Below are 112,777 nucleotides of genomic sequence, written 5' to 3'. Positions count from 1 at the left end.
AAGTAAGAAACTGTTGTCTCATTGCCACAAAATAAAAGTCCCATCACAGCTGAATGTAAATGTTGCTTTAAGTCTCAGAATCTATGCACAAAACCGTCCCATTTAAATTGTTATCAAAATCGGGCTATTTCGGGGTATTTGATTTCTTCCTCTTCCAGATTTCATTATATGAAGGATTTTTTGTATGAAGTAAAAAAAAAAGAAAAAAGATTTTAGCTCTAAATTTTGTTCTAAACATATAACAAGTTTTTCAACAACTGATTCTTCAACAGAACATTTATTTCTGTACATTCTCTAGATGTAAATTCTCTGGATTTCATATTGTAAATTTTAATTTCATAATTCAATATCCAGGGACGGATTATGATTGCAAAGGCAAATTATCTCCAAAGGCCACCCAATTTTTTTTCCACTTTATTCCTGGTGTCAGAATTATATGAAAAAGTGGGTACATTTCTCTTTGTGGTTCAGGAGACATGAAAATCACATGAAAATCACCATTAGCGCTGACATCACTTCAAGATGGAAGCCAAACAAATCCTATTGGACATTTAGTTGACCTCGGCAACATAAAACATTCTTACCTAGAGACCATTAGGGTCCCAAAAAAAACAGGTTACAAAAAAATGCCAAACGGATACATGGGAACCTATTTCTCCTGCTAGACAGTGCTGAGGAATGTGATCCTGATAGTGCAAAGTATTAAAAGTTCTACCACAGTTGGAACAAGGAAAAAGAAAAGCTTTGGATGATACAATTATGGAGAATTCTGCAACAGAAGCAGTGCAGCAGTTGTCTATGGGTATAAATTATTCTAATTTGGGTGTCATGTCAATAGATCAAGAAAAACCATGCACTCTTTTTAAGGTGTTAAAGAGTTTTGGAATTGTTTGATTTATTTCATGTTAAATTGTTATATTCTGATGTATCGGTGCTAATTAAGGTTGGTGAAGGAATAACTGTCCCAGTAACAGTCACAAGAGGTATTAGACAGGGTTGTTCTCTTTCTGGACAATTGTCTTGTAATTGAACCTTTGTGTAAGTTAAGGAGAGATCTGGGTGGTTTTTCAGTTGCAGGTGTAAAGGAAACCTTTGAAGTGTATACTGTATGTCTGCCTATGTCGATGATATAACTGGTTGGACAAAATGATGTTACAGCTTTGGAATCTCATATTGCTTAAAGGTGCTCGTCACTTCTTGTTGACGTTCAAAGTATTGCCAAACAAAACGGAGACTAGCTAGACCCTCCCTCCTCCTCATCCCCTCCCCCCTCCTCATCCCTTGTGTTGGTTAGGCGAAAATGAACGTCCATTTAGAAAAACAAAAAAAATGGATTTACCCACCTGTCCAGCAAAAACAGAGCTTCCTGAATGTCGGATTGGAAGCCCTTCTGCCGGCGGAGATCTTGCCATCTTTCGAAGGCTTTTCCAATGTAAATTCGGGACTTCACGTGTTCCTCATCTTTTTCGCTCTTCTTTGCAATTTGTTCATCGGAACGTCGTCTCTTTGGTCGTGTGTCGGCCATATAAACTTAAAGAGAATATAATTCTTACTTCCCTCTTCATGCTTCTCTCTCCTGTAGCATCTGGACCAATCAGACACACACAAATTATTCATTATATGTAATGAATAATCCAGCAAACTCACTCTGCCAACAAAGTTCTATGAAACTTCCCCCAAAAACTAACATCCCAAATGAAGCCAACACACTGGCAGAACTCGGTGTCCTGTTACAGGACACAGTAAGACTGATAAGTTTTATGACCAAAAGGAATGTGCAGGGAATTGTGACTCTCACTTAATTCTTGTTGAGAAGGAGAAATGAAAACTTTTAATGCTATATTCTATATATAACAATGTGATACATTTATTAACAATAACATGTATCTAATTTTCCATCTCATAATTTTCCTTTAATGTGGTTTGGCCTATGTCTTCATTCTCTCTTCTAAACTATTTTGGTCTGAAACATGACTTGCATATGGTTAGCCAAAATCATAAGTGTAGCATGTTTAGTCTCTATAAACTCCAATCTTCGTCCCCCATTTGTTAATTTACATTACATTTTGCTAACTTTGTGACGCATTAGTATTATAAGAATCTTGAAGATTCTTTTCGTAAACACCCAATGAAATTAAACATTCAAATGCCCTGCTAGAACACAACGGGTCGTAAAAACTCCCTCCAAAGGGACCGCTTCGTATTGGCTCACGCACCTCCAGAGGGTGTGACATCTTCACGCTTTAAAAATCACTGATCACAAGATTAGCTCTCTTGCTCTCTTAGCCTCTTGCTCTCTTACTCTCTTGGTCCTTCCTGAGAAGTCCTAAAGTGAAGATGATGCTGAACTAGAAGTCCCCAAAGGAACCCAAGCTTGCGCCAGGCTGCGGCCTTGTCTTTCCATTCACCAAAGATCTTCTGAAACTGTATGCATATATGTATGTGTATGTTAGAGTAGTTTAAATGTTTAGTCTAGCTAATAAAGTCTTGTTCATGTCACACGTAAAGTTGTCCGTGTCTCAAGCTCATATCTGGAGTCACTAGATCTTGACTACTTGCTCTTAGTAGTACTTAATAAGAAAGACATTTCCCATGCCCCGGAAATGTACATTTCTATTAATCAATTAATAACGAATATTGAGTGTTCACTGGATGAACCGAGTAATTGGTTGTAATGCTAATGTAGCTACATCAAGTTAACCCGATTAACTGATACAAATATTCATAATCAATTATTTTCATAGAGCTAATTTGCTACACTCCTCCACACCCCTCTTCATGTGTACCCGCACTAACCCCCAAACCCTTCTTTTCGGTTATTGGCTGGAACACTGTTTGTTATGTTTTGTGGTGCGGGTTGGCTCAGTTTTGTTTTGTTGCCGTTTGTGGAGCCTGGGGTGTCTACAGAAACCGCGTTTTTTTACAGTGTGTTCATGGGACAATGGATAGTGAGGAGATGTTTGCTTATAGTCGCATTATAGTCCTTCACGTCTATTGCGATCTCAAAATTCCGTCCAGTTGATAATACCTATGTAAATACCTACATAATATCGACTGGTGGCGGCAGATCCTTTTCCTATAACAGTCTTCCTAACATTGTCCGGGAAGCAGACACACTCTGTCAGTTTAAATCTAGATTAAAAACACATTTCTTCAACCTGGCATACACATAGAACACTATACATTCCTAATATTCAAATCAGTTAAATTATTATTAGGCTGCATAAATTAGGTCAGCCGGAACCGGGAACACTTCCTATAACACCTGATGTACTCGCTACATCATAAAATGAATGGCATGCTAATTTTAGTGTTTCTGTTTATTCCGAGGTTCATCTCCGAGGTAATCAGCCGGACCCGGGCCGTATCCAGATCAGATGGTGGACTTGCGCCTAGACACGACCACAACGCATCCCTGAAGTGTCAGCAGAGATTGTGTCTACTAGACTCTCCCCTGTGAAGGCCTCATTGACACGACAGCCATCGGGACCGATCCTCCACAAACCCGTCTCCATACGCGCGTGATGACTCCGATCTTCAACCAGATGAACTGCATAATATAATGTTCTGATCCAATCTGACTTCTGACCTATAATGCTGCCTGAATCATAATCATACACTGTTTGTTCGTTGTTCGTCTGTTCGTTCGTTGGCCAGAGGAGAACTGGCCCCCTGACTGAGCCTGGGTTCTCCCAAGGTTTTTTTCTCCATTCTGTCACCTGATGGAGTTTTGGTTCCTTGCCACTGTCGCCTATCTTCGCCTATCTTCGCCTTTGTTGCCATTGGCTTTCGGCTTGCTTAGTTGGGAACATTTAATTTTATATTTAACAATATTATTACAACATTATTTTCCTGTTATCTCTGTAAAGCTGCTTTGAAACGATCTGTATTGTAAAAAGCGCTATATAAATAAAGGTGACTTGATTTTACTTGACTTTAACAAGACTGAATTCTCTGGCCTGAGAACAGGTAAGTCCTTCGCACCATGTCGTCTGTATGCTTGCTTTTCTTTTGCTGCTTTGTCTTTCTCTCTCATACTTGATTTGTTTGGCCACTTTGGTCTCAGATTGTTCGGTAAGGTGGGTAGAGTGGTATGGATTTTTCTTCCCATAAGCAATTTCGCTGGGCTGACCCCTGTAGAGGAGGTGGGTGTGGCTCGAAAAACACATGAGTGCTATCAACGGGTCATCCTGTTTCAGAATGCGCTTCACTGTCTGAACTGCACGTTCTGCATGTCCGTTACCTTGTGGATTGTGCGGACTCGATGTAATGTGCTGAATATCGTACATACCACAAAAGCTTCTCCAGGCTTCACTGGAGAACTGCAGTCCATTGTCGCTAACAATTTGTTCTGGCATATATGCGATTCCTCAGCACAATCAGTCCATCACTCACTGACAAAGAGTCTTTCCATTTGTAATAACTCTGTACACAATTGGGAACGCTTTTAGCATATTGTGGCCATCCTTCCGTTACAAGTCTCTCTACAGTTTGTAGCTGCTCATCCTTTTGTGTCTCCGTTTTTATTTCTGTCAACTTGCGCTGTAACACCGGGAGACATCTGATGATTGCATTTACGTGAAAACTCACATCTGCTGTCATGAAGTCTTCCGTAGTGTTCAATGGGCTACGCGACAGTGCGTCTGCAACAACCAAGCTTTTGCCAGGCGCATACTCCGCTTTCGCATTAAACCGCATGAGTCTCATAAAAAGTCTCTGACATCTCACTAGCACAGTGTCCAAGTCTTTACTATTGATCAATGTAATGATTAATGGCTTGTGATCAGTGATCAATTTAAATGTGTCCATGCCCACTAAGTACTTTTCACACGCCAACGCCTGCAAGGCATTCCTTCTCAATCTGGGCGTATCTTGTTTCAGAATCCGTCAGTCTTCTAGAACACTACGTTACTGGTTTCCAGCTGTCGTCATGATTTTGCAGTAAAACGCCGCCGATACCCCAACAGCTAGCATCCACTGATACCACTGTTTCTTTTCCCAGATCATAGTGTGCCAGGACTGGAGTTTTTGTGAGCGAGCATTTTAAGCGAGCATTTATGCATTCAGAATTTTAAGTTGAATGCACTTTTCTATGGTTGATCCCATGTCCATGCACGTCCATTTTTAAACAGCTCATACAAAGGACCTCCCTTTGTTGCAAAGTCTGGGATGTATTTACCCATGTAGTATATGAGGCCTAATGCCCTCCTCAACTCATTTACATTGTTCGGCTCTTGCAAGTCACTTATTGCACGTTCCTTTTCAATGTCTGCTCTGACACCTTGTGCATCCACGACATGACCCAGGAAACTCAACTCTGCTTTCCTGAATACGCACTTATCTTTATTCAATTTGAGGCCCACACTTTTCATCCTTTTCAGCACTTTTTCCAGGTGTTTGTCATGCTCGGCCCTGTCCTTCCCGTACACGATCACATCATCCATGTACACAGCAACTCCTTCCATGTCCATTAGAAGCTCATTAATTTTTCTTTGGATGATTTCCGGGGCTATGCTGATTCCGAATGGGAGCCTCTTAAAACAATAGCGTCCCACCGGAGTAATGAATGTTGTCAGCAAGCTGCTCTCATTACATAACGGAATCTGCCAAAATCCATCTAATGATGTTAAGACACTTGCTCCAGCTAATTTAGCTAGAATCTCGTCTGTTGTGGGAAGCATGTACCTCTCTCTTTTTATGTTGTCATTCAGTTTATTTAATCCCACTTCTGACACCATGTCTTGTTTGCAATCACCAGGAGGCATTAATCATATCTGTTGGTTTATTGAAGAGCAGCGTGGAACAACACTGTATTTAGCTTGTTTACATTAGGAACCCGTTACTCACTTGTCTATGTAACTTAAGCATTCAGTACTCGTTGAGTCCTCCTAGTGGGCTGGATAGAACATAACAACACCCTGACACATATCATATGCATACATGGAGTAAAAATAGTCATTACAATTCATTCAAGTCTTATCATAACTGGTAAAACCTGAAAGCTAAAGAAAGAAAACATCAATTTTTTACTTTCTTTAGACAATATACAATATCACTCGATATTCAATACTATGGTAATGCTGTAAATGAGTCCTGCCTGTTGCAACATTACCTGCTCAGCCTTCCCTTATAAAGTAACCTTTTTATCATAGTAAAATCTACATATTGTTCCTAACAAAAGTATGGTTTAGCATAAAACATGTTGAAGTTTAGCGAACAGGCTGTCGATTACTTAAATGATTAGGAGTTTCCTCACAAAAGCGGTTTATTCAGTGTAGTGAAGCTTCTTCTCCACTGACATCCATTTATAGAAAACGGCCTCTGCTCTCCTTCCTTGCGTACCAGTGTTAGCATTAGCCATTACGCTTTTTTGGCTAAAGGTTGCAGGCTTGTCATCTAGTGGCTTTGGAAATGCTCGTGCTGCACAGCTCAACTGACTCCAAGGAATTAGTCTCGCGTAGCCAGACCTTCAGACTGACGGCTGAAGGTCTGGAACTCATAGCAGCTTTCTTTGGCCAAGGCCCGCCCATAAGGCCGTTTGACCGACATGTCAAACAACCAATTACAGTTCGTTTCGTTCAGCGTCACGTGGAAATGTCCCCACAACAACAGACCGGCGTGCAACAAGTCAGTCAGCATAGAAAATCAAAGGAGGAGAAGAAAACCGAACACAATACTGAATCGGCCAGCTGCGATGTCAGCGTCTGTTGTTTCATGTTTGCCCGCAAACGCGGCTGATATCCCTTTCACAGTTAGGTATTTCACTTGATCTTCCATAATAGATAGGAGGGGACACACAACTAGTAAAGTTGGATCTGCTGGGAATCCTTATAAATGCTGACAAAGGGTCGGCCAGGCTTGGAAAATAATACTCTTCCCAAATCCCGTCGGCAAACAGGCTAAAATATCTCTTTTTGTCTCCACTAAGTGCCTCAAACAAAACTCCTGGACATCTCTTAAAGAGTCTACGCCGTGAACCTCGCATACTTTTGAGAATCCTACGTTTAGCTGATCTTGATAAATGCTCATTGTCACTCATGTAAACACAACAGTTTTTCTTCCGCAATCACACGTCTGCGCTTTGTTTCCCGGCAGACCGAAAATAAACGCGACACTCGCACCCCCCGGAAATCCGATAAAATTCAACCAATCAGATGACGACTTCGACATTCCTGAAGTGTTTCCAGTTAAGTGTACCATATGCATCAGACGTTTAGCCAACGTTCCGTGGGCGTGACGTCTGAGGCTGAGACTACCAAGGAATGGACTCCAAGGTATGCATGAAGGCAGGGCAGTTAGTAACTTAAAAGTTAAAGCTGCAGTCCTTAACTTTTTTTTGTGTTCAAAATATACAAAAAAAATATATAGTGACCGAGTACATCATGAATTTGTCTTATCCTGAATCACTACACCTATAGCTAGAAAAATTAACTACAGATAGGTGCATTTTGCTAAATATATGCACTATTACACATTTTTACTCATATCATTAAAAATATTATAACGTTATTATTAAAAAAAAACGCATTATATTTGATTTGGTATAATTTTAATTATACCAACTCACTGTATGTTTACAACATTAGTAAGAGATTTTTTCCTTGAGGACAATGAACATATATTAACATATGGTAGTCCTACCTGATGTTTATCCAAATTATATGAAACATTGTAACATGTTGTTACTAAACCTAATGAAATTCTGTTTAGTCACCAAATGTTTTGACAATCACAATACACTTATTGTGACGCAAGTTTCTTTTTACAACCCCCAATAGGTACCCCCTCCCCCATCCCCCATCCCCCATCCCAGCTACAGTGGCCTCTATGGGCTATATGCACGCATAACTTCCGCGTTTGACGCAAGGATGCTCTTGCGTTTCCGGTTGGGGAGATTTAAAGCGGAGGAAAACCAAGGAAAACGTCTCCGGTTACTATCGTAACCTCGGTTCCCTGAGAGGCGGGAACGAGACATTACGTCATACTGACGTATATGGGAACTCCTCCCTTCTCCATTTTCACTGAAATCTTATAGGTTAACGCCAGCTGGAGACAGCTGGCCAATTGACGCAAAACATGCAAATGCTGACCGGTCCGCGGGCAGTATAAATAGCATGGGTGCGACAATTACGTCAGAATCAAGACTGAACGCTAGCACAGCTGATCAAACGGCGAGCACGGCGGTTGACGTAATGTCTCGTTCCCGCCTCTCAGGGAACCGAGGTTACGATAGTAACCGGAGACGTTCCCTTTCAAGGCGGTCACTTCGACATTACGTCATACTGACGTATATGGGAACTGTATAGAATCCCGCCGTGAGCGCAGTGAAGATAAGCCCTGAACGGGGTCAAACTACACTCCCACAGGAACAACAGTTCTAAGCCAGCAGCGCCGCTAGGAGCACTTAAAACTGATAGGCGAAACTAGACCAACGTCTGCTCCGGCTTACCAAGTTGTGCATCCACTGCAATGAGGCGAAGGCTGCACTGGACAGGGCAGCACAACACCATAAGCACTCGAGCACAAGAGCTAACACAGTGTCGACGGCATAGCGGTGACAGCTGCATAACCTTAAGCCACACACAGAGTTAACAGTACGTTGGAACTACTGCGTGATGTGGAAACAGCTATGTAACCTTATAGTCATAACACAGAGTTAGCAGCAATGGTAACTCTGCAATACAGACTACTGCACAGCTGGTGGTAACAGTTTCATGAGTACATTGATAAAACTCACCGAACCCACGACGCTAAGGTGGTGCATCAAACTTGGAACCCTGGCGAATGTGTTCTGAGAAGACAGCCAGCATACCTAAATTTAAAGCGTCGAATTCAGAGAGAAAGTCTCTGTATAAAACAGCACGTCCCTAGTACCATACCATCCACCAAGCACACAAACAGCTGGTAGACTGCTGCCTAGTGATCCACGTACATCCACAAATCCCTTACAGGGCCAACATCACTCTGAGCATCGGCATCATGCGAGGCTGAAACTCAGCAGATAAGGCGGGCAGGGATCAACCTGTGCTCTGAACGGTGTAAGCGACTTCGGAACGTAGCTTGGTATCGGACTGAGAGTGACGCTGCAGTCATCAGGTCCGAGACAATGCGACAACATTCACTAGAATGAGCGTAAGTCTCCAAGTGCTTCGCTGGGGCGAGAGCCGGTGGTAAGGGCATCTCAGGGAGAGCTCCGTCTCAGCACTTGTCAGTGTGAAGTGTCTTGCTCAACTAAGGACCCAGCAACGGACACACAAGAAGGTTCCACAGCTTGGGGCTGGGGTGCCACCTTGTAGAACATAGCCGATGTTCTATAGCCAATGTACAGAAGTGCAAATCAACACATAACTGAATGTACATAAACACAGTGCCAGTGGCCGTAGCGACGACAACTGTGAATATACGCAGTTAGAAAATAGCCCCATAATAGCATAGCACCTCAGTAAGCACACAAACACAGTCATAACTGTAGCTACAACTGTGAATATATGAGTTAGCACAGAATAACCAGTTGCCCTGATAGGAACGGGGCAATATAACAGCGTAGCACATGCACGTACAGCATTGGTCGCCGTAGCGCCAACTTAATACACGCAGTTAGCTCCGTATTAGGCTGAAGGATACGGGGCAACACCGCTGCATGAACACATCCATTTGTAAATAAATGCAGCGCATGTCGCCGTATCGACGGAGACTGTGAATATGCACAGTTTGACTGGGATAGCTGGTTGCACTGAAAATACAGGGCAACATGGCAGCATAACACAAGTGAGTAAGGAATAGCGCATCCTTGCATGTACATAACGCAGCGTAAGTCACTGTCGCAACAGAAACTGTGTAGAGACAGAAACTAAGATGCATAGTTAGATTAGGATGGCTAGCAGCACTGAAGGAAACAGGGCAGCATTACAGCATAACACATCCGTTTACGTACATACATCCAGAACTGTGAATATGCACGGTTAGATTAGGATAGCTAGTTTTGCACTGAAGGAAACAGGGCAACAAAATAGCAAAAACACGTCCTTGTACAAGCTGTGTAGTCGCCATAGCGACAGAACTGAATATGCAGTTAGGATAGCTGGATGTTGCACTGAAGGACAGAGGGCAACATAACAGCATTACCCATCAGTGTGCACATTTCAAACATCTGAGTGTATAATCCAGTGCAAGTCGACGAAGCGACCGAGACTGCATGAATATGCACAGTTCACATAATGGTCAGTTACGTTAGCCACATAACTGCATAACGCTTCAGTGTGGACACAGATGCAGCCCAAGTCGCCGTAGCGACAAACTGTGACTAGGCACAGTTAGATAGGATAGCTAGGTGCACTGAAGGATACAGGGCAACGCGATAGCATAGTCACATTACTGTGTACAAAAACACAGCGTCAGAGGCATCGCGACATCGACTGTGAATACATAGTAAGTCAGAATAGCCGGTTGCACTGATGATACAGGGCAATATTTAGCGCTGTAAACATAGCACATAGTGCGTAGCGTGTGCACAGCATCAGTTGCACCGCACAACAACTGTGTACGTAATCAGAATAGCCATTTGCACTGAAGGACACAGGGTAATATATAATGGCATAAATCATTACACATAACAGTGAGTTGTATGTACGTAACACAGTGTCAGTTGCATCGCGCCACACTGTGAATACGTAGTAATCAGAATAGTTATTTGCACTGAAGGATACAGGGCAATATACAACGGCAAAATTCATAACACATAGTGTGTAGTGTGTACATAAACACAGCGTCAGTTGCATCGCACAACAACTGTGAATACGTACTGCATAGTAATCAGAATAGCCATTTGCACTGAAAATTACAGGGCAATATATAATGGCATAAATCCCAACACATAACGCTGTGTAGTGTGAATGTAACACAGTGTCAGTTGCATCGCACAACAACTGTGAATACGTAGTAATCAGAATAGCCATTTGCACTGAAGGATACAGGGCAACAACGGCAAAATTCATAACGCAGTGTACAGTGTGTACGTAACACAGCGTCAGTTGCATCGCACGACTGTGAATACGTAGTAATCGGAATAGCCATTTGCACTGAAGGATAAGGAACAGGGCAATATATAATGGCATAAATCATACACATAACAGTGCGTAGTGTGTACGTAACACAGCGTCCGTTGCATCGCAACAACTGTGAATACGTAGTAATCAGAATAGCCAGTTGCACTGAAGGGTACAGGGCAATATCGTGGCATAAGCATAACACACACATATCAGTGTACATAAACACAGCGTCAGTGGCATCGCACAACTGTGAATCAGAATAGCCAGTTGCACTGAAGGATACAGGGCAATTTATAGCGGCATGAATCATGAACACATATCAGTGTGTAGAGTGCACGTAAACACAGCGTCATTTCATCGCACAACAACTGTGAATACGTGGTAATCAGAATAGCCATTTGCACTGAAGAAACAGGGCAGCATATAACGGCGCAAATGTGAAGTGTGAGTTTATGCAGTGTGAACATAAACACAGCGTCAGTGGCGTAGCGACAACAACTGTGAATACGTGGTTAAATCAGAATGGCCAGTTGCACTTTGGGATACAGGGCAACATATAAGGGCATAACAGTTAAATCATAGCACATATCAGTGTGCAGTGTGTACATAAACACAGCGTCAGTGGCGTAGCGACAACAACTGTGAATACGTGGTTAATAGAATGGCCAGTTGCACTGAGGGATACAGGGCAATATATAAGGATATAACAGTTAAACCATAGCACATATCAGTGTGCAGTGTGTACATAAACACAGCGTCAGTGGCATAGCGACAACAACTGTGAATACGTGGTAATCAGAGTAGCCATTCGCACTGAAAGAAACAGGGCAATATATAACGGCACAAATCATAGCACATATCAGTGTGCAGTGTGAACATAAACACAGCGTCAGTGGCGTAGCGACAACAACTGTGGATACGTGGTTAAATCAGAATGGCCAGTTGCACTGAAGGATACAGGGCAGCCTGACGACATAAGCTGTAAGCTGTGCACCTCCATCACCAGAGCGGGGCGTCCTGGCGCAGTGCTCTCCATGGCCTGTGTCGCCACATTCCCGGTCCCGCCCTCTGCCAACGGTGAAGATCCGGTTTGTTCGGGTTCGAACCGTTTTGGCGGCTGTAGCCGAATTAGGCGGGACGAGGTGCCGACGAAGAGAGACATCGAGGAAGGCTGGACCGTATAGAGATAAAAAGTTTCGGTTTAAAGTCTGGCCGCGGCGAGACTAAATTTTATCTGCTGTGAGAGCTAGGATCGAACACGGGTCTCCCGTGCGACGGCTTTGGGTTTCGCCACTGAGCCACAGGGGGAAACAACCACTTTCGCGCCTTTAGACACAGAGCCATGGCCTTGCCTCGTCTCTCTGGATGCATCTTCGCATGACTTACCATAGGACGTCGTGAAGACGGAATCTTTCTCGAGGTAGCCTGGCTGTTAGAGACCGGGCTAAGTAAAATAATAAAAGTATCCTTCCGACGAAGCCTATCGCGTCGAGTCCTTCTAGCGAGCCCGCGAAAAGGACCGGAGAGGTGACGGGCAGGTTAAAATGTATCTGCTCGAGAGCCGGGATCGAACACGGGTCTCTCGCGCGAAGGCTTCGGGTTCCGCCACTGGGGAGAACGACTGTCAACTGATCTTTGGGCGTGAGACGGCCCACCAGCGGCCGCTGGCGGCAGTGGGCCTCATCCCTGCTGATGCCCGGGTTTATGAGGGCGCGCACTGGTAGACCAGCACATGCCTGTCGTCCATGAGTGCGGCCTCAGTAGATCCTTGTTTGGGTAGAGCGAGTCAATACCGCACATATCTGGCATGTAGCAGCCATCGGATGCGGGGAGGAAACATGGTGCGTAACCTCTATTGCAACTTCCACAATGACTTCAGATAAGACTTCTAGCGTGAAGAAAGAGATTCAGACGTAATTGTCGCGCCCATGCTATTTATACTGCCCGCGGACCGGTCAGCATTTGCATGTTTTGCGTCAATTGGCCAGCTGTCTCCAGCTGGCGTTAACCTATAAGATTTCAGTGAAAATGGAGAAGGGAGGAGTTCCCATATACGTCAGTATGACGTAATGTCGAAGTGACCGCCTTGAAAGGGAACGGGATTATGGCAGAGTCTTCAAAATTTACTGTCCTCTCGTCTTTGAAACGAAACTTTAATACGTTTAGATGTAATTTTATATATAGTTATGTTTATTTAATATAATAAACAAAGAAGCATAAACAAAATGAGGGGTGTCTGTTTTGTCTGTTTTTGTGACTAAAGTTTCTTTAGTATACTAAATAGAGTATAAAAACCAATATAAATTCTCGGTATAGCATTGGACTCTACGATCGGCGGAAGTAATCCAGCATCCTTAGACCTTCACCGGAAATACCGCCGTGCATAGAGCCCATTGGTGATAAACGGTAGACAGGTGCTTATTATGAATTTCCCAGAACAAGGTATTAAACATCAGGGCCTCCACAGAAAAGCAATAAAAATATTTGAACTCATCTGCATGTCCTTGAAATGTTTTTTTTTTTTTAAATATTGATTTAATTTATAAATGCACAACTACAAATGCCTATAAATCGCATCGCTATGATGATTACTTTTTTTCTTTTATGTGTAAATAAATGTAGTATTAACAGTTTACATCTGTAATTTAAAGGTGCTCTATGTAACTTTTCTACTAAAATGAATCCTTTTTTTATTGCCTGTGTGTGAAGGGGTTGTAATCACACATTAAAATGATACACTTGTCGAGTTTTGCTATTACCTCTGAAGGCCAGTATTCCTATTTCTATGTGAAGTCTCCGGGTCGGATTTACCGCGAAATCCAACGGATGTGACGTGCATGCGCGCTCCCGAGCCTCTCTCCTTATATACAGTCTGTTGTAGACGGTCAGGGAGTTACGTCTGGTTAAAGGCGCACGTTTTTCGGCTTATATCTCAGTCAATCTTTGATCAATATTCCCAAGACTCTAATCGTTCGTAGTGCTGGACGGGGCCTTTCGAACGAGCCCACCCCCGAGGTCCAACTCGCCTGGCTCCCCCCCGATTTCGAACGGCTATAAGTTATAGCCATTCGAAATCGGCGGTCCCAGCGGATCCGGTAGGGGGCATCACCGAGGCCCGCCACTCTAGCGTTCCCCTGGGACCTCCTCCCCCGAATTTGAGCTCTCTGGGTCTTTGCGTTCCAGAGATACGAGCGATTTTCTTCTGAGATCGTGGTTTTCTGGTAATATCTCCGCGAAAACACCACCAAAAACTATGGAACTTATATGGTTCTTTTCAGCTCGACTAGATGGTCCCAACGAGCTCGGTGCTCGCCGAATCCGTCAAGTATTCGCCGAGATATTTGCGTAATAGACGGTATTGTCTATGAGTTCGAGCACGAGCGCTCTTGTAAAATTTGGTTGCAATCTGAAACATCACCACTAGAGGCCGCTAAAAGTTACGTAGAGCACCTTTAACAGTCTTACACGAATATATCAATTGCTGAAGATTATCAGGTATTCTCTCACACACACACATGCTACATTTTCTCATGAGACAGAAAATTGCATCCAAAAACTGCATGCACATTTTGTAAACATTTTCTTTTATTAGCAAAACAAGGTCTTGTCAAAGCAAGTAACATGATACAGCTTCTGTTAAAGCAAAAAAAAAAAAAAAAAAAAAGTAGTGAAAATAAATTAGACCTGGATTGAACATTTAACTGTAATGACATGACACTGATATGTGACCACCAAAAAAACTGCATCTCTGCATTCTGTACATCCCCCATCAACTCATACTGAGTAAGTATTGCAATGCTTACAGGGCACCTTTCACTTAAAAGCTCAGTTTAATTTGTTAATCTATGGCACATTTGAAATCTTTAGCCTGCATTTAGTGCTTTTCGCAGAAATGCCTTATTGCAAATGTCTCTGACTGTCTGCTGACTGCTGTGATTTGGGGCTTGCAGATAGGCAGGCCTCCCACTTTATCTGCAGTATTAATTTCACAGGCGTGAGAGAGTGGCTTGGGATAGATCAGGACACCTCTCAGGATTTGAGCTGTCTCCTTCATTCCTCCAACACGTTTTTACCACCAATATTTCCTTGAAAGGCTATTAAAGCAAAGCTTTACTTCTCTCAAATATGATTAAAATAAGCACAAGCTTTATCCCCCAGAGCAGAGGAAATCTGTAGGATTGCTCTGGAAGAGTTTTTTCCAAATGGACCGCTTGAATGTGTCACCGTAGTTCTTTACCACACCGGAAACGGTCAGAGGTCTAAATATCTCTTTACAAATGCATGCAACATGCAGAGAAAACATAGTGTAGAAATTGCTTGAAATAAGTAATCAAAGAGTTTTGGGGCATATCAGTACAGTGGATATATTGTTAAACAACTGGTTTTTGTGATGTCAAAAATTGTAGATAAATCATATCAGAAGTTGTGCACCTTTTAATGTAGAAAATGTCCACCAATGCAATGCCATTAAAAACCAAAGCAACACATTTGAGAGAGAAAAATAAATAAATAAATAACCTTTATAACTATATAATAACTGCATTAGTGTGCACGCCCCTGAACTAATACTTAGTAATACTCATACTAACTTAGTTTTAACTGCTGTGTAGACTTTTTATATCCACTGTATCTACATATTCATAATAGTGCATTTAATTTCTAGAAGAGCATTTAACTTATCTCTTTTTCTCATCTTTCCATCTCATTTCTGTAGGCTACCTGTCAAATATGTTGTTTTTTTCTCAAGTGCTGCATTTTCCAATCCTTCTAAATGTCTTCTGACATGATATATAAAAGAAATGGTATTTTGAGTCCTAGGGTAGCAACACTTTTGCTTGGAGGAGAAATGGATTATGATCAATTTGTGACTTTGGCGAGTAGTCTCACTAATCACACGTATTGTCATACGCACTTAATTTAACTCCCTGATACAAAGCATCTGAATATATTCAGAACACAGCCGTATATGATAATACAACTGACCCTTGACTTTTTACCTGCTGCAATGGTCAAATGTTTTTACTTAACATATTACACATTTGAAATGTATTTCACTACTTATTTGAAACCTAAATCAATTACATTGTTTCCTTAGTTTATTTTTTGTCCTTATAAAAAGAAAGGGCCTTATATTTAGAGGTGTATGCTAAGCTCTTTTCATCCTTGTCATTTGAGGCAATGAAAGAAAAAAGCAGGATATAGATTTGATAGCTTTTCAATGGGCATATTATCTACCTGTAAAAGGCAAATAAAAAAGCAATCAGCTTCACAGTATGACCAGTGCCTCCCTGTGTCAGAAATCCCTCAGTGCGGAAAATAAAATCTCATGCTGGACACAGCAAATCACTAGCTGTCCTCTCTCTCATTTATCTGAACAATTCACACAAGCAGTGGGCTCGAGACATACATTAGGAAGGCATCGTTTCCTTGATATGCGATTATTCATGGCTAACATTACCCATGGACAGCTAGGCATTAGCAGATGATCCTTTTTGAATATAACGGGAAAACAATCTTTAGACTTCAGTCATTCTCATGCACTTTGCATACTTACCAAATAACAATTCTTTTACATGTTATAAAAGGGTAAATTACAGAAATGTCTTGATATTTTTGTATCCCCCAATCAATCTTACATCAGTTTATGATGATAACAAAACTCTGATATGTTAATCTGGAAAGTTGTTGTTTTTTGGGAACTAATTAACTTCTTTATTTCTAAATTCCTATTTACCATACATGCATTTGTAACAGCTATGCGGATAAAAAGCACAAAAAATATTAATAATAATTATTGACTTTTTAAAAACAACCAGTCACTAGTTCAGCTAGCAATGCATGTGGAAATTCATTTGATCAGCTGTGAATTGTGAATGCATGCATGAGGATAAAGTATTATATATAAATTATTAAATGAATGTAAAATTTGTAAAAAAAAAAGTGACATTTTCTACATGAATTAGTTATGTAAATGAGATTTTTTTTTAAATTCAAGAATATCTAAAAACAGAATAACATTCTGTTTAGATGTGAATAGCAAATGCTTCAAAAATGTAAAGCAGATTTTAATCATCAAATAATCTAAATTATTTTATCATTGTTATGCAAGTTTTATGAGCTCAAATTAATTGACAGACTATGAAATGTTTATACTTTCAGAAATTCATTCAGTCAAGCAGTTGAAATGAACTGACCAAGGCAAGAAGGTGATTAAAAGAAAAAAAGGGCTATAAAGGAAATTGTCACTGCTTCTATAAAAATTCCCTTATGCATTCATATAGCCTTTAATCGAAACTGATTTTTTTTTTAAATTCATGGTCATGTTATGCCTATATGACAGCTTTTGTGGTAATTAATCCAGCACCAAGGACAGCACTGAATAGTGTCCTCGCAGTGTAAGATCAAGGCTGTGTGTGTGTGTGTGTGTGTGTGTGTGTGTGGCGGGGGCTTACCTAAACTTTTATAAAAAGCTTTAACGTAATTTTAATTTAATTGAGTCCCCTTTTTGCCGAAATCATTGCTTTTCTGGTGTCATTGTAACTGTATATGTCGCTCACGCGCTGATTGGGCGCGAGAGGTGATGATGTGTCAGAGCGCGCGCTCCTCGCTGCAAAGCTATCTTTGAAACTCTCTGCTCTTGACAGAGATTTGAAACAAATATCTCACAAACCAAGAGGTCGTTCACACACACTTCACTGTAAGTTGCAAAGAAATAATCCTGCCCTTCAAACAGCGCGTTCATTCCGCTGCATCTCCATGAAATAGACTTGCAGACCTCATCTCTCTTCACCAGAGGAACCCTCTCTTTCCACAGATGATTTAAATAGCCTATACTTTCAGGTGTTATAGCATTTTTTCTTCTTCCGTGACGCAAAGCAGCAAATGAACTTGAGGAACATGGTGAAGCAGCCCATGGAGCACATCAAGAGACCAATGAACGCGTTCATGGTCTGGTCGCGAGGTCAGAGAAGACAGATGGCACTGGAGAACCCGAAGATGCACAACTCTGAGATCAGCAAGAGACTCGGTGCCGAGTGGAAGTTGCTCTCTGAGTCTGAAAAAAGACCTTACATCGACGAGGCCAAAAGACTTCGCGCCCAACACATGAGAGAGCATCCAGATTACAAATACCGACCGAGACGCAAACCTAAAGGATTGTTGAGGAAGGACACGCTGTTGTCTTTAGCGCTTCACAGCGAGCGAGACTTTCAAAGCATCTCAACTTTGACCAAACCACGACCTCTCCATTCAGCTGCGTCCATGCAGCATCCTTTCATTGAGCAGATCGGATCCAACAGTGCTTTCCAACATGAAAACCCTGCTATAACCCCTGGCTCGATGGCTTTTTCTCCAGCTTTAGGCTATCAGAGTGGACACAGGTGCATCGGGAGTCTGGGATGCCCCGGTCAGTACGCGCGCACTCACCTGTCTCCTGCAAACCCCGGATACCTGCTGCCCTGTAACTGTTCGCCCTGGTCTTCTTCCAGTCTCACACCTCCACTTGCCTACATAGTGTTTCCAGGTATGAGCAAGACTGCGGTGAACTCTACAGCGCTGTGACTCAGGCATTAGGATGGGATTAATATCGCGGAAAGTTTTTTTAAGAGAGAATTAAGCCGACTGTTTTTTCCTGTTTCTCACTTTAAGTTCTTTAAGTGCATCTTAATAGGCTAAATTTTCATGAACATTTAGCCTATTGAATGGACAACACTTTGATTATGAATTGTATATTAATAATGATAGCCTACCTACCTAGTAAGTTAGTTAGATAGTATTAGTTAGTAGCCTAGTTTTGGAATTTCACATTTGTTTTCGCATTGATTAATGAAGCCCATCCCATTGTAATAATTATAAATGATAGAATTACTTAATGCTCAGAGCCAAAGATGAATTTTAACACAATCAAATGCCATGATCATTTGAAGTCATTTGTGTATCGAAATTTTACCTGAAAATTGTTATATGGATTAAAATGCAGTGAAAGACTCTTTCGAAGTTTTTCTACATGCTAAAATGCCAAAAACAACCAAAAATATGAATAAAATATACCAAGTGTTCCTTGCTGATTTTAAAACAGATAAAACACTTGTTTTAAAAGCATGCTCAGCTTACTGTAAACATAATGTTATACAACAGAACATTCATTTTGACTTTGAATTTAATTTGATCCAATTACGAAGTCATAGTAGCTATTTAACCTGTCAGTTAAAGCAATAAGCCCCATTTAGCCGTGGTTTACTGTGACTTTAGAACAGCTAAGGGGCATTGCCTTAGCTGGTCTAAAATCACTGTAAATCATGGCTTCACTGGGCTTATTGCTTTTATAAAAAGGTTATTCCACGTACCTGGCAAGCAGTGCTTGACATTAACTTTTTTGCTCACCAGCCACTGTTGCTAGTAGTTTTCCAAAGTTACTAGCAACTCAGCATTTTCACTGGCCACAATTTTGTCATCGATACCATGGGGGAAAACCACCATACAGAATTACAGATATTTTTATTATAATTTGCTGTCACTTTAAGACCTGATTGATGCATGTATTACATATAAGCGTTTTCTTTCTCAACTGTTTACATTCACTTAAAACACAACTGACTATGTGATCACGTAAAATTTAGGACTGGGAAGTGGCTTTATGTGCGCGCACTCTGGGTGTGAGCACAAAATCGGCAGCAATAAGTAAAATTATGCGCAATACGCGCAATCCCATGGCGAAATTCAAGCCCTGTAACACCAACAATATTCATCCGGAGGAAATGAAGTGAGGGAGGCGGGTTTGTGTCAACTCGCTTTCGGAGAGACGAGAGAGCGAGAAAGCACAGAAAATGAGTACTGGAAGAGTTTCAGATATTTCCGCATAGATATGTGTTTTGAAAAATCAATATTTTTGACAACACTACATTGCACTTAGTTTATTATTTCAGATGCCTTTTTAAAAGACTACAATTGAAAAATATATATATAATTCAACCCGCCAAAGTGGCTAGTATAGTGACTGCGTTACACGCCACAGCTGAAATCCACCCGAATTTGGTGGGATGGCGGGTGTATTTCACTGTTTGTCTTTGCTGGTTATTGATATCTTGTGGTCTTATGATTCATGAATTTCTTATTCAGGCAACAATCCTCTTGTCTAAAGCTGTGATTGAAATCATAAAGGGAAAAAAAACCCATTGTATCAATAAAAAAAACTTTTCAATTGTAAACAAATTGTCTGTTCTGTTTTTTTTTTTGTTGCATTCCCTGTTTTCAACAAGTGCAGATTTGCATTTGTGTGTTTGCCATAGTTTTTTCCCCCTCCCTCCTATATCCTGAAATCTTTTACATGTTATTTCTTCTCTCTGCCCTGTCCATTGTAATACATTAATATTGATGTTCTAGACAGTAACATGTCGGCCAATGCATATTTAGCCTAAATAAAGCTATGTATGGGTTATTTTGGGAACAACCCAAAATAACATTTTTTGTTAATTAACAGTTTTCTACAATTCAACTGTCTATCAAAATATTAATAATTTATAAATGTATGTAATTGTAATAGGTGGAATAATATAGAAGGACAAGAGGTGGGACAGGTGGAAATCATCTTCTTCATCATATGGTTCTTACAAGCCTTTCTTTAGTTTTGTTTTATAATGTTAATCTCATAAGATTCTTGTAATATTTTGACATTTTTCTCATGTTGTAGAGTGGCTTGCGAAAGTATTCAAACCCTATTAATTTTTTCACATTTTGTTATGTTGCTGCCTTATGTTTAACTACTTTAAATGACTTTTTTTTTCACATTAATCTACTTTGCAAATGTATTAAAAATAACCAAGCCATGAGGTCAAAAGAACTGCCTGTAGAGCTCAGAGACTGGATTGTGTCAACACACATATCTGGGGAAGACACCGTCAGTGACTTGGGCGACTCATCAGAGTCGAAGGAAAAAGCTCAAATATAGCAAAATATAGAGATCGCCTTAATAAAAACCTAGTCCAGAGCATTCAGATCCTCGGACTGGGTAGATGGGTTCCCCTTCCAACAGGACAATGACCCTAAGCACACAATGCAGGAGCGGCTCATGGACAACTCTGTGAATGTCCTTGACCCAGTCAGAGCCTGGGCTTGAACCCAATTGAACATCTCTGGAGAAACCTGAAAATGAATATGCTGTTTATGTCTGGATAATAATAATGCATAATATCACGCACAATCATGAAGGTGTTCACTGGTTTTTCATCATTTTATTGAATAATGTACAGTACACATTATCACGTGCATCTTACCACATGCAATTAAATGCTATAAAACATTTTTTAAATCTTTGCACATTCCATTTATAATGTCTCATGTTTTGTTTTCTGTCCTCGTAAATGTAATTAATTACTCATTGTTATCAGACTCTTTTCATCGTCTGCTGATTCTTCATGCATCAGCATTAAAGTATTCAGCAGAGCAACAGTCAGAGAGGTGAAGGAAAAGCAAAGCAGAATTAATCTTGAATTAAATGTTTACTCACTGAGTCAAAATGATCTAGCAATTAGGTGTGCAATTTAAGGCCTGTCTGAACTGTTCTTCGATATTACACATCAAGTGACCTCAGGTATATTTGTGTTAGTTAATGCTCAGACAGATTATGATGATTAAAATCCTCCTTTTATGTTTCTGTTAGAAGTAGGTGGAACTATGACCGCTCAAAGCTTATTACAAGCATCACTTTATGAGTGTGCAAGTGAGCCTTCACACTATAAAAAGCAGTCTCACCCTGTCCAGCTTCAGTTAAACTCAACGCTTGTCACTATCAACTTCCCCAGATCTTTAACCGAGAAACGAAGACAGAAGCATAATGAGTGCCGCCGCGCTGCAGACCACAGGTTTTGTTTCAGGCGTCATCGGTACGGCTGGAGTTTTTGCAGCCACGCTTATGGATGTCTGGTGCGCCAGAAACCAGCAGGAGCACAAGGTAACTTCCATCTACACTTATAAGGGCCTGTGGAAGGATTGTGAGGTGTCCAGCTCTGGATTCCCTGAGTGCCAACCTCTCTACAGCCATCTGAACTACTCAGGTGGGTTGAGATTTTATTAAAAAAAAATTTAGATTGAGAGTGAGATTTTCTACAAACCCAAAATGTACCTAACATTGAGTTAAATTTGTGCCAGAAGTGTTCATTTTTTCACCTATTTTTCGCCAAATGTTTCTTTTTGTGTGCACTAACTGCTAGCCTGACAATGAAGGTAGATAAGCAACGTGAAATTATTTTTATATGAATATACACTTTTTTGTCTGCTCTAGTCCATACTTAACAATAATATTAGGTGGAAATCAAACTCAAAGGCACTAATGACCCTCTAACATCCTGTTTTTTATTTTCAGGACTCCTTCAGGCTACAAGAGCTTTGATGGTAGTAGCAATTCTAGCGAGTGTGATCGCAGTTTTCATCGGATTCTTCTGCCTTAAGTGCCTCAAAATGAGAAGTATGGAGTTATCGACCAGGGCCAAACTGATACTAAGCACAGGGATCATCTTTATCATTGCCGGTAAACAAAAGCTTATTCATTACTCACTAACTAAACCCCACTGATCTATCAGTTATTCAATTCTATTAGGTTTACAGATTAAACTGTTATTATTACAATCATTCCCATTATAACACACAATGTCCATAATCTTTGTTCTTTTCAGGCCTTTGTGGTATTTCTGGAGCATCAGTGTATGCTGATCAAATTGTGCCTAGTTTCATGATGACCCCATACAATCAAAAGCAAGGAGAGAAGGGAGGGGTACAATGTGGGAATAACATGGGCATGGGAGGAATTGATTCATTTGCTTCCAGGTAAGAGGAAAAACCACTGATTTTCAGCTAAATGTTCAATGGTTGTCTGTTATGTGCTGATCACATCACTTCCTGTTTTCTCCATCTTTGTTTTGAATGGTTAGGTACACATTTGGTCCCGCCCTCTACATAGCCTGGGTAGGAGGAGCTTTGTTACTCCTGGGAGGAATTTTGAAGTGCGTCGCATTCAAAAGAATGCAAACGTAAGTCGCTGCATTTTAAAGCGCAACAGATCTTAAATATTAGATCTGTCTATCTATCTATCAATCTTTCTTTCGCTCTGTGACACATTAAGTTGAAATGTACATGGGTTGTAAACTAACTAGCATGTTCCATTTTAGGAACACTGATATGAGAGAAAGATATATTTACAACGCCCCAGCCCAGTGCAGGGCAGAAGATGAAGAGTCCCATGTCCAGAGAGTCCAAGGAGAACAAAGAAATTAATGTTTTATGAATTAATGTAAACGTTTTCCCAAATCATGTCAGGCCTATATGTACTGCCTTGCAATGATGAACTGAAGCACATTTTCTGTGTGCTGTTTTCGATAATTACAGTGAAAATGTGTTCTTTGTTTTTTAATGTCTCTATTGAAAAGTCTTGATTGTATATGGGTAAATTGGTCAAATAAGGTTGGAACGTCACAGGTGTTTAAGATTCAACAGCCAATCACTGTAAATCATTTGCTGTTTGGAATTATAATAAACTTTTGCCACAACAGTACTTGACATGTTGCAGCTAAATTGTTTGGCCTATCTCAGAGCAATTTCTTATATTTACAGAGACTGGAGAAGAAAAGAAAAAGAGGAGTGTCCTCCTGACGAACTATTCTCAAAGTACCTTACAGCTATTTAAAAAAGGGACATTTCATAGACTTTAATTGTTTTTATATAACTAATTAAAAACTCTACTCTAACCCAATTGCTAAAAGACAAATGTGCATCGGTAGAATAAAAAACAGAGACAGAGACAAACATTTCTCATTCATTCCTGACTTTACCATATTGACAGTTTGTTTTCATTTCATGTGATATTTATAGATCAATTTACCAATATTTTTTAGTAAAATTAAGAATTTTTTATACATTTAAGAATAAGATTAAAAATATTGAACATCAAAATATAGTTCAGCCTTTTTAAAATAGATAGAAAGCTCTTTGCCAACATATAATAACTTGCTACAATGCAAAAGAAAATAACTTTTTGCCATTCTATTTCACATTCGAATTGTTTGCTGCAAATTGTCCATAAAGTGAAGTTAAACCAAGAACATCTTTACACCAGAAAATAAACAAATGTCAGAGGAACTTGGAGTCTTTAGAACGTAGTGCTAAATGTGTCAGGAATCATTCACAACAACTCTAAAAAAGTCCATCAAACATACCGAGAAAAACACTGGTCTCATTGCTGATGTCCTCTGCGTGATCCCTGCAATTATTAAGCAATGTTAACATTGTAAACAGGTAATATGATAACTAAAGTTAATAATTTCTTGAAATACCTGCTAACAGATGTGTTTTCCTTTAGAGTCGCATCTGTCCTTGAGAAGAAATCAAATCTTCTTTGGACTGAAGGTGTTTTGGCTTGACTCTGGTTTGAGAGGGAGTTCATACAAATTTCTGAGCACACAGCCTATGAAATGAATTATAAAACTAGCTATTTGCAACTGAAACACAATCATTGTGTGCTTTCTAAGTAACCAAAATGCATGGTACCATATTCGTCTTGAAAAGTTTGAGGGAAATGTTAAAAGTATTTATGTATACTTACAGTCTGGGGTGTCACAGCCATTGGTAGGATCCTGAAAAAAGTAATCATATTTTCAGAGGCATTAGTCCAAAAGCAAAGGACACTTCAGAAGATATTATACAGTAACATAATACACCCTCTGGACCCTAAAATAACTGCTCTTGAATCCCTATTAAACAAGCTTTTAATCAGGGGAAGTGAGTGATTTTAAAAATGCCCCACAACATCTATTTCTGCTGAACTGAAACATGTGAATGAAGAGGGAGAAATGGTCTATTCTCAGTTACCTTTGTGGCAAGACTTCAAAGGTTTGGGCTGGACATTGTGAGTGTACAAAAACAACAAAAAAAAAAACATCAAGGAAGTTTAGCATTTCAAATTTGACAGATTTACAACCATTTTCAACGATTTTTACAAATATCTGACATACAAAAAACATAAAAGAAAAAAATAAGACTATAAAATGAGTCCAACAAACCAGAATTTGTAGGTTGATCATGGTCTGTCATCAGGTTACATATTTGGGATTCATAGCACACTTCACTAGCATCAACCAGGTTACCATCATCAAAATCATCCCAATCATTCCCTACCAGGTCAAAGGTCACATTCAGGGAACCAGACCAGAGGTTATCAGTGTCAGTACTGTGGTCTGGGTTTGCATGGACTGAATAAACACTGGCTTCATTAGGGCTAACTCTGTGCATCTGTCCACCATTGCGTGGCTTGAACTGACTGTGAAGCGAAACCCCTGAAAATATGACGGTACCATTATTATTATTATTATTATTAATATGAACAATATGAGGCAAACACCAGAAGCTCTAAAGTTTCATACTTTGATGTGAAGCAGAAGGTGGAGGATGTTCCAATGCTAGGTCTCCAGTTTCAGAAAAGAAGTCTCCAAGCTCGTCATTGTAACCTGTAAATAGTTTGACAATTGAAACATCAGAGTTCTGAGATTTCGAATTAAACACTAATTCTTAAGAAACTCTAAACTCTCACTGTAACTGCAATATTTTCTGTCAACAAACTTGAGTGTATGTGAATCAGAGTAAACATACCATCATGGTATGATGATAAATTCTCGTGTGGAGTGACAAAACTGGCCTCTAACTCCTTGATTTCATATGTACTTTGAGTGTAACCCTGACTTCCCTCATACCTACAAGAAGGAATGTCAACTTTAGGAAATAATACAATATCAACAATGACAACTTCATCGACAATAATAGACTATGTGCACGTTAGCATATGCTACTTCCGGCTGCGAAACCGATAGGGGGTGTCTAGTTTCCGGTAGCCTGATGGACGACGTAGAAGTAACGTTAAACATTGTTTACTTTTCACAATGCAGCAGCGCCTGGTTACCGTAATTCCTCAAATAAAAACCGGTATTCAAATAAACGCCGGGCCTCTGATAATGGCCGGGTGCGTGATCAACGCGGACAAATAAAGGCCGGGGGAAAATTAGTGTGGATAATCTCCTAAATGACTTTCATTGAAGAGATGTTACACCTGTCCACTTCATGCGTGTTCTGTGATCTGATCGTGAAAAGACCATGTATAAATGCCATCCGAAGCACATTCGAGACAATTTAAATCCGATCGCTCAAACCACTTCTTCAGGAGGAGATCTGAGACGAGATTCCAGACGAAACTGCACAAGTGTAAATCAAATGCATCTGATTGTTGAAACCACGTATCTAAATTTTACTCCTCCCAAAAACGCTAAAAAATAAGTGTGAGAGCGTGTTATAGGCTATGTAATGTTATAGCAAGATGTGACAACGCTACTGCAACACGCATCACGGCAGCCGAGCATCTATCCATAAAGCCAACGTGCAAACTATTGCAAATTAAAGTGAAAGTAAGTCGCAGACAATTCTCCTCATCATTAAAAGTAAAGAAACGAAATGATCTTACCAGGCTTGTTGCCGCTCTCGCTTATTGCGGTCTTTTGATTTAGAAATGAGCTGATCTATCAAATGCAGCTCATATCTGTTGCTTTCGGTGACGTCCACTCCATTAAATCCGCATATAGCGTGGGAATTGAAGATTTATATCCGTTTTGCGAAAACGCATTTGTGAGCAGATTTAAGTAGAATTGTTTTGATAAATCAGAGAGCTTTCCGATCTGAGAAAACACATGAAGTGGCCAGGTGTAAACATCCCCTAATATGCATTCAAGTTCATCGTAACGTACAGCCAATAGATGGTAGTAGACAATAGATGTAACACACATATAATTTAGTGCTGCTAGTGTAACGGTCTTTTCAACAACTTTAATGAAAACGAAATTGTCTTGAGGAGCATGGAACCCAGACGGAAATTTGATTTAGATTTTTTTTAAATAAAGCGCCTGCCTCTAATAAAAGCCTGTTACCTTCTGCAGTTTAGGTAAATAAAGGCCCCAGCTTTTATTTGAGGAATTATGGTATTACCACCGACTGCCCTTTGAAAAGTGAATCGGTTTTTTTTATGTTTTAGGTCCATTGCGAACGATTAAACTAACTTAACGCCGGTCCACTGATGTAAACAAGACGGCAACCGGAAACGAAGTACCCAATTTCCACCCTCAAGCCGGAAGTTAGCATTTTTCTCGTGCACAGAGCGAATAGGGCAACTTTTGTTGTCAGCAGAAAACCAAAATACTTCTTGGCAGCAGGCAGTGTGTCTTTGGGTTTGTATGAGAACTGCTGCATGCTTACAGCTGCTGTTCCATTATTCATCATCATCTAAAGGGAAACTCAAGAAAATTGGATTGAGACTTTGACACAACACAATACAGTATATCTTGCAGAAATAAATTCTATAGGCATTGAAGTGTACTATTATTAGACTATATTGAATCATATATTTTCTGACAGTTGTGTACATGTAACCCTTGATAGTCGGAATTCTGACCTTCAAACGTTTCACAGGAGTCTCACAGAGTCTCTCGTTTCTCATTTTCAGATTGTTAAGGTATGAGGAGAAACAGGACTGAGCCCTTTTCATGACTCCAACTTTGCCTAAAAGGGAAACAAGGTGATATAGCAACACAGATAGTATCTGTTTCCATCCACATTTTGCGCATCATGGGATATTGCATGAAAAAACGCTGGATGGAAACGGGAAGATGCGCATAAATAAAAATAAAATTTTTTTTTGCTCAACTGAGTCAGATAAATGTTTTATTCGATAAAAAAATGTACTGAATAAATTCCTCAATGTGCATCAAAAAAGACATATGACTTTGCGATGGGACGGCATTACTGGATGACCCAGCGGACTGATATAATTATAATATATTAGGCCTAATATATTATATACAATGGCTTCTCCTACTGCATCAACTTCCATTTTTCTTTTTCTATTTATTGCCAGTTTATCATTAAAGCTGCAGACCGTAGCTTTTTTTGGGTTAAAAATTATCCAAAATACATATTTGAGAAAATACATAACCAGCCAGTGTTCAAAACTATCTGCTTGCCGTAGCTCGAATCAAAGCGGTAAGTTTGTAATAATGTTTTTAATTCCAGTGGTACTGGAGAATTTCTGCGGGAGATTCGAGCAAGTCTTTGCGTCATTACGTCACATCTGTACACATAAAGAAGAGTCTCGGCTAGTAGGCTATATTGCGTGTGAGGATGTTGGAGGTGGAGATTTATAGCCTTTTCTCACAGCACTTGATATAATTAAACTTATCAATTTGATGGCGGATCCAGAAAGGTTCAAACGACAATCACCAGTGACAACTGGAGATTCACGCGCTGTAAAATTCAAGACTTTGTTTGGACTTCGGAGTGGCTACAGAAAAAAAGAGACTGCAACCGGCCCATGCGAAAACAAGGATACATATCGGAAGAAGGACATTACATGTAGTCACGCAATGCTGACGTTGTTAACATTAACAATTTGAGAACAAAGTATAATTTGCACGGTTTTGCGTGATATGATAAGTGATTGTTAGATTTAATCAGTGCGATTTACTGCAATGTCAGAACCAGAACAAAAGTGGATGTTACTTGTCAAATGACATTTTCCGGTAAAAATTCTTATTATGGTCATACTTCCAAAAAGAATAATCTGTGATTCTGAATGCCAGAATCCGCACCGGCGCGGTGACTGACAGCCGCACACTCTCCTCAAACATTGTGTTCATCCGCGCTGTGCCGTGTCGAAGTACGGTTGATAATTTTGATAATTATCGACATAATTATTATATAATTATTTATAATACGGTTGATAAAGTTGATAATTCCGCGAATAACTGCAATTGCAGATTTCGAACAGAGATGGCGACAAAGAGGAAAAACTGCGGACTGCAGCTTTAAGTGACGAATTTGTTCTCTTCTAATCACTAGATGAAAACAATGCTTTATTCACAACTGTTTTATGCGATATTCCAATTTTGTGCATAAAATTCGCAACTTTGGATGGAAACATAGCTAATGATATGGAGCTTATAATATGACAAAATGATTTGAATTTGAATTGTGTAAATTTGAATTATCGACAAGTGTAATCTAACAAAATTGAATATTGTGTGGAATTTGATTTCTTTAAACGAATATTGAACATTTGAAATTTAACGAATTGAAATGTTTTTATGGCTGAATTTTATAGACATCTATTTTCAAACAGCTGTTTTTTGTTCTGAATTCTTAGACTGCAAATATCCAGTTTTAAAAAATACAGATTCAAGTTTTCAAGATGAAGAAGAAATTCAGAACTTCAAATTCAGTTTTCTAAAATTCAGACTGGGGAAAATTCAGATCTTACAGAAAGTAGGTGTAGGGCTGAGCAGATATGGGCAGAACTCTTTACTGCCCTAGTACTTCAAAAAGCCTTTTAAAGGTATACATGTGAATTAAACGTGGCACAATGGCCTTCATCATCACAGTATGCTAATGCCCATCTAGTGCAAGGGATTTCATCAATATGCTGATTGAGGACTGTTGGGACACTCCAGGCACGGGATAGTTCTGTCGAGAGAGACAGAGTCATGTGCACCTCAATGGCACGTCTGTACCATTTGGTTCACAGGACATATGCTTTCAACTGCTGTTTATTTACTAGTTTGTTCTAATATATAATTGTCATGTTTGGTCTCATCTGACAGCTTATACACTGAAATGAATGGTGGTGAACTTAATAGACATATTAAGTACTGGTACTGGTTAAACATCGATTGAGGAGAATATGTTAATGTTCTTCTCCCCCTCTTGATCACAACACATTTGCCTCATCTTTTGGTTTCCTGTCGGTCGGTTTCGGTGTTGGTATTCCACTCATGTTTAACAATACTTTGCTCAGGGTATAAGAAGGAAAGGTAACTGTTGATCTTGGAGAACGGCTTTAACCCCGCCACTCCCGCGTAACCTCATACTCTGAGAAAGGCTTTTACGGCCTTGTTTGCACAACCGTACGTTTTTTGTTACAACTAAGTTTTCTATACAGTGTGTTGGTCCATTCTACTGTCTGTATATTTAAACATGTAACTTAATAAATAACTTTGCCTGCTTTAAAGGCTTTGAGAATCTTTCCTTTTATCACTGATGATGTTGAAAGCTAAAGTGATTATAACTTTTGTTATCTAAACGTTCAGGTTAAATCCTACGTTTTCCTATCAGTTCTAAGAAAGACCTTTACCTTTAAAGAATAAGAGGTTAAAGAATAACAACAACTTTAATGGAGTCAGATTAATGATATTGGAGTCAGATACATATTTGAATTATACACGTCATCCTTTAACTGCCTTTTGTTCCGATTATTGGTTCAAAATAGCAGTGTAAGCTTCCAGCCTTACATAAGTCACAGGGAAGAGTAAAGGATCTCAGAAAAGTCGAACAGAGCATTTTGGCTGCACTGTAGTAGTTTTCTGGCGCAAACGTGGTGGTGGTTCAAAAGAATCCGTGTATCGTTCGTTCAGTCATTTTTTGATTTAATATTAAGAGTAGAAAAATGAGAAAACAGCTTGAATATTAGATTTCTAATATTCTAATAATAGTCCTCCGCTGCTGCAGTTGCACAGATTCTTAACACGTTTATTGCAACTACGTAGTAAAAATGTGTATACATTTAATCTTTTTCTCATCAAACAACCAGACTAACCAATGGCTCGACACAACCCGTACCGGGGAAGAGCCTAGACAGGTCTTTCTTCTGTGTAGATATAAATTCACCAACGCTTTGCATCAGCTGGGTATGGCAGGGTAGGCTAAATGACTGCTGTCATAGCCTGCATGGTCGTAAGTAAAAAAAAAAAATTAAGATATAAATCAATATAATTAGTAGTAAATTAAATATTTGAAACACTAATACAAAAAGGAAAGAATAATGCATTGACTTGGGTATATATAACAGGCCTAACGTTCACGCATGAACTGTCATTCAGACTGACTATCATAGAAATTAAAATACATCATCTTCTGAGTTTTATGATGTAGGCCATGTGTTTTATTTTTATTAAAATGTATTTTAATGTATATCTCAAAAGGATGCGCTTTGTACATTCTCTGACATTACATTTATTTATTTAATTAATATTGAGTATCAATTGATGCCCTTTATTACAAACAACATTTAGCCTATTTTAAACGCCAAGCCTAAACTAAATTATTTTAATCGAAACTGAAACTGTACCGATGTTGAGTTCGAGCATCTCTCATTCGGTCCAAAGTTTCCATATTTGCAATGTAACATTTGGATGCTAACTATTAATATAAAGAAGGCTTCATACTTCAGTCGAGCCCCAATATACACGTATAGGCTAAATCAGCATCTTCACAGCAGGGGAAATGTTTGGAATAACAGCAAGTAGGTGATGACTGTGCAGCACAGCCTTTATATTGTACAACAGACCAACTCAATTAAGCAGAATAAATTTTTATATGTTTGGTTGACTGTGTTTTATTTTGATAATGAACAGGCTGCGATGTCAAGTTAGCAATGCCAGAAGTGAACTGATACTATGTTGCGTGAGCGCGCGATGCGGCTCCATTACTTGGATTTGTTCCACAGCACGGGAAATTAATACTTAATACTCTGTTATTTATAGTCATACAGATAATATGACATCATTCGAAACAGCAAAATGTATATTTTTATTTGTGTACATTCAAAATGACTACAAAATTTCATGCCGTTGAAAAATAAATAAAACATGATGCGCTGCTTTAGCGCGTCTCGGTCTCCTTGAAGATCTTTCTGGCGCACACCAAAAATGAACCAAAATACAGCGAATAGCCTTCTTTGCGCGCCTACTTTTGAAAGTCAACATTTAGATTATTTGACGTTAAATGCATTATATATGCCTAAGTCACTTTGGAATAAATCACAGCGTGTTTCATAATAAAAAACTGACTTTACAGTCTGGAAAATAGGCTACGGTACGTTATAGCAAATTATTTCACGGACCCCCCTGGTACTTAAGAACTGCTGGTCTACACAGAAGAAAGCCCTCTCTAGGCTCTTCCATTGTGTCGAGCCATTCGTTAGTCTAGTTGTTTGAAGAGAAAATGAAATGTAGTCTGGTTGCAATAAACGCGTTAAGTTTCGTAAGCTCCGTGCAACTGCAGCAGCGGAGGACTATTATTAGAATATTAGAAATCTAATATTCAAGCTGTGTTCTCATTTTTCTAAAAAACGACTGAACGAACGATACACGGATTCTCTTGAACCAACACCACGTTTGCGCCAGAAAACTACTGCAGTGCAGCCAAAATGCTCTGTTCGACTTTTCTGAGATCCTTTACTCTTCCCTGTGACCTACTTTCTGTAAGATCTGAATTTTCTGCGTTTTTGATTTTAGAAAACTGAATTTGAAGTTCTGAATTTCTTCTTCATCTTGAAAACTTGAATCTGTATTTTTTAAAACGGGATATTTGCAGTCTAAGAATTCAGAACAAAAAACAGCTGTTTGAAAATAGATGTCTATAAAATTCAGCCATAAAAACATTTAAATTCGTTAAATTTCAAATGTTCAATATTCGTTTAAAGAAATCAAATTCAGAACTATTTAAAACTCCACACAATATTCAATTTTGTTAGATTACACTTGTCAATAATTCAAATTTACATAATTCAAATTCAAATCATTTTGTCATATTATAAGCCCCATAAAATGACAGCACAATCCAGGATCATCTTGAATCTCTCATACTCACAGCACTCGTGTCCACAGAGCTCCTTGTTTTTGCAGAGATGATGGCACTGTCTCGTGTTTGGAGCAAATTGATCCGTGAAGAGAATGCCTACATTAAGTTAAATATAATCTTTGAAAGAGTCAAGCATTTATATAATTCATTTAGTTTCAGCAGATTTATCAGACCATTTATATCTACTATTAACATTCATCTCGGGGGAGATCTGAAATCTGATCACAAGTGGTCAAAGAAAATGTCTTTGAGATGCATGTTACAACCATGCAAAATCTTTGATGTGTCTCACCTGCCCGCTTGTAAGATGGACGCTAATACCAGGTATAAACAGGGCAACTGATTTTCTGAAGTCACAAAGTCTAGTTCAAATATATTGTAACTATCTGAGGTCTGATTAAATTGTTATTGTTGTCAAGAAGTCTGACCTCTGTCTGAAGAAGTGGGAGTTGTCGACGTAGGGCCTTGTCTCTTCCCTGTGTCGAGAATCATCTGCACTTTCCATGTAGGGCTCTTTCTGATGCAGGACTCATCTCTAAACCTCTTTGCTCCTGAGTAGTAAGCGCTGTACTCCTGCTGTACGTCCAGACCCACTACACAATAGGGATGCACGATATAGGATTTTGGCCGATATTCGATATGCCGATATTTTCAAACTAATTTTGCCCGATGCCGATACTGATATCGATATATTTGTATTTTTTTTTAAGTGCAAAAAAAGCTTATTAAAGCTTCTATTAACGTTCTCAGTCAAGAGCAGTGAGTGATTTCCTCTGTGTTTTGTTGTTTTATTAACATTAACGGGATAGTTCTCCCAAAAATTTAAATCATTTTAATTCATCATTTACTCTCTCAAGTTTCTTTCTTCTGTTGAAATTATAAAAGTTATTTGGAAGAATGTGGCTAACCAAACAGTTGCTGTACTCCAGTGACTTCCATAGTATATTTAAGCACAAGAAAGAAATGAATCCAGGTTTGAAACAACATTAGATAGACAGAATTTTTATTTCTGGGTGCAGTATCTCTTTAAAGACAAGCGGCAGAATATTATTACTGTCTCTTTAAGAACTGCACGCGAGTAACGCGACGCGTCTAATATACACGCATTTGACAAGCAGATTTTCTCTGTTTGCTTTCACTTTAGACATAACCAACTTTGTTTATGTAAACCTTGTGTGTATTTGACAGTATCAGCGCAATAAGACTCGAAAGATTAGTCCAGTATGCAGGCTCTGTGACAGGCTTTTAGTTCCTGTGAGCGTCGGGTGTAACGCGCTCAGAAAAGCGGATGTTAGAACAGCGCATCAGCACGTGAATGACATGTTTACCTAGCAAGACTTTGACGCACATGCAAACAATGAACTTTTGTGAATTGCAGTGTCCCGTGAGTGTAACTCTACCTCTGCGTTTACATGTGATGTGAATGTACGTCGCGTTGTACAGTATGTTGAGATGAAGGCGCCAGAATTGAACTGATAGAATGCACGATACTATGATTTTTCTTCAAAAGCAGATCGTGGAGACATTTTAATCGTCCACGATCAAAAACCGTGAGACGCACACCCCTAGTTGGAAGTTTAAGTTGCTGGCGCTCATGCTTCGTTCACGGTCGTCACGTGCGCATAGGAAACACGCCACCCTATCGGCAAGACTCATCGGCAGAAATATTCATATCGGCCGATGCCGATGATGGTCATTTTAAGCTTTTATCGGCCGATACCGATGTTGTCCCGATATCATCGTGCATCCCTACTACACAATCAACAAATTTTAATTGTTCTAAAATATTACCAGATAGAACAGATCAATCTACACGTAGATGTTTATGCAAAACAAATATTATATTGTTTAAGTGGTTGCCAGGCATTGGCTATGGGCACTGACCATATTCAGAGCTGATCAAATGAATGCTGAGCTCCTCTCCCTTAGGTGTTCTTGTCACCTCGATTCTCCTTGACCAGCTCCCAGACCTCAAGAGCATTGTGTCCCTGGAAAAACAAATTATGCATCTCTTACATATTTTAATTTCTTTTTTTAAGATAACTTGCCAGTGATTATTAAATCACAAAGATCTTACATGATTTTCTGCTGGAAAACTACATTATTGTCACAGTCCCCAATAATGAGAGTTACATGATGATGGTCTGGTGCTGTCCGTTTCGATGCCAACTCCATAAAATTCTGCATGTTCACTGTGACCACAATCTCAGCTGTGGACAGACTGTATCGAGGAATCTAGAAAAATATTTGACTATATTAAATGATATCTGAAAATGTAAAATTATGCAGTTTTTTTAATCATCATAAAGATATTAAAATTGGTGTGAATATGTAATGAAATTCTGAAATTCTACTTAAAAGGCTATTTAAAATAATTTCATATGGATAAATTAGAGGTTGTCAACTTTCCACAACTTTATTCCATGTCAACTACCCAAGTTTGAGACTCCAATGTAATTATATATATACAGTATATACTGTATATATATATATATATATATATATATATATATATACACACACGTTACCTGTTCCAAACTAACTTCATATTTTGGAAGTTTGCTGACAGCTTCCTTAATCTGGTTCCCAAACGGAGGGTGTCGGTTCACAATCTGGCAAAGAAAATGAAACAAAATGTAAAAATAATAATAATTATGTGTCAGTAATACTACTATAACAACAGAAAGGAACATCATAACATCATCATGAATACATGTATTTCTAAAACTTCTAAACAATTTATGTAGGATATTTTGGCTTACTAGCTCTAGTTCTCTGGGACTAGTCAGCTCAATTTTGCTGAATGTTGTAAGCCCTGCATTCACCATAGCAGTAGCGAGTTGTAATCCTAGAAAAGAAGACTCCAAATATATAAACACATTCATCTGTCACAAAAAAAAAAAACTCAGTTTTAATCAGTAGGTTCCATTTATTCACTTTTGTCTCAATTAACAAAGACACCACTTATCCTTTTTTAATGATGATATATAAACTTTTAGATGTGCTCCCTGACCTATCCTCTCAAGCTGTCTGGAGACGTAAGACGAGTTCTCCCACAGTTTAGCTCGAAAACATTTGGCAAGAATTAAAGAGTTGAGTTGAGCTGAAAAATTCGATTTGGAGTGATGACTGAGAAACTCAGTCAGATCTGGCAGAGATTGAAAACAGTATTTTGTTAATTTTATGCTAAGTAAAAAGCAGCACGAGAAAAATTTGCACATTTGCAATTACATGGCCATATCTTCATCAGACAGAATAAAAGCTTAAATAGAGACATTACACAAGATTATGTTAGTAACATACATCTGCTGACTCTACTTCCATTTCTGAATATTTTTCCAGTGTCCTGTATGAGTCCAAACTCCTGAATGGGGATGCAGCTGAGCTGAGCTTGAATCAGACTACAATGAGATTATAAACGCATACATAAATAAATAAACAAATATGCAGACCATGGAATAAATTGTACATTCAAACAGTAATAGCAAGCAAGACCTTACCAATTCACTTTCATGTCATTACTTTTGATCTTTCCATCCATAGGAAACCTAAAAAGAAAATATTACAGCTGACATGCTTTAGCCCATCTATATACAGTGCGTTAACTATGACAATTAGGTAGTTAAAGACAACTTTGACCTGATGGTGTTTCTGTTCTTATCCTTGTTCAACATGTTCAAGGTTTTCTTCTCATTTACTCTCAGTTGCACATCACTGAATTCTTTACCCTTCGATATCATTTCAATCTATAAATTGAGAAAAATATATATATTTCTTTCATTATATGTTGTTCTGAAGAAGTAAACAACAATGGATCAGGAAATGCCAGAAGAACAACAATGCTTTCTTACCAACTCAGGTAAAGTCTCTGTTCCAGTCACCCTACTGAACTGCATTACAGTGTCAAAGGCAACACAGTACCTGGCCATGAGTTTCCCAGTCTCTGTGTGTGAACATTTCATTTATATTCATTTATTTATATTTCATTTATATTAAATTGGTAGAGTCATTAAAATTCTCATAAAAATAGAAAAGGAGAACTATATAAACTTTTATATTTTTTTAATGGGAAAAAGAGTGTTATCAGTAACCTGTGGGCTTGATGTTGATGTCTTCATCCATGGTAATCAGGTTAAAAGAGGCCAAAGAGTTGAGGTTCTTCAAGCACAGTTCTGAAACACACCGTGTAAATCAAATTTACACCACAAGTTTCTCAGTCTAGTTGGTTTTTCAAATGAATGATTATCAACTGATTCACTGATTTAAATCAGCTAATCGTTTTTTCATACCTTGTAATTTAGTCTCAATTCCACATTTGTCAAGCTCAGGAGGGAAACCTGTGACAAAATATGAGATTAATAAAAACAGCTAGTTGTACTTTTGATGATTATAACTGTAGAGTGGACAAGGTTTAGGATTTACCGTAGTGCTTGGGGTTTTTCAAAGCACGGATGTACAGGAATGTGGAGCGGATCCAGTCTAGAGCCATGTTCACATCAGATATGGTGTGGAGAACTATCTCTGCATTCAAGTGCTCCACCAAGTTTGTATGCAAGCTGAAAAATAGTCATTCTGTTGTACTCATCACATACATAGATAACACATAAATCAACTAGCCTATATCATATGGTTAGGGAATATAAAAAATCCTCTAAGACTGAACAAAATGTGTTTTAGATGGTATATACCTGCTCTCTATGCTGTCTATGCCACTTAAGAAATTTGTGTATTTGTCCTTTGTCTGAGACCGGGTCATGATCACTGCAGTCGCTGTTGTATCAAACTAAACAAAAACAAAAGCCAGCATGTACTGTAGTCTAAATCTTAATACTGTAACAGCTCTATGTTTGCATTGCCAAGTGAAATGTAGCCAAATTGCTTGACTTCATATATTGCTGCTTATGGAGCAGACACTTATTTTATATTTAATATATGCATGTTTTGATAGGTACATGTCTTCCAATTGAGTAAAATACAGGTAATTTGTTTCTAGATTATTATTACAACCTGTACACATAAAGACTTCAGAACACCAGGAGAGACCTCCTGAAGTCTCTACTTAACAAGTGATGCTTTGAATTTGTTAGCAGTACCTGTGGTCTGCCAGCTCTCCCAATCATCTGTAACAGGTCAGCTTCACTGTACTCTTCACATGCACCACCAACATAGTGCAATGTGGATTTTATTACCACAAGATGGGCTGGCAAATTCACACCCATGGCTAGGGTGCTGGTTGTAACTGAATAAGAGAAAAAAAGGGTTTCCTATGAAGGCTTTTGTTTAATAATACATTATGTACTGAATAATGAACAATCAAAAGTAAATGAATGAAAATATATTTACAGAACTTACATAACACTGGCAAGTCACCCACTGTAAATGCTTTTTCAATCAATTTCCTGTCTGACACATCCATCCCAGCATGATGATATCCAATGCCACAAATAAATATATCTGGAAGAGAAATAGAAGAAAGAAATATAGTTTACCTTCATAAAAAAGTGACCAATGTATTCATGAATGTCGTACAGCAGAAGAAATCTCATTATCGTACACACCTCTGAGTTTTGCATCAAGTAGAGAGTTTGCATATTTCATCAGTCTGTGAAAAAGAAAAGTTAAACAAAGAGATCATGTACACATCTCAAGAGTAATCTTAAAAGTACAGTTAATATCTGGCAATTCAATCTGTGGAAGTTCAACAACAATATACTCAAATATTTATTTATATAAGAGGTGTCCAAACTACGTCCTGGAGGGCCACTGTCCTATAACTCTAACTTGCCTCAACACAACTGCCTGGAAGTTTCTAGTATGCCTAGTAGGACTTTTGATTAGCTGTTCAGGTGTGTTTAAATGGGATTGGAGTTAAACTCTGCAGGACAGTGGCCCTCTACGAGCAGGATTGGATTGATGTATATATAGATTTAATCACCAGACCAAAAATGTTTGCTATAAGTGGCAATGTTTCATTTATTTCAAAATGGAAATGTATATTTACAGCCTATGTAATGTGACTATAGTACCTTTGTTTGTGGTCAATACTCATAATGAACCTGGCATCCTTGGCAATCACAGCAGCTGACTGTTGAACTCCTTTTCTTGTGGAGCAAAACTGTTCATTTCAAACAAATGTATCATATCACATTTTTATTTTAAAATACACAACCCAACACATTTGCTTTTGCAAAGATTCACTTACCACAAGGGTTGGTTTTTTATCAGAGTAGGTCTGAATAATGTTGGCCATTTTGTAGTTGAGAGAAAGATCAAACTTAAATTCATTCTGATTACTTCCACAGGGGAACCCAAGCACCACTTTCCTCAGTTTCACTGGCCTGTGACTCTCATCCATCTCCAGACAAGTGGCAGGCCCTGACTCATCCGAAAGCCATTCAGATACCTTCAAAATTGTAGAGAACACCCCAGGAATCATCGAAATGAACCTGAACATCTTGAATTTTGAATGACTTTGGTGCTTCATGAAACTACGTACGTCGCGGATGTTTGGGATGGTAGCTGAGACAGCCACAAATCTCACGGATGCTTTTGATTCTGGATTTACAGCAAGGTGGTGCGAGTGCATGGTTTTCATTCTGCTGACCACAACCTCAAGAGTCGCTCCACGGGTTTTGTCTTTCACCACATGTATCTAGAGATGGTACGTAGACAAAAATGTAATTGATTAATTAACAAAACACTGCAATCAATTTTCAAATACAGATCACATGGGAGTAAATAAATCAGACCTCATCAATCAGGAAGAGACGAACAGATGGCAATAAACAGTTATCCTTCCACCTCCTTGTCATGCTGTCCCATTTTTCCTTTTAAGGGGAAAAAAATGTTCAGACCTGTTGTAAATATTTTTAATGTCTAGACTGTACCATATGTGGCAACTTACTGGAGTTGTAAAAATTAGATGAGCATCCTGGATTTCAAAAATGTCATCAATTTCTGTGTCTCCAGTTAACTCCTTGCAGTTTAGTCCAAGAGGTCCAAACTTCTGTTTCCAGTCTTCATATCGTTGACTGCAAAGAGCCTTAATTGGTGCCACTAAAGCATAAAGAATGTCAAACAGAATTTGTTATAAATTACAAATAAAATGTCTCCAATAAAAATGCTCAGTTTATAATCCTATTAAGCTTAAATAATAACAATTATAGTTTGTAACTCACTGTACACAGCTCTGACATTGTGCCAGGGCTCAGAAGCCTCAATCAGTAGTCGAACAATGGCCAGCTCAAAGAGCACCGTTTTCCCAGAGCCCGTGGGAGCACAGGCAACAAAATTTTTAGCGGTGAACAGAACCTGAAATAGAGCAATAATCTGCCACATACTGTGTTTATGAACTTTACATTATACAGATATAAATGCTAGAGACTTACATCATCCAATGCCTGGGACTGCACATAGTTAAAGTAAGGGAATTCTTTAAACACACTCCTGAATTTAGCAGCTACACGTATATCAAGGAAAAAAATGAACATGCAAATAAAAGCATCATTCACACTCCAAAGGTATAAAAGTACATTGAAGAAGACTTACATGAATCATTTAAAGTCCCCATGAAATCAGAGTTTTCCTTCCTATATTTCTTATTGAAACAGAAACTTTGGGTGGGACGTATCAAAGAACTTGTCCTGTTTAATTTGACAAAAATATGTGTAGTGCAACATGAATCATCAAAGTTTTTTTATCTGTATTCCCAGATGAGAATCTTTTTCATATGAATATTGTCTAAAAGTTCATTTTGTTAGCGTTTAGGAGTACATTAGCATTTAGTTAAGCTCAATGCTAATGAACATGGATTAAAAGCCACAAAAGTCTGATTCTGATTTCATTAGGTCCTTAATAGAATTAAAATGTATTTATTATCAGCTGTGCTGAATGGAGGAGGATACGAATTTCAGAGACTGAGCGAAGTGTTCCTTTTCCAGATGACCCTTTAAAAACAGCATCAATATTAAAAAAACGGACAAATATTCAGTCTAACACTAACTGTTATCTATGGAAATATTTATAGTTTTTACGTATGCCCTAAAAAACTGCATATTTTACTTTATTAAAACATACAAAGATTTACCTTCAGATAGAATAGCTGGTTAATGTAGTAAATTTGTGGCAACATGGACTGCTCCACATGAACTAACTCTATGTCATGGCATTCCAGTTAACTTATAGTTCTATAGTATTATATTACCTTCAAATTCTGCAGGTTCGAAACCAAGATGGAGATTATGGTTTATTTTTGCAGGTACATCACATGTTTGTTCTGTTTGGGCCAAGCCAATAAAGGGACTAGCAAAAGGATGTGAAGTCTGTGGGCCGCTGGTTGTCATAGCAGCCTGACCAAGGAAACCAGTGTCATTTGTTGTTGACATCATATGATTTGGGATACCATCTTCACCATTCCCTGAGATCCTTCTTGTGGGAACTCTGAACAACCTATGTTAATAAAAAGGAGAATAAACGCAGTTTGTTTACCTACTTATTGTTCTACTGCCAATATCCATTTTAAAAACAAAGAACTGCTTGTTACACCAGCAAATTTTGTTAACTCAATCAAGATGCAGCAAAGACTACCGAGTCTTGAAGGGAGGAGCACTGGCAGTAGGTAAAGGCCTCGATTCCACAAAACCCTTCATGCCGACAGCCTGATTTCTTTCTCTAGAGGGTTCATGGGTCCACAAAACAGATTCCTCCAGCTCATATGATTTCACAGTCTGACCTTGGACATTTTCATTAGGATTGTGAAATGGTTTTTGAGCTGGAGTCAGAAATTTCTTCGATCTCTGAGAGTAACCTTCATAAATAAGGAGACAAAAACGTAACAGCTTTTTTGTCATTTGAGTCACTGCAATCTCTAATAAGACATGGAAGTGATTAAATTTGCACTCTAAACTAGCAGTGAAATTTGTTGTACAATTTGACATTTTTTTTTAGCAATATAAACCTCTACCAACAAATGTAGATACAGACATTGTTTACTAATATATGTCATTAAAGTACAATAATAACCAGTTTCTTACCATGTATTTTTTGCATGTGTGTGTGTGTGTGCGCAGGTCTTAAAACTAGGTAAACACAACCTCAGATGAACAACAACACATGACATATTACGCCGTGTCATTATTTATTTAACACAAACTAGGCCAAAATGGAAAAGCCATGGGTGACAAACTAAGTACACATTGCTGCTTCCATGGGAATTAAGAGGGTAAGTAGCAGTCAGGCGCTGCTAATCAAATGCCTTTGATTAATTGATCATCAGCAAGTGTGATCACCTCTATAAAAGCAGAAGTTTTGGCTATTTGCAGGTCTGGAGCATTCAGGTGTGTGTTAACACAATGCCAAGGAGGAAAGACACCAGCAAATGACCCCAGCAAATCAAACCAGTGACCAAACGGTCAACTTCACATCGTTTCTCTTAGTATGTAATAATCAACAAATTATTTACATTGTGTTTGCACTGTCAGTTATGATGAAAGCATTCGTTAGTGTGCAGAAATTGAGTTGCAATGACGAGATCGCTGCATACATGTTGCTCATCACTGCAACCTTTCATGCCACGATCTTAATTTAATTATATCTAACTGCATTGCTATAATTATCACTTTTCAGGAGTAGTTAACATTGAGAGCAGTAATAGTAAAAACGTGCTAAAAGTTTTCGAGAGAGTTCCACATTTCATATGCAAAGCTGTCAGCCAATCACAGCAGTGGCCGTTTACACTGACGTCTCACAGCAGACAAGTGCACCTCAGGAAACATTATAAAACAATGCAGTTCATGACCCCTTTAAGTATTGCCTTTAGAATTCAAATATAAATCGAATTTTGCAAATATTTAAGAAAGAAATTCGAATTTAGCTTTTCATCCATTTTGACAGCCCTATAAACCTCAATGAACTGAAGCAACGTTGTAAAGAAGAGTGGGCCAAAATTCCTCCAGAATGATCCGAGAGACTGATACTGTCATACAGAAAATTATTCCTTCAGCTTATTGCTTCTAAAAGTGGCTCTACAAGCATGAATCACAGGGTCTACTTCGTTTGTCACCCATGGCTTTTCAATTTTGACTTTATTTTTATAAAATAAATATTGACACGGTGTAATATCATTTGTTGTTGTTCATCTGAGGTTGTATTAATCTTATTTTAAGGCCTGCTAACGACCAGATGATTTTTATTTATTATTATTTTTATTATGTTCTGATACGTAAAACCATACAATTCTAAAGCGTGTCCTTTGTTTTTCACATGACAATATACAGTATCTCACAAAAGTCAGTACACCCCTCACATTTCAGCAAACATTTTAGTATATCTTCTCAAGGGACAATACTATGGAAATGAAACTTGGATATATTTTAGAGTAGTCATTGTGCTGCTTGTATAGCAGTATAGATTTACTGTCCTCTGAAAATAACTCAACATACAGCCATTATTGTCAAAATAGCTGGCAACAAAAGTGAGTACACCCTAAGTGAACATGTCAAAACTGTGTCCAAAGTGTCAATATTTTGTGTGAGCACCATTGTTATCTAGCATTGGCTTAATCCTCCTGGGCATGGAATTCACCAGAGCTGCACAGGTTGTTGTTGGGATCCTCTTCCACTCCTCCATAATGACTTCATGGAGCTGCTGGACACATGGCGCTTCTCCACCTTCTGCTTGAGGACGCCCCACAGGTGCTCAATAGGGTTCAGGTCTGGAGACATACTTGGCCACTCCATCACCTTCAGCTTCCTCAGCAAAGCAGTTGTCATCTTGGCGGTTTGTTTGGGGTCGTTATCATGCCGTTCGGCCCAGTTTCTGAAGGGAGGGCATCATGTTCTGCTTCAGAATGTCACAGTACATGTTGAAATACATGTTTCCCTCAATGAAGAGCAGCTCCCCAGTACCAGCAGCACTCATGCAGCCCCAGACCATGATGCTACAACCACCATGCTTGACTGTATGCAAGACGCAATTTTCTGGGGACTCCTCACCAGGGCATTGCCACACATTCTGGACACCATCTGAGTCAAACAAGTTCATCTTAGTCTCATCAGACCACAGGACATGGTTCCAGTAATTCATGCTCTTGGACAGGTTGCTTTCAGCAAACTGTTTGCAGGCTTTCTTGTGAGCCAGCTTCAGAAGAGGCTTCCTTCTGGGATGACGGCCATGCAAACCGACTTTTTGCAGTGTATAGTTTGAGCACTAACAAGCTGACCATCCGCTTCTGCAACCTCTAAAGCAATGCTGGCACGATCATGCGTCTGTTTTTTGAAGCCAGCTTCTGCACCTGACGCGCAGCACGAGGACTCGACTTCTTTGATTGACCCTTGCGAGGTTCAAAGTGGAACCCGTCTTGGAAAACCTCTGTATGACCCTGGCCTGTACTGTAACTCAGTTTCAGGGTGTTACCAATCTTCTTATAGCCTTGGTCATCTTTGTGGAGAGCAACAATTCTAATTCTCAAATCCTTAGAGAGTTATTTGCCATGAGGTGCCATGTTGAACATCCAAAGGTCAGTGTGAGAGAATTGTACTCAAAGCACAAATTTTAACTGCTCTAATACAAAATACAACAATTTGTATGGTCCTGTCAAGCAGACAAAAACATGAACATGATGAATAGGACATGTGGCTCTGCGTGGTTAAACGACGTACAGCTATTATCACTTAGGGTGTACTCACTTTTGTTGCCAGCTATTTTGACAATAATGGCTGTATGTTGAGTTGTTTTCAGTAAATATACAAGCAGCACATTGACTACTCTAAAATATATCCAAGTTTCATTTCTATAGTATTGTCCCTTGAGTAGATATACTAAAATGTTTGCTAAAATGTGAGGAGTGTACTCACTTTTGTGAGATACTGTATATATGTGTGTGTGTGTGTGTGTATGCGTGCGTGCTGGGCAATGATTAATCGCATCCAAAATAAAAGTTTGTGTTTACATAATATATGTGTGTGTACTGTGTATAATTATTTTGTATATATAAATGCCCACATATGCATGTATATATTTAAGACATATTTGCATATACTGTATATATATTTATACATATAAATATTATATATATAAATAACAAATGTTTCTTAAATATATACATGCATGTGTGTGCATTTATATATACAAAATAATCATACACAGTACACACACATATATTATGTAAACACAAACGATTTATGTTGATTAAAAATGCACATGATATGCTTAAACTACCCAAACCTTATTTTAGCTTCAATCCAAACAAGACTCACTAAATGAGGAAAGGTGTGCTGCCTCTCCCTGGATGTCTTGTGTTGCAGGTATTTGTGATAATGAGGGTGGAGCATCAAAGATCCAGGAGCCTTGTCCCTGACATAATGGTTTCCTAAACAGAGCCATATAGACAAATGCTGTCATAAACGTAATAACCAGTTTTTCAACATGTATTAATTCATTCTCAGATATCTGGCGTGTCTCTGATCAGGTATCATGTGTAAAGGCCTACTCACACTTTATGAATTACTGGCCTGTCATAAAACAGGTTTTCCAGCGACGAAACGCCTTCTTCAGACTCTAACATCTTGTAGATGTCATTGAAATCCTAAAAGAACAACTTTAATATAGATAATGGCGACATAAAGCTGCTATAAAGCAATACAATACACTGATGTAAAGCGAGTTATTTACAGTGAACCCTCGAGTTTAGCTGTTAGCCGGCCGGCTAATGTTTCTCCGAGTGAAACCTGCGAAAATAATTAGCTAATCGCTTAATGTATGCGGTGGAATGTCTTGGTACAATTTGTGTGAACATATAGTAAAGTGACTATTAAAAGTCTAAAAACACAACATATGTGTATATTTTCATGGATTCTATCTAATAAAACAGCATTTTGTGAGGAATACTTTGTAAATGGCGTTCTCGTGAAGGCGGCAATCGAACCCGCGAGGCGCGAGCCAGTTTATGGGCGCGAGCTGTGAACTGTCTGCGTCTCGACCAAGGTCATGCAAATCATGATTACGACATTAAACATAGTCGTTTTATTACAGAGACCAGATAATATCAACAGGAATTCTCTCTGTAAGCCTCTACACGCTGTATTTTACGGAATTAAATAAAAGAAAGCTACAATATTTTAATTAAATTAATAAATGTACCGCCTTTTACGTTCTTTAGAATGATACTGATAACGTAAGCTGTCTGACTAGACCTATTTTGAGGAAACACCATTGAAGGAATTTCTTGTGTTTCCCCAGTTCAAACTTCACGTGCATATGCATCCATTATTTAACATAAATCATTTTACTGTGATATACCGTGCTATAAGCGTTATCTTATTCAAAATAACTGGTTGAGAGTGCCATTGTCATTCTTTCTGCTTATCTTCTTCTGTTCACTTTACCGTCAGTCAGTACTTCTACTTGCCACCTATTTGGAATAGTCCACTATTTGTTTGGGGGGGCATTATTTACATGACTCATCCAAATGATTAATTTTCTCACGAATAAACGTATTCAATATGTTTTTCTTGACTAAAATTGAACCACAAATAAGTAGCTGCCTTTAGGAAATTATAATATCAACACTTTTTAAAATACATGTTGTCAAGTTTTTGGAATCCCCCTCAATGAGGTGCGATGCCTTTGTCTGTGGACCATCGAGCAAATATGGCGGCTTCGCAATAGATGGAAAGCTTGAGCGAGCAAAAATGAAATGATTTCAGTTCAGTTTTATTGTCCACAATCGCACCTGCAGAAAGGTAGGCTAAAATTCATTTGCCAACAACATTGAAAGGTGAAACTATCAATGTGTCCCCAACATTCTGCTACGGGCAAGTGTTTTAAAGCTTGATGTTGAACATAATGGGCTTGATTGCTACCTTGCTAGCACACTCTCATAGCACACTCTCATGTAGTAACAGCAATGCCTTAACAGAAAGATGTCAGAAATATATTTCAAGTTATTAATGCACGTAATTCTCGATTTGCACTGCTAGTTTTAATTATTAAAAATGACTGTTTGTGAGTAAATTGGTTGCAGGGTTGAAGGCATTTGCTGTTTTGTGAACCACTAATTATGCAATATACAGAACTTGATCCAGAAAGATATTATGTGCTGTTTAAGAATTGCATCACAACAATTATATATCATGACAACTGTTAACACTTTTAACGTGTTATTTAAACTGTTCATGTGTTATTTATGCATTTAGGCACAGATGGTTTCCTAAAGATTCTTTTCTGAGAGCATGTGATTTTGCATAACGTTGTTACATGAAGAGAAGAGATTGGAGAGATTTCCCGTTATCTGTTGGTGATTATTTGTACATTGTTGTCAGGTGTTTTATATTTTATTTATACAGTGTGCCATAATGCTATGTGCAAAGTGAATTCCTACCTATAACTTGTGTGCAGACTGCACAGTGCAGTGGTGTCCCTGTTCCTGCTCTGTATCAGCCACAATTTATAATGCACACTCTAATGTTATTATAGTTGTATGTGTAATTTCCACTATCAATTTAAGCATGCAAGACCAACCAGTTAGGGGTGCTAACCACAAAAATGCATGTACAATAGGAATGGATTGGCTTACTAAATATAATACATGTTGAAATTTGCTTTGAATTTTAATTATATTGTTAACAAGCTGTCAAGAGTAGCAATAGCTACAGAAATAATGTTTTTTTATTAAAGGGATAGTTCACCCAAAAATGAAAATTTTGTCAGTAATTACTCACCCTCATGTTGTTCCAACCCCGTAAGACCTTCGTTCATCTTCGGAACACGAATTAAGATATTTTTGATGAAATCTGAGAGCTGGATCACTCCTCCATACTAGTCCATAGGCTTCTTCAGGGATTGAACTTGCCGGCCTCGAAAAGTTATTAAAGACATCGTTAAAATAGTCCGAGTGACTACAGTGGCTCAATCTTAAGTTTATCAAGCGACGAGAATACTTTTTGTGCGCAAAAACAAACAAAAATAACGACTTTATTTCAACTATTCATTTCCTTCTCTTTGGGCCTCTACTCAGTTAACGTAGTGTGATTCCGTAGAGCTACGTCACACGTAGGCTCACTATTGGCCGATGCTGGTCATGTACGTGAAGTCAAGTGTGTGATGTACAACAACAGAAGCTTACGCTATTACACTAGTTAACTGACTCGAGGCCCACAGAGAAGGAAATGAATAGTTGAAATAAAGTCGTTATTTTTGTTTGTTTTGCGCACAAAAAGTATTCTCGTCGCTTGATAAACTTAAGATTGAGCCACTGTAGTCACTTGGACTAATTTAACGATGTCTTTAATAACTTTTCGAGGCCGGCAAGTTCAATCCCTGAAGAAGCCTATGGACTAGTATGGAGGAGTGATCCAGCTCTCAGATTTCATCAAAAATATCTTAAATCGTGTTCCGAAGATGAACGAAGGTCTTACGGGGTTGGAACAACATGAGGGTGAGTAATTACTGACAGAATTTTCATTTTTGGGTGAACTAACCCTTTAATAATAGTAGTAGTATTTTTGTAGTAACCTGGTAGTGCACTTATATAATACCACAATATACATTTAAGTTAAATACAGTTGTGTGACTAAGTCCAGTTATGATGTTTATTTATCATATAGCCTATATTCAAGAGGCAATTATGACTATCACCCATGAGCAAAACTATTATAAGTACAAATGTGAATGGCAAAAACATATTTAGCCACATTCAGACTGTCAGTCCTAATCCGATTTTTGTGCATATCCGATTGGAATCTGATTGTATTTAGTAAGTTTGAGCAGCAAAAAAAATCACATGAAATGCGATTTTTACAAATCCGTTTTGAGCTGCATTCATATGTGATTTGAAGTCCGAGGCTATTCAAATCGCATTTCTGGAAATCTGTTTCAGTCTGACCGCTCACCGCTCTAATCGGATTTTGCTTAGTTTGTCACTTTCTCTCACCACGTAAAAGGTAAACGTTCTGTTGTCGTTTGAGTATGCCTACCAACGCAATGTCATTGCCATAGAAACCAAGGAAAGGAAAGGAAAACAAAAGAGCACCACACAGGACACACAAATCAGATCTGAACAGTTGCAATACACAGTGTGAACAGTCAATAATTTAGATAAGATTCCAATCGGATACTCAATTAATTGGATTTGGACTGACATTGTGAACATAGACTTTGTTACCCATGCACTGTTAAAGGGATACTCCACTTTTTTTGGAAATAGGCTCATTTTACAACTCCCCCAGAGTTAAACTGTTGAGTTTTACCGTTTTTGAATCCATTCAGCCGATCTCCGGCTCTGACGGTACCTCTTTTAGCATAGCTTAGCATACATCATTGAAGTGGACAAGACCATTAGCATTTCTCATTAAAAAATGACCAAAGTGTTTCGATATTTTTCCTATTTAAAACTTGACTCTTCTGTAGTTACATCATGCACTAAGACCGACGGAAAATGTAAAGTTGCGATTTTCTAGGCTGATATGGCTAGGAACTATACTCTCATTCCTGCGTATCAAGAAACTTCACTGCCGTACCATGAGTGCAGCAGGCATAATGATATGAGGCAGCGCCTGAAAATAGGCCACCTTCCGTCAACACAACGGAACTATTTTCAGGCGCTGCGTCATATCATTACGCCTGCTGCTCTCATGGTACGGCAGTGAAGTTTCTTGATTATTACGCAGGAATGAGAGTATAGTTCCTAGCCATATCAGCCTAGAAAATCGCAACTTTACATTTTCCGTCGGTCTTAGTGCACGATCTAACTACAGAAGAGTCAAGTTTTAAATAGGAAAAATATCGAAACACTTTGGTCATTTTTTAATGAGAAATGCTAATGGTCTTGTCCACTTCAATGATGTATGCTAAGCTATGCTAAAAGTGGTACCGCCAGAACCGGAGATCGGCTGAATGGATTCAAAAACGGTAAAACTCAACAGTTTAACTCTGGGGGAGTTGTAAATTGAGCCTATTTCCAAAAAAAGTGGAGTATCCCTTTAAGTCCATAAAGTGTAGGAAAGATTTACGTTGAATTCCGTTTGCATTTCCTGTATGTTTAATTATTGTTATAGAAATAAAATGTAGTTATCTGTTTATTTTTAAACCGTTTACGATATCAAATTCAATTTTATCCAAAGTTACTTTGAGAGTAATACAAGCAAGTGTGATTATTTAGTTTAATATTGTTCAGTGAAAATAACTTGGCTACATCTTATTTCTGCCATATACAATAGTGATATTGAAGCTGAAATGTTTGAAGCTGCCATCATTTAAACAAAAATCTAGCCTTACCAACATAGCTATTAGCTAGATAATTTAATGTTACCTTGGTGACTGACAACATCACATAAAACCAGAATTGATCTGCCTATGCAGATATAACCCTATTGTATAAATTGATACATATTGTGGGCTAATAAAATGCAGCAACAATTTTACGATCTCTGCAGTGACAAACAAGGGCTGATGTTGATGTCTGTAGATGTGTTTTAATAGTTTTAAAGGGTTATTCACCCAAAAATGAAAATTCAGAAAGGTAGTAAAGACATCACTAAAAGTAATCCATGTGACTCCAGTGGTTTAACCTCAATTTTATGAAGTTACTTGAGTACTCCACGTTCACGCAACAAGGTCTGCTCTCACGTCAACACAACACACATGGGTCTTGGTGCTCTCATGAGCGCATTGGAGATTAATATTTCTAAATAAAGTGGCAAATATTTTTTTTATTTTTTTTACAAAGCACTCTCGTCGCTTCCTAAAAGTCACTGATTACTTTTATGATGTCTTTACTACCTTTCTGGGGCTTGAAAATGGTAGTTGCATAGCTGTCAATGGAGGGAGAGAAAGCACTCAGATTTCATTAAAAAGATCTTCATTTGTGTTCCGAAGATGAACGAAAGTATTACCCCTTATTTACACTGCACACATCTGTGGCACATTACTGCTCCGACACGGCCACCACTGGTCGTGGCCACTCCTGTCAATGCTTGTGTTTATACCAGCCGCGCCGCAGAATTTTTCAGAAGTGTCCCAGAAGCGGCTTTCCGCGCTGCTTCGCTCAAGATAGGTACCTGGTCTGTTTTTGACGGGTGCTGCATCCAAGCCACACAGGCACTAATGTGAAATTTAGATACAAGATAAATGAGGATGCATTTTAAATGACTAAAAAAAACACAGCTAAAATGTATCATCCATGTCGTTCATAACTAGACTTTTAAGCGTATTAACATTGCCTGTAGGCTACAGCACAAAGTAGGACATAGCAATAAACACAACAATAAACACAATTAAACTGGACAAAACATAACCATTTAGCTAACTAACCCATGGTAGAACCCCAAAACTCAAGACAAAAAACACGAAAAATCAAGAAAAACAAATCTCGTGGTCTCGCGAATCCAGTTGCTGCACTTCTGAAATGCTCCTGGTGTGAGTTGGCAGTGCATGGAGCAGTGAACAAAACCTCGTCGGAGCCGTAATGTGCCGCAGACGTGTGCAGTTTAAAAAAGTTTGGAATGACATGAGGAATTAATGACAGAATTTTCATGTTTGGGTGAACTAACCCTTTAAGTAGAATTTTACAGAAAGATAAAAAAATATTGGTAAAATGCTGTTGCTGGAACACTTGAAATAGTAACCAAGAGAGGATATAAAGTAGTTACTCCTTTTTCAATCCTATAATACATTTTATGAACGGTATGCTATAGATCAAACTGCCTACATTTGCTGTAGGGTCATTTAATTTGTAATGTCTCTAACTTAACATGAATTCGTTTATATATTGATTTTCATGCTCATCTCATGTTTTGTATTTTTTTTCTTTGTCCCCAGAAACGGTCCTTAGGACTCTTAGGAATGTCTGGTTTGAAGGAGAGTGCCAAAGTAGAGGAGAATGACACCTCAATGTCACGAATCTCTCAGGACCTTTTGAACAGCGAGACATTCTCTGCAGAGGGGGCTACACCAGGTCCATCAGTGCATTGTCCTCAAGAGACCATGGCACTACTCGGTGACCAAGGAGACCTCCTGACCAGTGTCGGTTTTATGGACTCCATTTGCTCAGATGGACCAGCCAAGGCTGCTTACGTCAATGGATCCACCTCACCCCATATATCAGATGAAATCCTGTTGGATATTTCAAAAAATGTACCAGTATTCCTTCCCAAATCATTACAAGCTCAGAATTCTGTCACAACCAACGTCCACTTTGAAGGACCTGATCCACTCAGAAAAGAGGGGGAAATAACAATCAGGCAAACGTTGACTGCGGAGGATGTGGAGAATAGGGGTATATGGGGCTTTGATACAGAATCTCCAGAAAGTTCATTAGATAATTATGATGATGGAAATGACCTTAGCTGGAATCCCCAAAGGGAATTTATGAAGTTCCTGTGGGATGATGATAACGGTCTAGAAATGGAGGAAAAACTGTCCCCCGTTCCTTCACCCATCAACCATAAAAGAAGAGTTCCGTCACCACTCGGCAGTAAAAGAAGAAAACGTAAAGAAAAATTGGTCTTAAAAGTCGATCCTTCAGAGGACCTATACTCTGATTTGAATTTTGATCATCCAGGTGAAGGAAGCCGGACAGAGTGCAGTCCTGTTAAGAAGACACGTTCCCCAAGAAAATCATCCAAATTAAAGTCACCCATTGTGAAACATGCCAAGTATTTAAATGGAGCTGCTGAGGCAGTCAAACACCTGTTTCCCAAACCAGCAAAAAAACCTATTAGCAGGGAGGAATCAACTTTTTTTCAGCGTAACAGCGGTTTTAAAGAGAAATCACTAGAAAACAGACAAAGTACAGGTAATAAAGATACAACTAGTTCAAAGCCATTCATATGTAAGGAATGTGGGCAGTGTTACCATGATCATAGTTCGCTGTTAAATCACATAAGTGTTCACCAGGGGAAGCGACAGAAAATTATGGCAGAAATAAATGAGTTGCATCAAATTAAAGATGAAGGTAAAGATGCAAAGTTACAATGCCCCCAATGTACCTTTGGAACGAACTGTCCGAACACCTTTGTGCAACACGCGAAGACCCATGAGAAGGACAAGCGATACTATAGTTGTAACAAGTGTGATTTTGTTGAAATGAATGAAGTTGAACTGAGACGCCATTTGCTTCATAAGCATGGAATCAGTGGTGCTGATCTTACTGTTTGGAAATCAGATGGATTTCAGGAGCGCAAAGTCAATAAATCAACATGTCCAATTTCCTATTCCTGTTCTGTTGAAAGAAAACCTAAAGACATCATTGGAAATCATGTTAAGGCTTCATGTCAACCGCATTTTAATGAAGAACAGGCGTCCTCACATTCCCTTGACAGCAGTGATGAAGAACTATCGCTAACTGAACAGCCAACCTCTGTTTGCAAAGTTCTTACTTCATGTGCAAAACCAACAGCAAAGTCACCAAAATTGTCTGTGAAGCTCCGTGCACCAGACAAAAACGAGAGCTTGTCGTCTGATCAGAAGTGCGGTCTATTACGAAAGAAAAAGGTGTGGACGCACAAAAGTGTCCAAAGCCAATCAAGACTTGACAAATCAATTCACACCCTTTTATCCAGAAAGAAACCTAGTGACCAGTATGCCTCAGAATGCAACACTCATCCTGATGGAAGCAGTACAACAGAGTTTCTTGACAATTCCCTCAACTACTCTGGAACAGGAACTAGTTTGTCCCCCTCTAAGTGTCTGAAAAGATCAGCTCATTCTAAAGAAGGGAGCACTAAAATAACGTTTAAGTCTGATGGAAACGTTACTTCTTCAGATGTTGGAAACTCATATTATACACATTTAAGTTTGGAAAAGCAAACATTCAAGAAGTCACCTTCCAAAAGGAAAATGTCAACTCCATTCCACAATATGCGGGGCCAAGATATTCTTTTAGATTTTCCAAAATGTCGACAAAATTTCAAGAAACCTGAAACATCCAAGAGGAGTAAAGAATTTATCAACAACGTTGACTTTATGTGTGATTCTAATGATGATCTTAGACCTGAAGAATGTGAAATCAACAAGAAGGCTAATGCACGTTTTGTAAGAAAACAGACTTCACCTGCAAAGGCAAGTCTTGTTGCCTCAACTAGTCACTTTAAGAGAAATCACAGTTCCCTGAGGATGTTTTCTGTCAAAGATGAATACAAGGAAGAAGAGATCTCAGAGTCGATTGCTACTGTAAAGCGTGAAGCGAGCTCAGATGTTGAGACCGATCTGAAGGCTTGTCCATACTGTCCTGCTGTATTTGAGTCAGGAATTAGCCTCTCTAATCATATAAGAGGACATTTGCACAGAGTGGGCCTAAAAACACGCCATTCTGTATCTGCAGCTAAGGTGACTTCTCTTGACAAAGTACCTCCAGTTCGACGACGAAAATTGCCACAAATCAAAACAGGTGATGCTTCTCTTGTACTTGATAAATAAAATCAATTAAAGGGATACTTCAGGATTTAGCATTAAGCTTTGTATTAGTAGAAAACCTGTAGTATTTTCAAATTACCGTGCTTTCCACCCTCATATCCCCCTGAGACGAGAGATTTATGTATTTTTTGTCTGGAAAAAATCCTCCGATGACGCAAAAATCGTCATTTTGCGTCATCGGAGGATTTTTTGGCCAGAGGCTAAAGACTACAGCCAGTAGTAGGGGCTGTTTCGCATGTTCTCAACCCGCCCATAGAGGGTGGGATCTCACTCACAGAATGTACACATATTGTCAGACATCTTTTTTGGAAGCTAAGCTAGCAGGCTGTTGTTCTGTGGAGAAAGCTGAGTAACTTAGTAGGAGAAAGCTGAGTAGTAGGGGTTACCATTCATCCTCTTTTTCCTGGACATGTCCGGCCGTCGAGATCGTACAAAATGTCCGGGATTCAGCTTTTGCTTTCTGCAGTCGCCATTCATTGTTTACATGCACACCTTTTGTTTCAATCTATAACTGAATTCACTCCGATTGGTGTATCTGATTGTAGTGTTTACATGAACGCTAAACAAGTGATCGGCGTTTTTGATGTGCGTTTTAACATTGCTAAGAAAATTCCCACTCCTCCGTGAGAGATACAAGACCGGTGTGTCTCACAGGTGTCGGCCGCTCATCAGTAATCACGCCACCGGCCTCGCGCCGTTCTCCCGCGGCCCTCAGTCTCGTCCTGCTCGCCTCAGTAAACATAATGAATGGCGACTGTAGAACGCAAAAGCCAAATCCCGGACATTTTGGGCGATCTCGAAACACATTTTCGGGCAGACACATCACGGAGACTCACTAGTAGCCTAGACTTGTTGTTTAACACTGCGCTCCGTTACCGGTAGGCGTGGCCTCCTAGGGCAGCGAAGCAAGTGCATTCTGGGAGTTGTTGTCTTTCATCCACATAAGCCAAAAATACATTTTCTGGCTTTTCTCAGTCTAGAAAGCTCCAAATTCAAAAATAATTTCACATTTCTTCTACATAAATGACCCATTTTAAATACACATTCATCTTTCCAGAGGTGAAGTATCCCTTTAAGGTAGTAGTAGTTATGCAGCAAAATCTTTAATTATGAGACTTTCCTTTTTTCAGATTTAAGAATAACATTTTGATTGTAGGCTAGAAACTTTATTAGCTGATTTTACCAGTTAGAGAACATAACATGCTAATAATTATCGGCTTATCAGTATCTGCCAGAATTGTTCTTTTGGAGCATCTCTAGAATATTTTGTGTACTGCTAGGCATATAGCTGAACTTACTGACAAGCGATACTCATTTAAAGTTTAGTCGTTTAATGTAGACCATTACAAATTTTTTTGTTTGTTTTTTTGTGTGGAAAATGTCATTTAGCAGGTACAACCCAATGCATTTTTTATAGGTGTCGTCCAGATTTACTGATTGACCTGTATTTTTTCCAATATTAACAAAACTTGGTGTAGACGTCAGAACAGTGTATGCCAATTTTTCTGAAAGGACTATCATCATGATATTTGGTATATAAAAAGTATGTTTACAAGACGCAGTGGACCAAATTTTCTGATAATTGGCCAGAAAGTGGTACTACAATAAGGGGATTCTCTGCAATACTTTTTCGTACTCCTCCTAGGTTGTCATGCCAAATTGCATAAAATTGGTTGTGTATTTGGTCAATTATAATTGTATTAAAAATGTAGACAAATGTATGTTTATTCTGGGTGCAATGTCCAAATTTCATAGTGCTTATGTATGTATAGCTTTATCATCAAGAAAATAAAAATGTGTGCACCATCCACAACACATTTAGAATAATAATACCACCCTTTAGTATGGTGTGAAGCGCTCAAATCAGACATACTCCTCATTAGGATGTTATAACAATTCAAATGAATGAATATAATCATTTCTAATTGAAAAGCCACTAGTATATAAGCTGTAAAATGGAAAGATTGGAGATTCTCTACGAATGGAAATGTAGAAGAGTTGGCGAATACAGTTTTTCTTTGAGGTGTTCCTGTGATAGCACCTTTTATTGTGCGGTTGCTGATGTTTCACTTTTGTTTTTCGGTGCCTTCATGCTGGCCACGTGTACTTGGTTTGTTTGCAGTCAAGAATTGTCGTGGTTTAAAATTCCCACACAACCGGTGTGGTGCAAGTTAACTGACATGCAGGATGGTTAATCTAGATGTTTTAGTTTGGACAAATTTAATTGGCTTTAATGTAATAAATATTTGTTGTAAATTAGGCTGATTACATGTGGTTTCCCTTTTGCTTTCTGATCCCAGCAGAGGACACATCCCAGACTGATCATTCTGCAGAGCTGCCAACCGACTGCCAACAGACAGAGCTCATCTGTCCTCTCTGTAGGGAGTGGTTTGACAACAGGACTGGGCTGTCCAATCATGTACGAGGCCACCTGAAGCGACTGGGCAAACCTACGTCCACCGCATCCAAATCTCCAGTCATCATATTGAAAGAATTGATGCGCGACAAGAAACAGTTTCAGATGAAGCTACAGGTTCTTGAGAAGAAGTGCCGCGCCACCAAGTCTTTCCATCCTATTAGTTTGAATAACGGACTAACCTTCGCCTCTACTGTCAAACGGCATAAAGATAAGGAGGAAAAGAAAAGGATAGAGATTAATAAAGGCTCACCACCAAGTGATCTGATTGGAATTTTGAAGAAAAGAAGAGCCCATGAAGAGACCAAAGCAAAGCACTCATCCCACATGGCGAGAAAGGCTCTCCTTTTATCTTCAGGCAAAGACTGTGGCCTTGAGATACAACCTTTCAAAGCAGTGCCAAATTCACTAGAAGGTAACTAGGTTTCATTTGTTCCACTGATCAACTGTAATAAAGCTGAACCACTCCTTGAAGGGACAGTTCTTGCAAAAAAATGGAAATTCTGTGACACTTTGCTCAGTCTTATGTTTGACCAAACCCATATGCGAACAAGCATACTGGTTTGGAACAACATGAGGGGGAATAAGTAATGTCAAAATGATAATTTTGAGCGGAACTGTGTAAACATGAAGAGATTATACCCTCATTGTTTAATCAATAATGAATGTTTCAAATGTAGCTATAATTATTTCAAATGTAAATGTATAACTTTTATTTTCACTATAGCCATAAAATGTAGTCTGCTTTATATACTTATTATACACTAGTGTAGTATTTTATATAAATGACAAATGTTAGGCTTCTCCAAAATATAGACTGATCGCTACTGCTAAATGATCCTTTGATGAGAGGCCTGAATTTGAGTGGTTTAAACGTGAAGAGTACATTGACAGTATATTACAGTATCTATAATGACTATAAGTGTTTCATTTTTATGTGTTGTGTTTTTGTTACAGAGAAAAGTGAACTCAATAGAAAAGTTTGCGTGCACTGTAATGCCACCTTCCACAGTGGTGTTAGTCTCTCCAATCATTTGAGGGCATATGCACATAGAAAGAAAAAAGCTCTTCTGGATGGAACTAGTACGCACCTTTCTTTCCTCCTATGTAAATGCACCTGTGTACTTGCTTTTGGCTTCTTGTTCTACTTTCCTAGGGCTTAGATCTTGCAGAATGCATGTCACATGCTCACTCCCTTTACTAAACTTTGCTTTGACTCTTCCAATTTCTCATAAAACAGTAACATGGAAGTAACTTAAAGGGTTAGTTCACCCAAAAATTCAAATTCTGTCATTAATTTCTCACCCTCATGTCGTTCCAAACCCGTAAGACCTCCGTTCATCTTCAGAACACAAAAGAAGATATTTTTGATTAAATCTGAGAGCTTTCTGTCCCTCCATTGACAGCAACGTCATTGCAACTTTCAAGGCCCAGAAAGGTAGTAAAAACATTGTTAAAATAGTCCATGTAACTACAGGGGTTCAACCTTAATATTATGAAGCAACGAGAATACGTTTTGTGCGCAAAAACCCCCCAAAATAATGACGTTGCTGTCAATGGAGGGACGGAAAGCTCTCAAATTTCATCAAAAATATATTCATTTGTGTTCCGAAGATGAACGTTTTTACGGGGTTAGAACAACATGAGGGTGAGTAATTAATGACAGAATTTAAATCTTCGGGTAAACTAACCTTTTAAGTAATGTACACATTTTGAATAGAATTTCTTTTATAATCACAAGGATAATTCAGGTGCTTTTAGTAGCAGAGATTTATACGGACACCTGATGGTTAATCAGATTGTAGTTGCTGCACGATGCCATTGTAAAAGTATTGTTATCATTTGCTTTTTTTTTTATTCACAATCAAATGCCCAATAATAGAGGGTTACTGAGATAAAGTGAGTGGTATTCGGCTGGTCATGTGAGCCAGCCACCACAAGGGTAAGACTTTATTTGTAATATATGAAATAGGTGCTTTAACATATTTTGCTAAACATTAAAAACCTGAGAAAAATCCTTTAATGTTGTTATAGGTTAAAAGCGTATGGTGTGCTTTTTAAATATGTTTATGTAATTTCTAATAAATGCATTGTTCATTATTGCAGCTTATGACTGTAAACAGAGAAAGCAAAGATCAAGGTCTGGGTCAAAGAAGAAAATGTACCCGCTGCTGCACAGTCCAGAGGAAATCTACAGACTTACTTGCAGGTAACCTCTGTTACAAATATATAAATGCATATTTAATATAATATTACATGAATATATATTTAACATGAATATTATGAAATATATATTGTAATGCATGTTGTATATTGTAAAATTCTTTTTGTGTAGTTTTGTTTCTTGTTTTTCCATTCTTTTCACATTTGTCAATGCATCATTGTAACCTAATGTGTAATTGTTTCCACATGCAGGTTTTGTGACCTAGTCTTCCAGGGCCCTTTGTCAGTGCAGGAGGACTGGATAAAGCATTTACAGAGGCACATTATGAATACCGCTGTACCGCACACAGGGGCTGGGATGGTGGAAGTCACCTCCTTCCCCAAGGACTCTTGCTCCAACACCATACCACAGGCACAATCTTCAGTGATGCAAACATCCTCATGAGCCCAGGAACACACTCACACATTGTCCTTGGAATATCATTTGTGTAAATTGTTTGGTTTAAATTTTATATGGCCATCAGTAAGGACTTCTGGTTTTAATCTGAATGAGGATCCATTCTTATCACAGACCGCCTTTTAGATATTGTTACATTTTGCTGGTGTTGTACATGGTCAAAGAACGTACGAATGGTGGGTGAATATGTTGAGATTTCAGTGGAACCCACCCCCAAAAGACAACCTTTACCTCAGATGCATCTCACTTTGAGTTTAATCTGTCATCATCACAGATCTATGCTCTACAAAAACTGAAATGATTCTGTATGTGGATTTTATAACAAGCCATTTTAATTTGAGAACAAACACAATTTTGTCTTTTTGTTGTCCCATCCATGAGCCTTGGAAAGTGCACGTATGATGCATATGTGTAAAAATGTAAGTCTATATATTTACTTGATTCAGAAGTTTAACTCATGCCAACACATCAGTCATTGTGTAAAACATCATGTTCTATTGATATTTAGCGGTTCAGACAGTATGCATGTCATAACTCCCTGTTTACACCGTTTCCGCTTCGGTAACATTTTGGTTTTCACTTATTACCCTGTTTTAATTTTATCTTAAATCTGTAAGTTTGCCACGTGTGCAAAAAAAAAAAAACATTACCTGTTACTTGTGTAGGCCATTTTTTACAGTTCAGATATTTTTGTGTATAAACCTTTTTAGGTAATTTATGTGAGGAAAAAAAAAATCACTATAAACATTTTTGCTGTTCAGAATAAAATGTTTTGTCGTCTTAAGCTTGTTGGTATGTTAAGCTATGAATGTAACTTACTTTGTAATTGTTGATATTTACAGATTACACCACATAATTAGCATATTGCCAACAATGCTAGAAGATTCTAGTCTAATAACCTAGATAATCTTCACTGAAGACATTACTAGTGAGACTGGAATACATGCAGAAAGCAAAATCATCCAGTCATGTGAAAAACTTGTGGTTTTAACCAGATCCTGAGAAGTTTAGTTAATGGTTCTATCAATTCTCTAAGTAGTTTTTTCCCCATATACTCCTTTTTTCTTCAAATGAAACATGAGCAGAAGGGTCCTAATTATCACATTGAAGTAACTGAAGGGCTCTGTGTCTTGGGCAAATTTTTCCCCAGCTGTAACTACAAACGGTTATAAAGGTGTAGAAATGTCTAGGGGAAACAACAGCAAAACCAACTAGAAAGGGGTGGGCAAATGTTCTATAAACCAACATGTTTGAAATAAGGCAGACAAGTTGAAACATGTAGGCAAAAGTGTAGGATTTAAATACTTGAATTTACTCGAGTAGAGTTTGCCTGTCGAGCCAAAATCAATTAGACTACAAAAAGCAGAAGTCAGATTCTCGTATCAAATTCATTTAATTTGTGATATTTGCAGGTATTGTTCTTTGTAAATATCAGTTTTTAGAGCTCAAACTACAGGTTGAAACCTTTGTACCATTGTACTTTTAAAATACTGTAACACATATCCAAACCTAGTTTATACGCAACATTTAATAATAATAACAATCAGAAAAAAAGAAGACATTAATAATTACATTGCAAAGGGCAGTATTACCAGATGTTCTTTGCCAAGCATGTGGCATATTCTAAGATACAATCATTACGACAATGCATAAGTAAACCTCGAGCAGCTTTACAAGGTCACTGTGGTTCTAATCATGAGGTGCAGCATGGACATCCCCCCCCCATCTGGCATTTCTTAGTCCTTGATAGGCCTCTTATCATCAAAATACAGCAAAAAGAAAAAAATGTATATGTTTCACTGTTAACAAAGGAAATTCAAAATACATTCTCAGACTCGAAAGCGTGTTGCAATTTTGCAGTTATTGCTAAAGAGAACATGTGAACTTTCATAATGTCTTTCATCATGTCAGATCATGTCTTTTAGAGTTTATAAATTGTTGATAAGCACTGCTCCTAAACTAAATAGTAAGAAATACATGATAAATATACAAACATTTTGTTAAAAAATAAGTTTGTTTCCATAATTAAACTGGTGCTGATAGACACTTTTGAAAATTTAGGATAACTACTGACCTTTATACATACCGGTAGTTCACCCAGAAATGGTTATTCTGCCATCATTTACTCAACCTTGTGTTGTTCAAACTGTGTGACTTTCTTTCTTTTGCGGAACATAGAAGAATATATTTCTAAAAATGTCTCAGTGTTTTTTCAGTCCATACAATGAAAGTCTGTGGGGTAGAATGTTGTTTTGGGCCCCACCGATGGACAAAACAACAGTTGAAAAACATTCTTTGAAATTTCATCTTTTGTGTTCCACATTAATAAGAAAGTCATACAGGGTTGGAACAACATGAGGGTGAATAAATGATGACAGAATTTTCATTTTTGTGTGCACTGTCCTTTTAAAATACACACCAGTCTGTATATTAAATATAGTATATAAATAACAATATACAAGTAAATGTGTAACAGAACATAATTTAAACTAAACATACCTGCTTATAGGCAAACAGAAGCAAACACAAACCTGTTATTTGCAAATTTCCTGTTATATTTTGCAACAAGCGTTTTTGCTTCCTGTCTTTGAGGCCCATTTCTATACCATATGTTGATGACATATTAGCAGGTCCTTCAAATTTCTGCAGATTTCCAAAGAATTGAAACGTCCATCCTTTATAAGCGTGTACACATTCTGCCCCTTGCATGTTCATTTATTAAATATTTTTGGCTAGATTGATTATATTTTCATCAACCAATAAGAGAGAATTATCATTAATAATGCTTATATCCATTCTGAAGAGTTCCATTAGTCACTACTGATACTTTCCTTGACCTCAAGAGGCAGTGTGTCAAAAAGATGATCCTCCACGAAGAGGAGGTTTTTCCGAAGAAGGTGACACTGGCCAAGCTGAAATGGAAGGCAATCTAAGCAATTCCCTTTGAGCTCAAGTTGGGACAGCTGAACTAACTGCCCAATGGACTCTGGGATGGAGGTGATGCTGTTATGACCCACAAATAAAACCTTCAGTTTGGAACATTTAAACAGTTGATTAGGCAGAACTTCTACCTTGTTCCCTGTGATAGCAAAATGTTGAAGGTTGTGAAGGTGTCCAACCTCCACTGGTATACTTGAGATGGAGTTGTTGCTGAGGTCAATGTGCCTCAGTTTGGGCAGATGAAACAAAGCTGGAGGAAGGGTCTCCAGTTTATTGTGACAGATAATGAGGGACTCCAGACTCTTTACAAGGCCTATCGATGGTGGAATGGCATTGATCTTGTTGTACCACAGCTTGAGGCACACCAATCTTCTTAGGTGCTGAAAGCTGATGATTTCCTCAATGGTCCGGATATTGTTATTCTTCAAATCCAGTTCTTGCAAGTTAGCCAAGCTAAAAATGGCATGGGGGATCCTCTCCAAATCACAGTTCTGGAGATCCAAATCCACTAGGCTGGTCATCTTCTTGAGACTGTTCAGTACCAGTAATTTAGTCCCATCATTGTGAATCACCAGTTTGACGAGATGTGGCGACAGTTCTGTTAGATTTGTGGGTATTTTGTTAAGATTGCTTTTGAGATACAATGTCCGCAAGTGTCTCAGATCTCTCAGTGACTCCAAACCAATCATCTTGTTGTGTTCAGAGTTCAGGTTCCCAATCAGGTTCAGTTCCTTGAGGCTCCTCAAAAGATAAATCCACGTTGGGATTTCTGCAACATCAGTAAACTTAATGTGAAGGCATCGCAGATGGTCGCGGAGAAAAGTGAAAGCGGATTGTTCGACTTTAGCAGGGCAGTTATATAGATGTAGTTCCCGTAGGTTGGTCATCTGAGAAACTTTGGCTGAAATTCTGACCTCAGGAATAAGCTCTAACTTGATGATTTCCAGATCGGTGAGGTCAAATACCGCATTAGGGAGTCCTGACAGCATAAAGAGGTGAAGTTCTTGTTCATCTTGAGCATTGGATGTCACATGCTGACGTAGTTTTTCAAACGTCCACTCGTGGTTAAGGCTAATTTCTCGTAGTTTGTTCTCACTGACTTCGGAGAGAAATACACCAAATCGTTTGGAGTACAGCTGATCGTATTGGTCGACCATGTGTAGGAGAAACGCAAAGTCATTCTTGACATCAGGAATATCACTAAAGCTACTTTCCTCTCTGACTTTTTCAAAAGAGTACTCCTTAAGAGGTCTCCTGAAGAGCCAATAGAGTGTATACAAACACACCAGTCCATAGAGACATATCATAGCCATGAAGGTGAAGAGAAGTTTCCTTAACATGAATGCCATGTTGTGCGTGCATATGAATTGATCATACCCGGTCAAACTTTCGCTTTCAGAATCGCATATATGGCAGAAACTGATCTTTGAGGCAAACGTTGACGTATAGCTCAAAATCAAAATGATCTTCAGTGCTTTTATTGCTGTCTGAGCCACATAGAGTTTGTAGATGAAGTCACTGTCTTCGATGTGAGCTCGAAATTTCCGCACTTTCTCAAAAAGAGCCTTGGCTTGTTCTCCATCTTTTTTGTCTAAGGTGGTCAGGCTGGGAGCTTCTGCAATGAGCTTTTCGGTAGGAAACTGTACCGTTGGAGTTTCCATTAAAGGAGTAGACTGACTGCTGTCCTCTGAGGATACATGTTTTTTGTAAACCGAACCGCCTGTGAACCTTTGCTTGTTTTCCTCAGAATCTTCACAAGCGGTTTCGGACAAAGCTTTCGTCGTCCATGGCGATTCAAAGCACCGTCCCAAAATGGAAACAAAGTGTTCAATCTTTGAGCTGGTCTTTGGGTACTTGAACCAAAAATTGCTGCTTACCATCAGCATTATGGTGTGTATGAGGGCAAGGTAAGGAAAGTATTTGTTATACCATGGTAGGGCCTTATGGTAGCACATTTGGTTGACAAAAATATACTGCTGATAGTCCAGGTTTGTTTTACGTCCTCTGGGTTCAGGTTGAGACTTCATACCCTCTCTTTTTAAGGGGGTAGATTGAGTGTTAAGAAGTTCATGTGCAATGCTGTCAGGAAGGTCTTTAGTGGTTGTGGTGGGTGTAGTCGCCAGAACTGATGTGGAACATTCTGGTAGATTTTGTGCTGCCTCAGGGTTAGTGCTTTTCTCAAGAATGGGAAGACATGCCACTTGGTCTTTGGATAACTGCATAGTCCCAGAAAAGATGGCTAACATCAACATTATCACCCCAATATAATCCATGAACACATCCCACCATGGTTTCAGAATACGGTAGGTTGGCTGGATGTCATTAAGGGAGGCAACTTCAGTGAGACTAAACATCCCTGTAATAAAGAGCAGTGCAGTCAGTGCATGTTTGAACAGAAATAATTTGAGTCTTTTACTTCATGTCTCAAAGGCACACATTTGAAAGTCTTGGGTGTTTACTCCCAGATAAAATAAACAAATACCATATTTTAAAGAGTAGATTTACATTTAGTCATTTAGCAGATTATTTAATTGAAAACGACTTATGTACAAATGTGTATATAAACGAGTGAGTTAAGCAGAGAGTGCATGTACTGACTGTGCAGTTTGCACTATTCGTCAAATACCTGCTAGCCACATGTGGCTTCAAGTTACAACATGAAAGGTCCGAACCATCTCAAGAGTGTGTAATGTTTGAAATGGCACTTCACTGCGAAGTCTTACATGTTCGTGTGGCATGAAAAACATGTGTCCATACACTTATGCAAGTTTGTTGATATGTTTTCTGATTACAGGTTAAAACATTTTTAGCAACCAATGTGGTATTAAATATCCCAATTCTGTTTTTAAACATACTCCCAGTGGCATGCACAAGATGTTCCTTAGACAGAGAATTTAACTGACATTAAATGAAAACATAGCATTTCTGTATTTTTTTTAAAGATCGCACTCTACTGACAAATGTAATGAATTTAAGTGAGGGAGGAAGCCTGAAATTGTCCTGAAAATTTCACTATGCCTTATAAAGGCACATAAGGCACTCATTTTATGGAATGACCATGTAATCACCTTAAAGTCAGAATAATGGGCTTAACTTGTATATTTCTTAAAATCCTTAAATAGTTAACAAAGACCATTCTAATGATTAACAGCTGTCATGTGTTTCCAGACTCTATTTCTCACGCAACAGTTTGAGAAAATAGCAGGCAATGAATAAAGCTGCACTCGAATTGTGTCATGACAGCAAAAGGACAAATGGCTAATTTAACTACAAAACTGACAACCATGTTGCTGTTTTTAAGTAATTAATTCATTATTTTTTATTAAATTATTATTATTTTTAAACTTTTTTAAATAACCTTTTCAGAATGGAAATGTACCCATTTAATCGATGACCCAAATGGAAACGTTTCTGCAGGTTGTTCTAAAATGGTTAATATCAGGCTAATAAAACGTCTTAAAATATAAATTCCTATGCAGTAATACGATGTCAGGATCTAGATAGATCGAGTCTAAAACGCGAAACTGAACTAACATAACCTGCAACCCCAGGGAATAATATATTTCTAGGAAGCAGGAAGAAATAAGCCTCAAAGACCCAGATAACTGTATTAAGCGGTCTACTTACTGTCTCTGCTGGCGTTTTCACTGGGATAGAAGAGCACGCACTGTTATCTTTGTCATGTTGCTGTAGACGCTAGATTTGACAAAAGTTGACGTTGAGCAGGAAACGGACTACAAAAGTCAAACACACAATCGCCACCAAACAATCTTCTTTCAGCATAGTAATGTAATGTCCGTCAAGCACTGCACACTCTGTCCTCAGAAGTCTGAACTCGGCGAGAGGTTTAAAATGTGCGATTCTTTGTCCGACTTGCTTCGACTTGTAGTTCAGCAGTCAAAATGACGGAGTTGTTCCGCTCGTCAACTGCGTATCTCATTGGACGGTCACTGCGTAGCGTTTATGAACCCACCGGATAAAGGTGAATTATCACCAAAAAGTCCTATAGCCCAGAAGACGCGCCCTGTACAAAAAGCAGTGTCTTACATAAAGGTGTATTTTCAATTATAGGTGGAGTCTGTGAAATATTACAATTCTGCCTGCCATAACCATTTAATAATTGAGACTAACCCCGTGCGCTCATTCTTCTTCTTTTTTCTTCTTCCTTTCTTTTATGAGGAAACTAGGACCCAGTGCAGTTTGGCTGGCACAGGGTGCAGGAAATGTCTTGGTACTAAAATCAACCCACCCTAAATGTTTTTTTCAAGTTTCAGCTAGTTTGTAAGAGGAACATAGTTTTATTGTGTCTGGCTGAATCATGAACACGCAATTTTTTCTTCCTCTTCTGTCATTAATTTTTTTCCGACCAGTGTTTTGGATGCTTTTAATCATTCTTTTTCATAAAATAACATGATATTTAATATATTTATGGCATGCACATTTATTTTCATAAACAGAAGCCAAAGGCAATGAGGAATGACATACAGATTTCTACTCTTTCTGCAAGTTCAGCACATTTTGTTTTACATATGCAGTTGCATAAAAGTGTCACCACCTTTTTATCAGTGTATTTGCTTCTTTATTGCTCTCGAGTGTCATTAGAAGGGAACAGATGATCCCTTTAGAGAGATATGAGTGTTCTCATCATGGCTGGATTATAAGAGGGCCCAACCCTTGGTTTTTGAGAGCACTACAAATGGAATTAAACCCATAATAACTTTGTTTGACACATCTGCATTATTAAGCACAAATGATTAATGAATTAAGGGATGGTACATAATTCTCAAATAGGAACTTTAAAAGCCTCGTCAGTGAACAGCAGAAACGTGACAAATTGTTTAAAAATGAGACTGCAAATCACGTGCATTTTCCATTAGTCAAATAAAGCCATGTGCAATTCTGCACCTGTGTGTTTCAGTCCAGACAATGTCGTTTATTATTCTGTACTATTTAAGAACACATTTGAGTTAAAATTACACATTTAGAGGCATATCGCCAGACTCAAACATGTCGGTTGGGCTATAATTTATGAATTTGTGTGTGTGTGTGTGTGTGTGTGTGTGTGTGTGTGTGTGTGTGTGTGTGTGTGTGTGTGTGTGTGTGCGCGTGTGTGCGCGTGTGCGTGTGTGTGTGTGTGTGTGTGTGTGTGTGTGTGTGTGTTAAACCTTAAAAGTCAAACCTGTTTCTTCTGGGACGGTCACTTTAATAAATATGGGTAGTTTGTGCATACTATTTCCATGAATATTTTTCACTAGTTCATTTTAGATTAACTTTAAACTTTTACAAACCTAATTTAAATACAAAGATTTCTATTAGAGGAAAATATCTATCAAATGTGAAATGTTAAAGGGATGGTTAAATTTTATCAATACTTACTCACTCTCAAGTTGTTCCAAACCTGTATTCTTTCTTCTGTTGAACACAAAAGAAGATATTTTGAAGAATGTTGGTACCAGACTGTTGACTGCAGGAAATAAAAATACTATAGAAGTCAATGGGTGCCATCAACTGTCTGGTTATAAACATTCTTCGAAATATCTTCTTTGGTGTTCAACAGAAGAAAGAAACTCATACAGGTTTGGAACATCATGAAGGTGAGTAACATGACATGATTTTCCTTTTTGGGTGAACTAATCCCTTTTACATGATCAACACACCTTAATGAATTCCTGGAATATCAGATGAAGAGGCTACTTTATTGGAAAATATAACAAATTTAATTCCTGCATGTTAAGGTTTAAATTGCCCATAATTTAAACTGAAACTTTAAATTGTTAAATTGCCACATGTTGTTGACATGAAAAATTTGCCGAATCATAAATTCGTAAGTTTGTCACTTGTGGCTCTCCGTCTCCGCTGTGTACACGTGACTTAGAAAACCTATAAATAGGGGTAGCCGGCGTCCATTGTGTTCACCATAGAGTCACTGCCGTGGACAACAGATACTATAACAGTATGGCGTCAACGAGCCGGTTAGTTACATTTCAGCTAGTTTTGTTCCTCCTTGATATCAATTGTAAACGCATGGCATAGATGACCTTTGAATCTTTCCGGTGTGGGCCTCTATAGGCTTTTAGTCGAAGTTTGTTGTCATCGAGACGTGATGCGTATAGAGGAGGTCTTGGGTAATGAACACTTGTCATTTTCTGCTAGCGCATGTTGGCTAGCCGTTCGCATATCATGAAATAAGAAAAAATGAGGGCAACAAGTGGTTTTGAAAGACTAGACGTCAGAGTTGTTATTTTAAATCTGCGTGGAAGGTTGAGATATCTGTCAAAATCGAACAAAATAACAGTCGTCACAGTGCTAACAGCGCTAACTACACGTACATGAGTGACAAGAGGGACACTTGAAAACTCTCAGGAAGTGATGCCGATTGATTATTTATCCAATAAATAATGCTTTTTATCTGTGCTAACTCATGTCTGGGTTGTAGAATGCTACAAGATCTGCTGTAAAAGTCCAATCCTCCCTTTAGTCCACTGTTATTTTTTGAAAATGTAAACAGCTGGAAGATTATATTTTGTTATTCTTCAATAATAAATTAAGACGTTATTGTGTAGTTGTAGAGTGAAACTATGGATAAATTATGAAAACACTCAAAACTGATTTTTTTTTAGTTTGATATTTTATAGATCAACAAATAATAGAACAAACCCTTAACTGGGCATATGGTGTATTCAATAATAGTAATAATAAGAATAATTTCAAACCATATATTGGCATAAGTCTGGTTTGCAGTATTTATTTATGTAGAATTGCATATGAAGAGTTCAAATGCGAAAGCTTCTAAGTGCCATCTGAATTTTTTTTCTAGAATGATAATTTTTATCAAGCTCGTATATCCAAGTTCAGTAATTTCACTTCAATGGCAATGAAAATTATTACTTGTTTGCTTGTACCTATGAATTGTCATTTAAGTGAAATGACTGAACTTGAATATACTAGCTTGATAAAAATGATCATTCTAGAAGAAAATTTCAGATGGCACTTAGAGGCTTTCGCATTTGAACTCTTCATATGTACTCTGTGGTTCTGCTGTGTTTGAAAAAATGATGCAGCAAGAGCTATCTCTAATTAATCTATATAATTAAAAAAGAAACTTTTTTTTTATATGCACCTGCTTTAGATGAATGTTTGGGCATCTTCCTGTACTGTTTACTGTATCCTAATCCACAGACAAACAATTGTTCATGTAGATTTTTCCTGACCTTGGGAATCTTGTCTGTTTCAGTGGAGACTCTCTTCCCAAGGTGCAATGCCCCAATCACCCCGATGCACAGCTGGTGGAGGACTACAGGGCAGGAGACATGATCTGCCCTGAATGTGGCCTTGTAGTAGGTATGAGTTTCCACCTGAATATTAAGAGCTTTGAGTGGATGTTTTTCATCGCTGACTTAAACAATAAGACTATAAGCGTGCATTTCCTTTCTTTTGCAGGTGACCGTGTAATTGATGTAGGGTCAGAATGGAGAACGTTCACCAATGAGAAAGCAACTAAAGACCCGTCTCGTGTTGGTGACGCCCAGAACCCTCTCCTCAATGGAGGTGACCTCACCACCATGATCAGCAAAGTAAGGAACTTGTCAACCTTTTGATTTTGTGTTTTGGTGTTCTCGGCATGGTTTTCTAAATATATTTTCCTTATGCTATTTCAGGGAACAGGTGCAGCAAGCTTTGATGAGTTTGGAAATTCCAAGTACCAGAATCGGAGAACCATGAGTAGCTCTGATCGGGCCATGCTGAATGCCTTCAAAGAGATCAGCACCATGGCCGACAGGATCAATCTCCCCAGAAACATCATCGTGAGTGTTCCAGCCTACTGTTATTGAATTAGAGGGTAACGTAATTATGCAAATAATGTAATTATGCACAACACGGAAGGAGCCTAAACCAAGCTAAAGAATTATGAACAATAAAGCCAAATAACTACATCTTATTTATGCAACCTATTTATTTCTATCACATTTATACATGGTATAAAAAAAATCTTGTAACTTTACACTTGTTGTGTATAAGCTGCTTTGTACATAACACCATTAAAATGATTGAAATACAGAATGTACATTTAAAATAATTTGCAAAATTATTCATTTCCATTCACTGTAGACTTCCTTTCTGGTCACTGATCTTTATATGTAGATATATTATTTTACATATGATATATTATAAATTAATGTTCCTTTCCACCATGTTTCACATTGACACACTCCTTATGATGTCGGCAACTCGTGAATTCTGAGTTTCCCACTTGTAAATATGACTAACATTAACGCTGCATCTGAAATCACGTACTCTGAGTAGTAGGGCTGCACGATTAATCGCAATTTCCATGTAATCGCACTTTAAAAGGCATATTAAAGGTTAGAGGACCCAACGAGTCAATGTATAGAAAAATAATGTGGGAACTAGATTTTCTTGCAAATATACTTATAAATACGCTACAGAAGCTTCTGGAGTAATTTTTGTGAGAATTTTACTTCTGCATCTGAAAATGGGTGTGGAGGGCGTGACGTAACGGGCGGGAGAGCGGTCGATTCAAACAACAGGAAAACAATGGATCGCAATGACATTTCGGACGCTGAGGAAATTGTTCATCCTTTCTCGAATGACGGACCACAGCAATACAATTATGAGCCTGCTATGCTGCCGATGGGACAGGCCAGGATTAATGTTAGACAGAACGGTCAGAGACAAATTGAGTTGTGGTGTGAGGAGAACCAGTGGAGAACAGGACAGGTGTCTTGGTGAGAGAGACTAGTGTTAGCTTATGGATATATATACACGTTACGCTAACGATATACACTGCTCACAATATTGTACAGATTATTACCATCGTATATCAGGCCAGCAGACATTAGTATGTTCAGGGTAGATGTATACTATTAAATGTATAAAAACTATACTTGAGTATATTTGTATTGTACTAAAACATATTAAAGTACATTTTTAATACATATTTTTCGCCTGGGTTATAACATAAACAGAAAATTAAAGATTTGAATATTTAAACAATCTGAATAATTATGTTTTTCAATTAAAATTTGCCTCTATTTAGGGCATGACTACCTATATCACACTATTTCATGCCATTGGTACAGTATAATGGTGTGCACACCGAACGCGAATAGAGCGTCAAATACGCGTCTATCGCGTCTAGTTAGACGCTTGAACATTCGCTCGAGTTCAAATTTTTCAACTTGCGCGGAAGACATTCGCGGCAAACGCGTCGCCCAATTCGCGTCATTCGCAACGCCCGGCGCGAATGATGCGTCTATTCGCCTCTTTGCATTTACTTTGTATGTAATCTACTCGCGCAAATAATTAAATTCGCGTTCGGTGTGAACACACCATGAGACGATCAATAATCTTGCTTCGACATCCCATGTTAAACTCCATCATATCGCCGGGATGATAATCCTCCGATCTGAAGTGAACGCTACACACGACCGCGTTTATCGAAGCCGAGAAATCCCGTCTCTTCACCTGCCCACCGTCCTTTTTCTTGTTATGGAAACCTGTGGACTCGATGTCCTGACAGGCTGGATTTTTTATTGAATACCAACTTACTCTGCACTGAGGCTGAGGCTCCATGTCGTGACGTAAAATGACGCGATGTTGAAAAAAAAAAAGCCGTTTTTACGAGCAGTCCAAGAAATGCTCACTTTATCTACTAAATTAGTGCCCTTATGTCGTTTTAAAGCATTAACTCCTGCATTAACTTTTAATATATAACCTTGTATGAAAATACCATATGAATTTAGATATTTTTTTTAACCTGCAATATGCTCTTTAAACCAATTTGGGTTATCGCGATTTTGAAATCGCAAAGGCTGCGATTGTTTGTTATGCACAGCTTGTCATTGATGTACGGCTCTTAAACGCTGCTCCATCTGAATGCACTGTGAGTTTGAGTCACTTATTTGAAAAAATAAAAATGTGTTGCATTTGAAAAAGCAACACACGTCAAACATGAGAATCATTTATGAACCTCCTGTCCAGCAAAAGACAACATTTAATAACATGCTTTACTCCAAACTCACTTCATAACGATAGTTGAGCATCCTTCTGTGAGACGATGTAGCTTCTTACACAGAATAAGACAGTCGTGTATTTATAAGTCATTTTTAATCAACAATCAAAGTGTTTAAATCTTCTGTTTATTCAGCTACAGCGATGATGCCTGATAGGGATTTCCTGTAATGATGTGTGTTATCGTACTTCTGCGGCGGGGCATATTTGGCGTGTGTGTGTGTGAGAGCGCCCTCTAGTGTTCAGATGAAGCAGCATTTACTACCGATCAGCCGTGCTGCACTGACAAGCTGCGCATAAAATAATCGCAAATCGCGTTGCTGTTTCATTGCAATTAATCGTGCAGCCCTACTGAGTAGGTACTACATTTGATTTTGAATTTACTTTGCGGCTGTTAAAAAAGTATGTTCTATATAGTAGGGCTGGGCGATGTGGCCAAAAAAATCATATCTCTGTATTTTTTTGTTAAATACGATATATATCTCGGTACTTTCTACGTTTTTCTAGCCTAGATGCCAGCCGAACTTAGCCCCGCCCACAACATTTGAGGATGGAAGTTCGGTCTGGACTTGATCCGTTATGAAGCAAGTATGCCCGAACCAAAGCTGTTATGACCAATCAAATTGTCAGGGCGGGCTTTATACGATGATGGACAGATGATCAACCGTAACGTAAACATCCACGTCACCAAAGAGCGCTTGGGTTGAATTCGTTTACAACAAAGAATGGCTGCCGCTGGAGAATTTAGATGTGTAGATTCAGCCATCGCGTCTGTTATAGAAGAAGTAGACAGCGCATTCATTTTAAAAGAGGAACAGAGAACCGCGATCAAGGCATTCGTCAATTCTATTGAGTGCAGAGGCATTTTCTTTCCTGGTTCGGTTGAAACACGCCCCATAATCACAGCCCAATGGAGCAGTATCAGACTTACATACGCACAACCGGCACATCCGGGAACTTAACTGTCAATTTCGTCCCCGCCCCTTTTTGGGGGAAACCAAACTAGACTTCCCATAGACTTCAATACAAAATAACGGCAAAAACCAACGTCCGTACACAGCCGACAGGAGTAAATAACTTAAGAAATCACTTATATAAAACATGTCAAGTAATTATATGTCCACCCTGCCTGCCATAGAGCGTAAAAGATACATACACAAACTTAATTTGGTCAATTTAAAAACATGTCCGTTTATTCTCCCAGCGTCGAATTGGTGTAACAACCCCACCCAGTGAGGTTATATATATTATAATGTATATTATAAGACAAAATATATACATTTAAAGACGTTTACTTTCAAAAACGAAGTAAAATCATTCACTGGCCTACCACCATATGGTGACTCGATGAAGTACGATACGAGTAAATGTCAGGGTAAGACCATAGACAGTAAAAGAAAGACACCTCTGGCCACTGGGTGGGGTTGTTACACCAATTTGACGCTGGGAGAATGAAGGGACATGTTTTTAAATTGACCAAATTAAGTTTGTGTATGTATCTTTTACGCTCTATGGCAGACAGGGTGGACATATAATTACTTGACATGTTTAATCTTAATGATTTCTTAAGTTATTCACGCCTTTCGGCTGTGTACGGACGTTGTTTTGTGACGCTATTTTGTATTGAAGTCTATGGGAAGTCTAGTTTATTTCCCCAAAAAGTGGGCGTGAATCTGTTCAGAGACATTCTATGACGTAGCGCCGGTTGTGCGTATTCTGACTAGAATCTGAGTATGACGACGTCAGGCTAACGTTTTTCTATTTGGATAAAGAAAATCTGTATTTTATTTTATTTTATTAATTCACATCCTGCCCAATGATATCCTACAAACAATGTTGATATTGAAGGAAACAAATATAGTGAATGTATGTAATGTAGGCTATGCAATATATAATGTGCAAAAGGGTGGTTAAAATCACAGTACATTCTAACATTGCAACATTACAATCTATTTATACAATCTGTTTTTAAATTGACTAAAGGCTAAAATAAAAAAAATAAAAACACAAACTAATTATATTAGCCTGCATTTGATTGCCCCTTTATAATGGTCACTTTAATAAAAATATACTTACTTGTAGGTTTAAAATTCCACATATGGCATATTTATGTCTCCAACAAATATTTTAGCAATATGTATATTTTAGTCTTTTAGAATTATTGCGCTACTATTCTATCGTGCTCCGTCTGTTTGGCACGCATCCCAGCGGCGGCACTTATTCACGGAAGCTTGAATTCTAGCGGAGATTCACTTGCTGAAGGCTCGTCTTCTCCTGACAGTGAAATGGACAAATTTGTTTGACTTTCTAACATTTACAGATGGAGAATATAACTGACAATATAACTGACATGTAAGTTAAGCACTGAGGAAAGCGCCACATCTCAAACCCATTAAACAGCGCAAGTATTTATCTGTCAGTCAGCAACAGTATCTGTCAGAGCATCTGACAGGGCAAGCTGCTTTAACCTTGTTAACTATATCTTACCAGTTATTTTGAAGCCCTTAATATAAGCGTGTGTCATGTTTAGGACAAATTGTACTATGTACTTTCACTGCAGCAGCTCACACTGTGTCCTCCGCTATTTTTCCAGATGTGCTCGTATCAAAATACTATCGATATAAACGGTATTGGATTCCATTCCATATCGTTTCTAAAAAAATATATCGTACAAACTCGATATACCGCCCAGCCCTTCTATATAGTATGAATATGGGTAGAATGAATGAAATTCGGACGTACTACATCGGCCATGTTGTTACTGGCACGTGGCGTACCAGCATCAGTTGCGCTTCACTTCCATTCATAAATCCCCTCCAGTTGCCTCTTGGGATAGTATAGTCATCGAATGTGCACTTAGTAGGTCATCCAGGGACTTGTCGCCTACTGTTTTTTGAATACTATGCTTTTGGACATACTACTCTTTTGGCGTTCTATTTTTCGCATACTATATAGTAAGAAAGTATTACGATTTGGGACGCAGTGTCAGTGAATGGTTTTCTCTGTTACAGGACCGAACAAACAACTTGTTCAAACAGGTTTACGAACAGAAAAGTCTGAAAGGCAGAAGTAATGATGCGATCGCTTCGGCCTGCCTTTACATAGCGTGCAGACAGGAGGGCGTCCCTAGAACATTTAAAGGTAAAACCTGAATTTTTTTTATGATGTTGGTGATGGATAGACTAATTTACTGAGCTTTTGACATGAAATCATGATATTAGGTATATCATTTTTTTTTCTGTGTTAAAACATTTGCTCCAATCTCATTTTAATATGCAGAGACAACTATAAGCGAGCCATTTGTAGTGATGCAGAAATTGAATACTTTACCTTTAGGATTATGCTATTAACTCAAAATATTATGCTTGATGAAGATATTTAGCTATGAATATTTAAGCAGGTCTTGATATACAAGTTTGTTTAATAATTCATATCTCCCTCTACCCCAGAAATCTGTGCTGTGTCTCGGATCTCTAAGAAGGAGATTGGCCGTTGCTTCAAGCTCATCCTGAAGGCTCTTGAGACGAGTGTGGACCTCATTACAACCGGCGACTTCATGTCACGTTTCTGCTCCAACTTGGGCTTGCCCAAACAGGTGCAAATGGCGGCCACTTACATCGCCAGGAAGGCCGTGGAACTGGACTTGGTTCCAGGGCGCAGTCCAATCTCAGTGGCAGCCGCAGCCATCTATATGGCCTCGCAAGCGTCTGCTGAGAAGAAGACACAGAAAGGTAAGAGAAAACAATCCACTCGCATATCGTGATAATCAAAAACAAATTGTTGTTTGTGTCCTTGATGTATGAAGTTTTTTTTCTCTCGTGCAGAGATTGGGGACATTGCTGGAGTGGCAGACGTCACCATCCGTCAGTCTTACCGTCTCATTTACCCCCGTGCTGCAGATCTCTTTCCTCCCGACTTCAAATTCGACACACCTGTGGATAAACTGCCTCAACTGTAAACACCCATGTGCCCCACACTCACCGCTCTTTGTACTTTCAGAATGTTTGCCCTTTTCTCTTTGAAATTTGCTGTGAAGGCACAAGCCTTTTGAAAAGACAACAGCAGGGATTCTGCAAAGTGCAGAAGACACATTCCAAGATTAAACACAGATTACAGGCTGTACTTTCATTTGTGTGTATATAAATTGTACATGTGTCCAACTGGGAATTTGATTGGTGGTTCCAAATGGGCATATTTCTTACTGTAACATTTTCTTTTGTAGGAAATTATTTTGTTAGCTTATTTGAATTATATTTAGTAAATTAAATAATGAATGCTTTTCAGAAAAGCATGGTGAACATCTTGGAAACCCCCAAATCAGGTTTACAAATACCTTGAGATTTGAAAGTGTGTAACTCACAAATGGTTTTATTTCCCTCTCTTTTTTATTATACGAGGGGAACGGTATGACGTGGAAGTTTCTGTTTGTGTGTTTCTGTACTCAGTTCAGTTATTATAAAGATTTTCATGAAACACCAGAGAATCATTTTTGAAGGGACAAATCATTTCATTAGGTCTACAAATTGTTCAGAAAGAGGCTCAAAACGTACATAATAACCATTTAATTTTTGCATTTGGGATGGCTGATAGTTTTAGCAAAACCTGTTATTTACCATTGTCAAGTCAAACTTCACAACTGTACCATTGAAACATTATCTTTGCGTCATGCTTAGACAAGTAGTGGGTAGAAAATCTTTGTACAGTCCATTTTCCCCCCCAGTTCAGATAAAATGAATATATTAGACAAAAATTAGTGCTTCCAGCTTGATGGTGTTCATGTAGTGTGGCCTATATAACACACCGGACTTCAAACTAGTATCTACCCCTCCATTTGATAGCTTTACACCTATGAAAGCCTAAGGTACAGAACATCTAGGGTTATTAGTATATTTATGTTGATATTTAGTGTCTAGCTGGATTCCAGTCTGTCATGACTCATGTCCATCATTTATGAGTTTTTTTGTGAACAAAAGCCTATGAAATGGAAGAATTTCAATAGGGAACTAGTGCTAACTCAACAAATGAGGTAATGCACACACTACCATTCAAAAGTTTGTGGTCGGTAAGATTTTTTTTAAATGTTTTTGAAAGAAGTCTCTTATGCTCACCAAGGCTGCATTTATTTGATAAAAATACAGTAAAACTGTATTTTGAAATATTACAATTTAAGTAAGTTTTCTATTTCAATACATTTTAAAATGTAATTTATTCCTGTGATGGAAAAACTGAATATTCAGCAGTCTTCAGTGCTAAGTATATTATTACTGACCCCACACTTTTGAATGCTAGTGTAAATCCACTGACAGCTTAAGTCTGGTTAAAAAAACAACAACATGATGCTTAAACTTGACAAAAATAACTTAATGAATGAAAGAAGATACATTTCCTGTTTCAGAGCACTATGACATGTACATATTTATACGACTAGAGTTGTTATTATGGTAGTTATCATTTACAGTTTTCATTGTAACTAGAATCATAATGCACTAATACTGTACTGTAGGGAAGAGTATAGACTCCATTGCATAAAAACGGCTAGATGTTTTGGTAATGGTGGCAAATTGTACATTCACTGGATATCAGATACCTAATATCTCGGTCTATGGCTTTAAAATACTTTTAAATAATTAACATTGACATTTGACAGACTTTTTTTTAACCAGTCACATTGTAAATGCTTCAAATACAAAAATATCAAAATCAAGGCTCATCATTCTCAGTGTAACTGATGAAATTCTGTGGCCTACTGACTTCCACAACACTAGGGGGTGCCAGTAAGGCACCTGATCACATGGTTCTCATGAGCTGTGGTTAGTTGTCAGTATAGTTAAAAACTATACTTGTCAATTCATGTTTTTCTCAATCAGTGCTTAGGTCCAATCATCTCTGATGAAATGTCAAAACGAGGTTGTGGTATTCCTAAAATAACACTGAAAACAAAATAGGGATATCAGCAAATGGTCTGATTCACATTATCTGCATCTGTGTGTGTAGAGGGAGGGATGCCGACACACGGCTAACACCAGTCTGCAATATAGTCAAAGTCTACAAACAGGTCCTGCTCGTCCTGGTTTAAGTGCCTGGGTTCTCTGGGCGGTGTCAGCACTGGAGCCTCTGAGGTAAATTCATCGTCAAAGTTACTAACGTCACTGGAACCTTGGATTATGGGTACAAATGGCGGCTTCACTTTCTTTGCTAATAATCCATCCCAGTCAATATTCTGGAAAAAATAAGGTACAAAAATTATATTTATATTCAGAGAGAGAGAGAGAGGTAAAAAAAAAAAATCTTGTAAGGATTCAAGATATGTAGCCAGATGGTTCGGAACTTACCCTGAAGAACAGATGTTTCTTCACATCCTGTGCGTCGCGTTCACCAGCTCCAAGTCGTCGCTCTGGATTCCTTCTTAATAACTGTGTACAAAGTGAAAAAAATTGATAACGAGACTGATACTCCTACAAAATGTGGTAAATCCACACTGGTAAAGTTGCTACTGGTACCAACCCTTCTCATAACGGAGATGGCCTCCGTTGAGAGGAATCTTGGGTAGCGAACCTCATCATTTACAATGCTGTCAAACACCTCTTCTTCATCATCACCGGGAAATGGAGACTGTGGAAACATGAATCCACTTAGTCGCACAGAATGCCTAAAAAAAACTAAAACTGCAGATGACCTATGATTTATATTGATTTCAATTTCACACTTATACATTTGCTTGAGTGTGAACATTATTTTGTTGCTTGTCTTGTCTGGTCTGTTTTCATGTGTCAAGTAGTGTCACAACGTCATACACTTTGAGCAGAATGATGGTTATGAGGTACACTACCGTTTAAAAGTTTGGGGTCGGTGAGATTATATTTTTATACTTTTATTCAGGAAAGACATTAAATTGTTCAAAAGTGACAGTAAAACATTTATGAAATTACAAAAGATTTCCATTTCAAATAAACGATTTTCTTTTGAACTTTCTAGTCATCAAAAAATCCTGAAATGACCAAAGAACAGATTTCACAAAAATATTAAGCAGCACAAATGTTTTCAACGTTGATAATTCTAAGAAATGTTTCTTGAGCACCAAATCAGCATATTAGACTATTTTGTAAATGTGTATATTTTTCCTGAATATTTTCATGTGATTGAAGACTGGAGAGAAGATTTTAAATTATATTAAATTATATAACAGTTCTTTTAAATTGTAATAATATTTCACAATATTACTTTTTTTTTATATAAAATGCAGCCTTGTTGAGACTTCTTTCAAAACATTAAAAAATCTTGCAGACCCCTCCCTATCTTTTACACAATAGTATATTTGGAGAGATGTATAAGTAGATGAGCTCTGACCTCCCCGACAAGCATCTCAAAAATGAGCACGCCGAGCCCCCACCAGTCCACTGCACGCGTGTAGGATGTTTCGGTTAACACTTCAGGAGCCAGAAATTCTGGAGTGCCACAGAAAGTGCTCGTTCTGTCCTGGTAACCCATTCCTAACACAGAAAGAGGTAGAACATGTGCATCTGGTGCTTGTACACAGGGCAACACAAAAACAAACATACCCTTACCTTCTTTGCAAAGACCAAAGTCAGCAATCTTGACAAATCCCTCTGTGTCAAGCAGTAAGTTATCCAACTTCAGATCTCTGAAGAATAAATGTATTAATCCTCAAATAAATAAATGAAAAAAATAAAAACATTCTTGTCACACCAGTTTTGAGGTATATCGGGCCTTAAGTACAGAGCACCACCATATTTTCCACATACCTGTATACAATCCGGTGCTCATGTAAAAACTGCAACCCCAGGACGACACAAGCTGCATAAAACCTGCAACAATCAAGAACAACAGATGATGTAGTGCTGATAAAGGCTTGATTACAACCATCTTAAAAAGCACGACTTTTGTGTCACTCACGTGGCCCGTGGCTCTGAAAACACATCAGCGTGAATGTGCATCATGAGGTCTCCTCCTGCCGCATACTCCATCACAAAACACACATGCTCCTTGGTCTGGAAACACGCAAAAAGATTGACCAGGAACGGGTGCCGCACGCTGTTCACAGTCTCGAATATCCTCTTCTCACACATCAAACTGGGAAAATAGGAAACAAGACAGGATCAAATAAGCTAGTAGTTGATACATGTTGCTCACAACTGATCATATATAAAACTGAAAAAAAGTTTTACCTTTCAACCTCATCACGGGCAACAATATCTCCCTTCTTAAGGGCCTTGATGGCAAACATTTCACCTGTAATACTGTATTCTGCTAGTAACACCTAAGGGAGAAGGTAAAGTGATACAGATGTAAGATGTTTTCATTTTCTGTGAATAGTGTTTGCCTTTCACCGCCACTCTTTTGGGTATTTGTCAGGGCACCAAAATGTGTTGCTAAGGTGCTGTTAGGGGATTCTGGGTGATCTGTCACAGAAAAAAAATCCTGGAAAGCCTGATCACTTACTAAAAGGTTAATAGCAAAAAAGAAGGGATGTACGAATATTAAAATTCAGCCAGATGCCTACAAGCTGACCATTTTTTCATGTTATGGAAAATAACTGATAAATGGTCCATAGGAAATAAATAAATATTGTTACTTATATATATATATATATGGATTTGCTAAAGATTACATTTAACAGTGTTATACATTTATTTTTAGAAAGTCGTCTCTTAAAACCTATTTATTTTCCTTGGCTTTCAATTCACTGTGAGCTTCTGTCATAAATGTGTGGTTTGCTCTGTGTTTCTTTGTTTTTTGTGTTGTTCAGCACTTTGGTCAGCTGTGCTTGCTGTTTTTAAATGTGCTATATAAATAAAACAAACTTGAAACTTGAAGTGAGCGCAAGATGACGACAAAGACACTCTAAAAACAGAGGAAATGAGCATGCACAAAAATAGCCAAAGTAAATATCCAATTGTAATGTTGCCTTAATCACCACTAAATAATAAAACAACTTTAAGCATGAACACCCTCGTACCTTTCCAAAATGTCCCCGTCCTAACACTGCAACACATTTAAAGTCTTTAAGACTGAAATGAAACTGCTCTTCCTCTTCTTCTTCCCTAAAACAACAAAAGACCTTCAGTCAAGTGTATATTTGTTAGTACAAGAAAACATATGATTTATAAAAAGTTCACCTTATTTCTGTGTTCTTTTGAAAAGTTATGAGCTGTAATGCTGACGGTTGAGTCTCACGTTCCACGACTTCCTCAAGGTCAGACTGAACAATGATGCTGTTCCTGTCAATTCGGTAGTCAAATGCGGTCAAAGTGTCCTGTAAAAGAAAAAAGACATTCTGTTTATACAAGATGAGACTGGATCTTTATGTTAATAAAAGTAATGATGAAGGGATTTCCTATTCCTTTCAAATGCAAGGGGGCAGATGAGAGACTGAACATGAATTATATGTCTGCTTCAGATCTTTATCCTCAGTCTTTTAACTGTGCTTTCAAGGAAACAGATGGCATCAATTCAGATGCCTGGGCAGCTTATCTCTACAACAACCACATGATAGCGTGTGATGTTACCTGTTCTCGCTCTTTGTTGGTGATCTGGTCCTCAGGCAGGACTTCTCTTAAACTAACAGGAGAGTAAGGCTTTGGTGTAGCGTTTTTGTCAAAGTCCAGTTTTGCCACTATTGGGTCACTAGAGAGGCCAGACAAATACAAACAGAAACATAAAAGCACCAACTAGACAAAAGTGACTTGTTTACCAGTGTTAGTGTGAATTGTATGTTCATACCTCCTCAGAGCAGGGGTTCCTGGGAGACTACTATGTCCAGTCTCAGCAGCCAGCTCGGCCACTTGAGGACTAAATGAGTTATTGGGAGAGGGAATGGCCCTCTTCACCAGCCGGCCCCATGTGCCGATGCTCATCTGAGGGGCCCGCAGAAACGTTCTCCCTACAGACATGGGAGACGAAAAGAAATGCATTCATCAGACCCCTATAAACCCCTTTACTTGGAGAGCATGGTTATATAAACAAGAAGCTACAATGACAATAACAGAACTTGCACCAAATGGTGTTTTTGGGACTGAAGCCCTGGTCTGTTGACAGGTGGAAATAAATCACTGTTTTGCTTTATTACAAGCAGTGTGCCTGCATTATAAAAAGGCACTGCATTTATATTGGCCCATTATGAGTTATTTAGGTTGAAATAACCTATTGTTTTGGGCAATTTTTGATTTACCCCATCAATACCCCGAGGATTTCAGTAAGTGGTGTCCAGTTGTCATCTTGTAAAAAAAAAAAAGAAGGTTATTTAGCATTTTTAATCAAATTCTGTGTAAAATCATTTGAACTTTTTACAGTTCAATCAAATAGAAAAGGAAATTGTGACTTATTACTTTTGTTTCATCCCTCACACTGAAAATGAAATGTTGAGTCTTGAGTGTGGGATTGCATTGTGGGATACAGTACAATACAATAATTGTTGCATATTACTCTTTTTGGCAAATGTAGTAGGCCTTCTGGGTATTTATTCTATATATACAAGCAGGTGTTCAAATAGAAATTTTAAATATGCACTACCAAAAAAAAAAAAGGCCACAATTTAATTCTACAAGTCTGGCAAAAAGTCCCCCAAAGCTATTTTTCGTTTTTGGTGCAAGAAACCCTAAATGACAACCAAAGCGTTTTTTTCCCAAAGGCTAGCAGATTTTTCCAATTGTTTTCAATGGGAGCGCCAGCAACATGACGAGGCGCTGAGCGTTTATTTCACGCTGAGTGCTCGCCATTTTTTTTACTGGTCATCGAGAGGGTAAAACGCAGCGCTCATCCCTGTCACTTTTTACCCAGCTGTCCAATCACAGAGGAGGAGGGGCGGGACAAATACAACACGACCAACCGCCACATCCTGCTTGTGCAACGGCAACAGGTGACAACAACAAGCATAATAAAAAGCATAAAAATTTAAAACAACAGCCAGAGAAAATACTTTGCATTGTATGGAAATAACTATATAGAAACAATACAGAAACAAACTATCTGTGAAATGAGATACTAGTAACACTTCCGCAGATATTCCGTATCATAGCAAGCAATGCGTCAAAAAAAAAAATGCTGCGCTGCCCAAGCACTCTCAAGCACCCACAGCTAGGCGTTTCAGCAGAGCGCCTGACATTTTTCAGCTGGCTTAACAAGGCCTAAAGGGTCTGATGAATTGACAATTACAAAAAAAAGTCATAATACTCTACTATGTAGTGGAGATGCGCTCACCTTGTTGCTTTGAAAAGATCTTCTTTTGCCTTTGGAGTTTGGTTCTTCGCTCAATGACCGGATTAAAAAAGGTAACCTGTAACAAAAATGGCTTTTAGACCAAGCTCTGAAAATTAACCAAATTCCACTTCAGATCTACTAGGCTCAGTTTCTTTAAAGAAGCAAAGGTGGGAAAACCTGCTCGGGGGTTTCAGGGGCCACTGAGCGTGAGGAATTCCTCTGACTTTCTCACAGAGCTCCAGGCTGCTAATCAGAGGGCCCTTTGTGAGAAAGTATTGATCGCTGAGAGACAATATTGTAAAGGTACCTCTGCAAACAGAGTCCCTTGTGGCTCAAGGTAAAGGCACATTCCATGCCGCTGGTTGTCCAGGAAGTCCTCCAGTCGCAGGAATTTCACTGCACAAAGAGACCGCCAATCTCTCCAATACACCGAGATCTCCAGCTCACGAGACTACGGTGCACAAACATTTGTCACAGCATATAGAAACAAGATGCAGGAGTGTTTTGAATGTATCATGTTTAAATAAACATGTACTGTGAGTTTTACCCGGTCTAGCTCTAACGTAAACTTCTGGTCCCACGACTGATTACTGACAGGTTTCCAACTGGTCTGACCAACTACAGTGTTGTCAAGCTTCAGAACAGCACTAATCTCATCTGGAGTCAAACAGAAACACATACACTTATATATTAAGCTGCTCAACTGGCACAGTTGTATAAAGTCAAATAAAAGGCTTGTGAAAAGCCACTTGAAAGTAAGCACTAAGAACTACTCAACTGGACAAGTCATCATTTTTGGAGAGATTTCGAACGCTGGTTCCCCTGCGGTTCCCACGGCTCATGAAAGAGGAGCGCGTTTCACTGGGGCTCCAACCGGGCAGCGGCACCGATGTGGCTTTTGACCGTCCAGGAACACTCTCTAACAGGTCCTGACATCCCATGAGTCGAACCTCTAACTTGCCTGTTTTAGTCGATAACAGTCACCATTAAAAAACATTGCTGTTCAAGAGTTTCTGGTTAGTATGATTTTTAAAAATGGTTTTGAAAGAAGTCCCTTCTGCTCACCAAGGCTGTATTTGTTTGATCAAAAATACAGTAAAAAATGTAATATTGTGAAATATTATTTTGTTTTAAAATAATTGTTTTCTATTTTAATATTTTTAAAAGGCAAAGCTGAATTTTCAGCATCATTATTCCAGTCTTCAGTCACATGATCCTTCAGAAATCATTCTAATTTGCTGATTTGCTGCTCAAGAAACATTTATTATTATTATAAATGTTGAAAACAGTTGTGCACCTAAATCTTTTAAAGGAAACTGTGCAATCCTTTCAGGATTCTTTGATTAATAGAAAGTTGCAAAGAACAGCATTTATTTGAAATAGAAATCTTTTATAAGATCATAAATGTCTTTACTGTCACTTTTGATCAATTTATGCATCCTTGATAAATAAAAGTATGCATTCTTTTTTAAAAAAAAAATTTAAGTACCGACCCCGGTTAACAGCTTCATTTAACACTTATATAACATATTAAGCTAAAACTGAAGGTAATACGTGTTAGTCACCTGTGAGTGCAGCTGGTTTGGTGCTGTTCTGGTTCTTGACAGTGCTGTTGTGGTTCTGTGTGGATATGAAGCTCTGGCGGGGACTGAGGGCCGGAGAGGACATGAGCGATAACTCCTCCATGATCAGACTGCTCTTGGGGTGGTTCTTCGGAAGCTCATTGAGTCTCTGCTCCAGGGAATACTTCAACAAATCCAGCTTCTGATTGGACTCATTGAATCTGGCTTGGGCCTGGAATTATTGAGCGGAGGAATTAATGACAGTTACATGCACAGATGAACCTTACTTTGTAAATGGTAAGCTGAAAACAATGGCAGTGAAAGAATAGTTCACCAACAATGTCGTTTCAAACCGGTTTCATATTTTTGACATGGAACACGAAAGGAGAGTTTTCATGCAGCTCTTTTTTGCATATAATTCTGGTCCATCTGGTTGTGAAGTCGGACTTTACGCATCAAAATTTCCGGGTCCAAACGCTCTATCAGATTCCAAAAGCAAACAACAAACGGAGCTAAAATACACTCTCACGGTGTGCAGTAGTACTATCAAAAATCACGAGTCTAACTTTGTTCTTCATACCGAAATCTCAGATGGCCAGAAAGTGATTCATCTTTTATGAATCATAAAAATATTGGTTTCCGGGACACCACGAGACCAGAGACAGTAGTGTACATCGTGAGTTTTTAAAGCTTAGCTAAAAGGGATAATTCACCCACAAATTAAAACTTTGTCATGATTTACTCACCTGAATGTATTTCTTTCTTCTTCTGAACACAAAAGCAACTATCTGGGTTTGGAACAGATTTTTGGAAACAGGTTTGGAACAACTTGGGTGAGGGTGAGTAAATGATGACAGAATTTTCATTTTGGGTGAACTATCCCTTTAAATGTGTGCTATAAATAATTAAACAGTGCTCATATACAGCCGTGGAGAATTCTCACTTGGAATGGAGTAGAGGCTTGAACCTGGAAACAGTATTTGTTGTGCCACAACTTAACAAGGAGATAGTGACCATGTCTGTCAAGAATGTCTGTCGAATTTTATTATCTGATTTTTATTTCACACTTACATGCAAGCTTACAAATTAAATTCAATTATATTATTTTCTTTAATTTAATTTGTAATCTTGCTTGTCTGGAATAAAATATTTTATAAAAAAATAAAATCCCATTACTTTTATTTTACACAATTAAGCAACCTTACAATTTTTTGGGGATTTTATTTCACACAAGTAAAAAAAGCTTACAAATTAAATTAAATTGTAACCTTGCTTAATTGTAAGTGTCAAATCAAATAATAAAAAATATTCTATTCTATTCTATGTCAAGCTCGTACACTGCTGGTGGTCTCTCTGACCACCTTGTTTTCCAAGACTGCAAGGGTCAGAAGGTGAAAACTATAAACATGTTAAAATTTAAAGGGTTAGTTCACCCAAAAATGAAAATTCTGTCAGTAATTACTCACCCTCATGTTGTTCCAACCCCGTAAGACCTTCGTTCATCTTCGGAACACGAATTAAGATATTTTTGATGAAATCTGAGAGCTGGATCACTCCTCCATACTAGTCCATAGGCTTCTTCAGGGATTGAACTTGCCGGCCTCGAAAAGTTATTAAAGACATCGTTAAAATAGTCCAAGTGACTACAGTGGCTCAATCTTAAGTTTATCAAGCGACGAGAATACTATTTGTGCGCAAAAACAAACAAAAATAACGACTTTATTTCAACTATTCATTTCCTTCTCTTTGGGCCTCTAGTCAGTTAACTAGTGTGATTCCGTAGAGCCACGTCACACGTAGGCTCACTATTGGCCGACGCTGGTCATGTGCGTGAAGCGTGTGACGTACAACAACAGAAGCTTACGCTATTACACTAGTGAACTGACTCGAGGCCCACAGAGAAGGAAATGAATAGTTGAAATAAAGTCGTTATTTTTGTTTTTTTTGCGCACAAAAAGTATTCTCGTCGCTTGATAAACTTAAGATTGAGCCACTGTAGTCACTCGGACTATTTTAACGATGTCTTTAATAACTTTTCGAGGCCGGCAAGTTCAATCCCTGAAGAAGCCTATGGACTAGTATGGAGGAGTGATCCAGCTCTCAGATTTCATCAAAAATATCTTAATTCGTGTTCCGAAGATGAACGAAGGTCTTACGGGGTTGGAACAACATGAGGGTGAGTCATTACTGACAGAATTTTTGGGTGAACTAACCCTTTAAAAATAGTGCTAAAAGTCAGATGCCCCATGAGGTCAGTTTTAGACAATGATGACAATACAGTTGAAGATACCTCTGAGTGGGCCCTCTTCTCAGCCAGTTTGCCAGAGCCCAACAGCTTCATGACATTCTTGGCGCCCTCGGCCACAGCGTACTCTATCCGTGTGTGATGGCAGAGCTCCTCCACCCGCAGGTCCAGTGGACTGATGATGGGTTTGGCTGCACCACAACGCCACAAAAATATTTATTACTTTGTGTTTTGTTGAACTGTGACTGCTAATGCAGGAGGAACTACGTTTGAGTGTTACCAATGACATCATTGTTGTCGAAGCTGAGCTCGCTGGTTTGACTGGCTTTGAGGATCTGCATTCGGATGAACTCGATCTTTGTTTTGCTGTCTTGAAGCATCTGCTGTGCTGTTGCAAGCAGTTTCCTGTCCTGTGAAGTCAACAACAGTCATAGAAGTCATGCAAATACAAATACAGATTTGATGTGATGAAATGTTGTTTGACAGGAAATTCTCTTCCTCATGTTTTTTATTTTCTCTTAACTTTATTAGACATTTATAATACTTTTAATGTTGGAAGCACTCTCGTGCGGGCCGGTCAAAGGCTAAACATATTCCAGGGACTGTGTCCCGTCTGACAGACTGTGAGAAGGAAAGGCTTCCGTTTACAAGTCATTTCCTGGTTGACATCAGCCCTCGTTTAATTTCCCATAGGGCTGCACTGTGCTTCAGGCCTGTTAACACTCCACATCCTGACGGTGTGTGTGTGTGTGTGTGTGTGTGTGTAGTCAGAGGGGATAAGCTCACCGTCAGCACCACTCCTGTGGCCAAACCTCTTAGGAAAGCTGCACTCTAACATGACATTAAAAGAGAAGCAGGAGTTCTGGGGTCCGTGTTTCTAACAAAGTGAATTTAGATATATTTTATGTGTTGGCCTTTTTTCCTTGCTCATACACTACCGTTCAAAAGTTTGGAGTCAGTAAGATTTTTTTATTTGAAAAGAAATGAATCATTTTTTTCAGCATCAAAAGTGACAGTAAAGACATTTGTATTGTTACAAAAGATTTCTATATCTTTTATAAACGCTGTTCTTTTGAACTTTCTGTTTTTAACATTGATAGTAATAAGGAAAGTCTCTTCAGCAGGAAATCGGCATGTGACACTGAAGACTGTAGTGATGATGCTGAAAATTCAGCTTTGCATCGCAGGAATAAACGTTTGACTGGTTGTGTGTAGGTTGAGGGCCAAAAGGGGAATATTGTGTTCTCTCCTGTGCTTTGTAAATAACAAAGTCCCGGATTCTACCTCTCTGGAAAAAGAGAAGCCTCAAGCAAAAAGAGTCATTAAATAAAACCAAATGGTACATTACCTTTGAGGAGCCATTTGAATACATCTGGATCATGTTCTCGGCCCCCTGCTTCACCTTCAACTCAATGTCGTTCTGTTTTTTCAGGGCCGCTAGTCTGCTGCTGCTAGTGCATCTTCGTGCTTCCCTTTTGGGGCTGTCCAGTGTAAGAGGGCACTCTGGGAAACAAATGACAGAAAGTTAGTAGGATCTGAAGAGAATCCAAGGAAAGACTTCCTGGAGCAACCTAGAGTAAAACAGATCCCAAAAATGAAAATTCTGTAATAATTTACTCACACTTCGTCGTTTAAACCTGCATGACAGAAGATATTTGGAGAATTTTTTTTTTTTTTTTAATACAGTGGAACTCAGTGGACAACAATGTTGCTTGGTTGCCAACGTTCTTCTTTAGTGTTCCACTAAAGACAGTCATACAGGTCTGAATGACATTAGGGTGACTAAATGATGACAGTTTTCATTTGGGTGGATTATCTATTTAAGTGTCTTGCTCAAGTGAATGGTGATGATGGATATCCCCTGTGGGAGGCTTGAACCCATTTTGTTTAGTAGACCATATCTTCAACTACTTCTCCACACAACCACCGCCATAAAGGACCAATTGAATAATGATCATTTCCTTGGGTCAGGAGTCAGAGGCTGAGTAATATGAGAGCAACAGAAATTAAGTTTATGTAGTTTTCTGTGTCGAGTTACAGATTTTTGGCTCAGCTACAAATAACAGGAAGGATGTTGCAACAAAAGTACCTGATTCTTTGTTTGACCTTTGAGAACCTTTAAGAGTCACATTTAGAAGCTCCACTAATCCAAGTATGAATATTTATTTATGCTTTGAATTAATTTGTCATTATTGGTGCAACAAAGTTTAAAAAGCGGTCCATGTAGTGAAGCACTCTTATGAGTGTGACTGCTTAAGTCTTACAGTTTTCCAGGAATGTTTTTGTGTGATGAGGGACTGTGAAAACTGAAATTATTTCAGTGAAGCACAGCCCTACTTTACATGTCCAGACTAGAAAAAAAAAACTCCCCCACCTCTATAGGTAAACGAAACCAGTTAGACTTCGGCTAATAACAAACAAAAACATCAGCTCTCACTAAGGCACTTTATGTGACTGCAGAGCTGGGTAATATCAAAAATATGGTAGCAGGCAACACACACACACACACACACATTTTTGATAGCATCAACTGATGCTGTAGACTTCCAACAGAAATAATGGCAAAACTGTTTTCTTTTCTTTTTTTACATGAAGCACTTTTCTGTTAAATCAACAAGGTTAAGGTTCTATGTATTAAAAGGCTAAAAAAAAAAAAAAAAGAAATGTTAAATAAAAAAGATCTCCCTTCCATTCATTTAGCAAAGCCTTTATTTTTAAACTTTTTTTTTTTTACTCTGTTTTACTTTTACGTTTAAAGATGCTTGGCAAGAATGGAGTCATCAGATTGAAGAAAAAAAGTTTGGGGTCATTAAGAATTTTTTTTTTTTTTATAAGTAATGCAATTTTTTTCAGATATTTATTCAGCAAGGATACCTTAAATTGATTAGTGACAGTAAATGCATTTATAATGTTATTAAGGATCCTGAAGTTTTTTTTTAAGTTCAATTATTCAAAGAATCCTGAAAATAAATGTAACATGGTTTCCACAAAAATATTAAGCAGCACAACTGTTTTCAACACTGATGATAAATTCCTTCTAAAAAGTGTAAAAAAAAAAAACTCAATGCTTGAAATCATGTGCTGCATATCCAAAACATGATTACATGCCAAGATACTATCAATCTTTTTTATTATTATTACATGACATGCAAAAAATGTGCTCAGTGCATTTAAAAACCTAAACAAATGTTTCGGTCATGCAGGACCTTCTCCGGTGTTCACATTCTTTTGAAACATTTTATCTTTATATACAATTTCTTACATATAAACACATGTTTATTCAATCAATCAATAATAGACCAGTTACTCAATTGACAATTAACCAATATCCAAAAAGGAAGGAGAAAAAAACAGCTTGACAATATAAAAGACTAAAAGTTTTCGTTCAAACCATGTGGGTGTTCCATATTCATGTTAAGATGCATCAGAAATACAATATCTATTCATACTTTGCACGTGACGTCACAAGTACTGGCTGGTGGGCAAGAACGTCGTTCTCCAGCAACGAAACCCAGTAAACTAATCAAGGATCTTGCCAGGACGTCGCCAGTTTTACTATACAAAAGTTGGTGTTTTGAGGTTTGTGATATCTATGGTTTTCAATCAGAACCAGAGATGACCCAACAGTAGAGCTAGATTATTTACGGAGGAATTATTACTGCTCGATTATCCTAAAAAACCTTGTCTGCTAACAAAGCCAAACAATGTCTGCATGGACCTTTGATTGTTTTTGAATGCATTTCAACAGAAGTGGTGTTGGTATACCAAGTAATGCCGTAAATTTCTTCCCCTAGTATACACAGAGGTCCATCATTGACCATGTTCACAGCAGCGCCATCTTTGATTTTAATGGCAATGAAAGCGAGGCTGTGAGGGACAGACATACATCTCTTCAGTGGGTCGTACTGTTATTTAATGTGTTTTTGGATTCTTCTGCTTACGAAACACTGCAAAAATATCTTTCCGAGAACTTTCAGTAGACCAAAACCCCAGACAATATGAGCTGTGGAAAATGATAAGAGATCTAGGAGCTTTATACAGCTTTTTACAGAGGATGCCATTGAAAGCACGGTAAGTCTATTCCTCACAGCCTCGCTTTCATACCTGGCGCTGCTCTGATTAAGGTCTATTAAACAATTCATTAAATTTCTCGTTTGTGTTTAAAATATAACTTTTTTAAAGATGTTTTTGACGTATGTATATGTGGTACAACATAACATCAACGATTTTTTCTTTATTTTGGAATATTTAATTGAGATCTAAAATATTAACTTTCTCCAAAGATGACTCCAGTCACTGATTCTTATATCCACGTGCTAAAAACTGATCATTCAATTTTCTTGACTCAATATCAAAGTCTGTTCTATTTAATCAAATATGTCTTATTCTTAGGAACTGACTATAAGGGTAAACCCTGTTTTAGTAGTCACACATGGCTACTTGAGGCATGCAATGGGCTGTTTCTATCCGTCGGTTTACTATGTACCGTTGTCGATAAGATATGATCAACTTTAAAAACTTTAACGTCCACACATGGGAGCTCATTATCGTTGTTTTGTTTCCATATTAAATTTAATTGAACCACAAAAACAATTCATACATGGAAAGACTGTAGTTCCTTCCTTGGGTCCTTAAAAAGTTTGATAATAAGAAATGTTTCTTGTATGCTTCATATTAGAATTTATGAAGGATCATGTGACATTGAAAACTGGAGTAATGATGCTGAAAATTCAGCTTTTTAATCAAAATTATGCCTCAAAATGCGCCTCTATAAACAGTCAACCTCAAACAATACGAACCATAAATGAAATTGAACCCATTTAATCTGTAGTTAAAGGATATGATAACATCACAACAATCCCAAAACATAACAGATCTCCAAAAATGCGACATAACTGCTACATAGGCAACACTTATGAAGGTTGTTGAGGTTCAGAGAGGAAGCGAGAAGGTTGTCTGTGGTTAATAAATCTTCACAGAGCACCTTAGTGTGTGGGAAGCACGTGTTAATGATGAACAATTGTCTTTTGTTGAGCACCTGGAGAATCCTGAGTCACATCATTACACAAGGCATAAATAAAGATGCCTCTGTTGTGGTTCTTATAAATAGAGTCCGCAGGGTAAGAGAATAACGCACCCACACACACAGCAGATATTACTAACCTACTACAAGGAGACTTAAGAGGTGCTTAAAAGCAGATTACAGGCCTTTAACATACTGGACTAGCAATTTATTTCCTACAGGTCAAAAGACGTTTTTTTACATGTCTCTCAAGCTTATCAAGGCTGCATTTATTTGATCAAAAATGATTTAATAAAAACTGTAATATTAAGACAGATTATTACAATTTAAATAACTGTTGTCTATTTTATTATATTATAAATGTAATATATTTCTGGGATAAAGCTGAATTTTCAGCATCATTCGTCTTCAGTGTCACATGATCCTTCAGAAATCATTCTAAATTGCTGATTTGCAGCTCAAGAAACATTTCTTATTATAATCAATGTTGAAAACTGTTGTGCTGCTTAATATTTTTTTCTGGAAAACGTGATACACTGCCAGTCAAAACTTTAAGAATATATAAAAAAATATATATATATTTATAGCGCCAACAAGAATTGATAACAATTGAGCAGTAAATCATCATATTAGAATGAATTCTGAAGGATCATGTGACACTGAAGACTGGAGTAATGATCCCAAAAATTCAGCTTTACCATCACAGGAATAAATTATATTTTAAAATATATTCAAATAGAAAACAGTTATTTTAAATTGTAAAAATATTTCACAATATTAGTGTTTTACTGTATTTTTGTTCAAATAAATGCAGCCTTGTTGAGAAAAACATTTAAATCTTAATTATTAATTCGTTTAAATTCACTTAATTATTGCCAACTTTAGACCGTTAGTGTACATGCTATATGGAAAGCCCACTTTCTGGGCTCCAGTCCTAACAAGTGCTGAGCAACAGATAGCACGATTACATCATCAGTGAGGCACTGGCACGCTGTTCTTGCAGCGGCGTCTGGAAGCAGATCTGCTGACTTCTGCTCAGTGGACACAGACTGAGGAGGTCAACACAGAGGTGTGACACGCGGCGACATTCCTCTTGCGCTGAGTCACCAAACAAAAGCCCCTTCACATCAGATAAGGTTTCCATGCAGGGGCTAAATCTTGTCCCATATAAGGATGCGGTTAGTAGAGCAAGAGATTTGACCAAACTTCTGGCAGATATCTTCATCATAATATATTAATAGTTCAAAGGGGGTTGCTCTGTAATCATTTAGTTTAGATGAACTGTTACACCTGTATTGTGTTACTGAGCTCACATATCTCAAATGTAAAACCTATTTATTATCTTCAAAGCAAACAAAAAGTGCTTTGTGGACACTGTGGAGCAAGACTGCACCATTTAATCATTTTTTTCTCTGTATTTCTGATCAAATAAATGAAGCCTTTTGAATGAATTTTTTACAAATATTACCCACACCAATATATTGTACAACATAAAGAAAAAAACAACAACTATACTATTATAATTTAAAATGACTATGAAATGACTAAAACATACAATAAAAAAAGGTTTTCTATTTGATTACATTTTTAAAATGTATTTATTCATGTGATGTCAAATCTGAATTTTCAGCATCATTACTCCAGTCTTCAGTGTCACATGATCCTTCAGAAAACATTCTAATATGCTGATTTGCTGCTCAAGAAGCATTTCTTATTATTATCAATGTTGAAAACAGGTGTGGTGCTTAATGTTTTTGTGAAAAACTTGATGATGATACATTTACTTTTTCTGGAGCCTTGATAAATAGAAAGTTCAAACGCATTTTGAACATTTATTTGAAATATAAATCTTTTGTAACATTATAAATGTTTTTGATCAATTTAATGCATCCTTGCTGAATAAAAGTATTACTTTCTTTTTAAAAAACTGACCCCAAACATTTGAACAGCAGTGTCTGTGTGTGTTATATATATATGTATGGTTGCATATAATGATTCAACCCCCATTGTAAATCAGGTTTATCGGCAAAATGTACAGACTTTCAGCTGTTTGCAAAGAACAAATCAAACAAAAGTAATTGAAATAGCTCAACGCAACAAATGTTTCCCCAAAGTCAACTTAAAATGCAACTTTTCTGCAGTCTCAAAATTATTCAACCCGCTGAATAGAATCCCTCACAACAGCACAAATCTGCAAAACAGGTGTTCTCTCAAGCACACCTGATGCAACTAATCAAGGGCTTCATTAGGTGCACCAGGTGTGCTTGAGCTTGAACACATAAAATATCTGAACTGGCTAGGGCCTTGTCCACACTAACATGTTTTCGTTTGAAAACGCATCTTTTTCTCTCCGTTTTGGCCTTACGTCCAGACTGAGACGGTGTTTTTAGCAACGAAAACAAAGCTTTTTTTTTTTAAACGCTCTCCAAAGTGGATGCATTTGAAAACTACATTTGTGCGTTGTAATGTGGACTGTGAAACCGGAGGTATTTGAAAACAATGATGTAAGTTTAGTCATGTGACACATATTGAACCCATATATATTCATGTTTATACCGGTCTTGTGCCTGTTATGTGCTATTCAATTTCACACAGTGGCTAAAATATGTTACTTTCCACACTCTTCATAGCAATCTCCTGCAAAGATGACAGAAAATTCACTCACATTTGCTGTCCTGCAGCAAAACATGAGAGCAGTTGCGTTTTAGACCAAACAAATAATGGTGAGTGAGTGAGACCTGGATGGGTGAGTGAATGGTGAGATATTTTGCTAAATAAAATGATCCTGCCAGAAGAATTGCGTGATGACTTGATGTCTTCTTGTGTCTGTATCATATCAGTGAGCTTTTATGGGGGATTTATGCATGCGCTGTAAGGTGAATTTAGCGTTTTCCGACGTTTCAGTGTGGATGAGAAACTTTTGGAAAATGCTAGTGTGGACGGAGAGCGTTTTGAAACGAAAACTCAGTTTTCAAATTTATCCGGATTAATGTAGACGTAGCCTAGTTTTGTTAAGTGTCACGTTTGACTGCATGTTAGAAACATGGCTAAGTCAAAAGAGTGGTCCAAAAAGTTAAGAGTACATATCATCACCATTTCAGGAAATCCTAGGAGAAAACTTCATGCCGTCAGTGAGGAAGATGAAGCTTGGGCATCAATGGACCTTCCAACAGGACAACGATCCCAAGCCTACTTCAAATTCCACCAAGGCTTGGTTGCAGAAAAAGTCCTGGAAGATTCTACAGTGGCCACCACAGTCACCTGACTTGAACCCCATAGAAAATCTCTGGTGGGATTTGAAGGCGGTGGCAGCACGCAAACCAAGAATATTACTGAACTGAAGGCCATTGCTCATGAGGAATAGACTAAGATTCCTCAGAAACTGCTAGAAGCTGGTGTCCGGTTATCTCGTTTACAGCAGGTCATAACAGCAAAAGGGTGTTCTACTAAGTACTAAAGATGCTTGCCATGAAGGGGTTGACTAATTTTGAGACTGCAGAAGTCATTAAAAGTTGCATTTTAAGTTGAATTTGGGGAAACCACTTGAAACATTTGTTGTGTTGAGCTATTTCAATGACTTTTGTTTGATTACATTGCAAACAGCTGAAAGTCTGTACATTTTGCCAATAAATCTGATTTGCAAAGGGGTTTGAATCATATGGGGCGGTGCAGACGGTTGAAGCTTACTTATGACAGCTTTGCTCATACCTAAGAGAAGATCCTCTGGATCCTTTACCACAATATGAGCGTTGAGTTCCTGAAGCTCTTGATGCAGCTCCTCTAACTTCTTGTTGGATTTCTTGAGCATATTATCAACATATGCCAGTCTCTTTTTTTCTGTGGTGACCTTTCTGAGGTTCTCCACCCCCTCTTTGATCTTTAGCTCTTTGCGGATCTCCCTCTTGATCTGCTCCTTGATTTCATCTAGCTTCTGCTGCACCATGGTATCAGACAGGTCAAGGTTGTGCCCCAGGCCCAGCTGCTCCGAAACCATGTGAGCCTATACAAAATAAAACTTTTTTAGTCATCACAAATAAATACAAAACTTTCACATAAAGGTATTTTTTCCATTCAAAAAATAGAAGAATAAATAAAACATTCTTAGTCAACACATGAAAGAAATTCCCTCCCACGGATTAATTTTTGCTTACAGTAACATGAGTCATTATATATTGCATTCACATCTCCCAGTGCACCCTGCACACAAACCCCATAAGCATGAACGAAAACACACACAGGTACACATAAACAAAGATACACAGTATCACTGACATCAGCAGGGAGGATAACTGGTCTGAGTGGGTGAGCCAAATCCTGCTTAGCCCAGCTCTTCGTGGGCTCATGACAACATGTAAGAGAACTGACGCAGCTCCTCTAATCTTCCTCCAGGGGAAATTGTAGCCATAAATAAAGCTTCAAAACAAAGTACTGAAATCTTTCAGCAGAATGTGCTCATTCAGGTCTAAGGGAGGATGAAGGTGAGGTTCATTTGTCAAATATGCACAGACAATTAGCTAAACATATCTGATTCTATAATAGTCATATAATTCAAATACATCCAAATCTGAACATATATTTTGTGCATATTCTCATGTGCTAATAATATTCTGGCCGATACTAATGTCAATAAGTAATTTTCAGTTATTGCTGAAAATGTTAAAAAAATTCAATACTATTTTGTCTAAATATATTTATATGTAAAAAAAATAAAACAGTAAAAGCTTGCCAGAAGTGAATTTAGGCATCACATTATAATGTACATCATGAAAAAATTTATTTTATTTATTTTGAGATTTGCTAAAGACAATTTACATTAAACAATAATATGAGTGTTTTGAAAGATTAAAAGCAGGTTAGGTGATTTGTTCCAGAACCATTTTTTGTTATGCTGGTTGAAAGCATTAATTAAGTTAAGTGGTCTACAATCCACGTTGCTGATGATCAGATGCTATTATGATGCTTCATTAAAAAATGCTTGCTGTTTTCTAAATTTTGTTAGTGTGTTCATTTTGTTATTGAGAGCAAAACGCGCACATGCATATTCATTTAAACTTCACTCTGTGGGGTGTCGTCGGATGTTCGCTGGCAGCATATTGCTGATCATGTATTTCGAACTTTGTTTTACCCCTAAACGAAGAACGAAAAAGAACTTCGCTGTGAGTATATGGGCCTTTTATCCTTTAAAGCTAGCTCACTATTGCTAGCCTCTCCGGAAATTGCCTACCCTACCTTTAACTAAACGTCTAAATAAAAGTAAATTTAAAAGTAAAACGGAGCATGCACTTTTAAATATCCAATTTCAACCAATACAGATCAAATAAAATATCTGTAATATTAGCAGATAATCAATAGGGTACAGATATATTATGCTTCATTAATCAAAATAAATCTGAATTATGCTGATTAAGTTTTTCCTTTCAGTTATAACTAAAAGCAAAACTGGGCTGAATCTTCTGAAATTTTAGACTTTATTTATTTAAATAAATATTTAACTTTACTTAACTTAAGAATTTTAACTTCTGTCTGCAAAAAATATATATAAATAAATAAAACATAACTGGCACTATGCTTACACGTACAGTACTGACTCATGGGTCAACTGAAAGTCATGGAAAAGCAAATTCGGTACTTCACTTTAGTTACTATAGGAAAAAGCCAGTTGCACCTTATCTCTTCCTCCCTTGTACCGCCTGCAGTGCTACACTCAGGACAAGTCACACACACATACAAAATCAACATTAAAACAGCAACTGACGGAGTGAAAAATCTCCCTTCATACGCTAATTAGTCTTAAAGATCACTTTAACGAACTATATGTCATCAGACCTCTCATTCACCACATAAAACCAAATTATGCAAGCAGTGTCTCTTCCACTTTCCAAAATACTCTTGGACTTATCAGCTCTGGGAACAATGCTGACAAAACATTTGGTAACAACCTAAAGTTAGTTAGGCAGCTCACTGAGTTAGGTTAATACACAGCCAGTGGTTTCAATTCCAATCCATCAAAACTCAGAGAGTTTTCCAATAGGTAAGTTACGCCGCATAAAATCAGTCCAAATTTAAATGGAGACAATACTATGACCGCACGGGAGAAAATACATGCTCTAAACTCCTGTCATAAGTGTTTTTCATGCCCCGTTCCCCGTTTTCCCGTGTCATGAGCTCTTCGGTGGAGGGAGAAGCTCGTCCCAAAGGAAGAAAAGAAGTGGTTTGAAAGTGCGCGAGAGAGCTGCGCTTAGGGCGCATACTATGTTTGTGAAGTATAAAAGTCGCCGTGCACACTTTACATCATTCAAGATTCTTTACATCAACATTGCACAAGATAACAAACTTTTCCTACCTGCATGGGATCGGCGGCCATCTTGGTTGTGAACTCTTTTGAATCAAACTCTGGGGAAGGGGAGGTGAGTCACTCCCAAAAAACAAGGCTGTTATATGTTTCCGTCTCAAGCGAAAATCTCTTTATTTTTTTCCGTACGATCATGGCCGGGAGACGGAGGGGGTCCCATGGTTGAGCTGAGGGTTTGTTGTAAATGGTGGGGTTTAAACCCAGAGCTCAGGGCGGAGATCCGCGCATTTGGGGTGAACGTAGGGCTCTGCTGCTGCTAATATCGGAACAAGGCAAGGGGAGGCGGGAGGCGGGTGGCAGAACAACCCAAGTGCAAGTTTTCTGTTCCCGCACCCAGTTCAGCCACTGCTAGTCCACCCTCGATCATGTGATCAATAACAGCTTCACAAACACAGAGGCTTCAACACAACAGTCTGGTTCTACAGGAGCAGCAACACTAATTATATTAGGACTTAATAGAACTGTATTCAGAAATAACACTTTTTTGGGCGATTTATTTCGTAGGAGCAGCACAATAAACCAAGCCAGGGCTTATTTTATTAGAGAGGTAACGTTATATTCATTATACACGGACTTTTTGTGTAGAAGTAACCAACATTCGTTCTATCGCAGTAACACATATAATTATTTTGAAACACATCATTCTGTTTTAAATTATTCTATATAGTAAATTATTCTATAGAACTTTCTATAATGACTACTTTTATCAGTGATTCTCAACTTGGGGACTAGGGTCCACTAGGGGACCCCCCATCACAGGATGACTTTAAATTATTTAAATATTAAATCTTTTAAATATTAAAATGAATTAAAATGCATAAAAAAAAATTCAAGCAAGATGTAAATTAAAATCCTATTTCTTTTTCAACGTTTTTCACCCTCAATAACTATTGTTATTATTCAAGAACGTACAGTTCTTGAGACTTCTGGAATTACTAAATATATGATGGGTGGGGGTGTCTTCAAATATGTGTTAGACTTAGACCCCCTAAAATATTTATTTGATATTGTGTTTAATATTCATTCTATTGTGATGTTTTTTCTGTTGGAATAGCAACACATATAATTTTATTGGGATTTATTCTATAGGATTAGCAATATTTATTGCATAGAGACTTATCCTATAGGAGTAGCACAATCGTCATTTTATTGTGATTCTATAAGGCAGGGCCACGTTCTTTTATTAGGAATTATTCTTTAGGGACTTGTGTTTTTAACTCATTCCTTTGTGATTTATTTTTTAGGTGCATGAACAACATTCTGTTTTATTATTTTATTATTTGACAGGTAAATTAATGACAATATATTCAGATTTACTATATGCAGGAGCAGCAACTTTTATTCATTATGCTTCAATTTTATAGTAGCATCCAATGTATTTTAGTTTATAGGCAGCACATATAAACTAATTTAAAGGACAAATCCTTATACAGAATAATTAATCAATAATACTCATCAGAAATATGGACTGATAGTCAGACTGGTTAAGAAGGCAGAAGCATACTGAAGTACATCAATCATTCTTATTGGCTGCATGAGTCACAAAAAATATCCATATTACAATAATTACAGTTGAGGACATGATGGAATGGTCCTTAACGTATATGACACATCAAGCCTTTAATCATTTATGGTGTTTTATTTATTTTGTTGTAAACATTAATAAAAATGTTCTCACTGAGTAGTTTTTTCTGAATGCATAATTTAATGGATTAATCCTGCACATAGCTATCATGTTAATGGTTGTTTTTACTGGAAAAGTCTCTTATCTTTTAACAAAGGCTTATTTACAGGCATTTCTAAAGTTACAGAATGTCACTTCAGCCAACAGAGGGTGGTTTTCTCCATGAATTCTGTCAATATATTATGTAGAAACCATTTAAAATGAATCTTAGTAACTTAAAACACAGCTCATATCACTAAAGAGATCCTTAATGGAGTTCAGGGTTTTTAATTATTCTGAACAAAGTAAATATTACTTCACAACACACTTTATAGCAAGCTTAAAATTAATTTAAAAAACAAACAAACAAAAAACCCATCATGCTCTCCAAGAGATCATCTGGAGTGCTGTTTTAAAGGATACAGAGAACATGGGCTCTCTGGATGCTGCTAAATTTGATTTATGAACAGGTTAATTGCAGTGATACTGTAATTGCAGACCAGGAAGAATATCCGTATCATTACCAAAAGATCAACGTCACTCACACACACCAGTGGAGGATGGTGTGTTCTCACTGCCTGAAAGTGAAGAACACATCACTATTTCAAAACTAACAAACACAAACTAAATTGCAGGTCCACAACATATAAGAAAGGTCATTCTGTGCAAAACCAATTCATAATTGATTATGATACGCAAGGATGCTCGCTGATATTGCTTTATAGCTCCAATGGCTAACCTCATTTAAACTGCCAGATATTACCATATACATTGAATTTCCACAATATTAGACCTTCACAAAATAGACTGTAGCTGACAAAGCAACTACTGGGTTATATGAGGTATTGAATATGAAACTAGGAGCTCCATTAGTGTCTCTTTCTCGGAGCTCAGCAAAAAGATGAGCTCAGGACTTCGGTTCGGATATGTTGTGCTCCCTGAGTGAATCCAAGTGGTCGTTTCTGTGCACACAAGATGTTGGCCTGTCCCGTTCACAGTACAGTTTTCCATTCGCATAGTGAAAGCGCTCACCAGGTAGTAGCTGGTTATGGCAGATGGAACATTCAAAACACTACAAGAGCAAAGAAAGAAATTCGATGAAGAAAACATATACAGGTCCTTCTCAAAAAATTAGCATATTGTGATAAAGTTCATTATTTTCCATAATGTAATGATAAAAATTAAACTTTCATATATTTTAGATTCATTGCACACCAACTGAAATATTTCAGGTCTTTTATTGTTTTAATACTGATTTTGGCATACAGCTCATGAAAACCCAAAATTCCTCTAAAAAAATTAGCATATCATGAAAAGGGTCTCTAAACGAGCTATTAACCTAATCATCTGAATCAACTAATTAACTCTAAACACCTGCAAAAGATTCCTGAGGCTTTTAAAAACTCCCAGCCTGTTTCATTACTCAAAACCGCAATCATGGGTAAGACTGCCAATCTGACTGCTGTCCAGAAGGCCATCATTGACACCCTCAAGCAAGAGGGTAAGACAGAAAGAAATTTCTGAACAAATAGGCTGTTCCCAGAGTGCTGTATCAAGGCACCTCAGTGGGAAGTCTGTGGGAAGGAAAAAGTGTGGCAAAAAACGCTGCACAACGAGAAGAGGTGACCGGACCCTGAGGGAGATTGTGGAGAAGGACCGATTCCAGACCTTGGGGGACCTGCGGAAGCAGTGGACTGAGTCTGGAGTAGAAACATCCAGAGCCACCGTGCACAGGCGTGTGCAGGAAATGGGCTACAGGTGCCGCAATCCCCAGGTCAAGCCACTTTTGAACCAGAAACAGCGGCAGAAGCGCCTGACCTGGGCTACAGAGAAGCAGCACTGGACTGTTGCTCAGTTTTGCATGTCATTCGGAAATCAAGGTGCCAGAGTCTAGAGGAAGACTGGGGAGAAGGAAATGCCAAAATGCCTGAAGTCCAGTGTCAAGTACCCACAGTCAGTGATGGTCTGGGGTGCCATGTCAGCTGCTGGTGTTGGTGCACTGTGTTTTATCAAGGGCAGGGTCAATGCAGCTAGCTATCAGGAGATTTTGGAGCACTTCATGCTTCCATCTGCTGAAAAGCTTTATGGAGATGAAGATTTCATTTTTCAGCATGACCTGGCACCTGCTCACAGTGCCAAAACCACTGGTAAATGGTTTACTGACCATGGTATTACTGTGCTCAATTGGCCTGCCAACTCTCCTGACCTGAACCCCATAGAGAATCTGTGGGATATTGTGAAGAGAAAGTTGAGAGACGCAAGACCCAACACTCTGGATGAGCTTAAGGCCGCTATCGAAGCATCCTGGGCCTCCATAACACCTCAGCAGTGCCACAGGCTGATTGCGTCCATGCCACGCCGCATTGAAGCAGTCATTTCTGAAGTATTGACTATTGAGTGCATAACTGAACATAATTATTTGAAGGTTGACCTTTTTTTATTTTATTAAAAACACTTCTTTTATTGGTCGGATGAAATATGCTAATTTTTTGAGACAGGAATTTTAGGTTTTCATGAGCTGTATGCCAAAATCATCAGTATTAAAACAATAAAAGACCTGAAATATTTCAGTTGATGTGCAATGAATCTAAAATATATGAAAGTTTAATTTTTATCATTACATTATGGAAAATAATGAACTTTATCACAATATGCTAATTTTTTGAGAAGGACCTGTATTACAAGGCACCCCGCACCCTCAAGACACACTTCAGCATATAAACTAGGAGTAAAAATGTAGATAATTTGAATTAACTATTTAAATAGGTCAGTTTAATAGAGTAAATTACCTTGACATGGAAAACATTGCCCTGTGCTCGCATAACCATTTCATTTGCTGGGATAGACTTGCTGCAAGCCCTGCAGGCTCCGCTGTTACCAAATAATCTGTAGTGAATATCATCACAGACTTTTAATAAGCAAGTCATTAGTATTTTTTCCTCTTTCACAAACACAAAAAGCCATTTACAGCTTTTAAACCTACTTATTACGTTGCTATTTACCCACTTTGTTTCCCAATTTAAAGGGAAACAAAATTATGAAAATTCATAATTTACTCACTATCATGTCGTTCCACACCTGTATGAATGTCATTCTTCTGTGGAACACAAAAGATGATATTTTGAAGAATGATGATAACCAAACAGTTTCGATTTCCATTGACTTCCATTGCATTTTTTGCCCATACAATGAAAATCAATGGTAAACGAAACTATTTGGTTATCAACATTCTTCAAAATACTGTCTTTTGTGTTCCACAGAAGAATGAAGCTGATACAGGTTTGGGACGATATCAGGGTGAGTAAATGACAGAATTGTCATTTTTGGGTGAACTATCTCTTTAAGTCTATCATATTTTATTTATTACAGTGAGAGAAGACTATATTAGACATACATAATAACTGCTTTCTTTTAATCTAGTAAATTTGTTTGCTCAGGATGGTATGATGGTAAATTATTAAGGATGAAGATACAGTGTTGTTCCTGTAGTCTGACCTTATATAGTCACTTTTGCAGAGGATCAAGCCACGCTTTGTGAAACACGATGAGCCAATTTCTGCCAGCTGGGCTTGGCAGCAGGAGCACTTGAGACAGTGGCAGTGCCAGTATCCATCCAAAGCAAACAGGAGGAAGCGGTCCAAAATCTTGCATCCACATCCAACACACCTCTTCCATGCCAGGGCCCCCATTCTGACATGAGGCGGTTGTGTATTACAAGCAGTGTTTACCATAATAAATGGGTCATTACCTAGAACAGAGTGAATGTAAACTGAACAGATGTTTCAATTATAAAACTGCACAAGAAACACAGACTGTATTCAGTAGATAAGTAGGCAATACATTGATTTAACCAATGTGAGCCTCTAGCTGTATGACACAGTCAGATAAACAATCTTCCTAAAGTAAACAAGTTCACACACATATACTTGTTTGGCACAAGCATGCGCACTTACCTGCTTCACAGCTTCCAGATCAATTCACAGGCTCATATACAGAACAGAGGATCGCGTTCAGTCTGTCAGCTCGGATAGACGCAGACGCCGGACCATATCTTGTCTTTAGGCAACAACAAAAAAGAAAAAGAAATGTTACTAATAAAACTTCATTTACCTACATTTAAACTCTCATGAGGTCTGAGCATTGTAAGTTAACGGCGCTGTTTACACTGCTCGGTTACCAGAATTCAATCCCCTTTAAACATCCGTGTGCTGACGTCAGGCGCGCTTCAGCCAATCAGCAGTCATTTAAATTTTGGTCTCGCGCTAAAGCAGATGCAATATTCAAACGCTGCATTATTGATGCTATCTGAATTGGGTCCATCGTTTGACTATATGTAATGTACTATTTAAATTTGAATAGTAAATTACAAAATTATCTTTCAGAAATTGAAGTGCCAAAGTGACTTTAAGTTTAGAAGAAGTGCCTCACTCACATGTCTTATTCGGACTAGGATTCATTTACAATGGAGCCTTAATCACCCAACACCGACACACACACACACACACACACACAGCGTCATGGCCAAATCACTATGAAAAGAAACATTGACAGCAGTCTGATTGGGAGATAATAGAAAATCATCCGCGAGAAAAGGATCCTGCCTTTCTTATCATCTGTCTGTCATTTAGCCATGATTACCATCAGATTAAATACAATCAAAGCAGTTTGGTTGAAAAGTGGTAGTCATGGGAACCAAGGAAAACTGTTTATCTTAATTCAAACATGCAGAGATTACAGAGATGTAGGAGCAGAGAGGGAGGAAAGAGGGTTGTGTTTGTTGGCTTCTGTCACTCATTATGGTGTATCATGTCACTATTCAATGCAGAAAATTAGTCTCTGATGACATGACAAAGCCGTAAGAGCTTAGTGTTGATATATGTGCTGTTTGCTTTAAGGAACTAAAACCTTCTAACTTCAGGTTTGCTGCTAATATCTGCAAACTTCAATCTGTTGTATGAGAAAAGTACATTATACTACCATTAAAAAACATGTTTAATTCACATAAAAAAAGAAAAGAAATGCTGTCAAAGTACAGTGACAATGTTTTAGGTGTTACGGGATGGCGTATTGGTGCCTGTATATTTTACAATTTTAACCATACATGTTTTTGAGATATAAAGGTAATATAGGAATCTACTTGATCTGCTTTTTACCTTAACATACATGTTGAAACAGGTAGCTCAATAGTAAGCCACATGATGAATTCAAGTTCATTGTACATGGCCTGTCCAAGAAACATTGCAATACTCGTAGACGGTCATATACACACAACGACAACACACACCATCAGGGCAACGCACATGACACTATAATGAAATAAACAATAACTGAAAATGTAACACACACAAAAAAACTACTTATGTACATTACTGATATCAAAAATAAGAAGAGCAAAAATTCTATACAATATAATCACTGTAAAAAAAAGTCGCTGCCTTAAATTTTTACGTTCAATCAACTTGGCTCTTTAAGTCATTTCAACTTAAATTACATTAAACTGACTATTTAAAAAAAATTGTTGAATCTTGTATACCGGTAACATAATTTTGTTTTAAATTGCTTAACTTATTTTGATGATTTAAAGCAATGTAAAAACATATTTTTTACATAACTTATTGATCATATAATTTTTTTGCATGCAGGGACTTCTGGGAACGTCCTTTTACTGTTTTTCACTGTAAATTATAATAGTAATTCATAGTTTTTAGTATTATAGTATTTTACAGTAAAATTACATATACGTGATGTTAAAACAATTCGATTTCTAGGTCACTTACAGATCATCAATTAACTGTTTTTTTTTCTGTAAAACTTACAAACTTTTTTAACAGTGTACAGTAAAAAAGAGACATTATGGACACATGAACATGAATTTGCATGAAGCCAGACTAACCTCACCACAAATGTAATTATCAATGTTCTGCATGTGCTATTACTTTTTTCAGCCCTTATTGTTGGTTTTGCCTGTCTAGATTTCCTGTAAACAAGACTAGCCCCCCCATCTCCTGGATCATTATGTTTATGTAATGAGGTCACGGTCGTTGATCTAATGGGAGAGCGCAAAGTTTGAAAAATGTGTGGGAGGGCGTAATGGAAAAATAAGTCATTTTCTCCACATCTCCATTACTTTAATTGTTTTCTGAGCAGAGGCATGTTGTGATGTTCCAGGTAAAGCACAGGAGTCACATTAACAAAGAGTGTGAGCTGTCTGAACACAAACAGTTAGATGAACATCAGATGGAAACCGTGAGACAGAGGCCTCATTATTTAGAGCCGGAACCAGCCGATGTCTTTATAGCACAAGATTTTCATTATTGCTCAATAATTAAATCTGCGAAACATTCGACAATGATGTGCGTTTCTGTCCTGGTGATTAGAAGAACATTTCCAAACAAATCTACCAAATTACTTAAGCTGGTTATTTTCACGAAACAATTTCCTCTAATTAATGTATCCTTTCCCCACTGACTATAGCCAACAATTATGATGTTCATTAAAAATGAAGGGAAGCTGGGGGACTGTCAATCAAACACAGAAAGGGATTGTTTGAAAGGCCCTTTATTTGTTGCTGTGACAGCTCAATCACCCATGATGATCTAACCGGGGGGAGGTAAAAACCGCCAACAATGACCATCACAGGCTACAGACAGCCCTTCATTTGAGTGCTAATTAGAAAAATTATATCTCTGAAAGGCAGCCTGGTATCTGTTCCCAGTGTGTTGAGAGAGACAAGCTGAAGAGACAACAACGAGTTAATAGAAAAATTAATTATTTACACTATTATCTAGGCCATGCCACTGAAAGAATGACTCAATAATGCTTTAATTGTGTTGCTGATTACATTTCCACTGAGATGGACTCAAAAGCATATCATCCCTCTGATGTTTATTAAATGTATGTGCTCCGATGAGATAACAGGGATATTGCACTGGTGCACATCACTTCTTGAGCACATCTTGTGTGTTCATGTCAGCGGTGAGCTCCTCTGTGGAAGAAGAGAGGTTACAGACCATTGGTTCACACACAGCTGTTCTAGATCAAAGAAGTTTATGGTGGTTAAAAAAAATATTATTTTTCTTTAGAAAAGACATGCATACACCACCGTGCAAAAGTTTGAGGTCAGTACGTTTAAAAAAAAAAAAAAATAATACTTTTATTCAGCAAGGATGCATTAAAAATATTGGCCTTTGGATCTAAAGATGACCTTGATACGGATGTCACTTTCACATTTAATACATTTGCTTGAGTGTGAACATGAATATGATTGTCTTAGTCTGTTTTCATATGTGTTAAATAGTCATACGCCTTGAGCAGAATGATGGTTATATCGTACGCTACCATTCAAAAGTTTGGGGTCAGTAAGATTAGATTTTTTTTTAAGAAATATATTCAAGAGCGATGCATTGAATTGCATCAATAGTGACAGAAAATACATTTATAATGTTCCAAAAGATTTCTATTTCAAATAAATGCGTTTTTTTATATCTTTCTATTCATCAAAGAATCCTGCAAAAAATGTAAGACGGTTTCCACAGAAATATTAAGCAACTGTTTTTAACATTGATAGTAATAAAGAAAGTCTCTTCAGCAGCAAATCAGCATATTAGAATGATTTCTGAAGGATCATGTGACACTGAAGACTGGAGTAACGATGCTGAAAATTCAGCTTTGCATCACAGGAATAAATTACATTTATAAATTGTAATATTTCACGATAATACTTTCACCACATTTTTGATCACATAAACACATGAGAATTCTTTAAAAAACATTTTAAAAAATAGTACCGATCCCAAACTTTTGAACAGTAGTATAGGTTTAATTTGTGTTTTTAGTTACAAAAAAGGCAAAGCATATTAAAAAATAAACAAATGAAGTCTAATATACTTTTCTCATGAATGCACCTGATGGCCCTCCATATATTTTAGCTTCTCCTGTTTTTTTTAGTAGAGAGATACAGACTGTGCCATTTTATCAAAATTACAATAATAACAGAGAAGAAAAAACAAAATCTAAACAAATCAAGCTCTTTTTATTATAGCTGACATATCCAAAATCAATCTGTTGTCAAATCTACCTCAACACTGTCAGTAGAAAAGAGCAAAGCTCCTGAAGTCTCATTTATTTAAAAAGAAAAAAAAAAAGAAAAGAAAAAAGTATAGAGCAAATACAGGCTCACATGGTGGCGCTGTGAAAGAAAGATAGTAAAACTGATAGCTAGCTACTCTAGCGTTTCATATACAGTACAGATTGGTTTTGATTATCTAAAAACATTCAAAAGATCCTGTAAAACCTCAAAATATATTTTTTTAAGTAGCAAGTGATCATTTGTCACAACGACCACATTGTTCTACTCATATTTTGTCTTGCAGATTTTAGAGGGAAATGTGCAATCCAACACCCATTTCATGCACAAACGTGTGGATAGTAAAGATCATGTATACATAGAAAAACTGATATTGTGTAATAAACTCGGGAGACAAATTTCCATTTTCAAAAAGACATCAGTTCCACTCTTACTATTAACAATTTCATATGATGGTTGCGTATTTCCACATTGATGTTGATAATGGCAATCTATGCAACAACATTTCTCCTTGTAAAACAATTCCTCATCTTTTTACACTGAGATGTCAAGTCATATTTACACTGGCTGTAATAACAGCTCTGTGTCATAGGGAAAAAAGGCACAGTCTCAATGAATCAGTCCCAATCAGTTCAATTAACATATTTAAAGTCTATGATATTTAAATCATAAAGCAGCAAACTAATGGTATGTTGCCATCATGAGAGGCTTGACAAGTCTTTGAAATAAAGTATGTTTGAACAATATGTATAACAAAAAACAAAACCTGACAATTCAGTCATAAAATATGTAAAAAATCAAATTTAAAGACTCAAAATGGCTGCTTACCAAGAATCAGTAACAGTACAATGATCCACATGCAGATCTAGGCCTAGTCATTTTTGTGATTGTGTTTATCTTCAAATTTGTTATCCTCCCTCATTTCAATTTTAGGTCCAACTGTAACTGTAATGACCAGTATTTACAAAAATATTTTCTGAAATTGCTGAAAAACTGCAGGGATGAACCCCAGGCAGAAGGTTCTGATTTAACAGCAATTGTGGATACATTTTAAAACAAAACAAACCTGATCTGCTATATTAAAAGGCAAGACGCATGTTAACAACGTAAAATACATACACCCACATCACATCTGTGTATTTCCAATAAATTCAATAAACCGTATTTTAAAAGTCCAAGAAAAAGTACTCATTTTACTATACTATACTTTCTCAGCTTGATAAAGAACTTCAAGAATGTTTAGTAGTCATCTGTACTCTTTTTACACTTTAAAATAAGATGTAAAAAGCACCAAAACAGCATAAATCGGTCAAAAAAACCAAAAACAAATCAAAACAATAACCATTAAGGATCAAAGAAAGAAATGTGACAGCACCTGTATAAAACCCAAATGGCAGAAAGGTGGTGGTTGTCTTGAATAATGACACGAACAATCTCAGTCACTTTTAATGCACATTTGAGAGCTTTTAACCCTTCTTTGAAATGATATGTATTGGGGGGATAATGCTCATGACAGCTGTTTGGCCCCAAGACTCTTCCCTGTGGCACATACTAGATTCAGCTGTTTGAAATGTACATATCCAGATGGATTAGAGTCAGTCTGAATGCACATATCAATGTAATGTGTCCTCCTCCAGTGTTTCCGACCACAGCATACAGCGTTTATGGTCTCAGGTGGTCTTTGGGTAGATTTTCTCGTAGAAAAAGTTCTGTGCCAGTAGGTAAAGCTCTCCATCTTTTTCTCTCACTGCATGAGCCCGAACGTACTGGAATTGCTCTAGTGCAAACTCATAAAACTCATTCTCCATTTTCCAGATGTCCGACTGCTGCAGTCTAGCTATAGACTCTTTAGTGGGTGGCTTCTTCTCACTCGTTTTCCTTAGGTGCGATTTCTTCCCTTTAAAAATGGACAAATAAAGTTGATCATTTTAGTTTTAATGTTTTACATATTCACTTAAGAACTTACATTGCATCATACCTGTCCGATAGAGCTCTGTGGCCCCCTTAAAAAAGCGAGGAAGTGCCGCCTCCAACATCATAACAAAGTCTTCCAACTCCTCTGTCACCCCAACAAGCATATATTCATTCACCAGGTTATATTTGGCTTGCTCCAAAGCCCATTTGCTACCAATGTTCCTGTAAAAAAATAATTAAGATGATGTAACAAGAGTCCTAAAAAGTGATATACCCAAAATACACATAAAGACACTGAACGGCCTACCAGCACTCAGAGTAATGACCACAGAAGAAGGGAATCTGAAGCCACAGTTTCTCTGGAGCACAGTCAGATCCTCCAGCAGCTACACACTCATCAAATGTCTGAAACACACGCAGATCGTACAGTACAGTTTGCAAATAGACTTTCTGGGTTCAATATTTGAAGAGAACAAAAGTTAAGCTCAATTGACAGCTGTGACAAGCAGTGCGAGGCCGAGAGCCGTAGGAACGGAGCGAGTGCTAATGAGCGTCACCTGTGCGCCACACCGGTCTCCAGTCCCACGGAGGAGCTCCAGAAGGATAAAAGGACGAGTGACAACAGTGAAGGATGGGAGAGGACCAGGCCTAGGACATTTATGTTGTTTTATTGTGTTTATATGCGGCAGTCGTCCGTGAGGGGCTGTGTCGCTTTACTTTTATTTTGGGGATTTAAGTTTATGTTGGACGTTCGCCAGTTCCCGCCTCCTTTCCTGAACTTTAACATTGCTACACCAACAGCACAAAAAAAACTAAACAAAAAAACAATTGGGGTAAAAATCATGGTTACAGTAACGCACTTAATATGGTAAGTAAAAAACAGGGCCAGCGTTAAAGGTAGTTTAAAAGCACACATCTGAATATAATTTTTTGTATTCAAAACATATTTTAGAACTTATTTATTATTATTTTATTTATATTTAATATTATTTTAAATGGTATTTATAAATCTTATATAATAATATATAAATAGATAAGACTTATGTAATAAATATTAAATACTAATATTAACTATATTTATTAATAATATATATTTTTTGTAGCCTATTATCATATTAACACCATAGCTTTTGTAAAAAATATCATAATTTATAATAAACTAATTTTATAATTCAATAATATTTTAAATAAATTGTATTATTAATAATATTAATATTAAATGTTAGTAATATTTAATGTATTGATAATACTATTAATATCATTTTATAATAATATTACTATTATTTTATAATAGTAGCACCATAACTTGTTTTGTGAACTTAAACTTCAGTACCTTATAGTCATGAAATTCAGAATAATTAAAAATAGACAAAACAACTTTAACACTTGAACTCCCAAACCAAAAACACCAGACTCACCTTTTTGTCTCCTTGCTTTCTGCGTCGTAGGCCGGGTCTGTAGTCATCACCAAAGCGCAAGAAATAGTAGTAAGACACCAGACGCTCAATGGGATCCCGGATAACATTTATGTAAACAGGCTTTTTCTTCACTCCAAATCTGATGAAGGGATGGGACAGGAACTGTCAAGCTCTGTATTTCATGTATCATTCCTAGTAAATACATTGTTTTAGTACAGTAGGATTATCAGATGTTTTTGGCATCAAGGCATGATTAAATATTTACTTTATGGATGTAGGTGCATAGAAGTATGTGAATTTGATAAGATTTGTAAAAGTTACAGAGAGACCTAGAAAAAAGGAAACTAGTAACAATATGATTGTTTCGTTCAAAATCAGATGCTAGAAGCGTGCTGTAATTCTTTTCAGAACCACCAGGAGTCAGCAGGATACTTTTTTTCCACTTCATTGATGTTGGCACCGAATGTAAAACCTGAAACCACTCTAAAGAGCATTTTTCATGCAAATACAAAGACCCCAACAGACTGAGGGAATTTGCACAGGGAACGACGAGAGCACATAATACACACTTGGTGAAATCCAGGAAGGAAACATGTCCGTGGTAGAACGCAGGCTTCATCTCCTTCCACAATGTCACATTCTTTACAAACCGTACCTGAAACATTAATAAATAAATGTTAAAAAAATAAATCACTTAAGAACATGCTCTGAAAAAAAAAAGGTCATCCTTAGTCCCGTTTTAAGTCCCCTCAAGCCTCATGATACCATAAAGACACCATACCATAACATCTGCTGTATTGCTCTATTAAGGAAATGCTTTCTGTCATTTAGAAGCTGTTTGGAGAATTTGAGTAAACATTTGGATCCTTCCAGCATTATAATCTGTTGTTTGGATGGCTGTAAGCGGGAGGCACTAACAGTGAACATGCACAAATGATACAAAACTGACCTGATCCTGAAGGGACATGACAGGATTGTTTTTGGTGGTGTTGATGTGCAGCACATGGTAGTGGTTCTTGTTGCACAGGTCATAGGCGATGTTGGTGAAGGAGGTACTGGCTGTTTTGGGCACTCGGTTGTAGATGACCACCAAATCGTCCTCCTTTACCATGGCCTCCT

The 112,777-nt window shown here is 38.0% G+C and overlaps 9 protein-coding genes across 11 annotated transcripts in view; 4 read left to right on the top strand and 5 right to left on the bottom strand.

Moving 5' to 3' along the window:
• Positions 1-17,834: 17,834 nt before the first annotated feature.
• Positions 17,835-18,653, top strand: LOC130070968 (transcription factor Sox-14). The gene has a single exon (XM_056235570.1). It carries the CDS (start codon positions 17,931-17,933, stop codon positions 18,606-18,608), a length of 678 nt encoding a protein of 225 aa, XP_056091545.1. The 5' UTR covers positions 17,835-17,930; the 3' UTR covers positions 18,609-18,653.
• Positions 18,654-21,739: 3,086 nt separating this feature from the next.
• On the top strand, positions 21,740-23,518 carry cldn18 (claudin 18). The gene is made up of 5 exons (XM_056235569.1): positions 21,740-22,099; positions 22,408-22,572; positions 22,718-22,868; positions 22,973-23,071; positions 23,210-23,518. The coding sequence occupies exons 1-5, from the start codon at positions 21,880-21,882 to the stop codon at positions 23,313-23,315; spliced, it is 741 nt and encodes a 246-aa protein (XP_056091544.1). The 5' UTR covers positions 21,740-21,879; the 3' UTR covers positions 23,316-23,518.
• Positions 23,519-24,061: 543 nt separating this feature from the next.
• On the bottom strand, positions 24,062-46,162 carry hfm1 (helicase for meiosis 1). The gene is made up of 40 exons (XM_056235575.1): positions 46,059-46,162; positions 45,254-45,345; positions 45,017-45,129; positions 41,349-41,568; positions 40,966-41,210; positions 40,667-40,708; positions 40,151-40,221; positions 39,941-40,073; positions 39,667-39,818; positions 39,512-39,589; positions 39,259-39,414; positions 38,965-39,165; positions 38,789-38,877; positions 38,321-38,364; positions 38,115-38,216; positions 37,856-38,001; positions 37,451-37,545; positions 37,185-37,318; positions 37,052-37,099; positions 36,854-36,934; positions 36,614-36,705; positions 36,402-36,508; positions 36,263-36,310; positions 36,066-36,163; positions 35,776-35,910; positions 35,525-35,610; positions 35,291-35,374; positions 34,840-34,997; positions 34,647-34,750; positions 33,191-33,355; positions 32,772-32,858; positions 27,526-27,632; positions 27,274-27,356; positions 25,683-25,783; positions 25,457-25,540; positions 25,097-25,369; positions 24,906-24,933; positions 24,640-24,670; positions 24,371-24,501; positions 24,062-24,297 (listed from the first exon to the last, which is right to left on the bottom strand). The coding sequence occupies exons 2-40, from the start codon at positions 45,322-45,324 to the stop codon at positions 24,231-24,233; spliced, it is 4,290 nt and encodes a 1,429-aa protein (XP_056091550.1). The 5' UTR covers positions 45,325-45,345; positions 46,059-46,162; the 3' UTR covers positions 24,062-24,230.
• Positions 46,163-46,374: 212 nt separating this feature from the next.
• On the top strand, positions 46,375-59,370 carry znf644a (zinc finger protein 644a). Of its 3 annotated transcripts, none has more exons than XM_056235554.1 (6): positions 46,375-46,501; positions 51,576-54,144; positions 56,474-57,001; positions 57,544-57,693; positions 58,693-58,795; positions 59,002-59,370. In XM_056235554.1, exons 2-6 carry the CDS (start codon positions 51,600-51,602, stop codon positions 59,192-59,194), a joined length of 3,519 nt encoding a protein of 1,172 aa, XP_056091529.1. In that variant the 5' UTR covers positions 46,375-46,501; positions 51,576-51,599; the 3' UTR covers positions 59,195-59,370. The 3 variants fall into 3 exon arrangements, with proteins under 3 accessions (XP_056091529.1, XP_056091530.1, XP_056091528.1); XM_056235555.1 differs by having other exon boundaries at positions 56,471-57,001; positions 57,544-57,669; XM_056235553.1 differs by having other exon boundaries at positions 56,471-57,001.
• Positions 59,371-61,646: 2,276 nt separating this feature from the next.
• lrrc8da (leucine rich repeat containing 8 VRAC subunit Da) lies at positions 61,647-66,238 on the bottom strand. The gene is made up of 2 exons (XM_056235559.1): positions 65,774-66,238; positions 61,647-64,502 (listed from the first exon to the last, which is right to left on the bottom strand). Exon 2 carries the CDS (start codon positions 64,498-64,500, stop codon positions 62,017-62,019), a length of 2,484 nt encoding a protein of 827 aa, XP_056091534.1. The 5' UTR covers positions 64,501-64,502; positions 65,774-66,238; the 3' UTR covers positions 61,647-62,016.
• Positions 66,239-68,024: 1,786 nt separating this feature from the next.
• Positions 68,025-76,653, top strand: gtf2b (general transcription factor IIB). The gene is made up of 7 exons (XM_056235567.1): positions 68,025-68,118; positions 69,381-69,487; positions 69,587-69,720; positions 69,805-69,951; positions 75,190-75,319; positions 75,628-75,909; positions 76,003-76,653. The coding sequence occupies exons 1-7, from the start codon at positions 68,102-68,104 to the stop codon at positions 76,134-76,136; spliced, it is 951 nt and encodes a 316-aa protein (XP_056091542.1). The 5' UTR covers positions 68,025-68,101; the 3' UTR covers positions 76,137-76,653.
• Positions 76,654-77,518: 865 nt separating this feature from the next.
• Positions 77,519-98,875, bottom strand: pkn2a (protein kinase N2a). The gene is made up of 22 exons (XM_056235558.1): positions 98,569-98,875; positions 95,934-96,225; positions 88,551-88,705; positions 87,483-87,612; positions 87,248-87,393; positions 84,961-85,189; positions 84,174-84,356; positions 83,943-84,052; positions 83,703-83,846; positions 83,396-83,471; positions 81,920-82,079; positions 81,706-81,823; positions 81,316-81,452; positions 81,156-81,240; positions 80,365-80,456; positions 80,093-80,269; positions 79,942-80,004; positions 79,744-79,820; positions 79,526-79,668; positions 78,683-78,790; positions 78,511-78,591; positions 77,519-78,398 (listed from the first exon to the last, which is right to left on the bottom strand). The coding sequence occupies exons 1-22, from the start codon at positions 98,587-98,589 to the stop codon at positions 78,195-78,197; spliced, it is 2,931 nt and encodes a 976-aa protein (XP_056091533.1). The 5' UTR covers positions 98,590-98,875; the 3' UTR covers positions 77,519-78,194.
• A 1,697-nt stretch (positions 98,876-100,572) lies between these two features.
• On the bottom strand, positions 100,573-104,021 carry lmo4 (LIM domain only 4). Its single transcript, XM_056235573.1, has 3 exons — positions 103,736-104,021; positions 103,030-103,126; positions 100,573-101,312 (listed from the first exon to the last, which is right to left on the bottom strand). Exons 1-3 carry the CDS (start codon positions 103,969-103,971, stop codon positions 101,148-101,150), a joined length of 498 nt encoding a protein of 165 aa, XP_056091548.1. The 5' UTR covers positions 103,972-104,021; the 3' UTR covers positions 100,573-101,147.
• Positions 104,022-109,756: 5,735 nt separating this feature from the next.
• hs2st1a (heparan sulfate 2-O-sulfotransferase 1a) overlaps positions 109,757-112,777 on the bottom strand; it is a 12,131-nt gene continuing 9,110 nt past the window's right edge. Inside the window, exons 2-7 of the mRNA XM_056235566.1 lie at positions 112,608-112,777; positions 112,228-112,313; positions 111,659-111,797; positions 110,548-110,645; positions 110,305-110,462; positions 109,757-110,223 (exon numbers count right to left, since the gene is read on the bottom strand). The exon at positions 112,608-112,777 is cut by the window's right edge and continues 63 nt beyond it. Of these exons, the coding sequence (XP_056091541.1) occupies positions 109,997-110,223; positions 110,305-110,462; positions 110,548-110,645; positions 111,659-111,797; positions 112,228-112,313; positions 112,608-112,777 (878 nt within the window). The 3' untranslated portion in view covers positions 109,757-109,996. The remainder of the gene's footprint in view (positions 110,224-110,304; positions 110,463-110,547; positions 110,646-111,658; positions 111,798-112,227; positions 112,314-112,607) is intronic.

This window comes from Rhinichthys klamathensis, unplaced genomic scaffold (assembly GCF_029890125.1).
Source record: "Rhinichthys klamathensis goyatoka isolate OS25496 unplaced genomic scaffold, OSU_Roscu_1.1 h1tg000422l_1, whole genome shotgun sequence".
Lineage (NCBI taxonomy): Eukaryota > Metazoa > Chordata > Actinopteri > Cypriniformes > Leuciscidae > Rhinichthys > Rhinichthys klamathensis.
Note: the sequence above shows the minus strand (reverse complement) of the source record. Positions and strands in the feature narration are given on the sequence as shown.

Excerpts from the sequence above, each read along its gene's own strand:
- LOC130070968 (XM_056235570.1), top strand. The coding sequence starts at position 17,931 with ATGAACTTGAGGAACATGGTGAAGCAGCCCATGGAGCACATCAAGAGA.
- cldn18 (XM_056235569.1), top strand. The coding sequence starts at position 21,880 with ATGAGTGCCGCCGCGCTGCAGACCACAGGTTTTGTTTCAGGCGTCATC. Across the intron at positions 22,100-22,407 it reads CAGCCATCTGAACTACTCAG|GACTCCTTCAGGCTACAAGA; the intron begins GTGGGTTGAGAT and ends TTTTATTTTCAG. Across the intron at positions 22,573-22,717 it reads GATCATCTTTATCATTGCCG|GCCTTTGTGGTATTTCTGGA; the intron begins GTAAACAAAAGC and ends TGTTCTTTTCAG.
- hfm1 (XM_056235575.1), bottom strand. The coding sequence starts at position 45,324 with ATGTTAGAGTCTGAAGAAGGCGTTTCGTCGCTGGAAAACCTGTTTTAT. Across the intron at positions 41,569-45,016 it reads AGCACACCTTTCCTCATTTA|GTTACTCTCAGAGATCGAAG; the intron begins GTGAGTCTTGTT and ends TTATTTATGAAG. Across the intron at positions 24,934-25,096 it reads TGATCAACCTACAAATTCTG|CCCAAACCTTTGAAGTCTTG; the intron begins GTTTGTTGGACT and ends CACAATGTCCAG.
- znf644a (XM_056235553.1), top strand. The coding sequence starts at position 51,600 with ATGTCTGGTTTGAAGGAGAGTGCCAAAGTAGAGGAGAATGACACCTCA. Across the intron at positions 54,145-56,470 it reads ATTGCCACAAATCAAAACAG|CAGAGGACACATCCCAGACT; the intron begins GTGATGCTTCTC and ends TTCTGATCCCAG. Across the intron at positions 57,694-58,692 it reads GCACCTTTCTTTCCTCCTAT|CTTATGACTGTAAACAGAGA; the intron begins GTAAATGCACCT and ends TCATTATTGCAG.
- lrrc8da (XM_056235559.1), bottom strand. The coding sequence starts at position 64,500 with ATGTTTAGTCTCACTGAAGTTGCCTCCCTTAATGACATCCAGCCAACC.
- gtf2b (XM_056235567.1), top strand. Across the intron at positions 69,488-69,586 it reads TGAATGTGGCCTTGTAGTAG|GTGACCGTGTAATTGATGTA; the intron begins GTATGAGTTTCC and ends TTTCTTTTGCAG. Across the intron at positions 69,721-69,804 it reads TCACCACCATGATCAGCAAA|GGAACAGGTGCAGCAAGCTT; the intron begins GTAAGGAACTTG and ends ATGCTATTTCAG.
- pkn2a (XM_056235558.1), bottom strand. The coding sequence starts at position 98,589 with ATGGCCGCCGATCCCATGCAG. Across the intron at positions 80,457-81,155 it reads GACGGGGACATTTTGGAAAG|GTGTTACTAGCAGAATACAG; the intron begins GTACGAGGGTGT and ends CTTCTCCCTTAG. Across the intron at positions 80,005-80,092 it reads TTTTCAGAGCCACGGGCCAC|GTTTTATGCAGCTTGTGTCG; the intron begins GTGAGTGACACA and ends TGATTGTTGCAG.
- lmo4 (XM_056235573.1), bottom strand. The coding sequence starts at position 103,971 with ATGGTAAACACTGCTTGTAATACACAACCGCCTCATGTCAGAATGGGG. Across the intron at positions 103,127-103,735 it reads TGCAAAAGTGACTATATAAG|ATTATTTGGTAACAGCGGAG; the intron begins GTCAGACTACAG and ends TATTCACTACAG. Across the intron at positions 101,313-103,029 it reads GCAATGTTTTCCATGTCAAG|TGTTTTGAATGTTCCATCTG; the intron begins GTAATTTACTCT and ends TTGCTCTTGTAG.